This window comes from Epinephelus lanceolatus, chromosome 15 (assembly GCF_041903045.1).
Source record: "Epinephelus lanceolatus isolate andai-2023 chromosome 15, ASM4190304v1, whole genome shotgun sequence".
In the NCBI taxonomy this organism is placed as follows: domain Eukaryota; kingdom Metazoa; phylum Chordata; class Actinopteri; order Perciformes; family Serranidae; genus Epinephelus; species Epinephelus lanceolatus.
The window spans coordinates 44,405,025-44,520,000 of NC_135748.1; the positions used below are offsets into that span (position 1 = coordinate 44,405,025).

The 114,976-nt window shown below is 41.7% G+C and overlaps 2 protein-coding genes across 6 annotated transcripts; both read left to right on the plus strand.

Annotated features, from left to right (window-relative positions):
• The first annotated feature begins 33,246 nt into the window (after nucleotides 1-33,246).
• exoc3l4 (exocyst complex component 3-like 4) lies at nucleotides 33,247-84,987 on the plus strand. Of its 3 annotated transcripts, XM_033643369.2 has the most exons (15): nucleotides 33,247-33,265; nucleotides 33,365-33,438; nucleotides 34,863-35,112; nucleotides 46,380-46,505; nucleotides 49,073-49,306; nucleotides 50,943-51,561; nucleotides 54,084-54,201; nucleotides 55,290-55,418; nucleotides 57,056-57,156; nucleotides 63,059-63,157; nucleotides 67,851-67,974; nucleotides 72,911-73,033; nucleotides 73,665-73,817; nucleotides 74,915-75,036; nucleotides 83,518-84,987. In XM_033643369.2, exons 3-15 carry the CDS (start codon nucleotides 34,899-34,901, stop codon nucleotides 83,738-83,740), a joined length of 2,385 nt encoding a protein of 794 aa, XP_033499260.2. In that variant the 5' UTR covers nucleotides 33,247-33,265; nucleotides 33,365-33,438; nucleotides 34,863-34,898; the 3' UTR covers nucleotides 83,741-84,987. The 3 variants fall into 3 exon arrangements, with proteins under 3 accessions (XP_033499260.2, XP_078031525.1, XP_078031524.1); XM_078175399.1 differs by lacking the exons at nucleotides 33,247-33,265; nucleotides 83,518-84,987 and adding an exon at nucleotides 82,225-83,493 and having other exon boundaries at nucleotides 33,281-33,438; XM_078175398.1 differs by lacking the exons at nucleotides 33,247-33,265; nucleotides 72,911-73,033 and having other exon boundaries at nucleotides 33,281-33,438.
• Nucleotides 84,988-96,328: 11,341 nt separating this feature from the next.
• On the plus strand, nucleotides 96,329-107,991 carry tnfaip2b (tumor necrosis factor, alpha-induced protein 2b). Of its 3 annotated transcripts, none has more exons than XM_033642061.2 (12): nucleotides 96,329-96,468; nucleotides 98,484-98,693; nucleotides 99,021-99,684; nucleotides 100,614-100,725; nucleotides 101,295-101,417; nucleotides 101,765-101,859; nucleotides 101,961-102,053; nucleotides 102,160-102,286; nucleotides 103,064-103,183; nucleotides 104,819-104,974; nucleotides 105,086-105,207; nucleotides 107,492-107,991. In XM_033642061.2, the coding sequence occupies exons 1-12, from the start codon at nucleotides 96,417-96,419 to the stop codon at nucleotides 107,640-107,642; spliced, it is 2,025 nt and encodes a 674-aa protein (XP_033497952.2). In that variant the 5' UTR covers nucleotides 96,329-96,416; the 3' UTR covers nucleotides 107,643-107,991. The 3 variants fall into 3 exon arrangements, with proteins under 3 accessions (XP_033497952.2, XP_078031527.1, XP_033497953.2); XM_078175401.1 differs by lacking the exon at nucleotides 96,329-96,468 and adding an exon at nucleotides 96,595-96,746; XM_033642062.2 differs by lacking the exon at nucleotides 96,329-96,468 and adding an exon at nucleotides 98,105-98,242.
• The last annotated feature ends 6,985 nt before the right edge of the window (nucleotides 107,992-114,976 follow it).

The following is a 114,976-nucleotide window of genomic DNA, read 5'->3' on the forward strand; positions in this document are numbered from 1 at the left end:
GAGCTACTTCAGACTGTGTGACGTCATTTATTTTACATTTATTCAGATTTGAAAGCAGCTTTAATTTATATTATTTATAACTTTACAGATTAAGATTTGAGATCATCTCTTAAACGTGACATTTCTCATCTCTTCCTTTCATCATTTTGATCTTTTGTCCTTCTGTCTCTCCTTGTTTCATTCTCTCCATCCTTCACCCTTCCTCACTTCTTCTCTCCCTCCTTCCTGGCTTCCTTTTATATTTTCCACTTTCTTCTTTGAGTTCCTTTTTCCTTCCTGTTTCTTTCTTACTTCCTTTCCTCTTCTTCACTGCCTCTGTTATTCCCTTACCTTTCCCCTCCTTCCCTCTTCATTTCCTTTCCTCCTCTCTTATTCTGCACTTCCTCTAATTCCCTCATTCTCTCCTTCTGTCCTGTCTCCTTCGCTCTGTCTGTTTCCTTGTGACGTCCTTTTGTCTGTCTTTATTTGTGTATTCACTCCTCCTTCTGTGTTTGTACCTTTTCTTTCTTTGTTTCCTTTCCTTCCTTCCTTCCTTCCTTCTTTCAGAAATGGAACATTTTTTTTTCTGCTTTGAATCTTTGAAACTCAGACTGAAATAAATGAGTTCCTGTTTGATGATGTTGAATTCATTCATGTTGAGAACAAAGAGCACACACAGTGACACACACACACACAGTGACACACACACACACACAGTGACAAACAGACCGTGACACACGCACTGTGACACGACGGCGAGCATCCACTTGTAAATCAGTGTGTTTCAAAGCACCTTTTCATGCAGCCATTAGAGCCGCTGAGTGTGTTTGTGCCACAACTTTCATCTCCCACTCCTGCTGGCTTCAAACAGAGCGTGATAGGCCGAGGTAATGCCTGCAGCCGCACAGCACCGTCCTCCATCAGCTCGCCACCTCTGATATAACGAGCTTTTCACCTCACGTCAATCAATCAATCAATCAATCAATCAATTTTATTTATAAAGCCCAATATCACAAATCACAATTTGCCTCACAGGGCTTTACAGCATACTACATCCCTCTGTCCTTAGGACCCTCACAGCTGATCAGGAAAAACTCCCCAAAAAAACCCTTTAACGGGGAAAAAATGGTAGAAACCTCAGGAAGAGCAACTGAGGAGGGATCCCTCTTCCAGGACGGACAGACGTGCAATAGATGTCGTACAGAACAGATCAGCATAATAAATTAACAGTAATCCATATGACACAATGAGACAGAGAGAGAGACAGAGAGAGAGAGACAGAGAGAGAGACAGAGAGAGAGAGAGAGATAGAGAGAGAGAGAGAGAGAGACAGACAGAGAGACAGAGACAGAGAGAGAGATGCAGGTAATAACAGTAGCTTACAACAATATTATTGAAAGTAATAATATTATAGTTATAGTTCTGGCTACTGTGGTACAATATGTTGAAAGTATGTATTAATATCTGGCAGTATACATGTGTGACAATAGTCATATGTGTATAATAACAGTAGAAGTATGACTAATGACTAATGATGGCAGCAGCAGCAGGAGGCATCTGGCAGGACCATGGCAGCAGCACAACCACACACGTCACACTGTCCAGGCACCGCTGCAATATGAGTTAATCTGAGAGACAGTGGAGCACAAAGGCTCCGGAGAAGAAGCCGAGTTAGTGACATGCAGAATGGCCGAGTTAGCAAGATGCAGTAACAGGATACGAGAGACAGAGAGAGAGAGAGAGAGAGAGAGAGAGAAGGAGAGAAGGTGCCCGGTGTATTATAGGGGGTCCTCCGGCAGACTAGGCCTAAGTCAGCCTAACTAGGGGCTGGTACAGGGCAAGCCTGAGCCAGCCCTAACTATAAGCTTTATCAAAGAGCAAAGTCTTAAGTCTAGCCTGATAGCCTGATAGCTGAAGGCTCTGGCTCCTGATCTACTTTTGGAGACTTTAGGGACCACGAGTAACCCTGCGTTCTCAGAGCACAGTGTTCTGGTGGGATAATATGGCACTATGAGCTCTCTAAGATATGACGGAGCTTGACCATTTAGAGCTTTATAAGTTAACAGTAGGATTTTAAATTCAATTCTGGATTTTACAGGGAGCCAGTGCAGAGAAGCTAAAACAGGAGAAATATGATCTCGTTTCTTAGTTCCTGTTAGTACACGTGCTGCTGTATTCTGAATTAGCTGGAGAGTTTTTAAGGACTTACTAGAGCTACCTGATAATAGAGAGTTACAGTAATCCAGCCTTGAGGTAACAAAAGCGTGGACCAATTTTTCTGCATCTTTTCGGGTCAGGATAGGCCTAATTTTTGCAATATTACGCAGATGAAAAAATGCAGTCCGTGAGGTTTGTTTTAAATGAGAATTAAAAGACAAATCTTGATCAAATATTACTCCAAGGTTTCTTACGGTAGTGCTAGAGGCCAGAGCAATGCCATCTAGAGAAACTATGTCATCAGATAAAGAGTCTCTGAGTTGTTTGGGGCTAAGAACAATAACTTCAGTTTTGTCTGAATTTAACATCAGGAAATTGGTGCTCATCCAAGTTTTTATGTCTTTAAGGCAGTTATGGAGTTTAGTTAATTGATTACTTTCTTCTGACTTCATCGATAAATACAACTGAGTATCATCCGCATAACAATGGAAATTTACAGAGTGGTTTCTAATGATGTTACCTAAAGGAAGCATATATAGAGTAAATAGGATTGGTCCGAGCACAGAACCTTGTGGAACTCCAAAACAAACTTTAGTACGTAAGGATGATTCATTATGAACGTCAACAAACTGAAAACGATCAGATAAATAAGATTTAAACCAGCTTAGTCTCTGCAGTAGAATTTGATGGTCAATTGTGTCAAACGCCGCACTAAGATCTAATAAAACAAGTACAGAGACAAGTCCTTTGTCTGAAGCAATCAGAAGGTCATTTGTAATTTTAACTAGAGCTGTCTCAGTGCTATGATGCACTCTAAATCCTGACTGAAATTCCTCAAATAAATTATTATCATGGAGAAAATCACACAGCTGGTCTGCGACTACTTTCTCAAGGATCTTTGACATAAAGGGAAGATTAGATATTGGTCTATAGTTGGCTAACACCTCTGGATCCAGGGTGGGCTTTTTTAGGAGAGGTTTAATTACAGCTACCTTAAAAGACTGTGGTACATAGCCTGTTAATAAGGATATATTGATCATATCTAATATATGAGTGTTAACTAAAGGAAAGACCTCCTTAAGTAGCCTAGTTGGGATGGGGTCTAAGAGACACGTTGATGATTTAGATGAAGAAATCACTGCTGTCAATTCTTGAAGAGAAATTGGGGAGAAGCAATCTAAATATATATTAGGTCTTACAGCTGTGTTTGAGGTTAGATAGGTACTATCTGAGGACAGGAGGTCATGAATTTTGCCTCTAATAGTTAGAATTTTGTCATTAAAAAAGCTCATAAAATCATTACTGCTAAGGGCTAAAGGAATACAAGGCTCAATAGAGCTTTGACTCTCAGTCAGCCTGGCTACAGTGCTGAAAAGAAACCTGGGGTTGTTCTTATTGTCTTCTATTAATGCTGAGTAATAGTTTGCTCTGGCATCACGGAGGCCCCTCTTATAAGTTTTGAGAATGGCGCTATCGACAAAATGATCAAAGTCGGTACAGGAAACCTCTGTTACTGAGGGACTTGGTATTGAATTTAACGACGGAGTAATCTTTTCCTTAAATTTTGCGACAGCACTATCTGATAAACATCTAGTATAGTAACTGTTGCTGAGTGGCGTGTAATCGGGTAAAAAGAAATCAAAAGTAATCAGATAATGATCCGATAGCGAGGGATTCTGTGGAAAGACTTTTAGGTTATCAATTTCAATTCCATACGTCAGAACTATATCGAGGGTATGGTTAAAACAATGAGTGGGTTCATGTACACCCTGACTGAAGCCAATGGAGTCTAATGATGAGATAAACGCGGTAGTGAGTCATTATCAACGTCGACATGAATGTTAAAATCGCCTACAATAATAACTTTATCTGATTTAAGAACTAAACTGGATAAAAACTCTGAGAATTCAGATACAAATTCAGAATACGGGCCAGGAGCACGGTACACTATAACAAATAAAAGTGGCTGCGAGGTTTTCCAGGTCGGATGTAAAAGACTAAGAACGAGGCTTTCAAATGAATTAAAATCTAGTTTAGGTTTAGGGCTGATTAACAGACTAGAGTTAAAAATGGCTGCAACTCCCCCTCCTCGGCCGCTGCCTCGAGGAATGTGGGTATTATTATGACTGGGAGGAGTGGACTCATTTAGACTAACATATTCATCTTGACACAGCCAGGTTTCAGTGAGACTGAGTAAATCAATATGATTATCTGATATTAATTCGTTTACTAACACTGCTTTAGACGATAGAGACCTGATATTTAACAGTCCGCATTTAATTCTCCTGTTTTGTCTTTCTGTCACAGAAGAGGTTTTAATTTTTATGAGGGCATCAATCACAGACTGAATCACACACACACACGCACACACACACACACATACACACAGTGATTGGTCCAAAATAAAGTTTCATTAATAATAATTCTGATTTATTTTTATTTCTGCCGTCACGAGTCAAAGTGACATTTCTCATTTTTAACTTATAATTTTTTGAGTTTTTGTTTTAAGGAGGTTGTTTTTTTTTTTTCTTTGTGAAAAACAATCTGAGAATTTCGTGACATGACGAGATGAACTGATCTGAAGTTACAACAAAACAACACGGTTATTTAGTGCATTAAAAATGTCTGGTTATGAGGCTGAAAGTGAGTCTGTGAATTCAAACTGAAGAACTGAGGTTTTTGTTTTCATCTTTAATCAGAGACGTCACGCAGACATGCTCAGGAACCACAGGAGTGATTTACAGCCTCTATGACACCAACACACTGTGTTCATGTCACTGCATCATGGGCCACCGCACCTGAACCTACAGGACGGAGGATCAGTTTTAACTGATCAGACACTGCAACAGATTTCAGGTGTTATGTGGAGAATTTGGAGTGCCGTCAGAACGTCAGTCTCATGACTCGAACATGAAGCTTGTGGTTTTGTTTCTCACTCAGTTTTTTTTTTTTAGAAAAACAGACAGAAATAATTGTCATCAGCTCCTGAAGGAGTTTGGAGGACATGTCTGTCTCTGTGACGTCTCTGTCTCTGTAACGTCTCTGTCTCTGTGATGTCTCTGTCTCTGTGGCGTCTCTGTGGCGTCTCTGTCTCTTTGAAGTCTCTCTCTCTGGGACGTCGCTGTCTCTGTGGCGTCTCTGTCTCTGTGGCGTGTCTGTCTCTGTGACGTCGCCATCTCTGTTGTGTCTCTGTTACGTTTAAAGTTTTGCAAGTTATGTACAACGCGAGATACAATCAACTACCTTGTAATGTACAAAACAAATTTATGGAAAAAGAGGGGGGTACAACCTCAGGGGACCATTGAACTTAAAAAAAAACCTGTAATGCATACAACCCTTAAAATAATGAGTATCTCCTCCTATGGTGTAACCTTATGGAATGGGCAGGAGCGTATCTATGTTTCCCGGGTTCTATGTTCCCCACTTAAAGTTACAATGTGTAATTTATGTGGTTGTTTATTAGCAAATATCAACTATTGCTTTCATAAATATATATTTACTAAAGTGTAATGGAATTCACATACAAATGGAAGCTTTCTCATAGGCTTAGAATGATTTCTCTATATATACACAGGCAGGGCGCGGTCTGCTGGAGGCTGCCCTCTTGTGTCGCCATATTTGAATACAGTGGCTGAAAGGGATATACGCGCTTAGCCTTTCGCGTTTACCTAGAACTTGCCGTCACTGGAGGCGGTTAAGATGAAGATCAATCCGGGGCGCTTCTGCGTGAACCTGCTTTGTACTTTTATGATTCTGTCACACTTTAAATGGAGGACCACACATATGTTTTGCCCCGTAAGAGGGAAACGACACCACCAAATAAAAGCAAAAGATCAGATAAGTGAGGACGGGACAAAACGCGAGTGAATATCGGCGTTGCTTATTCCAGGTGAAAAGAACTTCTGAAGGAGAAGGATTTCACAAGGGATGTGGAGGTTGCCTGCTTTCTGCTAGACAGGTAATTCAACCTGATATTTTAAAATCATTTTGGCTTCATGTTTGCAACTGCTTTTCCCTCTTGTCTAAGTTCGAGTGATGGCTACGTTTACGTGCTAACGTTATCCTAGCCTTGGCTAACGTTATCCCAGAGCTACAGCTAAATGGTTAGCCTAGCCTACAGCCTAATCTGTTGATTCCCTTCGTGCTGCTGCGAAGGCTGCCGCCCTCTCCTCCTCCTCTTCCCTCTGGGTAGCCGAGACACTAACGTTACCTCCTCGCCTGGCCGTTCCTGCACCGCCTCTACCCCCTCACCCCCTTCCTCTCCCTGGTCTTCCTCCTCTCCCTCTCCCTCTTCCTCCTCTCCTTGTGTCCTGTGGAATAACGCTCTGGAAACGCATATATTATAATCATACCAACCTATATTTGCCGCACTGTCCCGTGACTATCACATAAAACGTGTTATTTTAGCATTACTGTGCTAATGCTCGTGTTACCAAAACAATTAGAAATAAAACAATCCTAACATATACAGTACAGGCCAAAAGTTTGGACACACCTTCTCATTCAATGCGTTTTCTTTATTTTCATGACTATTTACATTGTAGATTCTCACTGAAGGCATCAAAACTATGAATGAACACGTGGAGTTATGTACTTAACAAAAAAAGGTGAAATAACTGAAAACATGTTTTATATTCTAGTTTCTTCAAAATAGCCACCCTTTGCTCTGATTACTGCTTTGCACACTCTTGGCATTCTCTCGATGATGTGATGGCAGTGAGGAATAGGACCCAAAATGCAGACACAGAGGGAAGAGGGTTAACAGGTTTATTGTGTCAGAATTGTGCAGAGAACTGAGGAGATCCGGAGTCGAGGTGCAGAGTGAGGAAACCAGGTGAGAGTGCTGGGCTGTGGGCTGCTGAGAGGCACGGAGGGAGACACTGGAACAAAAAAGGCAGGAGAACGAGGGTTAACACACAAGGAGCAAAAAACACCATCAAACTTGCAAGATACTTAATTCACTGGAGGATCAGAGGAGCCGAGATACCACTGCGTGCAGAAGTGAATACTCTGGCACTGAGGCTAGAGACGGTGGCAGTCTTAACAGCCCGTTGATTGCAGATGAGTCACAGGTGTGCACACTCAGCCTCAGTGCAGGGCGGGGGAAGGGAGAAGCCTCTGGAGACAGGCAAACACAGCAGCAAACAACCCACACAGGAAGTAGACTCCGGAAATGTTCATAAAATAAAAGCCAAAAGTCCATGCTCACGACAGTATCCCCCTCTCAACGGACGCCTCCTGGCGTCCTACCAGGCTTGTCCGGGTTAGCAGCGTAAAAATCTCTCAGCAGGGATGCGTCCAGAATGAGCTTCCTGGAGATCCATGATCGCTCCTCCGGGCCATACCCCTCCCAATTGACCAAGTACTGGAAACCCCGTCCTCGGGGCCGAACATCCAGAATCCTGGACACAGAGAAGGCGGGGTGGTCATCGATGATCCGGGGGGGTGGAGGGGGGACGGCCGGAGGGCTCAGGTCACAGGAAGCGACAGGTTTCAGGAGGGACACATGGAAGGTAGGGTGGATCTTAAGAGAGTCCGGTAACTGGAGTCTGACAGCAGAGGGATTAATGACTTTGACGACAGGTAGAAGTTTGCAAAGCCGAGGAAACGCTGCAACTCCTTGCGGGTGGTAGGAGTGGGCCAGTCCCTCACCGCCTGGATCTTCACCGGGTCTGGCTGCAGCTGTCCCTGAGCTATAACATAACCCAGGAAACTCACCGACGAGGTGTGAAACTCACATTTCTCTGGTTTCACATAAAGGCGGTTCTCTAACAGTCTCTGAAGAACCAGACGGACATGCTGCCGGTGCTCCTCCTCATCCCGGGAGAAAATGAGGATGTCATCCAAGTAGACAAACACGAACCGGTTCAGCATGTCCCGGAGCACGTCATTGATCAGGGCCTGGAAGACGGCGGGGGCGTTGGTGAGTCCAAATGGCATCACTAGATACTCAAAATGACCAAGCAGGGTGTTGAATGCTGTCTTCCACTCATCTCCCTCCTTGATTCTGATAAGGTGGTAGGCATTCCGTAGGTCGAGCTTCGTGAAGATTCTGGTGCTACACAGGGGTTCGAAGGAGGGATCAATGAGGGGAAGAGGATACTTATTTTTAACTGTGATCTCATTCAGGCCTCGGAAATCAATACAGGGGCGAAGAGAGGAATCTTTCTTTTTAACGAAAAAGAAACCAGCACCTAGTGGGGAAGAGGACGGCCGAATGAGTCCTGAAGCTAAGGAGTCCTGAATGTAGGACTCCATGGCCTCCCTGTCAGGATGGGACACATTGTAGAGACGGCTACAGGGAAGGGTGGCGCCAGGAAGGAGGTCAATGGCACAATCATAGGGGCGGTGAGGGGGTAGGGATAAGGCCAGTTCCTTACTGAACACAGTAGCAAGGTCATGATACTCTGAGGGAACATTGGTGAGAACAGGTTGAGCTGGGGTTGCCATCTGTCGGCAGGAGAAGGGATTGGCGGATCTGAGGCAGTGGGAATGACAGTGAACGCTCCAGTTGGTTATGGGGGCAGATTTCCAGTTAATTTGCGGATTGTGGAGTTGTAACCATGGGAGGCCAAGAACTATGGGGGATAGAGGAGAGGGAATGACGTAGAGTTGGAGGTCTTCACGATGATTACCGAAGATGATAAGAGTTAAAGGGGCAGTGCGGTGGGTGACATTGGAAATAAGGCGGCCATCTAAGGCGGTGACTCTCTTGGGAGAGGGAAGAGGCTCTAACGGGAGATTGAGTTGTTCTGCTAACTCACTGTGAATGAAGTTGTCGTCCGCACCAGAATCGATGAGGGTCTGCAGGGGTAGAGAGTCTCTCTCCCAGAGGAGGCAGGAGGGCACAGAGATCCGTTTAGGAGAGCTGGAGGGGGAGGAGGTGTGGCTCACCAGTGCGCTCTCACCTACTGATGAGCCTTGTCGTTTAACTTATGAGGGCAGGTGGCAAGGAAATGGCCAGCTTGGCCGCAGTAGATGCAGAGTCTCTGAGTGATGCGTCTCTGCCACTCATTAGGGTGCAACTTCGCCCGCCCCAACTGCATGGGCTCCTCCGGGGGCAGACTGGAGCTGGCAGGAGAGGGTGGCGAAGCAGAGGGTCTTGTCAGGCCGGAAGAGGGAGCCAAGCTACAGGGTCTGGGTAATCTATGCTGAGTTCTCTCTCTGTGTCTCTCCCTCAAGCGATTATCTATGCGAATCCCTAGGGAAATTAACTCCTCGAGTGAGCCTGGCTCATCTCTGGAGGCTAGCTCATCCTTAAGCTCGTCGGACAAGCTTCTCAAAAATACCCCCTTTAATTCTTGCTCCCCCCACCCGCTCTCTGAGGCTGCGATACGAAAATCAATGGAAAATTCAGCCACTGACTGAGAACCTTGAGTTAGAGAAAATAGGCGCTTTGCTGCCTCCTGGCCCCCAATAGGGTGATCAAAAACTCTGTGAAGCTCCTCAGAAAAACAAGAAAAAGAACTTAAGACAGGTGACTGCTGGTCCCAGATGGCTGTGGCCCATTTAGCTGCCTTACCCCGTAACAAATTAATGACATAAGCTATCCTGGCTTTATCGGTAGGATAACTACAGGACTGCTGGTCAAAAACTAAGGAGCAGCATAACAAAAAACTCCTACAACTACCTATCTCCCCAGTGTAAGGCTCAGGAGGGGGAACATAGGGCTCTTTGGGGGAAGAGGGAGAGGGTGAGGTGGCTGAGGTGTCGGGGAGGGGAGCCGTACTCACAATGGGAGTGGAGCCAGATGGCTGGGGAGGCAAGCGGGCGACGAGTTGCTCGGAGAGGAGGGAGACTTGAGCGCGGAGGTCCTGTAAAGAGTCCATGAGACCTTGCAACATGTGCTCATGCTGTCCGAGCCAAGTTCCTTGGTTGGCGAGAGCTCTCCTGACGGGGTCTGAATCTGCTGGGTCCATGATTGGCCAGAGTATTCTGTGATGGCAGTGAGGAATAGGACCCAAAATGCAGACACAGAGGGAAGAGGGTTAACAGGTTTATTGTGTCAGAATTGTGCAGAGAACTGAGGAGATCCGGAGTCGAGGTGCAGAGTGAGGAAACCAGGTGAGAGTGCTGGGCTGTGGGCTGCTGAGAGGCACGGAGGGAGACACTGGAACAAAAAAGGCAGGAGAACGAGGGTTAACACATGAGGAGCAAAAAACACCATCAAACTTGCAAGATACTTAATTCACTGGAGGATCAGAGGAGCCGAGATACCACTGCGTGCAGAAGTGAATACTCTGGCACTGAGGCTAGAGACGGTGGCAGTCTTAACAGCCCGTTGATTGCAGATGAGTCACAGGTGTGCGCACTCAGCCTCAGTGCAGGGCGGGGGAAGGGAGAAGCCTCTGGAGACAGGTAAACACAGCAGCAAACAACCCACACAGGAAGTAGACTCCGGAAATGTTCATAAAATAAAAGCCAAAAGTCCATGCTCACCACAGATGAGCTTCAAGAGGTAGTCACCTGAAATGGTTTCCACTTCACAGGTGTGCCTTATCAGGGATAATTAGTGGAATTTCTTGCTTTATCAATGGGGTTGGGACCATCAGTTGTGTTGTGCAGAAGTCAGGTTAATACACAGCCAACAGCCCTATTGGACAACTGTTAAAATTCATATTATGGCAAGAACCAATCAGCTAACTAAAGAAAAACGAGTGGCCATCATTACTTTAAGAAATGAAGGTCAGTCAGTCCGGAAAATTGCAAAAACTTTAAATGTGTCCCCAAGTGGAGTCGCAAAAACCATCAAGCGCTACAACGAAACTGGCACACATGAGGACCGACCCAGGAAAGGAAGACCAAGAGTCACCTCTGCTTCTGAGGATAAGTTCATCCGAGTCACCAGCCTCAGAAATGGCAAGTTAACAGCAGCTCAGATCAGAGACCAGATGAATGCCACACAGAGTTCTAGCAGCAGACCCATCTCTAGAACAACTGTTAAGAGGAGACTGTGCCAATCAGGCCTTCATGGTCAAATAGCTGCTAGGAAACCACTGCTAAGGAGAGGCAACAAGCAGAAGAGATTTGTTTGGGCCAAGAAACACAAGGAATGGACATTAGACCAGTGGAAATCTGTGCTTTGGTCTGATGAGTCCAAATTTGAGATCTTTGGTTCCAACCGCCGTGTCTTTGTGAGACGCAGAAAAGGTGAACGGATGGATTCCACATGCCTGGTTCCCACTGTGAAGCATGGAGGAGGAGGTGTGATGGTGTGGGGGTGTTTTGCTGGTGACACTGTTGGGGATTTATTCAAAATTGAAGGCACACTGAACCAGCATGGCTACCACAGCATCCTGCAGCGACATGCCATCCCATCCGGTTTGCGTTTAGTTGGACGATCATTTATTTTTCAACAGGACAATGACCCCAAACACACCTCCAGGCTGTGTAAGGGCTATTTGACCAAGAAGGAGAGTGATGGAGTGCTGCGGCAGATGACCTGGCCTCCACAGTCACCGGACCTGAACCCAATCGAGATGGTTTGGGGTGAGCTGGACCGCAGAGTGAAGGCAAAGGGGCCAACAAGTGCTAAACACCTCTGGGAACTCCTTCAAGACTGTTGGAAAACCATTTCAGGTGACTACCTCTTGAAGCTCATGGAGAGAATGCCAAGAGTGTGCAAAGCAGTAATCAGAGCAAAGGGTGGCTATTTTGAAGAAACTAGAATATAAAACATGTTTTCAGTTATTTCACCTTTTTTTGTTAAGTACATAACTCCACATGTGTTCATTCATAGTTTTGATGCCTTCAGTGAGAATCTACAATGTAAATAGTCATGAAAATAAAGAAAACACATTGAATGAGAAGGTGTGTCCAAACTTTTGGCCTGTACTGTAATGTCATATATACATATATAATGATAGTTATCACATAATGTCATATATGCATATATAATGATAGTTATCACATAATGTTATATATTTACACAGTTTCCTCCTGGGAGAAGTTAGGCCGTCTGACGCTGCTGCTCTCTTCCGCCATGGCGAATTGAGTAAACTCCCATTATGCCTTCGTGCGGCGCATTTGAGGACGAGGAGAGGGGCTCATTTGATTGGTGTGATGTGAATCGGCTGTGTAAAACCCACTCCACGCCTTCTGTCCTCCCTCTTTCCGACTTGCACAGGTAGGAGGGAGGGAGGTGGGAAAGAGGAGTAGCTGCACCAGCACGAATGGTGTGCCAAACTTACAAAATCTGCCTGGCTACACCCAGTTGACGAAGCACAGGTGCGCTGCGCCTCCGCCTTGCTGGTCTGTGAAACTAGAGGCCATAATGTTATATATACATAATGATAGTTATCACATAATGTTGACAGATAGGCTGTCTGCCAGACAGGCTCTGTGACAGACAAACAGGCTCTCTGACAACCAGATTCTCTGACAGAAAGGCTGTCTGACAGACAGAGAGGCTTTCTGACATGCAGCTCAGCTCAGAGTTTCTCCTCTAACCTTTTCTATGAATAGGAAATGTCACCGTAATCAATTTTAGAAGCAGGCTCTGCAGGAGGAGAAGGAGGAGGAAGAGGAGGAGGAGGAGGAGGAGGAGGGGATGATGGTGCAGCTGCCTCCACCTCCTGAGCATGGATTCATTAACCCTTCATGAGGTGAACAGAGAGTTTGTCGACATCACAAATCAAACTGCATTAGTTTTATTTATATTAATAATAATAATAATAAATTTATTTATAGAGCACTTTACTTCAAAGTGCTGTACAGGTGAATTTAGTAAAAACATGCACAACACTAGTAAAAACACAAATACAATTTAAAACAGGATACCATAAAAAAAAATATTTTTTTAAAAAAAAAGCAAGCTACCTAAGACTCAATACGTACACAGCAATGAACAAGTGGGTCTTAAGCTTTGCTTTAAAAACCTCAATCGAGCAAGCCTGTTTATTTTCAAGAGGCAGGTTGTTCCACAGTGTCGGTGCGCGGTAAGAAAAAGCCCGCTCACCGACAGTGGGACACACAGACGACCACTCCCCTGAGAGCGAAGAGACCATGTGGGCAAATAAAAATCAACGAGTTCTGTCAGGTAGGAAGGTGCCAGACCATTTAAAATTTTAGATGTCAATAACAGCACCTTAAAATCAGCTCTAATCTGGACAGGTAGCCAATGAAGAGAGGCCAACATGGGAGTTATATGGTCATATCTAGATGATCCAGTCAGAATACAAGCTGCCGCATTCTGCACCATCTTTAGACCATGAAAACTCTTCTTAGGCAACCCTGATGAAACAACATTGCAATAATCCCGCCTAGATGTCACAAAAGCATGGATAAGGGTCTCAGCATCTTTCAATGAGAGGACAGATCTGTCGCAATTTTTCTGAGGTGAAGAAAGGCTACCCCTGTCACCTCCTTTACATGCAGGTCAAATGAAAGGGTCTGATAAAGATAAAAATCACAAATGACAGTTTGTCTCAGAGGACAGAGGTCAGAGGACAGGGGACAGATGGTCAGAGGACGGAGGACAGAGGGTCAGAGGACAGAGGTCAGAGGACAGGGGACATACGGTCAGAGGACAGATGGTCAGAGGTCAGAAGACAGAGGGTCAATCAATCAATCAATCAATCAATTTTATTTATAAAGCCCAATATCACAAATCACAATTTGCCTCACAGGGCTTTACAGCATACGACATCCCTCTGTCCTTATGACCCTCACAGCTGATCAGAAAAAACTCCCCAAAAAACTCCGTTAACGGGGAAAAAAACGGTAGAAACCTCAGGAAGAGCAACTGAGGAGGGATCCCTCTTCCAGGACGGACAGATGTGCAATAGATGTCATACAGAACAGATCAACATAGTAAATTAACAGTAATCCATATGACACAATGAGACAGAAAGAGAGAGACAGAGAGAGAGAGAGAGAGAGAGATGCAGGACAGAAGGTAATGACAGTAGCTTACAACAACATTAATGAAAGTAATAATATTATAATTAATAATAATATATTAATATCTGGCAGTATACATGTGTGACAATAGTCATATGTGTATAATAACAGTAGAAGTATGACTAATGACTAATGATGGCAGCAGCAGCAGGAGGCATCTGGCAGGACCACGGCAGCAGCACAACCACACACGTCACGCTGTCCAGGCACCGCTGTGATATGAGTTAATCTGAGAGACAGTGGAGCACAAAGGCTCCGGAGAAGAAGCCGAGTTAGTGACATCCAGAATGGCCGAGTTAGCAAGATGCAGTAATAGAATACGAGAGAGAGAGAGAGAGAGAGAGAGAGAGAGAGAGAGAAGGAGAGAAGGTGCCCGGTGTATTATAGGGGGGTCCTCCGGCAGACTAGGCCTAAGTCAGCCTAACTAGGGGCTGGTACAGGGCAAGCCTGAGCCAGCCCTAACTATAAGCTTTATCAAAGAGGAAAGTCTTAAGTCTAGTCTTAAATGTGGAGACGGTGTCTGCCTCCCGGACCGTAACAGGAAGATGATTCCACAGGAGAGGAGCCTGATAGCTGAAGGCTCTGGCTCCTGATCTACTTTTGGAGACTTTAGGGACCACGAGTAACCCTGCGTTCTCAGAGCGCAGTGTTCTGGTGGGATAATATGGCACTATGAGCTCTCTAAGATATGATAGAGCTCATCACAGTCTCATCATGATCACATCATGATCTCATCACAGTCTCATCACAGTCTCATCATGATCACATCATGATCTCATCACAGTCTCATCATGGTCTCATCACAGTCTCATCATGATCACATCATGGTCTCATTACAGTCTCATCATGATCACATCATGGTCTCATCACAGTCTCATCACGGTCTCATCACAGTCTTATCATGATCACATCACGGTCTCATCATAGTCTCATCACTGTCTCATCATGATTACATCATGGTCTCATCACGGTCTCATCACAGTCTTATCATGATCACATCACGGTCTCATCATAGTCTCATCACTGTCTCATCACAGTCTCATCATGATCACATCATGGTCTCATCACAGTCTCATGATCACATCACAGTCTCATCACAGTCTCATCATGATTACATCATGGTCTCATCACAGTCTCATCACAGTCTCATCATGATCACATCATGGTCTCATCACAGTCTCATCACAGTCTCATCATGATCACATCATGGTCTCATCACAGTCTCATCACGGTCTCATCATGGGCTATGTTCGAAACCGCATACTACATACTACATACTGCCATAGTACATACTGCCATACTACATACTCAATCAACAGACAGTATGCAGACCGTTTACACTGTAGCATACTACATGATACACAATGCATTTCGCTCCTGCCCGAGCCGAAATCAGCGGGCCTGAAGCTGGTTTCGCTTAAGCTCTAAACTCTGTAAATATATAACTTTAGCAACATTTGAAACATTTTTAGGCGAGAAAGTAGCCGTTTAGATCCACAACGTGTTGGAAATCTGATCAAATACCAGCTGTTTACAATTTTGTTCAGACGATTTTGGACGATTTTGGCGCTACTCAAGCTAGCCGTAGTGAGCAACGCACTTCCGGTTATTTTCACAAAATAAAACACCTTTTGCCCTTTCTTATACAGAAAACCATAACGATAAAATTTGTGCTTTTACTTTGAAAACGGGAGGCCAACCTACCCTTGATGTAGCTAGCTTGAAAGCGCCGTTTTGACTGATCTCATCCCGTTAATGGAATTTGACCGTTCAAAATGCCTCACCGCCTCAGTCTTGTCAGCTCTGACACGAAGATCAGCCGGCCATCTTCGGTACATCATGCTTGCAATCGACTTGGGATTGTTCTCAGATGTAAGTTTCCTTTTTAATCAACTATAAATCTAATCATAATATACAACGCAATATAACATACCTCACAGCCTGAAAATTGGAGGGAAAAATGTACATCATTGAACAACAAAGTCGTTGTGAATTGAATAATTTCATAAAGTTTAATAAGTTATAATATACAGTAGTAATAAATATAAATAAATAAATAATCTCATTTAAAAATGTAAAAAAATACTTATTTCATATATAATTAAGTAATTGTCCTTAAAAATCATATTGTTCATTCATATTATAATCTATTACAGGTGGCGTCAAGAGGGCCATACTGCAGGGTGAATCCCAGTGTTCCTCTGTTGCGCCTCTATTTTAATGGTGATGACACCAGGAAGGATTTCCGTGTGTCCTGAGAGTCCTTGGAGAGCCTCATCCAGCTCATGGCAGACAAGGACCATGGCTGAGAAAAGTCCTTTGAGGTCCTGGTTTTTGTGTTCTGGTTGGCCTGTGGAACGTCCTACCGGGTTGTGTCAGAGGCATTTGACATCCCCCGCACCACATGCCATGACATGATTCACCGGGTCAGCAAGGTCATTCAGGGGGTGTTCAGGAGGCTCATCCGCTTCCCTGACATGGAGGAGCTGGAGGAGATCGGTGCAGGTTTCCAGCAGCTGTCTGGTTGTCCGGCTTTCTGCAGAGTGGCAGGAAGCATTGATGGGTGCCATGTCTGCATTGTCCCACCTGGGCAGTTTGCAGGGGACTACTTCAACAGGAAGCTGTTCCACTCCATCCAGTTCCAGGCCATCTGCGACCACAAGGGTCGTTTCCTGGATGTGGTGGTGGGCTTCCCTGGCTGTGTGCATGATGCCAGGGTCCTGAGGAGCAGACCCTTCTATGTGCACCAGCTGTACCCACCTCCTGGATGATATCTGATCGGGGATGATACCCATTCTTGGCTGAGCCGATTCGCCTGTTGACACCCGTCAGGGAGCCTGTCCGCAATGCGGTGGAGGGCAGGTACAACGCCAGGCTGTCCAGGGCACGGTGTGTGGTGGAGAGGGCATTTGGAGTCCTCAAGACCAGGTGGCGCTCCATATTCCTCAAGGCACTGGAGGTGAAGGTGGAGTTTGTGCCAGAGGTCATCACTGCCTGCCTTTTCCTCCACAACCTCTGCATCGGCAATGGGGACATTTTGGAGCCTGAGCCTGTGGAAGAGGAAGAGGAAGATGGTGGTGATGGCGATGGAGGGGAAGGCCACGAGCCTGTTCAGCGGTCTGGGGACACTCTCAGGAACAGGCTTGCAGCTGCAGTGTCTGCGCCGAGAGACCGGGTCCCAGTTCTGCAAGAACATGACTATTGTTAATTTGTATTATACACAGGGAGTTCTGTTTCTATAAAATGTTTAAAGAAGTTCATGTCATTGTTTTATTCAACCCTGTTGCAGGGCTGGACTGGGACAAAAAATCGGCCCGGGCATTTTGAGCCTAGTCCAGCCCACCAGGTATTGATGGAAAGACAATGAAGCCTATGAATGAAAACAAACTTTATTGTGACACTGCTTGTACACTGTCTTGTTGGTGTATATGTACTTGTCTAATAAATTTAAACCTACACCATCCTCCCAGTCCCATTATTCTATACAGTACTAACCCAAAGGCTGCTTGGTCTAATGAACCTCCTGAACAATGAACGTATGATGGAATCCTGAAAATTGGACAGTGAGGAACAGAGATGAGACATGATCACTGATGAATATTAAAATGAATAAATGACAGATTTAGTAATATTTTCATAGACTATGTACTCACCACATCAATAAACAGCACAGCACCACATAATACTTCCTCAAACATGGCAACCTTTAAAAAGTGAAGGGATATTTTAAATTGAATGGAAACATGCCCACAATAAAAACAAAATACAGATAATTACAGCAAACAAGAGTTTGCTGTTACATGTCAGTAAAAAAACAATAAGATAAAAACACAACTTATCTAGAATAAAGAGGATATTTATGTATAAAAGACAAATACATTTAAGTAGTTACTTTTAACTCCAAGACGCTTTTATGTTAATGAGCAGCAACACATCTCCTGGCAAATCCTAATTTGATTCAATCTAAATTATATCTGCAAGTGGGTTTATGATGAATACTAGCCTAATAATTTGGTTTGTGAACATTTTTGCTCTGTTGAGCTTTAGCTGTTTCAGAGTAAAGAATTACTGCATAGTGCACTTATATCAATTAATAGACATTGAAATATTTTACTACCTAACTAATAAAGACTATACTTAACTAACTAAATGAATAAAATAAAGTTACTGAAGCACTAAGATCACCATCACTAGTATAACATCATAGAAACAGCCCAGCAGTAGAGAAACCCCGTCATACTGCTCAACAGCCAGCTAAATTGTTAAATGGCCTACTCATAACTGTGCTGTGTTAAGAGTTAGCAAGCACAACGAAAATAAACTATCAACCAAACTTGATTCATATCTGACCCAGGTAGACTGCTGTTCATCACTTCTTACCTGAAGTTCAAATTCCCCTCCAGTCGCACCGACTGTGCCGTCGTCATATAATGCGGCGGCCGCGGTTCTCCTCCTCCTCCTGCCTCCCCTTCACCTCATTACCCATTACTCACTCATTATTACTATTATTATTACTCATTTTTAAAAAAAAAAAGGCCCGGCCCAAAATTACCATCGGCCCACCGGGCAAATGCCCAGTGGGCCGATGGCCAGTCCAGCACTGCCGTGTTGTAAATAGTTAGTGCCTCTTAGAAATCCAACCCCATGACCAAGTCGTAAGAGGTGGAAACAGGTAAAGCACAGGATTGCCAGGCAGGGCGAAGTATGGTGGGTGGTTCAGTCACCCTGGCCGATACAGTAACCAAGAAGGCCTGTCTGGATACCTGGAAACACGCTGGCTAACGGGACTCTGGTAAATGTGCAATAAAACATTTTTTCCTTTTGGTGAATATACTGTAAATAACACAAATATTGTATTTCTATCTGTCAAATCTTCTACATCTATATAAATGTTAATATTTGGGTTTGTGCTTTTCTTATTCCATAAATATTTTGTTTTTATTATTATTAATTTCCTTTGTCTCTCTCAGCATTGTAAATGCTGCTGTAATTGCAATTTCCCCAGTGTGGGATAAAGTACTCTTATCATTATTATTAACATCAGGGGGACCAATCGCCTACACACTAGAAAACATATTGGTTCTATGAATGTATTCCTGTGAAATTCCTATGGTTGAGTAACTTGAGACACGGTAGCAACAGTTTAATACCACAATCATAGAATTAAAATACTTTTCTATCTATATTTAACTGTCGCTTCATCTTTTTGGCGCTCCTTTTTCATGTCATCCCCTTGGATCTTCTTAGACCTAATTACTATTTAATACCATAGACACCTGAGCACATACCTCATGTTTTGCCATTAATCTGTCTGTGAAGGTTCTTATTCATCCAGGTCATGGCTATCCAAAGCTGTCACTGCTCGCTCTGCTCTAACTTCCACATCCCCATACTGTTTCTAAGTTTCTGGAAGGTGTAAATGTAATACTGGCACTGTAAAATGTGATGTGCTTCCTGTGCTATGATCAAATCTAATCTTTTCTGCTCCTATTTCATTCAAAGGAATTAGAGGAAAAATTATGTAAAGCAAAGTTTGGTTTGTGGGGTGATCACCCTACTATTTCTGTCTGCACTAGTCATTTTCTTTTCACAGTCACTCATATCTTGTATACATTAGTGTATAAAATAACAACAGACACACACTGACACTTGAACCTTTCTCTCCCTAAACGTTTAATTAAATCGGACAAAATTAACAAAACAATTATTTCTTCTCCAGGAACTTCTCCAGGATTGCCATCAGCTTGTCCTCCCTCGTCCAACTCTCTCTCTCTCGCTCCTCTCTCTCTCGATGCTCCTCCCTCATCCTTGCATCCATCCATTCTCTCCACTCCCTTTCTCTCCTCTCCATGCTCCGTCTCTCCTCCTCTCTTCTTTCCCTCTCAACTCTCTCTTCTCTCTCCTGCACCTCTCTCTCGCTCTCCTTTCAGCCCTCTACTCCGCATGTTCCTCCCTTTCATCAAGCTCCCAGAGGAAAGTGACCCAACCGTCACGTTTCCCCCGGGAGACACCTGATGCTGATGCTTGGGAGGGAGGGGAGGGAGGAGAGGCCACTGCTGCAGGCGGTGCCACAGATGAGGTGATGAGGACAGGGGGGGTTATTGACGGCCTGTCCCCCAACACCTCATCCATGGCACCAAACCACTTCCAATTGGCGGCAGTGGCCTCTCCCCCCTCCGTGCTCACGCCTGTGCGGGGAGCCTTCAGTTCCTACAAAACACATACAACATGCACAACACACACACATGCTCATAGTTCTGATAATCATTCAAAAGCTTAACTTTTCAGCACTAGTCAAATACTCATCACCATCATGTTTGTCTAAGTTGTTTACATTGACACTGTAGTGCTTTTATTATTCAACTCACTTTGTATTTCTGCTTAAGGTTCTCCCACTTCTTTTTCACAAAGGCAGCCTCCACCTTTCCCTCCAGTGTCTGGTCCTTGATGAAAGTTCTGCACAAGCATAATATTGAGGATACACATTTGTTGGCTTTACACAGCATCATAACAACATCCTCTGCCCTTAGACCATTGTATCCACTGAGGAAAAACTCCCCAGAAAACTCTTTTAATGGGGAAAAAAATCCCTCACCCAGGACGGGCTATTTTAATATATATTATGCTCATTCAAAGGAATTAAATATCTTACTCAAAACCTTTCACCGCAGCATCGCGCCTCCTGGTGAAGCGGGCCTCGTTCTCCCCCCTCCACCTGATGAGGTGCTCCGTATCTTCATCAGTCCCTTGAAGAAACAAACACACCAATAAAGTTGAGATATGCGACCTAACTTCGGATTTAGCTTCAGCGTTATCCAGTTCAGTGTTTCCTCTAGGATTTTTTTCACCTGGAGCTGGACTTCTCTGGTAAGCCATTATCATGCGCCGCCGTATTTCATAGGAATACGTATTCCTGTCCGTGTCTGTGACCGCCGTTTCTTTTCTGCTCCTGGTTGAAATCTGTACTCTCACACAGCGTGCTGAATGATTTATTTTGCCCACACAAAACTATTTTTAGTTGCAAATGCGAGTGCGGTGACAGAGTAAAATATGGCCACACTGACGACATTTTACTCCGTCACCGCACGCTGTTTGATTACGCCATCAAACCATGCTGCTATTATTCGGCCTTGCTTTTCACTTATTCCACCGAATACCGAATGTGTGTTTTTTTGCAATATTCGGCCGAATATAAAATAAATGTTTTGAAGGAGCAGCAGCGGCGGCAATAATTCAGCGTCACGCCGCTGTAGCGGAAACACTGCAGTTAATAGGTATTTTTCGATCAATCACACGTCCTCATTCTTAGCAAACTGTATTATATTAGCTGATAACGCACTTTCTACTGCTGACGTTATGTGGCATTAAATGGGCTAACTTAACGCTAACCAGCAGGAGCGATAACATTACGTAATGTTACATGTAACGATCAAAACAGCTGATGGACAACTTATATGTCTTCATCTGATATGTCTAAATATTACTCAACCACATACAAGCCGTCACGTTGCTAAAATAATTCACAATTTACTCACATTTGTATGGTTGTGGCTGTGGCCTGCCCATTTTGCAACCAACTTTTTCTTCTTTTCTCTTTTGTCCTGTTCGCGGCAAGGAAGTGACGATCGATGACGTCACGTTACGTTGCATCTTGGGTAATTTGAGTGTGAGTAGTAAGGTCATGATGTATACTCAACATTTCTGGCGAATCTAGTATGCATCTGGGAACTCAAAATCGCATACTGTGCAGTGTAAACACATTACATACTCAGAGTTAGTATGAGTAGTAGGTAAGTATGCGGTTTCGAACAGACCCATGGTCTCATCACAGTCTGATCACGGTCTCATCATGATCACATCATGGTCTTATCACGGTCACATCACGGTCTCATCATGGTCTCATCATGATCACATCATGGTCTCATCACAGTCTCATCATGGTCTCATCATGATCACATCATGGTCTCATCACAGTCTCATCATGGTCTCATCATGATCACATCATGGTCTCATCATGGTCACATCACGATCTCATCATGGTCTCATCACAGTCTCATCACGGTCTCATCATGGTCACATGGTCTCATCATGGTCTCATCACGGCCACATCACAGTCACATGTCTCATCATGGTCACATGGTCTCATCACGGTCTCATCACAGTCACATCATGGTCTCATCATGTTCTCATCACGGTCTCATCACAGTCTCATCACGGTCTCATCATGGTCACATGGTCTCATCATGGTCACATGGTCTCATCACGGTCACATCACGGTCTCATCATGGTCTCATCACAGTCTCATCACGGTCTCATCATGGTCACATCACGGTCTCATCATGGTCTCATCACGGCCACATCACGGTCACATGTCTCATCATGGTCACATGGTCTCATCACGTTCTCATCACAATCACATCATGGTCTCATCATGTTCTCATGACGGTCTCATCACAGTCTCATCATGGTCTCATCATGGTCACATGGTCTCATCACGGTCACATCACGGTCTCATCATGTTCTCATCACGGTCTCATCACAGTCTCATCACGGTCTCATCATGGTCACATGGTCTCATCATGGTCACATGGTCTCATCACGGTCACATCACGGTCTCATCATGGTCTCATCACAGTCTCATCACGGTCTCATCATGGTCACATCACGGTCTCATCATGGTCTCATCACGGCCACATCACGGTCACATGTCTCATCATGGTCACATGGTCTCATCACGTTCTCATCACAATCACATCATGGTCTCATCATGTTCTCATGACGGTCTCATCACAGTCTCATCATGGTCTCATCATGGTCACATGGTCTCATCACGGTCACATCACGGTCTCATCATGGTCTCATCACGGTCTCATCACAGTCTCATCATGGTCTCATCATGGTCTCATCATGGTCACATGGTCTCATCACAGTCACATCACAGTCTCATCACAGTCACATCACGGTCTCATCACGGTCTCATCATGGTCTCATCACGGTCTCATCACAGTCTCATCATGGTCACATGGTCTCATCATGGTCTCATCACGGTCTCATCACAGCCACATCATGGTCTCATCAAGGTCTCATCACGGTCTCATCACGGTCTCATCATGGCCTCATCAAGGTCTCATCACAGTCTCATCACAGTCTCATCATGGTCTCATCACAGTCTCATCACGGTCTCATCATGGTCACATGGTCTCATCATGGTCACAAGGTCTCATCATGGTCTCATCACGGTCTCATCACAGTCTCATCACGGTCTCATCATGGTCACATCACGGTCTCATCATGGTCTCATCATGGTCACATGGTCTCATCACAGTCACATCATGGTCTCATCACGGTCTCATCACAGTCACATCACGGTCTCATCACGGTCTCATCATGGTCTCATCACGGTCTCATCACAGTCTCATCATGGTCACATGGTCTCATCAAGGTCTCATCACGGTCTCATCATGGTCTCATCATGGTCTCATCACAGTCTCATCATGGTCACATGGTCTCATCATGGTCTCATCACGGTCTCATCACAGCCACATCATGGTCTCATCAAGGTCTCATCACAGTCTCATCACGGTCTCATCATGGTCTCATCACGGTCTCATCACAGTCTCATCACAGTCTCATCATGGTCTCATCACAGTCTCATCACGGTCTCATCATGGTCACATGGTCTCATCATTGTCACATGGTCTCATCATGGTCTCATCACGGTCTCATCACAGTCTCATCACGGTCTCATCATGGTCACATCACGGTCTCATCATGGTCTCATCACGGCCACATCACGGTCACATGTCTCATCATGGTCACATGGTCTCATCACGGTCTCATCACAGTCTAATCACGGTCTCATCATGGTCACATGGTCTCATCATGGTCACATGGTCTCATCACGGTCACATCACGGTCTCATCATGGTCTCATCACAGTCTCATCACGGTCTCATCATGGTCACATCACGGTCTCATCATGGTCTCATCACAGCCACATCACGGTCACATGTCTCATCATGGTCACATAGTCTCATCACGGTCTCATCATGTTCTCATCACGGTCTCATCACAGTCTCATCATGGTCTCATCATGGTCACATGGTCTCATCACGGTCACATCACGGTCTCATCATGGTCTCATCACGGTCTCATCACAGTCTCATCACAGTCTCATCATGGTCTCATCACGGTCTCATCATGGTCACATCACGGTCTCATCATGGTCTCATCACGGCCACATCACAGTCACATGTCTCATCATGGTCACATGGTCTCATCACGGTCTCATCATGTTCTCATCACGGCCTCATCACAGTCTCATCATGGTCTCATCATGGTCACATGGTCTCATCACGGTCACATCACGGTCTCATCATGGTCTCATCACAGTCTCATCACGGTCTCATCATGGTCACATCACGGTCTCATCATGGTCTCATCACGGCCACATCACGGTCACATGTCTCATCATGGTCACATGGTCTCATCACGGTCTCATCATGTTCTCATCACGGCCTCATCACAGTCTCATCATGGTCTCATCATGGTCACATGGTCTCATCACGGTCACATCACGGTCTCATCATGGTCTCATCACGGTCTCATCACAGTCTCATCACAGTCTCATCACGGCCTCATCACAGTCTCATCATGGTCTCATCATGGTCACATGGTCTCATCACGGTCACATCACGGTCTCATCATGGTCTCATCACAGTCTCATCACGGTCTCATCATGGTCACATCACGGTCTCATCATGGTCTCATCACGGCCACATCACGGTCACATGTCTCATCATGGTCACATGGTCTCATCACGGTCTCATCATGTTCTCATCACGGCCTCATCACAGTCTCATCATGGTCTCATCATGGTCACATGGTCTCATCACGGTCACATCACGGTCTCATCATGGTCTCATCACGGTCTCATCACAGTCTCATCACAGTCTCATCACGGTCTCATCATGGTCTCATCATGGTCACATGGTCTCATCACAGTCACATCATGGTCTCATCATGGTCTCATCACGGTCTCATCACGGTCTCATCATGGTCTCATCACGGTCTCATCATGGTCACATGGTCTCATTACAGTCTCATCATGGTCTCATCACGGTCTCATCACAGCCACATCATGGTCTCATCAAGGTCTCATCACGGTCTCATCAAGGTCTCATCGCAGTCTCATCACAGCCACATGATGGTCTCATCAAGGTCTCATCACAGTCTCATCATGGTCTCATCAAGGTCTCATCACAGTCTCATCATGGTCTCATCATGGTCACATGGTCTCATCACAGTCACATCACGGTCTCATCATGGTCTCATCACGGTCTCATCACAGTCACATCACGGTCTCATCACGGTCTCATCATGGTCTCATCACGGTCTCATCATGGTCACATGGTCTCATTACAGTCTCATCATGGTCTCATCACGGTCTCATCACAGTCTCATCAAGGTCTCATCACAGCCACATCATGGTCTCATTAAGGTCTCATCACAGTCTCATCACGGTCTCATCATGGTCTCATCACGGTCTCATCACAGTCTCATCATGGTCTCATCATGGTCTCATCACGGTCTCATCATGGTCTCATCATGGTCACATGGTCTCATCACAGTCACATCACGGTCTCATCATTGTCTCATCACGGTCTCATCATAGTCACATCACGGTCTCATCACGGTCTCATCATGGTCTCATCACGGTCTCATCATGGTCACAGGGTCTCATTACAGTCTCATCATGGTCTCATCACAGCCACATCATGGTCTCATCACGGTTTCATCATGGTCTCATCACGGTCTCATCAAGGTCTCATCACAGTCTCATCAAGGTCTCATCACAGCCACATCATGGTCTCATCAAGGTCTCATCACAGTCTCATCACGGTCTCATCATGGTCTCATCACAGTCTAATCACGGTCTCATCATGGTCTCATCAAGGTCTCATCACAGTCTCATCATGGTGTCATCACGGCCACATCATGGTCTCATCATGGTGTCATCACAGCCACATGAGGACTTCAGCAGTAAAGGGTTTAGGGTTATAGGACTGGGTTTAGGATCAGGATTTGGGGTCAGGGTATATTCGGGGCATGATGTGGATTATAATCCTGAGGACTGCAGCAGTACAGGGTTTGTATCTGTGTGATTGTCTGTGACAGCCCGCTTCACAGCTGGAACACCTGGTCCTCGGGGACAGGGCCATCAAGCCACAGGGGCGCAGGTTATTTTGGGAACCACTGAGAAGGAAGTGCTCATTTTCGCTGCTATCCAACCAACCACAGCCCTGCCCCCCCCCCCCCCCCCCCAACCTCTGCCGTCACTCAATTAGCTTTCAGCGGCAGAGAATAAAGGAAGTGGTCAGACGAAATCCTTTAAAAAGGGGTTTATTCATCGCAGCCAAGAGCGGCGAGTGTCTCTGTGAGTGTGTGATAAAAATACATCTGAGACTGAAGGTGCGTTTGATGTTTGCTCCACACCGCAGCAACGAAGCGGCTTGACCTTTAAACTGGGAACCTTTGAAAGCAGAGCTGTGATGTCACATGTCACTTAGATTCAGTGAATCCAACAAACGACACAATGTTTATATACACTTATACATATTTACACTGTCTACTGATATATACACTGTGCATTTATATGTGACCTCAGACTGTGTTTCTTAGTGAAACAGTGTGAACAGAGTCACCTGTTGATCCCAGCTGTCACTGAACGCAGCAGAAGCCATGTTAAAGCTGGATTTTCATTATCACAGTGGCAACATATCGATTGTGCAAATTGGGATGAGACTGGGTCAGATTTCTGTCTCATACCTGAGACTGAACCTGTTGGGTATCAGGAGGTTTACTGTATATCTGAACCTGTTGTTGTTGTTCTTCACATATTAAACATGAAAATGACTCTGAGTGTTTGTGTCTCTGCAGTTTCTCTGGACTCACAGCTTTTTCTCTTACTTATGTGACAGTGATCTGAAGCCTGAGCTCAAAGCAGCGATTGTGTCAGAGCGGCTGCCGAGTTAGTACAGAGCATGGACTGTACCAACGTCATTAAACAGGGGGGTTCAGACTATACCATCTTCATTAAAGAGCATGGACTGAACCAGCTTCATTAAAGAGCAGGGTGGAAATTAGCAGCTCGACTGAACCTTCGCCAAAAAGAAGGACGGCGCTGGCTAATCATAGTGACCATATGTCCACAGCTAACATGAAGAAGAATAAAAGGACAGTGATGATAAAACCTTTATCTCATCAGAGGACTGAAATATGTTCACAGCTACTGACAGGATATTTCGTACAGATGTTGGCGACCCCCAGAGGATAAACTCTGATGACTCAGAGATGATCCATGACTTTTCCTCCAGCGCCATTGTGATGTTGACATTGTGGATTTTAGTAAAATGTCTCGACAGCTGTTATTAATGTTAATTATACAACAGTTAGTTCCGGCCCTGCAATCTGATTGGTCGAGAGACAGTGAAACCGTGACGATATTGGAGTACAACATCACGGTTATTTCACTGTGTATGTATCACTCCGCTTAGTGTCAGTTAGGTCAGCAGTTGCGTTGTAGGCTAATTAATTCATCCACTGTCAAACAGCCAAAAATATGGATTTATTTCCTAAAGTAAGTTTTGAATTGAACTATGAATGGTCATCAGAGGAAGATGAGGGAGAGGAGAAGCTGAATCCATCTGAGCACACATCCAGGTTTGTCAGTGTTTCATCAGCGGAGCTCAATGACTTGGAGAAAAGCAACATACTGTCAGATCAGAAGGCAGAGTCGGCTGTGTCTGTAAAGCCACAGTCCACCATGCAGTCACCAGAGACTTATTTCACCGGCTGCACAATTAATGGAAACGTGCAGATAAATGTGTATAAAGAGTAAGTGTCTGGCGCACCATGTCTGCGTTACATAGCAACGGTGACAGCGGAGTCCTGAGGGAACTATTTTTGTTGGCAGAAGACAAATAAAATGCTTAAATTATCTATTTTGTCCTCATTTTTCAACATTTCTTAATCAGCCTTGCTTATTTAACTGTTGAACTGTTGTATAAAAGCAATATCACACTCAAGCTCATGATGTTATACTCATATATCGTCACAGCTGTTGATGACTGAATCACAGCCGTGGCGATATATGAGTATAACATCACGAGCTCGAGTGTGATATTGCTTTTATATATTTCACATGTTCATGTTCCCCTCAGGATGAACCACAAGAACTCTGCTGACCATGACTGTGCACCTGTGGCACCACCATCAGGTGACAGATGTAATTTTTCTGTGAGGATGCTGCTAAAAAACAAATGGTGTTTCAGACATCCGCCGACGTGGATCCGTCTGTCCTCTGGTCCTCTGGTCCTAACACTAGGACATGATGATGTCTGAACCAGAACAAAGTTCTCCAGGTGTGCGACCAGGTGTCAGATCGGATTTCTGTGTCCGGACATCATCAACCTATCTGCACAGTTGCTATGGAAACCACGATAAGTACAAAGCTACACTTTCCAACACAGAGGCTTGAGTAACAGAGGGTTCATCATTTCAACGTCCACATTGTCTCCTATGACAGAACAAGTGTTCGGAGGACCAGACAAAGACAGCCAACAGTTTAATGTGGCGTCTGTCCACCTACAGACACATGGCGCTCCGACGGACACATGGCGCACCGACGGATACGCGGCGCACTGACAGACATGCGGCACTCCACCAGTACCATCATGGATCGGCTCAGTATGTCCATCACTGTGGAGTGACATCATTGACGTGTGTCGTGTTGGAAGAGGTGTAGAAAGATCTGATGTGAACATCCAGAGCGAGGACAGAGACACGTCTGTAGAAATCTGACTGACATGATATTCAGACTCCTCCAGATGTGTTCAGATCTGATCTATTATCGATTATTTATTTATTATTGATTATCTGATGTAGGTCTGATTTATTATTTTACTGACCAAACTTTTTAAAATCGGCCTGAATGAGACAAAAAAAAAAAAAAAAAAAAGATTTGGTGTGACATGTACGTAAAAAACTCACTCTATGTCACACACACACACACAGACACACACACACACACACACACACACACGCGCACACACACACACAAACAGGATATGAAGCAGTTGGTGATGATGTCATTTGCACTGTAAATGTGACTGTAAATGCTGCAGCAGACGTCGGACCTGCTGCTGATGAAGGTGAGGACGAGTCTTCAGCATCATCGTTCCATCATTACCAGAAACAAATGTGTCTCATGTCTCCCTCCAGTGGACGTATCCGGCAGGACAGTCCATGAGACCATGTTGTATGATGCGGAGCTACAGGAGGAGAAGATGGTGGCGTCGTCACTGACTGAGGGTCAGTGTTTGGTTTGTGTGCAGCTCCACATGTCACAGATCATGAGGTGATTAAATCAAAGACAAGAATCTTGTTACAGAAAACAAAAGGTTTCTTTTTCTGGTCGAAGCTTTTGTCCTCAAGACATTTGGACACTTTCACCTCTGAAGGTCTCCAGAAAAAGATGCAGTCCGAGTTTAGAGTCTGATTGTTTTGTTTTTAGGGAGTCAGAGCCGAGAAGGTTGGAAACATCCAGTTTTGTGACACAAGTGAAAAATAGTTTATTCAGTTCTTAACACCACTCAGAGACCCTGAATGCATCACCAGCATCCAAGCTTCATTCTGTTGTGGCGTCTGTTGCAGCGGTGACTGTTCGCAATTAGCTCCGCTTGTTAGCTGCTGAATGGCAGCGGAGCATCGAGTTGTGAGCTGTAATTCAGCAGTAAATAATCAGCCGTGTGTGTCTGACTGTGGATGGTGGAGCAGCTGAATGGATTTGTGGAGTTTGTTAGTTGCAGCGGTGGCTGTTAGCAGCTAGCTCCGCTCGCAGCCTTCACAGCTTCACCCCGCAGGACTCCACTCAGTCCGGACTGGAGAAGGTTTGTGGGTTGATGGTGTTTGACAGGCAGGTAGGAGGCTCAGTTATCTGTGAGTGTAGCTGTGCTGTAAGTAAACAGGCTGAACTCAGATCAGTTTTCTCTGACAGAGATGAAAGTTTAGTTTGAATCACCAACTCTGTGAGAGGACACCAGTTTAAACCTTCAGACTAACATGTTGCACACGAAGAAACAAGTTATGTTTCTGCTTCTTAAAGGGAAATTTCGGTTTATTTCAACCTGTCTCCTATCGTCCTGCATTTGTTTCAAGTGACTAGTGACATAAAAATAATGGTTAGCATGTCAGCCGTTAGCCTAGATACAGCCGGGGCGCCATCAGATCTGTTAAAACGTAAGTGAACGGGCAACCTTCAAGTGCAAAGTTAGTCCACTAAACAAGCTTTTTTTCCACAAAGACTGCCTCATATCGTTAGGATAAATGTCAGAGAACATACAGTACAGGCCAAAAGTTTGGACACACCTTCTCATTCAATGCGTTTTCTTTATTTTCATGACTATTTACATTGTAGATTCTCACTGAAGGCATCAAAACTATGAATGAACACATGTGGAGTTATGTACTTAACAAAAAAAGGTGAAATAACTGAAAACATGTTTTATATTCTAGTTTCTTCAAAATAGCCACCCTTTGCTCTGATTACTGCTTTGCACACTCTTGGCATTCTCTCCATGAGCTTCAAGAGGTAGTCACCTGAAATGGTTTCCACTTCACAGGTGTGCCTTATCAGGGTTAATTAGTGGAATTTCTTGCTTTATCAATGGGGTTGGGACCATCAGTTGTGTTGTGCAGAAGTCAGGTTAATACACAGCCGACAGCCCTATTGGACAACTGTTAAAATTCATATTATGGCAAGAACCAATCAGCTAACTAAAGAAAAACCAGTGGCCATCATTACTTTAAGAAATGAAGGTCAGTCAGTCCGGAAAATTGCAAAAACTTTAAATGTGTCCCCAAGTGGAGTCGCAAAAACCATCAAGCGCTACAACCAAACTGGCACACATGAGGACCGACCCAGGAAAGGAAGACCAAGAGTCACCTCTGCTTCTGAGGATAAGTTCATCCGAGTCACCAGCCTCAGAAATCGCAAGTTAACAGCAGCTCAGATCAGAGACCAGATGAATGCCACACAGAGTTCTAGCAGCAGACCCATCTCTAGAACAACTGTTAAGAGGAGACTGCGCCAATCAGGCCTTCATGGTCAAATAGCTGCTAGGAAACCACTGCTAAGGAGAGGCAACAAGCAGAAGAGATTTGTTTGGGCCAAGAAACACAAGGAATGGACATTAGACCAGTGGAAATCTGTACTTTGGTCTGATGAGTCCAAATTTGAGATCTTTGGTTCCAACCGCCGTGTCTTTGTGAGACGCAGAAAAGGTGAACGGATGGATTCCACATGCCTGGTTCCCACTGTGAAGCATGGAGGAGGAGGTGTGATGGTGTGGGGGTGTTTTGCTGGTGACACTGTTGGGGATTTATTCAAAATTGAAGGCACACTGAACCAGCATGGCTACCACAGCATCCTGCAGCGACATGCCATCCCATCCGGTTTGCGTTTAGTTGGACGATCATTTATTTTTCAACAGGACAATGACCCCAAACACACCTCCAGGCTGTGTAAGGGCTATTTGACCAAGAAGGAGAGTGATGGAGTGCTGCGGCAGATGACCTGGCCTCCACAGTCACCGGACCTGAACCCAATCCAGATGGTTTGGGGTGAGCTGGACCGCAGAGTGAAGGCAAAGGGGCCAACAAGTGCTAAACACCTCTGGGAACTCCTTCAAGACTGTTGGAAAACCATTTCAGGTGACTACCTCTTGAAGCTCATGGAGAGAATGCCAAGAGTGTGCAAAGCAGTAATCAGAGCAAAGGGTGGCTATTTTGAAGAAACTAGAATATAAAACATGTTTTCAGTTATTTCACCTTTTTTTGTTAAGTACATAACTCCACATGTGTTCATTCATAGTTTTGATGCCTTCAGTGAGAATCTACAATGTAAATAGTCATGAAAATAAAGAAAACGCATTGAATGAGAAGGTGTGTCCAAACTTTTGGCCTGTACTGTATAGAAAACGACATGTAAACGTGTTGTCTTACCTTACCGGTGTGCTGCCATGTTTGTTTACCATCTAGCTCTGCTTTCCAAAGCGCTACGCTAACGGCTAACATGCTAACTATTATTTTTATGTCACTAGTCACTTGAAACAAATTTAGGACGATAGGAGATGGGTTGAAATAAACCGAAATTTCCCTTTAACGTGTGTCTGATAAATAAAAACTTCGCTCCAAAGGAATGCTGGTTAGTGTATATTTATTGCAGCATCCGAGTCAGTGCATTTTATTGACATTAAGCGGTCAGCAAAGTAGGACCTTCCCCCCTCACCCTCTCAGTTCATTCATTCATTCACCAGGGGAAGAACAGCTGATTTTATACCTGCTGATGTACCACCACGACGTGACTCCTCCCTGTATGTGACAATATAACAACAAACTAAACACTACTAGCTGCTGGCATTTACATGATCTTATTAGTTATGTGTTAAGAGCATAAATAGAGAGATGTTGAGCTTTTCAAATGAAGATCAGTAAGTGTGTGCTCGTAAATCAGCCCTTAAACCTGTCAAACACTGCTGGAGAAATGACACACATTATTTTATACAACCTGTCACCTGGATTCTGGTTCATGACACATGAATTAGTTTAAAGAGAAAAACATATACAGAAAACATCAGGACTAAATGTTGAATTAAACATGTTGAATTTACGTGAACTAATAAAAATGACTGAAACTAAAAAACATTTTCATCTCAGGACTCCTACTAATCTAACGTAGCTCTCAGAATGAACATGTTTACTCTGCTGGTGTGTGATGGTAGAAATGTTTTTTAAATGTTTTTTAAATGTTCTGCAGTTGTCTTGTATCATTTTGAATGAAGTACTTTTACTAACTGTTACTTTAACTTCAGCAGAGGATCTGAGGACTTCTGTTAGCACTGCTAAATGATTACACCCTTTTCAGTCATGACTCATGACCTTAAGTCTGGAGTTTACAGAGGGTTCTTGAATGCACCACGGTCATATGCTTCATCGGCACATTCCAGGTAAGAAAAATAACCAACCTGTGACCTGATCAGGGTTATTTATACTGAGATGTGATTGAAACAGCTGAGTTCAAAGTGTCAGACTGCTGTGAGTGTCTCTCTCTCACAGTGTAATCATTAACCTCAGAGTTTGATCACAGCAGGAAGAGGAAGGTGAGGAAGGTGAGGAAGGTGATCTTTGTCATGTGGCTGAACCAGGACAAACTGGCTGCTCTGCTTTTGCTCTGCAGACTCAGGAAACCCCCCTTTTCTTTTTATAAGGTGGAGAAAGTGAAAGCAGGTAGAGAGTAGGAGGGACAAGAGTTGACAGAGAGATTTCTACCTGAGCTCGACAGGTAAGGAGACACCTTTCTACTCTCTGTACCTCTGTAATGTAACCTCTGTCTGAACTGAACTTCAGCTGCAGAGACAAGTTTGGATGTGAAACTGAGTCTCTGTCGATGTGCTGCAGGTTATTTAGTGTCAAACACTGTTATCAGGACTTTGGTCTCTGTGCCTGAAGCACGACTTCACAGGTCTGTGTGACGTCCTGTTATATGATCAGAGCTGGACTCAAAGGTTAAAGGGACACATGTTATTGGTGAAATCTGGTTTTGAGCCCTGCAGACAGTTTCTCTCTTTTTAATGTGTTGCATCATGACGTCACTGTAAATGGAGGCTCCAGTCATTTCTCAGAAACGAGGCATAAATGAGATTAAAATCAGTGTCTTGGTTAATAATGAATCATTTTTATTTTCTTACAAACATGTTTGTTTTTAATGTGTAAATCAGCAGTAAAACATTTTTAATAATTCAGTGTGATTTACTGAGGACAGAGTTTAATGTTTGATTTATTTGTAATAAAAAGGTTTTACTTTACTGATCATGAACAGACACGTCGTCTGTGTTAAAATATTTGTTCTTGTGGTCGTTTTAAGGGTCAGATTAATGAACAGGTTTCAGCTCCACCTGAAGATCCTGAAAGTTCAGAGCTGCGTTTTTACTTTCACTTTACTGACTGAAGTTTAGCCTGCAGACGATAACACGGCTTCATGTGTCACAGATCAGCCGGTGGTAAATATTGACTGACTGAATGAAACCTTTATTTAAATAGGGACAAAGTCTCAGTGTTAACATGAACATACAAACACTACTGTAAACATGACAACAACAAATCTTTAAAAAGAAAAAATGATGCTGACAGTTAATTTACAGGAAACACAGAAGAAAACAAACAGAAACGTTTCTAACATACATCACGTGTGTTCGCGGTCAGAGTTCATGGGTAGAAAACATGAAGGCTCTGTAGCTGTCTGTGCACGTTTGTGCACGTTTACAGCCTCTGGAGGGTTTTTAGAGTTTTTAGAGGTCTGAGGACAGAGGACAAAGGGTTGGAGGACAGAGGGCCAGAGGACAGAGGGTCTGAGGACAAAGGGTCTGAGGACAAAAGGTCTGAGGACAGAGGGTCTGAGGACAGAGGGATGTTGTCTGCTGTAACGACAACACTTTATGTCAGACATACAGACTGGGACGTCCTGAGTGGGGACAAATCTGCTGTTAAGTGGTTGGGTTCAGTCTGTAGCTGCTGTGACATCACATTTCCTGTTTCTGTGTCTCTGTGTTGACATGAACACGCTGTGTCAGGTGGAGCGTTTACCTGTAAACAGAAATGTCTCCACCTGAAACCTGAGACCTGAAACCACACCCTCCTGCTGAGTGTGCCAGTCTCTGAGAGGACCCGACAGAGACAGATGGTAACGTCTGATCTGTCTCATCACAGGTGGAGGTAATTAAACGCCATCAGACGTCACACAAGATGGACAAATCTCCAGAAAACCCTGAGGAGGACACGGTGTCCCTGAAGAGCAATGGAGAGAAGTCGAGCAATGGCAGTGCGAAGCTGGGCATGCTTCAGTCATTTAGAACAAGCATTCGACGGGTCGCAGAGAAGAGTCTGCTGTCGTCTGGACGCAAAGGGTCGAAGGTCACGACTGCAGACGAGTCGAGGTTACAGGTGCCTCCGTCACCCAGTGAGTATCTGAGATCTGCCATCAGGTAGCAGCAGGTGATTCTTCCTCTCAAGGTCAGACGCAGAGAAAAGACAGCGAGCTCTTTGTTCCATGTTTTTTAAGTGTAGAACCAGGAAGTGACATAATCACGCAGTGTCTCAACTTCCTGTCTGACTGAGACGTGTCACTGAACATATATACGTCACAACAGAAGAAATCTGTGTCTTTGTTTTTCTCCTTAAATTAGTCACTGCCTACATTTCCCACAATCCCCTTTACTACACCCTCCAGGACACCTGTGTCAGCCTGTTCCTGTCAGGTGTGTGTGTGTGTGTGTGTGTGTGTGTGTGTGTAGAGTTCAGAGAGAGCAGGAAAAGGCAAGCTCAGGTGAACTTGAGTGAAACAAACCTGTTCTGTGGAGATTCTCAGGAACGTGTGAACGTGTAATCATGTGAACGTGTGAACGTGTGAACATGTGTACGTGTGAACGTGTGAACTTTCTGCTCCAGCTGGTTCAATCTGATAAAATACCAAAAACACCAAACACTCCGACCTCAGCGCCGCGTCTCTGACACTTCCTGTTCCTGTGTTGGAAGGTTTAAACTGCTGATCTGATCAAAACAAGTTTTATTATTTTCAGGTGATCAGACGGACTGAAAACACGAAGACATGATGATTTTTTTTTTTTTTTATCATTTAAAGTGTTTTATTTTTCTTCAAACAAAATGTACAGAATGAACAACCACAAATAAAAAAACAAAACAACAACAAATGCACCAGCATAGCATAAGCCACAGCACCTCCCACTCCCACAGCACGACACCCCACATGACATATATGAAGGCTTTCTTTTACATAACGCTGTCTAATGATCTCCACCCCTAATGAACTCGCGGAAGCTACCCCACATTTCAGTGAATTTAGACACAGAATCATTTAGCATTTAGCTAGCATCATGTCATATGAAGCTGTAGCCGTCAGTCCTTATAACACAGCATACATGTATTTTTCCAGTTCCGTAGTATGATCCTGGCAGCATTGAGGAAGCCTGCAAGGGCAAACCCAAACCCAAACCTTCGTAAGTCCAGCTGGTAAAACAGATTTGTCACCGAGAAGTCAGAGATGAGGCGAGCTTGGCAAAGGTTGGTCCAGCCACTCCTCAGTTGACCCAACCACTGGGGAAACTAGCTGACAGTCCCATATTTCATTTCATTTCATTTCATTTATTCCTTTTGACTCCTCCCCGGGGTATAAGGGACAAACAACAAAAAATAACATTAACAAATCAGGACAGGCGGCAGCCAATGCACAGCAAAATAAATAAAACAGAATTTGTGTACATACATAGAAGTCAAAGCAAATCAAGAGAAACTATTCAAGATTTTCTTTAAAAGTTTCAACAAATTTGACAAAACCTTTACTTTTTGAGATGACATTAACTTTTGAAACTTATAAATATTTGGATTTGCTCTATAGAACTGTCTGACCAACTCTCTTCTCTCTTTATCAAAAAAAGAACACACAAATACATAATGATATTTGTCTCCTCGATTGCCAGTCAAACAAAGAGTACATTTCTGGGGGACATTTTCACGATCATACCTGCGTTCAGAGATAGGTAACTTATGATTTCCACACCAAAACTTAGACAAACAAACTCTTTCGGCAGGTCTTAACATAATCAGATAAGGTTCAAAAGTGAAATCAGTTTTAAACAATTTATAACTATCACATAAAGGGTTACTTTGCAATTTCTCATGCCATCTCTGTAGTTCCATATCAGATAATCTACATTCAATCATTAATTTTAAATATTTAGGGTTCATCCGTCCAGCGTCATGCCATAAGTACGATAAACCACAATCATCAAAAATATTTTTAACTTTGGAAATCCATTTACACTGAAAAATATTGTCATCATACAAAATCTTGAAAACAATAAACACAGTCAAAGAGATTTTTGCTGTATTATGACTAATTAAATGGACCCAAAAGTTAATCATTCTCATGTTTACCTTTAAATCTAAACTATTTCGACCAAACTCTCCATAAATAATACAATTTGCTGTGCGTTTATTAACATTAAGTAAACGTTTCAAGAAAGATCTGTGAAGCATTTCAATTTGGTCAAGTTTATGAAATCCCCAGACTTCACTTCCATATAAAAGAAAAGACACTATAAGCTGGTCAAATAACTCACATTGTATATCAACAGGTAACTGTAATCTAGTAATTCTGTTTTCCAAGCAGAATAAAGCTCTTTTAGCTAGTTTAACTTGCTTAGCTATTGCTTTATCAAATCATCCATTAAAATTAAATAACGTTCCAAAATAGTCATACTCAAAAGTAACTTCTAATTTATCTGAACCAAACTTAAATTCTGGGAGTAGCAGTAATTTCCCCCTAGAGAAAATAACAACCTTTGTTTTGTCTGTGTTGACACTTAAATACCAGTTTTTACAATAAGAAGCAACTGCATTTAATGTGGCCTGTAATTCTGAAGGAGTTTCTGCCAGTACAATCGTATCATCCGCGTAAAGCAGGACATATAATTTCAAATATATCCCTATTTCACCATTCATCATATTGCGGCATTCAGTTGAGAAAAGTTGAAGTCCGTTGTACCATTGGCTCACATATTTTTCAAAGTCATTTAAATATAGTGCAAACAATAGTGGTGATAAATTATCCCCCTGACACACTCCTACATTACATACAAATTGTTCAGATAAATCATAACCAGCTCTAACACAAGATTTGGCATTCTCATAAATATTATGTATCACATTTAATACTCTTCCGTTTATACCAAGTGCAACTAATTTAAACCATAGTGATGACCTATCTACCAAATCAAACGCTTTTTTTATAATCAACAAAAGCACAATACAGTTTTTTTTTTCTTATAGAAGTACCATTCAACCAGTGAGTGAAGAACAAAAATATGGTCAAGGGTTGAAAAGCCTTTCCTAAATCCTGCCTGCTCTTCTCCAATAATTCTTTCAGACTCTATATAAGCAGTTAGTCTGTAATTTATTACAGCCGTAAAAAGCTTACCAATACAACTAAGTAAAGTAATACCTCTGTAATTTTCAGGATCATCTACTGGTCCCTTGTTTTTGTATAATGGTTTTATCACTCCTAAACACCAGTCAGTGGGGACTATACCTGTTATCAGTACCAAATTAAAGAATTTTACTAAAATATTCAGCATTTCCAAAGGGGAGTCCTTTATATATTCATTTGTAACTTCATCGATACCATTTACTTTTTTATTTTTTAATTTTTTTACCATTCGCTGTATTTCTTCCAAAGTAAACAAATCATTTATGTATTCATTTGTAGGAGAGGTGACTTGTCTGAGGTCAAATTGCTGGTCTTCTGGTGTACAATTATAACTCGATTTTTGGCTGAGTTTCTTAAAATATTCAGCAAAGATTTCTATAGATACATTTCCTAATCTTCCAGATGGTTTACCTGCATTTAGAATAGACCAATATTCATTACTATTAGATTTCTTAAGTGTACGAAGTTTCCTATGTAAAGAATCATAGAATTGCCTTGAACATTTCTGACAAACATTTGTCCAAGGGATCAACACAAAAATAGATAATCTGTGCTAACAAACAAGCTGACACTATGGCATAGTCAATAATGCTGTTACCATTATAGTTAAAACAGGTGTAACACCCAATGCCTTTATCAGACCCAAATCTTCCATTTACAATCTTCAACTCTAAACTTTGACATAAGTCAATTAGGCTGTGACCGTTATTATTAGTCATTAAATCTTCACTGACCCTCCGTAGATCCATCAAAGAAAAATCATTTATGTCGCTGTTTAAAAGCATTTCGCCATCAAAAGACAGCCCATTTCTAATATTCGTTCCTACGTCACCTACATTTAAAGAGTCACTCAGAGTACCAGTTCTTGAATTGAAATCACCCAACATCACTATTGGTAAACTGTATTTACTGTTCATAAATGAAATATCTTGGGAAACATTTCCAAAATAGTCCTTGTTGAAAAAAATAGATCCTTCATGTGGCACATAAACTGTTCCCAAGATGAATTCAAACCCAAAAGCTGCTTTGGCCACTTTAGTCCACAGGATGGAGTCAGAAGTAGTGTCTTTTATCTCCTGAACATACTTTGCAAACTCATTTTTAACTAAGAGACATACCCCATGTATACCACCATGTTTATAACTTGATTTCTTCTTTTCTAGCACGAAAGGAGTAAATCCATCACAGTCTGATTTACAGATATTATCTGTTTTGGTCTCTGTTAAACAAATAAAGTCATAGTCTTTAATGTATTCTGTAAGAATCCCAAGTTGAAATTTAGCACGTAATCCACACACATTTAGTCCAAGGAATTTGATATCTGTCTCTGGTTTAGTCTTAAATCGACCTGAAGAATTTTTACAAGTTACATCCTTGATACAAGTTGCATGTAGTGAGGAGTCAGCGCTAGCCTAGGGGAAGTCTACATAAATCCCGACACTTTGGGCTTTTTCTGCAGACCATCCCAGTTTGGACATTAGCTCATCACCGGAGTAGATGGTTTTCTTCACCTCTTGATCGTTGTCCTTAATGATGCAACAGATGTTACCGTCCATTGTCCAGGCTCTTTTAATCTCTGGATCCATCCTCACTTGTCTCAGGATCTTTCCTCTCAAAGGCGTAAGGTCTTCCTCAATAAAGACTCTGTTTTCCCCATCAATGCTCCTCAGATGTTTTTTGTTTCTCATAATTTGAAGTTTGGTTTCATACCTGACAAACTTGACAAAAATGTTTCTGCTGCGGTGTTGATCTTCAGCCTCGTGCACTCTTCCACGTTTCCCTGGCAGACGGTAGCTTACGCTGATGTCCTGCTCTTTCATCTCCACTCCCATCTCGGCTGCCAGATCAACTACTACTTTCTTTGTGTTCTCACCGTTTGTTAACGGGATTCCTCTAATGATAATGTTTGTCTTGCGAGTAGTTTGCTCAACTTTGTCACACTTAAACTTCAATTTACTTATCTCCATCGCAGCTTTGGTTGCTGCTTTCACAGCTGACTCTTGTCCTCTTTTGATCATGTCCATGTGTTTTTCCCACTCTTGGAGCAAGAGTTTAGTAGATTCATTTACAGCCGCCGTCACTATGGAACTTATTAACGGAGTCAGCGCATCTATAACTTTCCTTTGATGCTGACTGCCTTGTGTTGTGAGCGCTGCACGTAGTCAGCTTCTTCTTACTCAATCCGTCAGCCAAAGCACTCGTTCCGTCGGCAACTGCCTTGGTAACTGCATCAGCTATCGATTCTTGAATACTTTCATTGATATCGTCCGTATTTTCTTCGGTTCCTCCAAACTCTCTCAGAGCAGCGAACCTGCCGTCACTCGGTGCCGCCATCTTGTTTGAGGTAGAGAAATATGAGGTGTAGAAAAGTACCCATAGAGTTCTACATTTCCAGCATTCATCACTTTGAATTAGACCAAGTCTTTTAAGTCTGACTGGAGTCCAGTAATACCTATGAATTATTTTAAAATGTAGGAATTTACTCTTGCTGTCCCTTACTGACCAACCCATGTTATGGACAAACCTCTTGTTCAAGCTCAGTATCCAGGTCCCTTTGCCATATTGTCCTCAGACTCTCACTTTTACCATACAGATCATTCGCTGCCATATTATAAAATACAGGTGATAATTGTACAACATTAGGAAGCTTTAGAAACCTTTGCAATACACTTTGATCCTGTTGTGCATTGTAACCCAAAGACTGTACACAGCTCCGCATTTGGAGATATTTCCAAAAATCCTCTTTATCAGTTAGATCATATCTATCCTTTGCCCCTGATCAAATACATCAGCGATTGTGGCTAAGCCTTTAGTGTGCCACGCCCTCCAACATACAGTTTTCTTTCCTATTTTAATCGCAGGATTTTCCCATATAGACGAGTAACCCTGTTCATATTGAGACAAACAAAACATCTTATGGATTTTGTTCAACACATCTCGTGAGTGCTGAAGTAACGGATTAGTGTCCCCTCCAGGAGGGGACTGTGATGGTTTTTGGGACAGAGCATCTATAAATCTAAAAGGGGAGGTAAGTGACCTCTCTATCTCTACCCAGCCCAGATGTGAACCATTCCTTGACCAGTGTTTACATAATTTAACCATTTCAAAGGCAGTGTTGTACAATTCTATGTTCGGCAGTGCCAACCCACCCCACTCTCTAGTGGTGAATAATTTATTCAAACCAATCCAGGGTTTCTTCCCACTCCACAAGAAATCCCTGACTATCTCATTATACTGCTTAAGCACCGACATAGGAAGGTTTAAGGGTAGCATCATATTGATATAATTAATCTTTGAGGATACCATAATTTTAACTGTATTAATCTTTCCCCATAGAGATAAATTCAACAACTTCCACTTGGCAAAGCTAGTCTTAATATTTTGTAGTATTGGATTAATATTAATTTGAACAATCTCCTGAAAGTCTGTGGTCAATCTTATACCCAGATACAATTGCCAATTAAATTTCTAGCCTGACATCTCAGAAAAACTCTCAATATTCATGACACTTGGAAAAGAAGAAGCTGGGTCTGAAAGAAGCAACACAATATCATCTACATCTTATTTTGGGGAGTTTTTCCTGATCAGCTGTGAGGGTCCTAAGGACAGAGGGATGTCGTATGCTGTAAAGCCCTGTGAGGCAAATTGTGATTTGTGATATTGGGCTTTATAAATAAAATTGATTGATTGACTGATTGATTGATGTGCATTTGTCTTCATCTACACATCTCTGACTTATACAATTTTTCATAAAAACTTTTGAAGACTTTGTTGATTTCCACATTATCTGTTAAAACTTCCCCCTTATGATCATTAATTGCTGGAATTAAAAAGCTAGCATCTTTTGGTTTCAGTTGTCTTGCCAATAGTTTGCCAGACTTCTCTCCACTTTCATAGAAGCTTGTTTTTAACCTGAAGAGGGCATACTCCGCTTTCTTATTGGATATCTCATTGAGCTGATACTTTAAGTCACAGAGTTTTTTAAACTGATTATAACTATAGCGTTGTGACAGCTTATTTTCCATGTTCTTAATCTGAGATTCAAGCTCTTTAATTCTTGTATTAGTCTGCTTTTTCAGAGAACTGGTATGTGAAATTATCTTGCCCCGTACATAAGCCTTGGAGGTTTCTGTCCCTAAACTCTCCGTTGAGCCAATATTATGATCAAAGAAATCCTTGAGATCAATTTCCAGGGCAGTCTTAAATGTGGGGTCTTGAAGCAGCGATGTATTTAGTCTCCACCTACTTACCCTAGATCCACTGGATTTAATCATCATGCTTAACTCTACCGGAGCGTGATCAGACACAGCTATCACACCAATCTTACAATCCACCACTTTCTCAATAATTTCTCTAGAGACCAGGAAATATCTATCCTTGAGTGTGACCTATGCATATGTGAAAAGAAACTCTTTTTCTCTGGGATTTACCAATCTCCATATGTCAACCAGACCAAATTCATCATCATTTGTATAGCTAATCTGTCCCGTGGCACATATTTATAATATGTTGTTCGGTCTAACTGGGCATCCTGCACCCGATTGAAATCCCCAGCAATTAACATCTGAACCCCCCCCCCCCCCCCCCCCCCCCCCAAATTCTCCCATAGTTTTGTTAACCATATGAATAAAATTGCTATCCTCCTTATTTGGAGCATACACATTACATATCAATCAATCAATCAAAAAATCAGTTTTATTTATAAAGCCCAATATCACAAATCACAATTTGCCTCACAGGGCTTTACAGCATACGACATCCCTCTGTCCTTATGACCCTCACAGCTAATCAGGAAAAACTCCCCAAAAAACCCTTTAACGGGGAAAAAACGGTAGAAACCTCAGGAAGAGCAACTGAGGAGGGATCCCTCTTCCAGGACGGACAGACATGCAATAGATGTCGTACAGAACAGATCAGCATAATAAATTAACAGTAATCCGTATGACACAATGAGACAGAGAGAGAGAAAGAGAGAGAGACAGAGAGAGAGAGAGACAGAGAGATGCAGGACAGATGGTAATGGTAATAGCTTACCACAACATTAATGAAAGTAATAATATTATAGTTATAATTCATATGTTAACTTTTACCCCATCAATAACATTCTATCCTCTGTAGCGGGAGCAGATGTGTAGTAGGAACATATGTGTGAACCTAATTATGTGGGGAACATATATGGTGAGGGACGGGGGGTATGTGTGTTATTGAAGGAACGTGTAAATAAAGAAAACTAAAGAGCTACGTACGTTACCCGTCTAGATCTCTAAACAATCCCTGAGCACGACATGTTACACCCTCATCATCCTTTTTTTGACTGAGTACAACTAGATTCACCTTCTTATGTACCAATATTGCCAACCCATTCTTTTTGCTATTAAATGAATTGTGGAACACCTGGCCTACCCAGTCACGTTTAAGTTTGTCTTCTTCTTTGCCCTCCATGTGTGTCTCCTGAATCAGTGCTATATCCGCTTTGTTAGATTTTAGATAGCTCAACCATTTCCTTCTCTTTATAGGATTTTGGGACCCATTACTATTCCATGAAATCATCTTTATATATTTAGCCATTGGACAGCATAATATTATCTAGTATTTAGTCGAGCGTGTGCCTGCATAAGAGGAGAGTGCCCACCTCTTTGAGTCATCACCTGTGCTGTGCATACCACATAAAAACATAAAACACTGTACTAAGCAAACCATAAGGAACTTTAGAACACTAAAAATAACCCCGTTATCTTTTCCCCCTTCCCCTCAACACCCCTTTTTCCAAAAGGATATTGCACATGGTCCGTGAGGCGCAACAACAGGAATCCTGCCAGAACTCGCTCCCCACCCACCTTAGATACATATTACTCACATGTCATAAATCTGTAAATACCACCCAGTTTCACACTGGGAGGAAGTTATAACATCCTCTTTTACAAAAATCCAATTTTAAAAGAATACTCTGACGATTTGGGAGTTATGCCCTTTCTCTATCATTTTCATATTGAGCTAACATGATGGATATCTTTTTTGTGTCTGTCCATCCAGTGGCTGGGTCTCAGCGGTTAGCATTGCGGTTTAGCTTGGCGAATACTATTGAAGTCTATAGGGGGTCAGTAGCCTACAGTAAAAGTCAACAAATAAACGTTACAGAAACCCTGAAGCTGGCATTTCTGCACGTGCATTTAAAATAAACAACTTTAAACATTAATTTGAAAAACAAGAGTCCTTTTTAGTCGTTTTGGAAGAAGTTTGATACACGGAACTATAGTGTGTTTACGCCCTGCGCTGTGATCCGTGGAGGGATACACCGGTGAGCAGGCACAGGCACAGACATAGCCTGTAAACAAAACTCAGTTCTTTATTTAGCCTAACTATATCTCCGGACTATAGTAGCTGCAATGGACAACTTTGAATGCGATTTTGAAGTTTCTTGTAGCGGACACAGATCCAGAGCCATACCTGTTTAAGCTGGAGTATACAGATGAGGATCTCCAGGTGTTGGACGCTGAGTGGGCAAGAAGAGAGGCTGAATCCTCCGAGGCAGCGGAACAGCAAGGGGCCGAGGGGAGACGGAGGTCAGGGGAGGATTGGTGGTGTAGCTGTGGGGCTTGCCAACCTATGCCTACAGAGGTGGAATCATTTTGCTGCACAGAATGGGACTCAGTGCTACCATCGTTGGGGAGATATATCATCATCATCATCATCATCAGGAGGAAAACTGCCGCAGAGAGTGCATCACAAGGAGTGAAAACTTTGCAGCAATCACTAATCCTGGTGTGATTGAAACATTTATTCATGTTCCTAAGATAAACTGGAAAAAACGCCCCAGGCCTGCAGGAGCTGATGGACAGCTTTCAGTCGAGTGAATAATATCGCTTTATAATGCACATTTACAGTGCCTTTTCATCTAGCATGAGAAAAGTTACCTAAAATTGAATTGTGTGCAGCTTGTTGTAGAAATGGGTTATGCCTTGAATGTTATCAAGTTGCAATTATACATTTTCGAGGTATGATCGTCCGTGTCGTCTCTTTGTTTGCTTTTACCGAGGGCCTAGCGTACCTGCCTCAGAGCCAGCTGCAGCTGTTGCTCACCGGTGTATCCCTCCATGCAGGGCGTAAACACACTATAGTTCCGTGTATCAAACTTCTTCTAAAACGACTAAAAAGGACTCTCGTTTTTCGAATTAATGTTTAAACATGTTTATTTTAAATGAATGTGCAGAAATGCCAGCTTCAGGGTTTCTGTAATGTTTATTTTTCTTTTACTGTAGGCTACTGACCCCCATAAACACCAAGGCTACGGATTATACTCATAACCTGATATTGTGGACTTAGACTTAGACTTCTTTAATGTCCATCAGACTTTACATAAAATGGAAATTTGTCTTTGACAGTGGTATAAAAAACACACAACACAGACAACACTATGCACAATAAATACATATAAATAAGAATAAATATAAGTAAAATAGACAATGAAATCGGTCCAGTTTGCTCCAGAGAGGAGTTAAAAGATAGATGGGCATGAATAAAAATGCATAAAGTGCCTATACAAAACTAACTGCATAGTAAAATTATCTGGGCAGTTCTTTGTTAAGGATGGTCACGGCTGATGGAATGAATGACCGCTTGTAGCCATTGTTCCTTGCTAATGGGACTGCAAGTCTCCGGCCTGATGGCAGCAGCTGGTAAGCACAGTGGAGGGGATGAGTGGGATCTTGATAAACCTGTAATGCCTTTTTAATTAAAATCTGTGAGTACAACCATGTCCATCACCTCTCTGTCGAGGCCATCAGGGGCCATAAGGGTCTGGTTGGGTTGGGGTCAGCTGTGTGCAAGCTGTGACAAGCAGCAGGTGCGACCATTGTAAATCCCTGCAAAACTGAAGAGTGAAGCTTCATTGGTTGATTTTAGTTGTTAGATTCAGAGCATGTGCTGTCTGTGTGTCTGTCAGTCAGTCTGTCCTGTGGGTTTTATCAGAACACACGAGGACAAATTTATTTCTCTAAACTCAGCAGTGACTTCTATTTTGAAGGTGGACTTTTATTTTGAAAGTGTGGATGTGAGTCAGACTGTGATGTTTACATTCCTCAGGTGGGTCAGAGTGAGGTCATCGACAGACGTCACGTTCAAACACAGTCTGTAAATATGAACCTGAAAGACTAGACTGAGGCTGATATCTGACGCCTCAAACACTGTCCCTCTGTCTGTCTGTCTGTCTGTCTGTCTGTCAGGTCTCAGTGCTGACTCTCCAGTGATGTCTCCTCTGAAGACCATCGGAGGTCTTTTCCAGAGCACACAGGACAATCAGAGCGACATCGATGCGCAGAAAGGCAAAAGTCTGTCGCGTTCAAAGACAGGTAAAAAAAAGTCTCTAAAATCTGGGCCAGGGTTTAACTTTCAGTTTCATATCAGTGACAGGAAATTAAAGTTTGACTGATTTTATTTTTTACATTCACTCCGTGGATAAAAAGGATCCAGGTTAGTTTAAACAGACCTGTAATGGTTTCATTTGTTTCTGTCAGATATAAATATGATGTTATCATGTCGGATGTTCATGTACGTAAAAACAATCCCTGAGAGTAAAACCCTCAGGAGGCTTCAGAAACATTACATTACATTCACTGCTACATGTAGTTACACGCTAACATCAGGGAAACATTACATTACATACACTGCTACATGTAGCTACACGCTAACATCAGGGAAACATTACATTACATACACTGCTACATGTAGCTACACACTAACATCAGAGAAATATTACATTACATACACCGCTACATGTAGCTACATGCTAACGTCAGATAAACGTGTCCTCATTTCTGACGTTAAAATTGCAGATATCAGATCAGACTAATGATGAAAATGTCTGAGTGTGTTAACAGGCTGTTATTGTGACCTTTAAAGGGATGGTGTTTGGGTTAGTGCCGCTGTACTGTGATACAGTCGTTCCTTGACTGCAGAAACAACAAGATGTGGAAGACCCAGAAATGCTGACCAATCAAGGCAGACTGGGCTTTTTCAAGAGGGCAGGGCTTAAAGAGCCAGGAGACTAAAACAGAGCGTCTCAGACAGAAGGTGAACACGTGTTTATCACAGACAGAACAAAGACAATAAACATGCAAGCAATAATAGAAACTGTAAATCCAGGTGTGAACCTGACGATGAGCAGGAAGTTCACAGCTGACAGACGGCATGAAGATGGACTGTCTGTTTTCACCGCAGAATAAACCATCAGTCTCAAAACCATTGTGTGATTAAGATTATGTTAGAGTGGTGCAGGACATGTATGAGAGCTGTAGGACAGTGGTGAGGTGTGCTGTAGGTGTGACAGAGGAGTTTAAGGAGGAGGTGGGACTGCATCAAGGATCAGCTCTGAGCCCCTTCTTGTTTGCTATGGTGATGGACAGGTTGACAGGTGAGGTCAGACAGGAATCTCCATGGACTATGATGTTTGTAGATGACATTGTGACCTGTACTGAGAGCAGGGAGCAGGTGGGATGAAGGTTAGTCATAGCAAGACAGAATACATGTGTGTGAATGAGAAGGACCCAAGTGGAATGGTGAGGTTACAGGAAGTAGAAATAAAGAAGGTGGAGGATGTTAAGTACTGAGGGTCAACAGTCCAGAGCAACGGAGAGTGTGGAGAAGAGGTGAAAGACATGTGAAAGCAGGTTGGAACAGGTGGAGAAAAGAGTCAGGTGTGACGTGTGATAGAAGAGTAGCAGCAAGATTAAAAGGAAAGGTGTATAACACGGTGGTGAGACCAGAGATGTTGTTTGGTTTAGAGACAGTGGCACTGAGGAAAATACAGGAGGCAGAGCTGGAGGTAGCAGAGATGAAGATGTTGAGGTTCTCTTTGGGAGTGACGAGGATGGAGAGGATCAGGAATGAGGACATCAGAGGGACAGCTCATGTTAGATGTGTTGGAGATAAAGTCAGACTGAGATGGTTTGGACATGTTCAGGGATAGTGAATATATCGGTAGAAGGATGCTGAGGTTGGAACTGCCAGGCAAGAGGCCAAGAAGAAGACCACAGATTTATGGTTGTAGTGAAAGAGGACATGAAGTCAGCTGGTGTGTAAGAAGAGCATGCAGAGGATAGGGTTAGATGGAGGCAGATGATTCGCTGTGGCGACCCCTAAAGGGAGCAGCCCAAAGAAGAAGAAGAAGTCACACGCCAGTGTCTGACACACCTGTGTTTTACTCAACGCTTTAAAGATTTAAATCTAATCTGATGGTTGTGTTTGATTCAGTGATCTGAAAATCAGAATGGTTGTGTTCTCGTTATCTCAGCATGAGTTATTTATATCTACACAGGGAGCAGGTCCTCATCTACAGAGATCACCATGTTGCACCGCCATGTTTCTACAGTAGCCCAGAGTGGACAAACCAAACACTGACTCTAGATAGAGACATTCATGTGTCCACACTCCTTTGTGACGACAGCGTCAGACAAACACAGATTATTTTTCCTGGTGTAAATCAGCTGCTCTGTTTGTTCCTCTGTGGAGAATTCAGCTCCTCAACACTGAAGGAATTCTGACCAGGAGAAGTTTCAGATGGTTGTAATCTGTAATCAGTAATTAGTAATCTGTAATCCTTATGGATATGTCACAGCGGAACTCTAAAGAGGAACCTGAACGACACAGAGCTGTTCTGACTGATCACACCTGAGTTTTAATGATGAAACAGCCTGATGATGGACGAAGGTTCAGTCTCACTTGTCCCTAAATTAAAGACGACAGTGAAGTGATATTAGCCTGCTGTAATCTGTTGCACAGGACAGACAGTCTGAAGATTATCAAAAAAACAATCACTTTTTAACATCTCCGGGGTTGTAAACAAACAAACAAACAGGCCGCAGTGATGAGGACACCACACATCATGTCTGTGTCTCTATAAACTGTCTTTCTTTTTCAGATCCAAACATCTCTGCGTTCGGTGACTCACTCATAAAAAAAGGAGCATCAATTCGTCGAAGTCTGACATTTAGGAAGAACAGATCCACACGGGGGCAGCTCATCACCGTCTCTGAGGGCTCGGCGGAGGACAGGAAGGAGGAGAGACAGGAAGAGGAGGAGGAGGATGAGGAGGTGAGGGAGGAGATGGAGGAGTCGTACACGCTGCCAGAAATCCCTCACACACCGCTGTCAGGTACAGTCTGACCTCATTTGTCCACGACATGCTGTGTCTCACATCCAAACGTCATCTCCTCTTCTGTCAAATGACTGTTCTTTGTTTGTCCACCAGGGGGCAGCAGACCGCCAAGTCGTTACATAGAGACGAGACACCGTCTCATCTGTTGACTCTGTGTTTATAACGTTGCAAGATTTGTCTCATCTTGAATGTTCACTGATGATTGAGGTTTGACACTTTGAGACTGTCCCTCAGTTCACAGGGACGATGACACATGAAGATGTTTGTTATGTGTTCAAACCTTTTCTCTGCTCATCTCCCTAAACAACTTCCTGTCTCCTCCTCCTCTAACCCTCTGTCTGTACGTTCAGCTCGTCTGTCTCTGTTTAGGCAACAAAAGCTACTGCTGATGGTGGACGCCGGTATCTCTGTGTCTGTCCTCCCTCAGAGAGAAGACACTGTTCATAGTAGTCTTATTCCTGGTCACCACAGTCAGTGTCTGTCCTCAGAGAGGAGTCTTGGCTCTCTGATCTCTTGGGGATGTCCAGGGGACTCACAGATTGTTTGACAGGACAGATGAACTGATCAATCAATCTATCAATCAATTTTATTTATAAAGCCCAATATCACAAATCACAATTTGCCTCACAGGGCTTTACAGCATACGACATCCCTCTGTCCTTATGACCCTCACAGCTGATCAGGAAAAACTCCCCAAAAAACCCTTTAACGGGGAAAAAACGGTAGAAACCTCAGGAAGAGCAACTGAGGAGGGATCCCTCTTCCAGGACGGACAGACGTGCAATAGATGTCATACAGAACAGATCAGCATAATAAATTAACAGTAATCCGTATGACACAATGAGAGAGAGAGAGAGACAGAGAGAGAGAGAGAGACAGAGAGAGAGAGACAGAGAGAGAGACAGAGAGAGAGAAAGAGAGAGAGAGACAGAGAGAGACAGAGACAGAGAGATGCAGGACAGACGGTAACGACAGTAGCTTACAACAACATTAATGAAAGTAATAATATTGTAATTATAGTTCTAGCTACTGTGGTACAATATGTTGAAAGTATGTATTAATATCTGACAGTATACATATGTGACAATAATCATATGTGTATGCACATATGTGCACAACCACACACGTCACACTATCCAGGCACCGCTGTAATACAAGTTAACCTGAGAGACAGTGGATAATAACAGTAGAAGTATGACTAATGATAACAGCAGCAGCAGGAGGCAGGAGAGAGAGAGAGGGAGAGAGAAGGTGCCCGGTGTATTATAGGGGGGTCCTCCGGCAGACTAGGCCTAAGTCAGCCTAACTAGGGGCTGGTACAGGGCAAGCCTGAGCCAGCCCTAACTATAAGCTTTATCAAAGAGGAAAGTCTTAAGTCTAGTCTTAAATGTGGAGACGGTGTCTGCCTCCCGGACTGTAACAGGAAGATGATTCCACAGGAGAGGAGCCTGATAGCTGAAGGCTCTGGCTCCTGATCTACTTTTGGAGACTTTAGGGACCACGAATAACCCTGCATTCTCAGAGCACAGAGTTCATGAAGACAGCATCAGTCTTCCCTCGTCTGTCCCCTGTCCTCTTTCCTTGTATTGACCTGTCCTCAGAGACTGTCTGTCCTCTGTCTTTGTGTCTCCAGTGATGCAGATCAATAAGCTGATAGAGATGGAGGTGTTGGAGGAGGCTCACCTGAACCTGCTCGCCCTGCGGCACGAGTTCCAGCAGCAGCAGGCACGGTGTGGCGAGGATTCACCCATGGAGCTGGCCAAGAAGGAAAAAGACCTCAACCTCCTGTACAGCGAGCTGAGGAACAAGATCAATGCCATTGTACGCGACTCCAACTCTCTTCCCTCCAGAAACAAAGGGCTGCTGGTTCCTGTGGCCCGAATCATCCAGGAGGAAGAGAGTAGGGTGGAGGAACCCGGTGGGCTTCAGGGTGGCTGGATGGAGACCTGGAGGGAGGCGGTGGGCGAGGGCGTGAAGGTGAAGGTGGAGAGCATTCACCTGGAGTGTAAGGACCAGAACGCATCCTGGTTGGCGGTTCACCTGGGGCTGTTGGGTAAAGCCATCGTGGAGGACTTGGAGAAGGTAAAGCGGGAGCTGCGGTGGTCATACCCGCCCAGCTTCAGTGTCTTCAGCACCTACGTCAGGAGCTACCACAAAGTCGTCGGGCAGCACCTGAAGAAGCTGGAGCCACAGGTGACGGAGCTGAAGGACCTGCACATTCTGCTGGACTGGATCATCAACCGCTACAGGAGGTGAGTTGTTTCATCAGGTTACTGATTCTTAATATAAAACACCAAATCAATCGATCAGCTGCCGGCGTGATGTCTCTACTTCCTCCGTAAGCAAGTCACAGTCAGTATAAACACACTGCAGGTTACACACATCAATCTGCTGCTGAAAACATTCCCCAGCTGTTCTTCCTGTGAGTTTGATAAAAAATGACAGGGACCAGCTGTTTTTTGTTGTTTTTTTCTATTTGTAACCTTCATTTATAGATTTACCTCGGACAATTTGTTTACAACAAAGAAAGAAAAAGAAATCATCAATGCTGATGAAGCAGAAATCTGAAAAGACTAAAAACAAAATGGCTGAACATGAAAGTCCCCCCCCTTCTCGTGCTTAGCCCCTCCCAACAGATGACCAAAAGCACATCACCCCTTCTACAGTGACACAGTATTTCACCACCTCATCCACCTCCCTCCCTCCGCCTCACTCCGCTGTCCCTTTCAATCCACACATGAAATAAGAATTAACTGCTACCCACCCCTCACTCCCTCCACCTCGCTCCATCCACCTCACTCCATCCTCACGCTCCCTCCGCCTCGCTCTGTCTCTCGATGACTTGAGGTCAGTTCACAGCCTTTAGCAGGTATTTTATTGTGAACACAGCTTCCAACTACACACACCACAACAACAATGAGACAGCACAGCAGAGCAGTTCATCAAACATTCTTAGAGTTTTTCCTGATCAGCTGTGAGGGTCCTAAGGACAGAGGGATGTCGTATGCTGTAAAGCCCTGTGAGGCAAACTGTGATTTGTGATATTGGGCTTTATAAATAAAATTGATTGATTGATTGATTGATACTCTTTCTCATACAAACATCCTACCTAATTTTCCGTGTGTATGTTTGTGTGATTTCCTGCCATTTCCCAGAACTTGTTTTACCAACACAATGTTTGCCAGGTCACTTTGCTCTTAGACTTCGCCCAAAGTGAGACTAGTCAGGATTATTAAATTTTAGTAAACATGTTTTGCTTCTAACTTTGTCTTAACTGTCAGACATTTCTAGACCTTTGGCCACCACAGCTGCTTCACCTGGAGGAGAACAGGCAGCGACCCTGGAGTCGGACCTTCAGTCATAGATTTAGCAGCTTGAATTCAGCCAGTAGAAACTCTTCAGATCCCTGTGTCACAGTGGGCGGGGTTTAATCTGTGTGATAGCAGCAACAGAAAGTTTGCTGATCGGAGCACTCCGCCGGCTGAACGTGAAGTTACTACGGCTGCTGACTGGAGGTCAGTCTCTGGAGCTGCTGTTCAGTCTCCTCACAGCGAGGCAGTCTGTTGGAGTAAGGGCAGAGTGCACTGTGACTGGAGCAGTTTTCTCCCAGTGAATTTCATATGATCAAAGGTTATTAACACTGAGCCGTAATTCTTATTTTATCCTGGTCATATTAAATATTTAGCCATTGGGTTTTCACTGAGTCCCATGTTTTTTCCAATCAGTGGAGCCAGTTGGTAAATTAAACTTTTACCAAACCGCGTAGGAAGGACGGCAAACACATTCTTGTTTTCAATAAAAGCTTTCAGTGCAGTTGTTTGTTCTGCTTTTAAAGAAAATGTACATTCCAGTTCGTTCAACACATTTACCATAGGCAGTTTCAAAATCAGTAGCCATGTTGGTTGTTTACGAAATGCATTCACTCTGCTCCTTGTCCCTCCTATTCTGATGACGTGCCCACCCCAAAGTAATAAACGGTTGTGATTGGCCCAGTAAGCTGCATGGCCAGACTGATCTGTGGAGCGAAACAGAATTTGAGCTTGCGAGATTAGGATGGTTTCACCAGGGTAGGTGTGTATATATGAATTCACATAATGTATGTAAAGTTTTAAATGTCACTGTGAGGGCACTTGAAATTTCACTGTATCATTGTATATAGTGACAATGAAGGCATCTTATCTTATCTTACAACGCCCTGAATGCAAGCTGTAACAGAGCAGTGTGTGTTCACTGAATCAGAGCCTGAATATTTATGAGGAAATGGACAGACAGACAGACATTGTTTTAAGACGGCCTGTAACAGTGTTTAAAAATCATCTCTGACAGTAAAGATGTGCAGACACATGTTAAAAGGATCAAGAGAGGGCGACGCTGCTGCTGCTGACATGATTTGTTGAATCAGGTCACGACTGAACCAAAAAAACTGAGCTCAGCTCCAAACAACATCCGGAGAGCAAAAATAAACGGATGAAAACAGAAGCACAACATTCTCCAGAGGCCAAAATGGAAAAATTGAAATTAGGTTGTGTCCACGTGTCTCTCAAATCAGAAGAAAAAAGACACGTATGTGAAAATAAACTCTGGTTGGATTTTTAGGAAACTTTTAAGAATCTGAGGATCAGTTAACTTCATGTTTCATCACAAAGGTTGAGGTGAAATCTGAACCTGTAGAGCTTTGAACTTGATTTCTTCCCCGACATAAAGCAACACGTCATCAGCATCCGTAAGCTGCGACAGTAAACATTGTTAAATGTATCTGGTTTCATCCTGACAGTGAGAGGATCATGGGAAGCGTTTCCCTGCAGCCAGACATGAAGGACGAGAGCGTCGCTCTGCAGCTGGAGGACGACCTCCTGAAGCAGCTCAAAGACAAGTACTGCTGCAGAGTGAAGGTGAGACGACTTTGACATCACAATGTCTGACAGGTTATTTATTTTCTCCTAAGCAGATTGTTCAGTCCTCCGTGTTGGAATCAAAATGTTTATTTGATCCACAAGATAAAAACCCCTCTTGCACTCAGAGCTTCATCAGGTTAGATTCAACATGGAGATAATGAATTTGTCAGGACACGAAGAGCCCAAAAACACACTCATAAATTCAGTCATTTAAGACATTTAAATCCAAAGTGAAGGAAAATGTTGTCTCACCGTCAGAAACAATTTCAAATTTAGTGACAGAAACAGAAGAAAGAAAACACGAGACAAACGAGCAGCATCACATCTCTGACAAACTGGCGAGGAGTGAAGGCAGATTTATGGCGGTATGTTGTCTCTACGCCGATGTTGTCTTTATCTGGACACATCTCCTCCACAAGTACAACATGCTAACGTTATGAGCACAAGCCTATGGCATTTTACATTGTGTTAATTAGCTTGGCAGCTAGTGCAGTTTCCCTCTGCTTATGTGAAGTCGGGATAAATCACACAGTGTAGGGGCTTTGTTTTCTTCACAGCTTATTGTTTATCTGTGAAATCAGAGTAAGGTGGGCGGGGCGTTCAGGTGAACAGATGGGCAGGTAGTCAGGTGAGCAGGTGGGCAGGGCAATCAGGTGATGGTTAAAGGAGAGAAAGTCCGAGGACATCTGGTGGATGGATGTTTTTCTTCCAACCAAAGAATAAAATCATGTTTCCTAAAATAAGATGAAAACATTTATTTTAATTTTAAATCAGAATCTAAGTTTCATTCTTTTTGCTCAGATTTCAGCCACAGAGCCAAAATCTAAATAAATAAAATGTAGTTATAATAAAATATGAACGTGAGGATTGATTTGTAGGAGACGAGCTGCTCTTCAGTTTGGACACTTTAATTTTGGCCACATTACAAAAGTAGAAAAACTCTGAAGTGAATTTTTAAGACACTAAAAGAACGCCTGTGACTGAATCCAGTGGAAACAACAATAATTAAACATTTGAATATTATAAGTGAGAAGGTTCAGATGAGCTCAGTCATGTCTCAGGGACGATCCTGTCTCTGACTGCAGGAGGACATGAGGTCTTCACTGGACAGACTCATTCAGCTGGAGAATGAGGAGTTTTGGGCGCACAGCAGGATTCCAGAGAAGGACGACGACGGTTTCTTCAACTCTCAGGTTCACATGGACGTCTGGACGGTAGGACACAGTCAGCTGTTTGACCTCATGTGATGTTTCAATTCTTCTTCAAATGACTCTTTATTAAAGATTCATTTTTTTCTAAATGAAATCCAAAAATCAGAAACCTTTTATGTTAAAAATATATTTCATCACCAAAGTCCCGTCAAAACCACTGGACATTTAAATATATATATATATATATATATATATATATATATATATATATATATATATATGTATGTGTGTGTGTGTATATAACTTGATATTAACAGTCGATGACTCTATGTAAAATAAAAAGCAGATGTACATTCACACCAGTGGCGGCTGCTGGTCTGTCAAACAGGGGAGGCTCACTTTAAGTTTACATCATAACATGTGTCATATTGTAGTGAGGCAGTAACTTATAAAAGGAACATTTAATTGAAGCCATTTTTCAACCACACTCATGCCACAGAACCACAGCAACACACACCTCAGAGATTCACAGATGGGTTTAACGGTGAAAATGAGCCGTATGGTTTATGGAAATAAGGAACTCTGGATGGCACTCTGTCAGAAAACTCCACTCACAAATATCCGCATGGGACTGAGCTCGAAATGCGAAGCGCTGTCAATCACAAAGGGGTTCAGCCTTTTAGACAATTCCTCCAACCATCATGCAGACACCGAGCGTCCTCTCCCGCCTACCGCTCCATCAGGTCCCAGGGAAGCTGAGCCTTTACCCAATGACCGTCTCGCTTTGCTGCATGAAACAAACCTGCTCAGCGCTGTCTCATAGGAATGCTTGGAGGCTCCACATCCACCGCGCTGACACGAGAATGTATGACAGGGAGATCGCGTTTGAAAACTGGTGATAAACAGCTGACGTTTGAATATCATAGTCGTGATGTGAAACGCATCCTAGCACACGTTTAATGCAATGTCTTGTTTTAATGTAAATTCAATAGTGCATATTTGACCATTTCTTCTATGAACTTTTAGGGGAAGTTCAGCCTCCCTTGTTGTCTCAGAGCAATTGGCCCTGGTTCATACAGGAGGAACACAGTTTTAATTTAAATATAGAAACTCACATTTTTTAACTCTTTGAATTTTAAAAATGTTTTAAAACAAAACACATTGAATTTTATTCCTAATAATAATAATGACAATAAAAATGATAATAATCTTTATATATAGTTAATTGTAAATGCAGTTATTAAATAAATGCGTGTCAAGGTTATGTTTTTGTTTACTTTTGTTTTTATTTGACTATGTTTGGTATTTATTGTTATTTATTTGTGTGTATTGTTGGCATTGTTACTGTTTGTTTTTAGTGGGACTTTTAGTTGTATTTATTTATTATTATGTATTATTATTAATATTATATATTATTTATTTGTGTGTTTTGTGTGTGTGTGTGTGTGTTGTTGCTGTTTGACTTGCTGAACAAACATCCCGTTCAAAAGTCAGATGGTCTTTCAGTTGAAGTTAAATGACTCGTGGACATTTACTTTTTGATGCAGTGCTGTGATTTGACCACAGAGGGGCAGCAGAGAGCTTCATTTGAACTGTCTCACTGACACTGAGTCTGTTTAAAATAAAGTATCTACAGGAAGAGAAAGAAATGTTTCATTCATATGTTTCTTTATTAAACTGTGTGTTTTGTGTTTTTACAGAAAGTGAAGGGAAACATTGTAAACACTCGACTCATTGATGCTCAGCTGGAACAGGAAGTGATCTCATGCTGCCTCATAGAGCTGAAAGAGTTTCCTAAAAGGTTCGTTAACAAAGAGACACACTGTATGTTGAACAGATGTCGGGTCGACATCAGTATTTAGAAGATGTGCATTATTTAAAACAAAACAACTTTTTGGTCCGAGTATGAACAGATCTGTGGGAGATGTTTTAAATGTACACAGTTTTCAGCTGAAATCTAATCTAATCTGATCATTTGAGTCCTTAAAGAGATTTATCAATTAATAAAATTGAGTTTATCAGTGACGTAGATCACAGTTTATTTAGGTCACATTTAAAGTAGGTCACATTTAAAGAGGCTTCTTCCTCAGACAAAAGTCACTGAAGAGGAGGTAGCGTAAATCAAACGGCAGTAGCTCAGTCCATAGGGACTTGGGTTGGGAACCGGAGGGTCACCTGTTCGAGTCCCCGTCCGGACCAAAATATGGAGCGTGGACTGGTGGCTGGAGAGGTGCCAGTTCACCTCCTGGGCACTGCCGAGGTGCCCTTGAGCAAGGCACCGAACCCCCCAACCGCTCGGGGTGCCTCACCAAGGGCAGCCCCCTCACTCTGACATCTCTCCACTTTGTGCATGTATAGGTCCTGTTGGTGCATGTGTATGTCTTTCGGACCTGTGTGTAATTGGCAAGCAAAAGTGAAAACATTGAATTTTCTGTCAGGGGGATTAATAAAGTAAATAAACTTAACTTAAACTTAAACTTAAACCTCAGCAGAGAAACATTAAAGGAAATGGCCACTTTAGAATGAAAATACAGACAGTACTTACTGACCCTCATGCCGACAAGAAGTCCAGTGTAGTTTTTAATCCACAAAACTCGTTCGGGGTATCGGAGGATAACAGCTAGCTGGAATAACAGCTACACTTGAAGGGCATGGAACCCACATTTTGAAAATGTAATAAAACTCCGCTAATGCATTTCAAAAACGTCAGAACGGCTCGTCTGTTGTAATCCAAGTGCCCTCAAGCTGTGGCATTGCAACACTGACTTGAAAAGACATAATTTACTCCACTTTAATAGCATCATTTTTCACTGTGGTCAGTTAGCCTGCCCTGTAGGCTGCTGTGTTAACATGGCAACTCACACGAGACTTGAGAACTAGCACCACCACTAGCCGTCAGCTAGTCTCGTGTGAGTTGCCATGTAAACACAGCAGCCTACAGGGCAGGCTAACAGATCACGGTGAGAAACGATGCTATTAAAGTGGAGTAAATTATGTCTTTTCAAGTCATTTTGCATGCCACAGCTTCAAGGCACTTGGATTACGATGGACGAGCTGTTCGGACGTTTTTGAAATGCATTAGCAGAGTTGTATTACATTTTCAAAATGTGGGTTCCATGCCCTTCAAGTGTAGCTGTTATTCCAGCTAGCTGTTATCCTCCGATACCCCGAACGAGTTTTGTGGATTAAAAAACTACACTGGACTTCTTGTCGGCATGAGGGTCAGTAAGTACTGTCTGTATTTTCATTCGTAAGTGGCCATTTCCTTTAAATCAGAAAAGTTAAATAAAGACACTGAACGTCTAAGAGCTTCACTACATTGTTTTTTAAATGGTAAAAAGCTGGTGTGGTGACGGCTGTGACAGCCGCGACAGTCATGACAGTCGTGGCGGTCATGACGGTCATGCTTAGAGTTCAGAGACACACTCACTGTGGTTTACAGAAAACAATGATAACATGGAAACAGTCTCCTGCTTTTGTATTTTTGGACCTACGACCATAATTTCACTTTTGCCTTTGTTTAGTTGTAGAAAGTTTTGAGACGTCTAGTCGTTGAGGTTGTCAGTGCATCTTACAGCTCGTTCAGTTCAGGACTGAGGTTATCTGAGACACACAGCTGGTGCACGTCACAGAGTTATTCATTATAATTAATTCAATGATCTATAAGACCAATAGAACAGGATCATTTTCATGTCCTGAGGATTCAGTTATTAGTGAAGAGGTCAAAGGTCAAACAGCAGCAGGCCGGAAAAACAAGTCCAACTGTCTGAGCAGGAATAAAATAACACACCACCCACAGTAAAAAAATATCAGTGAAGAAGTGAAAGAGGAAGGTGGAGGTGTGACAGCAACAAACTCCAACATGTGCAATCACCACCCTGCTCACAGTAAACACCAAAAATATCAGAAGAAGAAAGAGGAAGTGGAGGTGTGACGGCAACAAACCAAAAACAGAATCCTGCCCTCCATCATGTGCAATCACCACCCTGCTCACAACAAACCCCAAATACATTTTAAATATATCAGAGGAGAAGTCAGAGAGGATGGCGGAGGTGTGAAGACGAAAACAAACTCCAACATGTGCAATCACCACCATGCTGCGGGATTTTCCTGTTGAATAACGTGATTTATGACTAACATTGTTTTTGACTGAACTCCAGTGTCACCAAAGTATTAGTGCCATGGTGTACAAATACTGCGTTACTAGTGAAGTTATCAGTGCCACGGTGTACAAATACTGTGTTACTAGTGAAGTTATCAGTGCCACGGTGTACAAATACTGTGCTATAAGTAAATGTATCAGTGCCCTGGTGTACAAATACTGCGTTATGAGTAAATGTATCAGTGCCACGGTGTACAAATACTGTGTTACTAGTGAAGTTATCAGTGCCCTGGTGTACAAATACTGTGTTATGAGTAAATGTATCAGTGCCCTGGTGTACAAATACTGTGTTACTAGTGAAGTTATCAGTGCCACGGTGTACAAATACTGTGTTACTAGTGAAGTTATCAGTGCCCTGGTGTACAAATACTGCATTATAAGTAAATGTATCGGTGCCCTTGTGTACAAATACTGCATTATAAGTAAATGTATCAGTGCCACGGTATACAAATACTGTGTTACTAGTGAAGTTATCAGTGCCACGGTGTACAAATACTGTGTTATAAGTAAATGTAGTGCCACGGTGTACAAATACTGCGTTACAAGTAAAAGTATCAGTGCCCTGGTGAACGAATACTGTGTTACTAGTGAAGTTATCAGTGCCCTGGTGTACAAATACTGTGTTATAAGTAAATGTAGTGCCACGGTGTACAAATACTGCATTATAAGTAAATGTAGTGCCATGTGTACAAATACTGCATTACAAGTAAAAGTATCAGTGCCCTGGTAAACGAATACTGTGTTACTAGTGAAGTTATCAGTGCCCTGGTGTACAAATACTGTGTTATAAGTAAATGTGGTGCCACGGTGTACAAATACTGCGTTATAAGTAAATGTAGTGCCACGTGTACAAATACTGCGTTACAAGTAAAAGTATCAGTGCCCTGGTGAACGAATACTGTGTTACAAGTTAAAGTATCAGTGCCCTGGTGTACAAATACTGTGTTACAAGTAAAAGTATCAGTGCCCTGGTGAACGAATACTGTGTTACTAGTGAAGTTATCAGTGCCCTGGTGTACAAATACTGTGTTACAAGTAAAAGTATCAGTGCCCTGGTGAACGAATACTGTGTTACTAGTGAAGTTATCAGTGCCCTGGTGTACAAATACTGTGTTATAAGTAAATGTAGTGCCACGGTGTACAGATATTGCGTTACAAGTAAATGTAGTGCCACGGTGTACAAATACTGTGTTACAAGTAAAAGTATCAGTGCCCTGGTGAACGAATACTGTGTTACTAGTGAAGTTATCAGTGCCCTGGTGTACAAATACTGTGTTATAAGTAAATGTAGTGCCACGTGTACAAATACTGCGTTACAAGTAAAAGTAGTGCCACGGTGTACAAATACTGCGTTACAAGTAAAAGTATCAGTGCCCTGGTGAACGATTACTGTGTTACAAGTAAAAGTATCAGTACCCTGGTGTACAAATACTGTGTTACAAGTAAAAGTATCAGTGCCCTGGTGAACGAATACTGTGTTACTAGTGAAGTTATCAGTGCCCTGGTGTGCAAATACTGTGTTATAAGTAAATGTAGTGCCACGGTGTACAGATATTGCGTTACAAGTAAATGTAGTGCCACGGTGTACAAATACTGTGTTACAAGTAAAAGTATCAGTGCCCTGGTGTACAAATACTGTGTTACAAGTAAAAGTATCAGTGCCCTGGTGAACGAATACTGTGTTACTAGTGAAGTTATCAGTGCCCTGGTGAACGAATACTGTGTTACTAGTGAAGTTATCAGTGCCCTGGTGTACAAATACTGTGTTACAAGTAAATGTAGTGCCACGGTGTACAGATATTGCGTTACAAGTAAATGTAGTGCCACGGTGTACAAATACTGTGTTACAAGTAAAAGTATCAGTGCCCTGGTGTACAAATACTGCATTACATGTAAAAGTATCAGTGCCCTGGTGTACAAATTCTGGGTTGTGTTCTTATTACCTCAGAATGAAAACAACCGCCATGTTTCTACAGTAGCCCAGAATGGACAAACCAACCACAGGCTACAGATAAATCAATCAATCAATTTTATTTATAAAGCCCAATATCACAAATCACAATTTGCCTCACAGGGCTTTACAGCATACGACATCCCTCTGTCCTTATGACCCTCACAGCTGATCAGGAAAAACTCCCCAAAAAACCCTTTAATGGGGAAAAAAAACGGTAGAAACCTCAGGAAGAGCAACTGAGGAGGGATCCCTCTTCCAGGACGGACAGACGTGCAATAGATGTCGTACAGAACAGATCAGCATAATAAATTAACAGTAATCCGCATGACACAATGAGACAGAGAGAGAGCGAGAGACAGAGACAGAGAGAGAGATGCAGGTAATGACAGTAGCTTACAACAACATTATTGAAAGTAATAATATTATAGTTATAGTTCTGGCTACTGTGGTACAATATATTGAAAGTATGTATTAATATCTGGCAGTATACATGTGTGACAATAGTCATATGTGTATAATAACAGTAGAAGTATGACTAATGACTAATGATGGCAGCAGCAGCAGGAGGCATCTGGCAGGACCACGGCAGCAGCACAACCACACACGTCACGCTGTCCAGGCACCGCTGTGATATGAGTTAATCTGAGAGACAGTGGAGCACAAAGGCTCCGGAGAAGAAGCCGAGTTAGTGACATCCAGAATGGCCGAGTTAGCAAGATGCAGTAATAGAATACGAGAGAGAGAGAGAGAGAGAGAGAGAGAGAAGGAGAGAAGGTGCCCAGTGTATTATAGGGGGGTCCTCCGGCAGACTAGGCCTAAGTCAGCCTAACTAGGGGCTGGTACAGGGCAAGCCTGAGCCAGCCCTAACTATAAGCTTTATCAAAGAGGAAAGTCTTAAGTCTAGTCTTAAATGTAAGACGTATTCACACTCAGCTCCTCCAGATTATTTTTCCTGGTGTAAATCAGCTCCTCAATACTGACGGAACTCTAACCAGGAGAAGTTTCAGGTGGTTGTAATCAGTAATCAGTAATCAGTAATCTGTAACCCCCTGAATCTGACACACTATTATAGAATTAGCATCAAAGTAAAATAGAAGCACTCATCATGCATAAAGGCCTGTTTTAGGAGGTTATATTAATTATTGATGCATGAATGTGTTGATCAGTTTAATGTTGCAGCTGACGAAGGTTCATTTTAATGACTGCTGGGCCAGTAAAACATCAGTATTTATAAGTTTGTTTATATTTATTCATATAAAATATATTTAATTCAAAATATATTTAATATCAATAATTTGGATCTGTGACTGAACTGAAGCTGTTTGATAAATAAAGAGTAAAACCTCTCTCTGGGATGTTGTAAGGTATAAAATGAAAATACTCCACTGAAGTAAAAGTGCCTCCAGACTGTTGAGTACTTGTGCTTCGTTACGTTGCAGACTGTCTCTGAACTGATGACAGGATGTTTTATGTTAAACTCTGTGTTCTTGCTATTCTGCCCATCCCCCCGGAGGCTTGTCTCCGTTCAGTCCCATCTAAACAGGAAGTGAGTGTAAGAAACTGATCTGTGTCTCCTCGTCTTTCCAGGTTTGAGACAGAGTTCAGGCATCTCTGCAGCGCTGTCAGACCACAGCCTCTCTGGACACAGTATCATATTACATACATCAACAGCTTCACTGCTTTACAGTAAGTCACATGACTTCCTGAAATTACCCATGAGGCACCATAATGAACCAACGAACTCAGCACGCCTCCAAAACCACAATCTGTCATTCACTCAGCAGGAGCTTCCTGTTTCACTGCCACGGCTGCACAACAACATACAGCCTGTTCAGACATGTGCTAAGCTAGCAGGAAGTAATGCCTCTGTGTTGTTTTTACCTTCAGAATAAAAGCTCAAACTAAAGTTTATTGTTTGTCAGGGTTAAAAACTGTCTTCAGCTCATCAGAACACCATCACTATAAGACTGTATTTATATAAACTATTTAGCCATCATCACCAGACTGTTATATAAACTATTTAACCATCACCACCACCACACTTTATTTATATAAACTATTTAACCATGACCAAACCAGACTGTATTTATATAAACTATTTAACCATGACCAAACCAGACTGTATTTATATAAACTATTTAACCATCACCACCAGACTGTATTTATATAAACTATTTAACCATCACCAAACCAGACTGTATTTATATAAACTATTTAACCATCACCACCAGACTGTATTTATATAAACTATTTAACCATGACCACCACACTTTATTTATATAAACTATTTAACCATGACCAAACCAGACTGTATTTATATAAACTATTTAACCATGACCAAACCAGACTGTATTTATATAAACTATTTAACCATGACCAAACCAGACTGTATTTATATAAACTATTTAACCATCACCACCACCACACTTTATTTATATAAACTATTTAACCATCACCACCAGACTGTATTTATATAAACTATTTAACGATCACCAAACCAGACTGTATTTATATAAACTATTTAACCATGACCACCAGACTGTATTTATATAAACTATTTAACCATGACCACCAGACTGTATTTATATAAACTATTTAACCATCACCACCAGACTATATTTATATAAACTATTTAACCATGACCACCACACTTTATTTATATAAACTATTTAACCATGACCAAACCAGACTGTATTTATATAAACTATTTAACCATCACCACCAGACTGTATTTATATAAACTATTTAACCATGACCAAACCAGACTGTATTTATATAAACTATTTAACCGTCACCACCACACTTTATTTATATAAACTATTTAACCATCATCACCAGACTGTATTTATATAAACTATTTAACCATGACCACCAGACTGTATTTATATAAACTATTTAACCATCACCACCAGACTGTATTTATATAAACTATTTAACCATCACCACCAGACTGTATTTATATAAACTATTTAACCATGACCAAACCAGACTGTATTTATAAAAACCATTTAACCATCACCACCAGACTGTATTTATATATACTACTTAACCATCACCACCAGACTGTATTTATATAAACTATTTAACCATGACCACCAGACTGTATTTATATAAACTATTTAACCATGACCACCAGACTGTATTTATATAAACTATTTAACCATGACCACCACACTATATTTATATAAACTATTTAACCATGACCACCAGACTGTATTTATATAAACTATTTAACCATCACCACCAGACTGTATTTATATAAACTATTTAACCATGACCAAACCAGACTGTATTTATATAAACTATTTAACCGTCACCACCACACTTTATTTATATAAACTATTTAACCATCATCACCAGACTGTATTTATATAAACTATTTAACCATGACCACCAGACTGTATTTATATAAACTATTTAACCATCACCACCAGACTGTATTTATATAAACTATTTAACCATGACCAAACCAGACTGTATTTATATAAAACATTTAACCATCACCACCAGACTGTATTTATATAAACTATTTAACCATGACCAAACCAGACTGTATTTATATAAACTATTTAACCATCACCACCAGACTGTATTTATATAAACTATTTAACCTTGACCAAACCAGACTGTATTTATATAAACTTTTTAACCATCACCACCACCACACTTTATTTATATAAACTATTTAACCATCACCACCAGACTGTATTTATATAAACTATTTAACCATGACCAAACCAGACTGTATTTATATAAACTATTTAACCATGGCCACCACACTTTATTTATATAAACTATTTAACCATCACCACCAGACTGTATTTATATAAACTATTTAACCATCACCACCAGACTGTATTTATATAAACTATTTAACCATGGCCACCACACTTTATTTATATAAACTATTTAACCATCACCACCAGACTGTATTTATATAAACTATTTAACCATGACCACCAGACTGTATTTATATAAACTATTTAACCATCACCACCAGACTGTATTTATATAAACTATTTAACCATCACCACCAGACTGTATTTATATATACTACTTAACCATCACCACCAGACTGTATTGATATAAACTATTTAACCATGACCAAACCAGACTGTATTTATATAAACCATTTAACCATCACCACCAGACTGTATTTATATATACTACTTAACCATCACCACCAGACTGTATTTATATAAACTATTTAACCATGACCAAACCAGACTGTATTTATATAAACTATTTAACCATCACCACCAGACTGTATTTATATGAACTATTTAACCATCAACGAACCAGACTGTATTTAAATAAACTATTTAACCATGACCACCAGACTGTATTTATATAAACTATTTAACCATCACCACCAGACTGTATTTATATAAACTACTTAACCATCACCACCAGACTGTATTTATATAAACTATTTAACCATGACCAAACCAGACTGTATTTATATAAAGTATTTAACCATCACCACCAGACTGTATTTATATGAACTATTTAACCATCAACGAACCAGACTGTATTTAAATAAACCATTTAACCATCACCGAACCAGACTGTATTTATATAAACTATTTAACCATGACCAAACCAGACTGTATTTATATAAACTATTTAACCATCACCAAACCAGACTTTATTTATATAAACTATTTAACCATCACCAAACCAGACTGTATTTATATAAACTATTTAACCATGACCACCAGACTGTATTTATATAAACTATTTAACCATCACCACCAGACTGTATTTATATAAACTATTTAACCATCACCACCAGACTGTATTTATATATTCTCATTTAACCATCATCACCAGACTGTATTTATATATACTCATTTAACCATCACCACCAGACTGTATTTATATAAACTATTTAACCATCATCACCAGACTGTATTTATATATACTCATTTAACCATCACCACCAGACTGTATTTATATAAACTATTTAACCATCACCACCAGACTGTATTTATATATACTCATTTAACCATCACCACCAGACTGTATTTATGTAAACTATTTAACCATCAACCTGACTGTATTTATATAAACTATTTAACCATCATCACCAGACTTTATTTATATAAACTATTTAACCATCACCACCAGACTGTATTTATATATACTCATTTAACCATCACCACCAGACTGTATTTATATAAACTATTTAACCATCATCACCAGACTTTATTTATATAAACTATTTAACCATGACCACCACACTTTATTTATATAAACTATTTAACCATCATCACCAGACTGTATTTATATAAACCATTTAACCATCACCGAACCAGACTGTATTTATATAAACTATTTAACCATCACCACCAGACTGTATTTATATAAACCATTTAACCATCACCACCAGACTGTATTTATATGAATTCATTTAACCATCATCACCAGACTGTATTTATATAAACTATTTAACCATCACCACCAGACTGTATTTATATAAACCATTTAACCATCACCACCAGACTGTATTTATATGAATTCATTTAACCATCATCACCAGACTGTATTTATATAAACTATTTAACCATCACCACCAGACTGTATTTATATATACTCATTTAACCATCACCACCAGACTGTATTTATATAAACTATTTAACCATCACCACCAGACTTTATTTATATAAACTATTTAACCATCACCACCAGACTATATTTATATAAACTATTTAAACATCACCACCAGACTGTATTTATATATACTCATTTAACCATCACCACCAGACTATATTTATATAAACTATTTAAACATCACCACCAGACTGTATTTATATAAACCATTTAACCATCACCACCAGACTGTATTTATATGAATTCATTTAACCATCATCACCAGACTGTATTTATATAAACTATTTAACCATCACCACCAGACTGTATTTATATATACTCATTTAACCATCACCACCAGACTGTATTTATATAAACTATTTAACCATCACCACCAGACTTTATTTATATAAACTATTTAACCATCATCACCAGACTATATTTATATAAACTATTTAACCATCACCACCAGACTGTATTTATATATACTCATTTAACCATCACCACCAGACTGTATTTATATAAACTATTTAACCATCACCACCAGACTTTATTTATATAAACTATTTAACCATCACCACCAGACTATATTTATATAAACTATTTAAACATCACCACCAGACTGTATTCATAGCACAACATGTGAGAACACGGTTCAGGTTAAAAATATTGAAGTTACATTTAAGTAAAAGTACGACAGTCTTCAGTACGATGATGTAAAAATACTGCAGTACAGTAAAATGATACATGATAACCTCCATCAGTGATGCTGTTTGTCCTCCTGCAGGGAGCACATGGACGTCTATAAGGACACCAGTCCACAGGAAGTGAGAGCCTTCAGAAAAGAGGCAGAATGTCTGATCATTAGACTCATACAGGAGCTGGAGGAGCAGTTCAAAGAGGAGGTCAAGGTATAGTCACACATCAGTATTATTATATCAGAGAGCGGCCATGTTGTTTTGTAGTTTTATAACAGAGGAACTGAAAAAAGAACACCAAGTTCTTGACACTATATTTGATGCTTTTGAGTCAGTTACTGTAAGACGAGACGGGATGAGACAAGACCAGACAGTACCAGGATACCTGTCCAAGGGCAGTCAGTTACTGTAAGACAAGACGAGACAAGACAAGACTGTATTTATATAAACTATTTAACCATCATCACCAGACTGTATTTATATAAACTATTTAACCATCACCACCAGACTGTATTTATATAAATTATTTAACCATCACCACCAGACTTTTGAGTCTGGTGGCGATGCTTTTGAGTCAGTTACTGTAAGACGAGACGGGATGAGACAAGACCAGACAGTACCAGGATATCTGTCCAAGGGCAGTCAGTTACTGTAAGTCAAGACGAGACAAGACAAGACAATCAATCAATCAATCAATCAATCATTTATTTATAAAGCCCAATATCACAAATCACAATTTGCCTCACAGGGCTTTACAGCATACGACATCCCTCTGTCCTTAGGACCCTCACAGCTGATCAGGAAAAACTCCCCAAAAAAAACCCTTTAACAGGGGGAAAAAAAATGGTAGAAACCTCAGGAAGAGCAACTGAGGAGGGATCCCTCTTCCAGGACGGACAGACGTGCAATAGATGTCGTACAGAACAGATCAGCATAATAAATTAACAGTAATCCGTATAACACAATGAGACAGAGAGAGAGAGAGAGAGAGAGAGAGACAGAGACAGAGAGAGAGAGAGAGAAAGAGAGAGAGAGAGATGCAGGTAATGACAGTAGCTTACAACAACATTATTGAAAGTAATAATATTATAATTATAGTTCTGGCTACTGTGGTACAATATGTTGAATGTATGTATTAATATCTATTTAAAATTCTACTGTTAACTTATAAAGCTCTAAATGGTGAAGCTCCATCATATCTTAGAGAGCTCATAGTGCCATATGATCCCACCAGAACACTGTGCTAGTCCAGCCCCTAGTTAGGCTGACTTAGGCCTAGTCTGCCGGAGGACCCCCCTATAACAACAGCTAAGAGATTAGCGAGAAAGTCGTAGAAAGGAGGAGAGCTATAAGTGCTTAAACAGAACCAGTGTGGGTTAAGACTTGAAGTAGACGTTAAAGCAACGTTAAAGCAACTGAAGTGAGAAAGCAGGCTAGTAGAATTCACCAGAGCAGTACAGAGACGCTGTCACAGAAACACCGGAAATGACACAACTCACTTACCGCAATACGTCAGCACGTCCACACAGTCATGTGTCAGCAAATCACATATCACAGTAAAACGATCCACACAAGACTGTACATCAACTTAACATTCTCTATTCAGCCAAGCTAAGCTAAGCCAAGCTAGCATGCAGGTTTATTATTCATCACTCGTTCCAGTCTGTGATCTTAACTCGTCTCAGTTCAGGTGTTGAGCCAGAAAATCCCAGGTCCAAAACCCAAAATCCCAAATCTGTTGTTTTAAGACTGCCGAAAAGTCAAAAAACGCTCAAAGAACAGAGTTTAACTGGAGACGATACAACCTCAGTGAAAAACATTTCAGGTGGTGTTGATATGAAATCACTTTAATGAGGCCGTGGTCCATGTTTCTCAGTCTCTACAGGATTCCACAGGCTGCAGGCAACAGCCTATCACTGCTGATCAGCTGTGTGATGCTAACAGTTAGCCCTGTTACTGTGAGTTACTCTGTTGTTAAATCTGTTAATAAGTGTCAGGTAACTTTAGCTGTGTGATGCTAACAGTTAGCGGTATGCAGCATCAGTCTCATGACAAACAGAGAATTGATTTGCTGCACGTGACTCTACGATGAAATGAGATTTGACCTGTTTTAAAAAGTCAAATTTGCAGTAAAGTTTTGCTCATTTGTTATGAGACGGTGCAGACTTCATTGTGATTGGCTGAATTTGCGTCAGTTGTGATCAGAACATCATTAACTGGCTGTCAGAGTTTCAGCAGTGTGGATGGAGTTTGGGAGTTTTTGATCTGCTGTTAGGCCATAGTTGGCTCAGAGGTGAAATGCTGGCCCATCAATGTGGAAGCTGCGACATGATGAGTCAAAGTTTAACTCCAAACAATGTGAAGATGAGAATTTCATTAACCACCAGAAGCAAATGTTATTTTGTCTGGCTGAGACATGAATCAGTGTGAACGAACACTAACAAAGGAAACAAGTGAGCAGTGGGCGGGGACGGTCAGGTGACCAGAATACCAGGAACAAGGTTTCTGCAGGGCCGATGAAGGGAAGTGGAAACAGGTGAGCAGGTGGAGGAGGGTCAGGTGACTGGGACCAGTCTGAGGACACCTGGTGGACAGGTAGAGAATAACAATGAGGTGGGGATGTGACTGGGAGGAAGGTTAGGTGACTGGGACCAGTCTGAGGTAGTCTTGCACCAACGGTAGGCCGTGGTGCTTAACCCTATGGGCCCTAGGCCTTTTTGGAGTATTTTTACTGCCTTTACTTTTAAGCTCATATCACAGTCATTATAAAGGCTACATACACATGCTATATCTTGTTTTTTCAGGACAGTCTGGGCTAACCAGATTTGCCATCAATTCATGTCCTTCTATGTGCCTGTATTTTATATTAATTTTTATATCAATGAAAAAAAAAATCTGTGTTACTAAATTCTTACATTTTTACATGTATCTCACCATAGCAAGTTGGAAGTTGACATATTCTGCCATATATGAAGAGGGGAGACTCTCTGGAATCTGGCAATATAAGAACCATGATGGTGGGACATTCTGTCACTTCACAGTTGTCCAAAACATGTGGTTTGTGCCAGGCAGACACGATTGCCAGTATTTTTTCATTATTGCAAGAAATTCTATTGACTCATTCACAAGTCAAAAATGTGTTTTATTTGAAAGAAACATGCAATATTTACATCTAAGATCATAGAAAAATAGTCAACCAAGTGCAGTGATGTCCTCCAAGATAATATTTGCCACTTTGTTTACAGTAAACAAAGTTTGTTGTTGTTTTTCAGTTTCAGTTATATATTGGGGGGGAATTTTGGGCATGGGGGGGGGGGGGGGGGGGGGCATGTCCCCCTCAATGTATATGGTGACTACTGCCCTGTCATGCATGCATAATTAGGCTGCAGTTGTCTGGGTGCACTAAGGTGAAGTGGCTGGTCTTGTCATACAAAGTTTGATGGAGTGTCAACTGGACAATATGGAGATATTTGCATCTTGAAAGCCGGACTACAAATGTGGATAGACAGGGAGAAACACATGCAAGCCTAAGATGTGGTAAGATACGATATTCCTCACTATATGAAGTGACTGATAACAAGATCTGTATAATGGGTTGTAAAGAAATTCGTCAGGTTTTTATTTTGTAGACAACTGATCTGTATTTATAGCCTGATGGGATGACAGCACAATGATATGTGTGGTATCACTGGAAACCTCTGGTCATGCGCTTTCATGTGACATGCGTGGCATTTCTGTGCGACCCTGCACTCGCGAGTAATCCATCCAACAGTAATGTGTGTGCAGGGCTGTATGAAAACTCTGTTATACATAATTTTAGTGTAGTTTTATCATTGTTTTTCGCTGTGAAAACATTGGATTACTGACAAGTACAGGTGTGAATTTGGACGCACGATGCGTCGATTGGGCCCATAGGGTTAAACACCACTTAAGCACCACGGGACATATGATACCATAATGTTGGAGAACCGTAGTACCACAGTACCTCACAGTACCACTACTGTGGGATAAGTTCAAAGTCCAATCGCAAGAGGGTGAGTGTCCATGCGCTGTCCAATAACGGCGCACGCCGGCCACCTGGCACTCAATATGCTGCTGCAGTGGTTTGTTTTCCAGTGACATTTCAGGTATTAGCTGAGCTATTGAGTATCTTTAAGCAGTGAAAGTTATTATTTATTTCTTTTTACTTGTAGGCTAGATTTGTTTATATATGCTACAGTGATTTGTTTTCCACAGAGCTCTACAGGGCGAGCATTTTACTCGCATTTGCGACTAGAAATAGTTTTGTGTGAGCAAAAGAAATCATTCAGGAGCACACTGTGTGCGAGTACAGATTTCAACCAGCAGCAGAAACGAAAGGCAAATCCTGCCGGTTGTGGGTTGAATGGGCGTCACAGACAGGAATATGGAGGCCATAGTGCTCCGCGGCGCAAGATAATGGCTTACTGGCAACGGAGAAGTCCGGCTTCAGTAATTTCCTCTTCTTGGTGTCATGACTGCCCAGATGTACCTGAATAGCCGAGCCGTGGCGGCACACAGGTATGTGACGTGTCAGAGGAGAAACGAGCCGTTCACATTTCTCTCTTTGTGGCAGGTAACGGTCCACAAACCTCACCGCACTTTAGGGACTGTTCTTTACTTATGAAGGGACTGTTCTTTACTTGTCAGGGGAGGAGGAGGATGGCTGGTTGATATTTATTTATTTATTTATTTATTTTATTTTGATCCCCCCTATGTTAATCACTTATTGATGCTGTTGTTGAAGTATGAATAAGTCAGTAAGTAATTTATTCCATTGAAATATCATTGATGTATTATAGAAAAGTGATTTATCTTTTCATAAATGACAAAAGGCACATCTGCTTCATTTTTGCTGTGGTACCGTGATACTACTCAGAACCGTGATACTTTCACTGGTATCGTACCGTGGGTCCCAATTTTGGTACTGTGACAACATTAGTCCGAGGACACCTGGTGGACAGGTAGAGAATAACAATGAGGTGGCGATGTTACTGGGAGGAGGGTCAGATGACTGGGACCAGTCTGAGGACACCTGGTGGACAGGTAGAGAATAACGCAGATGGGGCTGTGGCAAGATAAAAGCACCCTGTCATCAGTTGTTTTGTGTCGTTGCTTCCTGTTTCTCCAGCCGTACCTGAGGAGGATGATGACGAGGAAGTGGCTCACCAATGATGAAGACTTTAAGCAGCTTTCCAGTCGGACAGAGACACTGTCTCAACACTGTGCTCTGATGAGGCCCCCATATGTACAGGTGAGGAAGAAGAAGAGACAGACAGGAATTTCCAGCATTTACCAAGAACTTTATTAACTTCATCTACCAGACAGACTATTCATTTCCAGGAAAGACCTCGCCCCCTAATAATGACGGCTCACTGCCAGTGTCGGACATAATCCGATAAAGATTTCCCGTCCCGTTGTCGTGAGACGAATCCCACTCATGTAAATGGGAACAAACTGGTTTCATTAGACATTTTAGATTTGTGTGTTTTTACTTTAGAAACAGTTTATGATTCAGAATATCAGATAAAAATCATTTTTTCGGTCTTATTTTAAATCACCTCAGAGGTCAGGGGAGGAAATCCTGATTTACTGTTCTGTTTGGCCTGTTGAAAGTTCCAGTGAATGGATGTGGGCACCATTGTTTGGGGCCGGATGCTGCGGCTGCAGAAAGGATTAAAGCCTTGAGAAATGAATAGGTGGAAGTGGAGGTATTATATCAGATGATCTGATGGCTGCTCGTTATGTGACTGACACAAATAAAGAAGACCACACTTTCATTTCCCTTTGTTTTTTGTTTTTTTTACTGCCCATCCTGTTATTCTGCAGCCTCACCCCCCCTCTGTGTGTGTGTGTGTGTGTGTGTTTGTGTTACCTGGTGACAGGGGTTTGCGGATCGTATGCACCACCATGTGGTGAGGGAATATATCGGCCAGCTGATGAAGAGCAACTACTCGTGCAAGAACCGGAAACACGAGAAGGCGGCGAGTAAGATGCGTGTGCAGTGTGGACAACTCCGTGATCTCTTTGACGACATGGTAATTAATTCTTTAACTTCTACATTAACTTAAGCAGCAGGTTTCCTGTTTGGCTCCTCTGATTTTAAACTTGTGATGACGAGATGTTAAAGTCATGGTCTCCAGAAAATAAAAGTCCGTGCTGTGATAATGAAAACTGAAGTAATGGGCGTGTGGGAAAATTTACCACTGTCTGTGTGGACGTCCGATCAGTGTTGATGGAAAACGTAGTCAATTGAAGCAGTGAATTCCTCAGTGTGTGTTATATTGAAACAGAGAGCTGAGTCCTCCTGCTGATCAGTTTAGTGTTCAGACCCTAACACACCAAACCCACAACAGAGAACCAGTAGCTATGAAAGCCAACCGTTACCAATACAACATCAACCAAACAGCAGCCGAACTGTACCAACAGTGCAGGACACGCCACAAAATCCAGAGCGACAGATGCTCACTGACGACTGACCTTTGGCTTGGTGCGTCAGGACCATTAGGAGACAAAAATAATTGCTCATCTGGTCATCTGACTTCTCAGCCCTACTGCTCCCGGATGTCTTTTCTAGTTTATCTTGGGAACCTGAAGACGAAAAAACTGGCACAAAAACAGCACCACCTGTCGCCATTTGATCTCATTGGCTCACGTCCTGGAGGGTTGCCATTGGCAACTGCAGCCTCGGCTACTCTCCGCTACATTCCTTCGGCTGTCTACTCTAGCTCAATATCACTCAGCCAAAACACTAACATCCTCTGCACTTATATTTTGGGATGCTATTTCACTGTTGGAAATTTAATTTGCATTAAAAGTGAAAAAAGGAAGGAAGGAGCGTTACCTGGATACCTAGAGGCGGGGCTCTCTCTGCCTCCAAAAACTTCAGATGACGTCAGATGACGGTGATGGATGCAGGAAGAACATCATTCTCAGTCAGTGTCACACCCACTGATTAATTTATCATTGCAACTATCTACGTTTAATTTACCATCAACACTAAAAATAAATCTTGATCATAGTTTCAGGTTGCTCAGATAAAAATCACAACACTCGGAGTCCAAAACATAATTAAACTCAGTATTTATTTTTATATTCATTTTAAATTTATTCTATTTTTTTTTTTCTGTGGTAGAAGTCGAGCTGTGAGTGGCTTCACGCCGTAGGAGACGACCTGAGTGGCCTCATTGGACAGAAAAACAAGGCAGATATAAAGAACTACCTGCAGCCTTTAGTGGAGCATTACCCCGACTTCAGGTAATCATCACTAACTCATGTTGTTGTTCTGTAAATAAACTGCAGAAACCCTTAAAATCAATTCAAGAAAAGTTCAGCAGTCTTCCCTTTACTGAACTCTGACTCTGACAGATTTGATTCATACAGTGGAATCGAACCTTCTTCAGGTGTTTGACATGTGGTGGTTTTGATCAGCCTGACGGGCCGCTAACATCTGTAGCTCAGTATTTGTTGTTTCATGTCTCTGCGACAGCATTTGCTGTGACTGGAGGCTTGATGTTTTAATGGTGTCTGTCTGTCACTCCTGTCCTTACAAACACAATATCTCTCCCAGAATTTCTTCAGATTTTGGCACAAACATTCACCTGGACTCAACAATGAACTGATCTGAATATTGTGGTTGAAAGTCAAAGGTCAGTGTGACCTCACAAAATATGTTTTTGGCCATAACTGAAAAATTCATACACTAATTCTGACAAAACTTGACACAAATGTCTAACAGGATAAAATAATAGTCAAAAGGTCAAAGGTCAGCTGCACTTCGACATTATCGTGTTTTAATGCTATACCTCAGGAACAGACAATGGTTAAACAAGATGGCTGTTGGCGTTGGTGCTGTCAACAACATGCTGCAAACAATTTACAAATGTTGAAATGAATTTAACAAAAGACATTGTGAACAACTTAAAGCCTTCTTTTCTCTTCTGGAGAAACATGTCAGAACAGACCAGCACAAGGGACAAACAGCGTCAGACTGACTACAAACAATCAACCTGAGGAAAATCAACCTGATGGTCAAAGGTCCTGGTCTCTGAAATAATAAAAGAAACCAGAGAATTCTGCATCAAAACTTTTGGAAACTTTGGAACGTTAAAGACGGAAATAAATGAATTAAGAGAAGGCATCAGACAACTGAAAATAAAAAAGGATGCAGCAGAATTAAGAATGGCAGAAAAAGAGGACGGGGAAATCTATAAGACCCAGGTGCTTCTCCACAGACTGCCCCTACAGAAACAACTGGAAGTTAGATGTCGAGCTCAAGAATGTAAGAATTTTATTCAGCCTGAAGAAAGTGAAGAAAAACAATAAACCTGATACAATAGAAAGTAACAATAGAAATCTTGATTTCTGCGCATTTCAGGCGTGTGGATAGTGACTGGGACGGAGTGTAACAAGGGCTGAAGTGGCTGGCTGAGGGCGTCTAGTGTGGCAAAGTAGCAAACAAAATCTGAATTTCAGGTTAAAGTAGGCCACCACTGAACGTGAAACAACGATCTGGCAGAAAGTGGAATGATGAGCCGGGCTTTATACTGCAGAGTAGGGTGTGGCGATCAGGTGATGACTGTCAGATGTGGAGATGAGCCAGGTGCAAATGATCAGGAGCCACGTCAGCCACTCAGACAAGGGGAAACACAGAACAGGTGGGAGGGTGAGAACAGAGGAACACAATACAAGAGCAGGACAGAGACAGAGACAGAGAAAGATGCAGGACAGACGGTAATGACAGTAGCTTACAACAACATTAATGAAAGTAATAATATTATAATTATAATTCTGGCTATTGCGGTACACTATGTTGAAAGTATATATTAATATCTGACAGTATACATATGTGATAATAATCATATGTGTATAATAACAGTAGAAGTATGACTAATGACTAATGATAACAGCAGCAGCAGGAGGCATCTGGCAGGACCACAGCAGCAGCACAACCACACACGTTACGCTATCCAGGCACCGCTGTGATATGAGTTAATCTGAGAGACAGTGGGGTGTTAGTGAGATTGAGTTAGTGACATGCAGTATGGCCGATTTAGTGACAGGCAGTAATAAGATATGAGTGTTAGCAAAGGGGAGAGAGAGAGAGAGAGAGAGAAGGAGAGAGAGAGAGAGAGAGAGAGAAGGAGAGAAGGTCCCCAGTGTATTATAGGGGGGTCCTCCGGCAGACTAGGCCTAAGTCAGCCTAACTAGGGGCTGGTACAAGGCAAGCCTGAGCCAGCCCTAACTATAAGCTTTATCAAAGAGGAAAGTCTTAAGTCTAGTCTTAAATGTGGAGATAGTGTCTGCCTCCCGGACCATAACAGGAAGATGATTCCACAGGAGAGGAGCCTGATAGCTGAAGGCTCTGGCTCCTGATCTACTTTTGGAGACTTTAGGGACCTTGAGTAACCCTGCGTTCTCAGAGCACAGTGTTCTGGTGGGATAATATGGCACTATGAGCTCTCTAAGATATGACGGAGCTTGACCATTTAGAGCTTTATAAGTTAACAGTAGAATTTTAAATTCAATTCTGGATTTTACAGGGAGCCAGTGCAGAGAAGCTAAAACAGGAGAAATATGATCTCATTTCTTAGTTCCTGTTAGTACACGTGCTGCTGCATTCTGAATTAGCTGGAGAGTTTTTAAGGACTTACTAGAGCTACCTGATAATAGAGAGTTACAGTAATCCAGCCTTGAGGTAACAAAAGCGTGGACCAATTTTCTGCATCTTTTCGGGTCAGGATAGGCCTAATTTTTGCAATGTTACGCAGATGACGTATTGCTTATATCACAGCGGTGCGTGGATGGTGTGACGTGTGTGGTTGTGCTGCTGCCGTGGTCCTGCAAAATGCCTCCTGCTGCTGCTGTTATCATTAGTCACACTTCTACTGTTAGCATACATATGTGTATACTATCAGATATTAATATATACTTTCAACATATTGTACCACAGTAGCCAGAACTATAATTATAATATTATTACTTTCATTATTGTTGTTGTAAGCTACTGTCATTACCGTCTGTCCTGCATCTCTCTCTGTCTCTGTCTCTCTCTCTGTGTCTCTCTCTGTCTCTCTCTGTCTGTCTCATTGTGTCATACGGATTACTGTTAATTTATCATGTTGTTCTGTTCTGTATGACATCTATTGCATATCTGTCCGTCCTGGAAGAGGGATCCCTCCTCAGTTGCTCTTCCTGAGGTTTCTACCATTTTTTCCCCTGTTATTTTTTGGGGAGAGTTTTTCGTTATCCGCTGCAAGGGTCCTAAGGACAGAGGGATGTCGTATGCTGTAAAGCCCTGTGAGGCAAATTGTGATTTGTGATATTGGGCTTTATAATTTTTTTTTAAATTGAATTGAGATGAAAAAACACAGTCTGTGAGGTTTATTTTAAATGAGAATTAAAAGACAAATCTTGATCAAATGTTACTCCGAGGTTTCTTATGGTAGTGCTAGAGGCCAGAGCAATGCCATCTAGAGAAACTATGTCATCAGATAAAGAGTCTCTGAGTTGTTTGGGGCCAAGAACAATAACTTCAGTTTTGTCTGAATTTAACATCAGGAAATTGGTGCTCATCCAGGTTTTTATGTCTTTAAGGCAATTATAAAGTTTAGTTAATTGATTACTTTCTTCTGGCTTCATAGATAAATACAACAGTGTATCATCCGCATAACAATGGAAATTTACAGAGTGATTTCTAATGATGTTACCTAAAGGAAGCATATATAGAGTAAATAGGATTGGTCCGAGCACTGAACCTTGCGGAACTCCAAAACAAATTTTAGTACGTAAGGATGATTCATCATAAACGTGAACAAACTGAAAACGATCAGATAAATAAGATTTAAACCAGCTTAGTGCTGAACCTTTTAGGCCAATTAAGTGTTCTAGTCTCTGTAGCAGAATTTGATGGTCAATAGTGTCAAACGCCGCACTAAGATCTAATAAAACAAGTACAGAGACGAGTCCTTTGTCTGAAGCAATCAGAAGGTCATTTGTAATTTTAACTAGTGCTGTCTCGGTGCTATGATGCACTCTAAATCCTGACTGAAATTCCTCAAGTAAATTATTATCATGGAGAAAATCACACAGCTGGTCTGCGACTACTTTCTCAAGGATCTTTGAAAGAAAGGGAAGATTAGATATTGGTCTATAGTTGGCTAACACCTCTGGATCATATCTAATATATGAGTGTTAACTGAAGGTAAGACCTCCTTAAGTAGCCTAGTTGGGATGGGGTCTAAGAGACACGTTGATGATTTAGATGAAGAAATCACTGTGGTCAATTGCTGAAGAGAAATCTGGGAGAAGCAGTCTAAATATATATTAGGTCTTACAGCCGTGTTTGAGGTTAGATAGGTACTATCTGAGGACAGGAGGTCATGAATTTTGCCTCTAATAGTTAGAATTGTGTCATTAAAAAAGCTCATAAAATCATTACTGCTAAGGGTTAAAGGAATACAAGGCTCAATAGAGCTGTGACTCTCACACCACGTTTACACATAGCCGGGTATTTAGAGAAACGAATATTTCCCCCCCTCCATTTTCAATAATAACATCGTGCACACAACATCATTTTCAAAAATGTTGTCATTTACATGAACCCGGATAAATACGCCGTCGAGCGCCGTCATAACTATGCCAAACCTATGGGCGGCAGTGTAGGGAGAAGGATGAACCCATGCAAGCCAATCAGAATCCTCAGAATCGACAACAACAACAACAACAACAACAACAACGAATGAGACGCACAACTTTCTGTTCTTTTCAAAACAGTAAACATGGCGAGAGGTTCGTTTGTGTGGACTGAGTGAAGTGGAGCTACTCCTAAATGTCGCTTTAAACGCCGGATTTCCACTGGATGCGTGTCTGTTGCGGAACGGCAGCACTGGTTATCCGCTGCGTGCTCCGCCGTCCGTCAATACCCACCGGCTGCGTTTGCTGTGTGGAGCAGTGCAGCTCTGCCGGAAGACATCTCGGTGCACTGCCATGATTAATATCTCCTCGTCTATGGTGTCAACGGGGTGAAATGACGTCTGAAAACCTCTGACTTGTTGACTTCAGGCCTGCCTCTGCCCATTATGTAGTTTTCAAGGTGTAGTGCAGGGAAATATGATCCATCGTGAACACTGTATTTTATTTTGAAAATGAACTGGATGTTTTATTTTGTTTGTATGTACGACTTCCTGCCCCGCACGATCTGCTCTGTGCTGAATTGCTGCGTTGTGCTCCAGCGTCCGGCAAAAATAGAAGTCCTGCGTATCTGTTGCTCTGGAGTGCCAGAGCTAGACGGAGACGCAACCGACATGCATCTGGTGGAAAAAGGCTGTAACAAAGCGTTTGCACAAACGTAAAAATGAGTACCACCTTAACAGCATCCATGATCAGTAGCCAAACAAAGTGTAAACATAGGTCGCTCACATGACGTCAAGCATTTGCTGGCGCATGCTATGACGTTTCAGAACCTAATACCCCGTTTCACCCAGTTTAGACGGCAACACATAAACGGCGTTTTCAGAAATCTCCAGTTTGGCTGGAATTTTTTACAAATGATCGTTTTTCGTGAAAAAAACTCTGTTTGCGTGTAAACAAGAGGCCAAACCGCATGAAAATATGTGCGTTTTTCCTACGTGTAAACGGGGTATCAGTCAGCCTGGCTACAGTGCTGAAAAGAAACCTGGGGTTGTTCTTATTTTCTTCTATTAAAGCTGAGTAATAGTTTGCTCTGCCATTGCGGAGGCCCCTCTTATAAGTTTTGAGACTGTCTGCTCAGACTAAAGGAGATTCTTCCAGTTTTGTTAATCGCCAATTCCTTTCAAGTTTTCGCGATATTTGTTTTAATTTTCATGGGGATGTGTTAAAGTTCTTCTGATTGTGAATTTAATTGTTGTGCATCGACATAAGCAGAACAAATGAAAAATGAAATCTGAACCACTTCTGCTCTCAACACCCCAACATAATGAGTACCTGCCAGTCACAGCACACGGTGGGATCAGCTATAGCTGTGAATAAATAACTGTAGTGAAGTACAAGTATCCAGCACTACAAAATTGGAAAACTCCAGTAAAGTACACGTACCTTAAAAACATACTCTCAGATCGAGTTTATTTGTTTTCATATTTAAAGTTTCATTTCAGCTAAATTAATTTAACTTTGACAAAAAGGGTCACATATGTAAAGAAACATAAGATTTGGGCTTATGTTATCTGTAGCTGAAACATATTTATGTTTAACCAGCCCAAACAGAAGCTTCAGAAAAAAACATTTACCAAACGCTGAGCTTAGCACTCAGGTTAATGATATTAAGACCAGCAGCAGCTCGGAGCCAGCTGAGGTCATCCAGGTTGAAGACGGGGATTTCTGTCTCATTAGAGTTCAGTTTCTCATAAACCAGGGAGGTTTGTGAAAGTGAGACATGTCAGAGTGCTGCCACATGTCTCTGTGTTGACAAGAAGCTAAACAAGTCAAAGTGGAAAAAAAAAAACCCAGAGTGAAGACATTTAACCAACATCCTGATTTTAATTTCAGTTTGAAAAGTTTAGAAAAGTTTCCGCCTCTTGTAAATGTGGAAGTGTTTGACTGAGAGGACCAAATATTATAGCTGTGCTGGAATCCCCCTATTTCATAAAACTCAGCAGAAGAATGAGGAAGTGATGATAAAACAATAAGAGTAAAAAAACTGAAGTTACATGTTTTCAATTATTGAATTACTAAAAAAAACAGCAGTTTTGGTCTGATGGATGAAAAAAAAAAAAGCTGAACTCATGCCCAAAAATTTAAATGATCAGTTTATCTCAAAAACAAAAACACACGTTCTTCCTCTTGAGTGTAGAGCTGTTAACCAGTCTGACAGTTCAGGTGTGAGCTGTAGAGATGTTAGAGATATCAGCTGTAGAGATGTTGGCGATATGGGCTGTAGAGATGTTGGAGATATTAGCTGTAGAGATGTTGGAGATATGAGCTGAAGAGATGTTGGATATATGAGCTGAAGAGATGTTGGATATATGGGCTGTAGAGATGTTGGAGATATGGGCCGTAGAGATGTTGGAGATATGGGCTGTACAGATGTTGGAGATATGGGCTGTACAGATGTTGGAAATATGGGCTGTAGAGATGTTGGAGATATAGGCTGTAGAGATGATATTGATATGAGCTGTAGAGATGTTAGAGATATGAGCTGTAGAGATGTTGGAGATATGGGCTGTAGAGATGTTAGAGATATGAGATGTAGAGATGTTGGAGATATGGACTGTAGAGATATTGGAGATGTGGGCTGTAGAGATGTTGGAGATGTGGGCTGTAGAGATGTTAGAGATATGGGCTGTAGAGATATTGGAGATATGAGCTGTAGAGATGTTGGAGATATGGGCTTTAGAGATGTTGGAGATATGGGCTGTAGAGATGTAAAATGTATGTCTTGTAAAACTGATTAATTTATCTTTTCAGAAATCACAACCCAGTTACTGAAGATAATCCACAGACCTTGTTGGGAGCAGTTTCATGCAGGAACTAGTTTCTGTCTACCAAACTACACCCACCAAGTGAATCACTGTGCAGAAGGAAGTGTACATCTACTGGTAGCTTATCTAGCTTCATATTTGTGTGTTTTTCAGTGTAATTTTCCAGCTTTAGAAATAAAAGCTCAGTTCATTTTAATCAAGCCAAAAATAATTCAGGAATTATCTTCTGCAGTTTTAAAAAGGTGCACACAGGTTACCACATGATCTTAACTCAGTGCAGTGGTGGAAAGTAACTATAAACATTTATTACCTTGTGTTACGTGCAGCAGCCTGTGCTGTCTCTCTCTCCTGTCAGGCTTGTCTCCCTCCTCCCTCTGCCTGCTGCGCACCTGAGTGCAATCGGCCCTCAGGTAGAGAGAGGAGGAGGGGATAAGAGGGACAGGGAGAGTAGAGACAGTGCTCGGCACACGGCACAGACACCAGCACAGGTGGTGAGGAGTTTTTCCCTCTTTTCCTCCTTTGTTTCTTTCCCCAAGCAGGTTTTCCCCCATGCTCATTTAGGAGCTGGGGTTTTGTTGTGTTAATTTGTTGTTTTAGTTTGGGCTGGAGATTACCGGTAGTTTCTTTATTCGTCTTTTTGTTTATTCTAGGTTTAGTTCCTGTTTAGGTAGTTTAGGGGGGAGACGCTGGGAGCGACGGCCCACTGCGTGGTTGGCTCAGCGTCTTCCCTCCTTCTGTTCTTTTTGGCCGGGGTCTCCAGTCCCTTTCGTTTCTCTCTTAGTTGTTTGTGTTTTGGTTAATATCTTGGGTTATAAAAATAAAGCTTGTGGGTAAGCTTTTACTTTTGGTGTGGCGTCCTCTTTTATATGTTGCAGCCTCCTGCTCCTATGGAGCCATGATTTCTGTGTTTGTATGGAGGCCGTAACACCTTGTACAAATCTGAGGTACTTGAGTATTTCTATTTTCTGTTACTTTACGCTACAGAGAAAAATACTTAACTTTTTACTCCATTTATCTGACAGCTTTAGCTACTTTGTTGATTCAGATCAACAACATAGAATATAATCAAATTAAATCAATCAGTAATCAGAAACAGATTTTCTACCGTCTGTGCTTCCAGCAGTCGAGTGACATTTAATCAAAATCAACCAATCAGGCATCGGTGGGTGGAGTGTGTTTGTTGTTCTGATGAGCATGCAGTCAGCGACAGACTGTGCTGCATCGTTCCTGGTCCACTGATGAATAAAATGTCTGAATGTGTTTTCTTCTCCACCTGCAGTAGGAAGCACCTGGTCGCTGTGCTGTACTTCAGAGGCCTGGTGAGAGGACGTGAACACCAGCTGATTCTCCAACGACTCACAGAGCTGAAGAAGAAACTGGGCAGCGGCGACAGAAACCAAGTTTTATTTGGTGACATGCAGGTCACCATTAACACAGACTGCTTGTCCAATCTCTCCTGCTGCCCGACAACTAGTGCAACATGGAGGACGATGAGTCGCTAAGTGGAGGAAAAATAGGTGGTTTGACACTTTTGACAAAATTGAAGGTTGTTATTCTCAGACACAGCCTTCTAAACTCAAACTGAACCTTTAGCACTGAACCAGGTTTCATTCCACAGCTGCTTGTTATCAGAGGGTTTACTGTGGACTTCTGCAATTATTCTCTTTACCACTGAGGGTTTGTTGGTGTTCAGGAGGTCAGGAGTGAATTTTAAATGTTCTGAAGCACAAGACGAAATGAATAAAATTCTGTTTTAATGTGTAGACATGACCGTCAAGATTGGGCATGGTGTCATCTTCAGACAGAAGTATTCAGATGAGTACAAACACCACACTGTGAGAGTACTTCAGTACAAGAAAAAGTTGCAGTGCATTGAGAAGTGAAAGTGTGTGATTATCAGTTTGTAGAAATAGTTTCAGCAGCTGTGTCCTTTAAACAGTTAAACATGACTCCCATGTTTTTATATAACTAGTTAATACTGACGAGTCGTCTGTTCTTACGAAAGTTAAAACTGGTTCCAGATGTTGATTGAAGTCTGACGAATGTAGGAATGCCACATGTTACCACTTACACAACTCATTAAATGTGTTTCTCATTGAGAGTTTCTGGCTCTATGAGAAACTGCAGGATTGTTTTCTGGAAACAAAAACTTTTTTTGCAAACTGAAATTCACTCAAAGATTTGTGAAACTTCCCGTGAGGATAAAGGTGAAGCTCTGAGCAGACAAACCAGTCAGAGACACCGCTCTCATTAACACTAGTTTGTAGTTGAATCATACTGTTGTAGGAAAATGTGTCCTGTGTGACGACAGCATGTTGTCGGGCGTTAGTTTGAGTTCAAAGTGTCAGAGAATAAAAACTGAGTGACGTGTTGTGATGGAGGAGTCGACAGTACCAGACTGTGAAGGAAGAATTTATCATGTATAAGGATGAAATCTGTTTTTGTCTCCACGACGATGAAACTTTGAAACAACCGAAGCTTGATGTGATTTTCTTTCAATATTTGCTGTTTTCATTTTAATCTTGTGTTTATAAATAGTTAATGTGTTTGATTGTTAAAAACGTGGAAAAAAAATCAGGGATTCAAAACTTTTTCTGAACTGTGACGCCAAAGTTCTCGTGAATGCTGACAATCTTAAGAATTTAAATATGAAACACATCTGTGTTAGATTTCCCCCTCCATGTATGACAAACTCAAATGTTTTAAACTTATTTTATCATTTTTTAATAAAACATAAAATAAAGTCTCATGAATCTCTTATGACTCCATCTGGCATAGGGGCGGCTGTGGCTCAGAGGTAGAGTGGGTTGTCCACCAATCGGAGATCAGCGGTTCAATCCCGGGCTCCTCCAGACTGCATGTTGAAGTATCCTTGAGCAAGATACTGGACCCCAAATTGCTGTGCTGAAACTGAGTAACTGAGTGGCACCTTGTATGGTAGCCTCTGCCACCAGTGTATGAATGTGTGTGTGAATGGGTGAACGTGACTCGTAGTGTAAAAATAGCTTTGAGTGGTCACTAGATGACTAGAAAGGCACTGTACAAATGCAGGTCCATTTACCATCTGTGTGTTGATAAATTAGCCACCAACAAGTTTATCAATGCTGAAAACAAGCACTAAGTTTTTAAATTAAATGGTCAAATGGTCAAATCTTTCAATGTCAAACATCTGTAAATCCACTTTAAATATTTTAGTACTCACATTTAAAAACCGTAATCTTCAAAATTCAGCCCAGTAACCTGAAGAAAATGTTGCCACTGTACATCTCTGTAAACCGTGAACATGTTCCATACATACAAGCTTTTGTGAAGTGATGTAGTTTATGAGCTGTGTTGTCAGGAGAGGGAAGGGACGGTGTGACACCTGAGATATCTGCCAAGTAGCACATTGCGGTTCAACACCAACAAACAACAACACCGATCAGCTTTTACCAACACATTGCCGTATTTCCTATCTGGAAAGTTCCCCCAAACACAATAATGATCCAAACCATGACAAGTTTCAATGGATCTGCTACAAAAATAACTACTAATAAATACTAATGTAGCATATCTGCTATATAACAATGGATTAATGTAATGTATCTGCTATATAACAACGTACTCATGTAACGTATCTGCTATATAACAATGTATTAACGTAATGTGTCTGCTATATAACAACATACTATTGTAACGTATCTGCTACATAATGTACTAACGTAATGCATCTGCTACATAACAACGTACCCATGTAACGCATCTGCTACATAACAACGTGCTCATGTAACATATATGCTACATAATAAAGTACTAATGTAACATAATCTCACAATTCAATATGAACCCTATTTCATTCAATTATTTAATTCCAATAGCGGATGTCAAAACACAGCCAGGGCACACTGGCAATTCCACTGCTGTGAAACTGAGCATGGGGTTCAGTGTCAGCTAAATACAAGCTGCTTTATAATGCCATGCTTTTTGTAGTCAGTAATCAATGTACTGGTTCTAGTCATTGTTTAGTAGTAGTGTATTTTAGTTTCCTAAATGCTGTCTAATATTAGCCCCACATCTAATTAATATTGTACTTTGCATATTTAGATGTAGTTAGATAGCTGCACCTGAATAGACAGGATGTGCCAGCGCGGGAGATGCCTGGAACATGTTCATAGTGAGTACTCTGAGAATCCCAAGATCCCCTGCACTATTATAGATGGGGCAGCCATCATTCAGATGCTTAGGGCCTAAGAAAGCAAGTGTTCTACCAATGTTCCATGCATTGATGGGCTGTGACACTGTATCAAAAGACAATTCATAATGGTGTGGTAAATAAATTTAAGAAATTGTGTCCTCAAAATCAAATTATATCCATCACACATAAGAAAAATGTTTGTTGCTGGCCATTTTGAAAAATGGCTGCCATGGACGCCATTCAATTCCATGCCATGGACGCCGCAATTCAAGATGGCTCCATATCCAATTATTATCAGAATGTCTTTGGCTATAAGTGTACAAATCTCATGCTTCTAATGTTACACATAATGTTATATATATAAATATATAATGATAGTTATCACATGTTATATATACATATATAATGATACAGTTATCAGATAATGTTATATATACATATAATGATAGTTATCACATAATGTTATATATACATACATAATGATACAGTTATCACATAATGTCAAGCTCCGTCATATCTTAGAGAGCTCATAGTGCGTTATTATCCCACCAGAACACTGCGCTCTGAGAACGCAGGGTTACTTGTGGTCCCTAAAGTCTCCAAAAGTAGATCAAGAGCCAGAGCTTTCAGCTATCAGGCTCCTCTCCTGTGGAGTCATCTTCCTGTTACGGTCCGGGAGGCAGACACCGTCTCCACATTTAAGACTAGACTTAAGACTTTGCTCTTTGATAAAGCTTATAGTTAGGGCTGGCTCAGGCTTGCCCTGTACCAGCCCCTAGTTAGGCTGACTTAGGCCTAGTCTGCCGGAGGACCCCCCTATAATACACCGGGCACCTTCTCTCCTTCTCTCTCTCTCTCTGTCTCTCGTATTCTATTACTGCATCTTGCTAACTCGGCCAGTCTGCATGTCACTAACTCGGCTTCTTCTCCGGAGCCTTTGTGCTCCACTGTCTCTCAGATTAACTCATATCACAGCGGTGCCTGGACAGCGTGACGTGTGTGGTTGTGCTGCTGCCGTGGTCCTGCCAGATGCCTCCTGCTGCTGCTGCCATCATTAGTCATTAGTCATACTTCTACTGTTATTATACACATATGATTATTGTCACACATGTATACTGCCAGATATTAATACATACTTTCAACATATTGCACCACAGTAGCCAGAACTATAACTATAATATTATTACTTTCAATAATGTTGTTGTAAGCTACTGTTATTACCTGCATCTCTCTCTCTGTCTCTCTCTCTCTCTGTCTAATTGTGTCACGCGGATTACTGTTAATTTATTATGCTGATCTGTTCTGTACGACATCTATTGCACGTCTGTCCGTCCTGGAAGAGGGATCCCTCCTCAGTTGCTCTTCCTGAGGTTTCTACCGTTTTTTTTCCCCGTTAAAGGGTTTTTTTTGGGGAGTTTTTCCTTATCCGCTGCGAGGGTCATAAGAGGGATATAGGGACAGAGGGATGTCGTATGCTGTAAAGCCCTGTGAGGCAAATTGTGATTTGTGATATTGGGCTTTATAAATAAAATTCATTGATTGATTGATATATACATATGTAATGATAGTTATCACATATTGTTATACATACATATATAATGATACAGTTATCACATAATTAAGCAATATCACACGAGAGGGAGTGATGTTGTACTGAGATGTCGTCACGGCTGTGATTCGGTCGTGCCGAAGACCGAATCACAGCCGTGACAATATCACAGCGCCAGACACTTACTCTTGATACACATTTATCTGCACGTTTCCATTAATTGTGCAGCCGGTGAAATAAGTCTCTGGTGACTGCATGGTGGACTGTGGCTTCACAGACACAGCCGACTCTGCCTTCTGATCTGAAAGTATGTTGCTTTTCTCCAAGTAATTGAGCTCCACTGATGAAACACTGACAAACCTGGATGTGTGCTCAGATGGATTCAGCTTCTCCTCTCCCTCATCTTCCTCTGATGACCATTCATAGTTCAATTCAAAACTTATTTTAGGAAATAAATCCATATTTTTGGCTGTTTGACAGTGGATGAATTAATTAGCCTACAATGCAACTGCTGACATAACTGACACTAAACCGTCAGTTTTGATTTGATTGTTGATCGCAATCAGCTGTGAGGCAGAGTGATACATAGTGATACACAGTGAAATAACCGTGATGTTGTACTCCAATATCATTACGGTTTTACTGTCTCTCGACCAATCACAATGCAGGGCCGGAACTAACTGTTGTTTAATATTATATATACATACAGTACAGGCCAAAAGTTTGGACACACCTTCTCATTCAATGCGTTTTCTTTATTTTCATGACTATTTACATTGTAGATTCTCACTGAAGGCATCAAAACTATGAATGAACACATATGGAGTTATGTACTTAACAAAAAAAGGTGAAATAACTGAAAACATGTTTTATATTCTAGTTTCTTCAAAATAGCCACCCTTTGCTCTGATTACTGCTTTGCACACTCTTGGCATTCTCTCCATGAGCTTCAAGAGGTAGTCACCTGAAATGGTTTTCCAACAGTCTTGAAGGAGTTCACAGAGGTGTTTAGCACTTGTTGGCCCATTTGCCTTCACTCTGCGGTCCAGCTCACCCCAAACCATCTGGATTGGGTTCAGGTCCGGTGACTGTGGAGGCCAGGTCATCTGCCGCAGCACTCCATCACTCTCCTTCTTGGTCAAATAGCCCTTACACAGCCTGGAGGTGTGTTTGGGGTCATTGTCCTGTTGAAAAATAAATGATCGTCCAACTAAACGCAAACCGGATGGGATGGCATGTCGCTGCAGGATGCTGTGGTAGCCATGCTGGTTCAGTGTGCCTTCAATTTTGAATAAATCCCCAACAGTGTCACCAACAAAACACCCCCACACCATCACACCTCCTCCTCCATGCTTCACAGTGGGAACCAGGCATGTGGAATCCATCCGTTCACCTTTTCTGCGTCTCACAAAGACACGGCGGTTGGAACCAAAGATCTCAAATTTGGACTCATCAGACCAAAGCACAGATTTCCACTGGTCTAATGTCCATTCCTTGTGTTTCTTGGCCCAAACAAATCTCTTCTGCTTGTTGCCTCTCCTTAGCAGTGGTTTCCTAGCAGCTATTTGACCATGAAGGCCTGATTGGCGCAGTCTCCTCTTAACAGTTGTTCTAGAGATGGGTCTGCTGCTAGAACTCTGTGTGGCATTCATCTGGTCTCTGATCTGAGCTGCTGTTAACTTGCCATTTCTGAGGCTGGTGACTCGGATGAACTTATCCTCAGAAGCAGAGGTGACTCTTGGTCTTCCTTTCCTGGGTCGGTCCTCATGTGTGCCAGTTTCGTTGTAGCGCTTGATGGTTTTTGCGACTCCACTTGGGGACACATTTAAAGTTTTTGCAATTTTCCGGACTGACTGACCTTCATTTCTTAAAGTAATGATGGCCACTCATTTTTCTTTATTTAGCTGATTGGTTCTTGCCATAATATGAATTTTAACAGTTGTCCAATAGGGCTGTCGGCTGTGTATTAACCTGACTTCTGCACAACACAACTGATGGTCCCAACCCCATTGATAAAGCAAGAAATTCCACTAATTAACCCTGATAAGGCACACCTGTGAAGTGGAAACCATTTCAGGTGACTACCTCTTGAAGCTCATGGAGAGACTGCCAAGAGTGTGCAAAGCAGTAATCAGAGCAAAGGGTGGCTATTTTGAAGAAACTAGAATATAAAACATGTTTTCAGTTATTTCACCTTTTTTTGTTAAGTACATAACTCCACATGTGTTCATTCATAGTTTTGATGCCTTCAGTGAGAATCTACAATGTAAATAGTCATGAAAATAAAGAAAACGCATTGAATGAGAAGGTGTGTCCAAACTTTTGGCCTGTACTGTATGTAATGATAGTTATCACATAATGTTATATATACATATGTAGTGATAGTTATCACATAATGTTATATATACATATATAATGATAGTTATCACATAATGTTATATATACATAATTAATGATAGTTATCACATAATGTTATATATCAATCAATCAATGAATTTTATTTATGAAGCCCTATATCACAAATCACAATTTGCCTCACAGGGCTTTACAGCATACGACATCCCTCTGTCCTTATGACCCTCACAGCTGATCAGGAAAAACTCCCCAAAAAAACCCTTTAACGGGGAAAAAAAACGGTAGAAACCTCAGGAAGAGCAACTGAGGAGGGATCCCTCTTCCAGGACGGACAGACGTGCAATAGATGTCGTACAGAACAGATCAGCATAATAAATTAACAGTAATCCGTATGACACAATGAGACAGAGAGAGAGAGAGAGACAGAGAGAGAGATGCAGGTAATGACAGTAGCTTACAACAACATTATTGAAAGTAATAATATTATAGTTATAGTTCTGGCTACTGTGGTACAATATGTTGAAAGTATGTATTAATATCTGGCAGTATATATATGTGACAATAGTCATATGTGTATAATAACAGTAGAAGTATGACTAATGACTAATGATGGCAGCAGCAGCAGGAGGCATCTGGCAGGACCACGGCAGCAGCACAACCACACACGTCACGCTGTCCAGGCACCGCTGCGATATATATGTAATGATACAGTTATCACATAATGTTATATATACATATATAATGATACAGTTATCACATAATGTTATATATACTTATGTAATGATAGTTATCACATAATGTTATATATACATAAATAATGATAACTATCACATAATGTTATATATACATATATAATGATAGTTATCACATAATGTCATACATAGCCCATATAATGATACAGTCATTACATAATGTTATATATATATATAATAATCTTGCTCTAGCCCATGTGTTGTTTCTGTCTCGAAGGAGACTATTTAGCTCAGGAGAAAACCAGGGATTATTGCGACCTTTTACTCACAGTTTGTTAAAAGGAGCATGTTTGTTCAAAATATTCAGGAAACCATCAGAAAAGAATCTCCAGGCCAGTTCCACTTCACCAATAAGATTAAGTCTGCTCCAATCAAAATTATACAGATCATGAAAAAAGCTTGCTCACAAAAACGTTTAAGGTCTCTTTTGATAAGCAGTCGGGGCTTGGCTTTAGGGAGCTTAGCCTGCCTGACAGCAATGACACAATGATCACTGAGATCATTTGCAAAAATGCCTATATCAGAGTGTTTATGTGGAGGATTTGTCAAGATCAAATCAAGCAATTTAAAATTTGGACATGTTGCCACCTCAACAAGTTGAGTCATATTAAAAGAGTCACACACCAATTTGAGGTTATCTGATGCTTAAGTCAACCAGTCGCAGTTCAGGTCCCACACTAGCAGTAGCTCATTTGAGTTGAAATTAGACAAATAATGTGTTAATGAGGTTAGGGCTTCAGCACTAGCAGAGGGTGGCCTGTAGCATCCAATAATATTAACAAATTGACTCTGAGCAAGATCAAGTTTTAAAGCCAGCAGTTCAAATTGCTTGCAGATGGACACTGAGGATAAAAGACTAATATGTAATTTGTTTTTTGCGTATACAGCGATTCCGCCACCTTTCCTGGGGAGATCGCAGCGATGTACAGTATACCCCTTTATACTGATATCTTTATCTGGTACTGACTTACCAAGCCAAGTTTCTGATACAACAATAATATCATCATCCGTTGAACAGGCCCAAATTCTGAGACAGGCGAGCGGCTGAGGAAGGGGGCAGAGTGAAGATTGTCCCTCGCTGCGGGGAGAGGAGAGAGGGCTTTCATTGTGCCGATGGTGGCTTGGAAACCCCCCCCCCCCAACTGTGACACACGGGCAGAAGGGATGGCGGCCGGAGCTCAGCCAGTCCCCTTCTCCACACTTTGACTTATTTTATCCATCTCTGGGAGCCTGGGCTCACCGCACAGCAGCCCACCGCATCCATCCACGCTTCCCTCCCTCGCCGCCCTGCACATATACTCCCGAGCCTCGGCGCCTCTCCTTGACCAACTAACCTAAATACTATAAACTCACTACTAACTGTAAACCTACACTAAAATACACTATGCTAATGTGATGGCCTCGGCCATGTTGTATTTTGCTGGCCTCTCTGTGCTCCTCCCTTCCCAGGTTCTCCCTGCCTGTCTCCCTCCCATCTTGTCAGGGGATTCACCTCACCTGTGGCCTTGTCTATAAAGGCATGGCCATTCCAAGATGGCTCTCTCTCCTTCCTGGATGGCTGGGGCCTCCAGGCAACCCCAGCATTGTTTGGTTTGGTTTGGGTTGTGTTACGTTGGCTCTTTTGGTTCCTTATGATTACACACATACACCTCATACATCCAACACCTCTCACCACACCACTGATTACTGATCTGCACTTAAATCTTATTCTTTAAATAAATCTTTGGTTAATCTAACTGGTTGCTGTGTGGTTCTCCCTCTTTTGTTGTGCTCTTAAACGAGCTGGGCATAACAAGTGGGGGCTCGTCCAATTTTGAACTTGGGAGTGTCAATGTTTGGCTCTTGTGTGGCATTAAAACTGGGAGGCTCACAGTGGCTTGTTTGAGTGTTGTGTTAACCAGGGAGTAAATGGTGCGATGGTGCAATACGATTTGACAAATTACTAGCTATTCTCTCGGCTCTACTACTCTCTCTGCTCTGATCCAACCTACTCGCTATCAGTTCGATAACTGCAGACAGAATGGTTTTATAGGAGGCGTAAAGGGAGGAGGACAGGTTTAGCGTGGACGGTTGGTTACGTCATTCGTTACGCCCTGAAAAAGAGTCATTCGCCTTCAATGTAATGTAATGTTCAGTTTTGCTTTATTGGGGGGGTCTGGGGGGGGTCAGAAAACCAGTCATTATCTGGTGTGACCACCATTTGCCTCATGCAGTGCAACACATCTCCTTCGCATAGAGTTGATCAGGTTGTTGATTGTGGCCTGTGGAATGTTGGTCCACTCCTCTTCAATGGCTGTACGAAGTTGCTGGATATTGGCAGGAACTGGAACACGCTGTCGTATACGCCAATCCAGAGCATCCCAAACATGTACAATGGGTGACATGTCCGGTGAGTATGCTGGCCATGCAAGAACTGGCATGTTTTCAGCTTCCAGGAATTGTGTACAGATTCTTGCAACATGGGGCCGTGCATTATCATGCTGCAACATGAGGTGATGGTCGTGGATGAATGGCACAACAATGGGCCTCAGGATCTCGTCACGGTATCTCTGTGCATTCAAAATGCCATCAATAAAATGTACCTGTGTTCGTTGTCCATAACATACGCCTGCCCATACCATAACCCCACCGCCACCATGGGCCACTTGATCCACAACGCTGACATCAGCAAACCGCTCACCCACATGACGCCACACACGCTGTCTGCCATCTGCCCTGAACAGTGAAAACCGGGATTCATCCGTGAAGAGAACACCTCTCCAACGTGCCAGACGCCATCGAATGTGAGGATTTGCCCACTCAAGTCGGTTATGACGACGAACTGCAGTCAGGTCGAGACCCCGATGAGGATGACGAGCATGCAGATGAGCTTCCCTGAGACGGTTTCTGACAGCTTTTGCAGAAATTCTTTGGTTATGCAAACCGATTGTTGCAGCAGCTGTCCGGGTGGCTGGTCTCAGACGATCTTGGAGGTGAACATGCTGGATGTGGAGGTCCTGGGCTGGTGTGGTTACACGTGGTCTGCGGTTGTGAGGCCGGTTGGATGTACTGCCAAATTGTCTGAAACGCCTTTGGAGATGGCTTATGGTAGAGAAATGAACATTCAATTCATGGGCAACAGCTCTGGTGGACATTCCTGCAGTCAGCATGCCAATTGCACGCTCCCTCAAAACTTGCGACATCTGTGGCATTGTGCTGTGTGATCAAAGTGAACATTTTAGAGTGGCCTTTTATTGTGGCCAGCCTAAGGCACACCTGTGCAATATTCATGCTGTCTAATCAGCATCTTGATATGCCACACATGTGAGGTGGGATGGATTATCTCGGCAAAGGAGAAGTGCTCACTAACACAGATTTAGACAGATTTGTGAACAATATTTGAGGGAAATGGTCTTTTGTGTGTATAGAAAATGTTTTAGATCTTTGAGTTCAGCTCATGAAAAATGGGAGTAAAAACAAAAGTGTTGTGTTTATATTTTTGTTAAGTGTATAAAGTTTTTCCTTAGTACAGAAAGGTAAGCAAGCAAAAGCAACATCTCAAGGTTAAAAGAATCTGAATACCAAAAACTCAACTCTGACATAGCTTTTGAGTAAGGTAGTGTTTCAGCCACAACACTGGGTCTCACTAATGGAAAATAAATAGCCATGCTTCCGCTCTGGTTTAAGAACCCATGATCGTAAACCTGAACTTTCTTGCAGACAAACTGAAAACATCCTATTTCCTGTATAGACTCAGTTTTGTTTGTTTCCACCTGTTCAGCTGTGGTTACTGCGGCACTGTCTGTTAGTTTCACATGATGTCTTTCTCTTTTGGTGCTGAGGCAACTCTGAACAGGTCTAACCCCTGGTCTGACCCTGTGATCAGGTCTCGTCCACCCAGATACTTTCACTTTTCATCCACATCTGAACATCTGAACATCTGCAAAATATGATATGATGCATCATTACAATATGATATTGTCATGTCTTGTCAAGTTTAGTCCTCATTTCAGTTCTGCATTTCCTGTTTGATTTTGTCTCCTCTTGTTTCAGATTAGTTCCTGTCACGTTTCCCTCTGGTGTGATTAGCTGCCCCGCCCTAATTTGTTGCACCCGTGTCTCTTTGTCTTTCCTCTCCTCATGTATTTAGTCTGTGTGCTCCCTCCTGTCAGTGCCAGTTCGTCTCAGTAGCTCTACTAACGTTCCAGCCTTTTGTTTCCTAGCGTCAGGTACCAAGTGTTTTGTGTTTTGCTGTTTTTTGGACTTCGACTCTGCCTTGCCCTTTTTGGTACTGCTTCACCTTTACCTGCCGTCTTCATTAAAGACTGCGTATTTGAAAAACCCTTGTGTCCTTGAGTCGTGCGTTTGGGTCTACTCCATGTGTGAAACCTTGTCAGATATGATATGATGCATCGATATGATGCGACTTAGATTCATGGAGTGAAAACAAATCACTGTTTAAGGACACACACACACAGAAACACAGAAATGCACTCTGGTGGTCGAGTTGTTTGTTTCTGTGTAACCACACTAAGACACACACACACACACACACACACAATGTGTATGTTAGTGTTGTCGGTGTTGATCCACAGTCTGCAGCTTCGCGGGTGTCTCAGGTGTCACACCTTCCACCATCCCCTCATCCCCCCTTTATGACAGTCACTTCATAAACTACGTCACTTCAGGGTTAGAGTTAACAGAGTCGTTCCTGGAGAACTCTGCAAGAGCCATGATTTTAATCAATAATGTCATTGATCAGATCAGATGAAATCTTTTGTTCTACAGTTTGAGTAACAACAGTTTTAAACTGAAGTGCGCTGCGTGTTCTGTTAACAACTCTTTATATCTATCAATCACTGATTAACATGATTAAAAATAAAACTTGTCGTGGCCAGATTTTAAATTTAAAACTCACACTTCTCTGTTTTCTACAGACATGTGAACTGATTTATTTCAGGGCAGTTTGTGAAGTGAACCACATTCAGCTTTGTAAGGTGCTTTGAAAGGTCAAACTGTATTGATTTGGAGGATAATCAATGACCAAATTTTTGATGGTTTAATAAATAAACCAGGACAAAAAGCTTAAGTTCATTTCATAGAAAAAGGAACTTAGTGATGAATGATGTGTCTGTATGTAGGGATCAATAATTGTTTCTATACATTTAAAACACCTTCCTCACAGTGTGACTTTTAAACTGCACAGTATTTTGAAACCATTCTCACATCATAATTGTGAGCTCTCACAGGAAACAATCATAAATGGAAAGCAGAGCGAACTTTCTCAACGTACGACTTAACCAACATCCTGACATCTGTCACTCAGCATCTGTGTTCAGTCGGAGGAAGTGAACACACCTGTGAGCACCATGTGTCTGACGCTTCGCTGCTGTTTCGCTTGCAGATCCTGCAGAGCACCAGGTAAGAAAACCTGTCATCAGCAGGGTCTGAACTACATGTGGCACTTTGATCTGGTTTATTTGTATTAAGATGTTTTAAGAAGTGAAGTGTGGCTGCAGCGTGATGTTTTTCAGAGCAGATTATCAGAGACAAACTAAAGACACATTCAGACAGCGTCCCTGACTGAGGTGAAGAAGATTTAACTGTATGACTGATGACAAGAGCTCACAGCCGACACTCTAATGTCTTCAGGACAAGTCTCTAAACATCCTGCTGAAAATCTGAAGACACAACACAAGGTCAAACACTCCTCATCCGATCTAAATAAAATAATAATAAAATAAATAAAATGTAATGAAATCTTTTCATAAATGTGAATGAGATATTTTAGCTTATAAAAAGTGTCAAGCACAGAATGTGAAGAGTTGAGGGTCTAAATATTTGGTTAAAATATTAAATATAATATAAACAGTCAAATAATAAACATTCATTTATTTGTTGTTTTACTCATGCTTACACAATGAAATGTAAGTTGCACCCTGTCATGCTACACACACACACAGAACATACTCATACATATGTTAGTGGGACTGAGGCTTGTTTAAAAATAAGTTGTCTGTCGTGTGTGAATGTTGGATGGTGCTGAATGAGGTCGAGTTGAAGAAGCTGTGTTAATGTCTGGAGGTACGTTGCTGGCCGGACGGCAGCAGGGTGAACCAGCTGTGGCTGCTGGGTGGGTGATGTCTTTGTTAATATTGTCTGTGCAGCAGCACGATATGAGGAAAATATGCAACAATGCTGTTAAATATCACAATAATTATATTACAATAACAATAAATACAATATCCAAGGCACAAAAAATACAGCAAATAGCTTTTAATAAAATAAAGAAAAAATATTTCCAACAATCTTTTATTAAACAAATAAAAAACTGAACACAATATATAAATAGAATAAAAATAGAATGACCGATTTTAAAGTTTTCTTTCAGCTGAATTCCACAGTTGGTCACGATGAGTTTATCGTGTGAGTTCACGCTGTGATGACTCTGAAATCACTGACGGTCAGTTTTAATCACCTGCTGCGTCCTGTTTCCAGTCAGGATGTTTTCTCCTCTGTAACAGTTAAAACAAACTTTGGAGGGAAGTTTTTAAGAATTAAATCCATGTCAGTATTTTTTTTTAAACCAGGACAGACATGTGACCTTGACAGCTCCTCTAAAACCAAGCATCAACCTTTAGGACTGAAAAATGAAGCCCAAAGTGACTCTGATTGACAGGTTGTTTGCTCACAGTGTCCTCAGCTTTTTGGTCAGATCCCCATCGATCCTCCGCTGCTCCACCCGCTCAGACAGTCACTACTTTACAGTCTGTGGCTCCACCTCAGCTCCATCAGTGTTCGATCAGGTGCAGCTCGACACCTGAAAACAAAACTGTGTCTGCAGGATCATTAGTTTAAGGAACATGTATTGTTTGACCTGCTGGTGGCGCTGTGTGTGTAGGTAGGACTCATCCTGCGGGGAACACAAACATCTTTCCAAAGTTTCACAACAATCCATGAACTCACTGTTGAGATATTTGACTCCTAAAAGTTGAGAGGAGGGCAGTGTCGCCTCAGCGCTCTAAAAGTAGTTCAGCCTCTGTGTGTGTGTGTGTGTGTGTGTGTGTGTGTGTGTGGACTTTCCACCACTCATTTACATCATCAGTGGGCAGAGCCTGTCGTCCTGTTGCTGTTTAAAGACCTCCCCAGCTCAGAGCAGCTGTAGAGTTTCTAACAGAGCAGACAGATTATCGGGGTGAGTCGCAGCTGAAAGAAAGAATTATTATAGTCCTTAGAAAGTTTCTGATTAACTTATTCAATCACTGATAAGTCTGATGTTTGAGGATTTTTTAAAAAGCATCTTGTTTTCACAGTTACAGTGAATATTATGTCTGTATTTTTATTGACTTTAATTCTCATGTCCTGTTTTTATTTTTTTTACTCTTGTTTTTATTTTGATTAACAAACATTTGACATATGTTTTTGTGTCCATGTAGATTTTTCAAAGGATCTCTCAGACTGTTGGTCTCGTCTCTCCTCTCGGATAATGATGCTGACAGAGACGGAAGGCTTCAGGTGGAACTTTCTTCCAGGGTTTAACTTCAGGAGAAACCCCAGACGTCAGGCAGATGTCAACACCACCACCACCACCACCACCACCACCACCGATGGACACCAGTCACCGAGTGAACAGATTCCCCAAACTGGTCAGTGAAGCTACATCGCTATAATCAGCAGATAACAGATCAGTGCTGTAGAAATAAAGTTATGACACCATGATGAGTGCTGTCAGAGCTGAAATTATTATTTGATTTAAGTTGTGTAACAAGAGAAAAGAGACAAACATTTGAGTAATGAGGATCCGCTCTCTTTTGTTAAACAAAATATGAGTGAGTTTTGGACATTTTGAAGTTGCAGTTTTAGTCAGAACACCGCAGGGTCATACATAATAAAAAAGAATTGTTTGCTGAAGCTTTAAATATAATCTGGATTTCTCTGATTTACTATAAACATCTGAAATGTTTCTCTCTCAGTGATCGTCACTTTTGAACAGATGCTTGAGGTAAAACATTTGTGTGAAGCCGGCCAGCTCCTGATACAGAGAGAGGAATGTCTGTTTGGGGATATAAGGGAGGAGGAGGAGGAGGAGGAGGAGGCACTGACTCATCATGAAGAAGAAGTGAAGAAGCTTGCTACAGACCGCAGGGCCCTGGAGGACCTCGTACTGCAGACTCTCAGACTATCTCTCAGCCTGGGCGAGGTCAGTTTGGAGGTTCTGACGTCTGCTGTGAAGGCCGTGAAGCAGGAGGATGACCAGGACCAGCTGTGGACACAGAGAGATTGGACCCCTCCGGCCTGGAGGCCTAGTGGCTGGAAGAAACTCCACGACTCAACGCTTTGCAACTTGGTAGAGGAGCGTATGGATATGGACAACCCCCTGACGCCCCCTGCTGACCAGGTGGACCAGTCTACGATCCAGGCAGACATCCACAGCATGGGTAGGCGGCTGAAGGAGGACCTGCTGTTTGTGGTGGACGTGGTGAAGAGCTGCTACCCTCCTCAGCTGGACATCTGTAATTTATACGGCAGCTTGTACCACCAGACTCTGAGCGCAAGACTCAGGAAGATTGCAGACTTTGGTCTGGAGGACAAGGACTGCACTTTCCTCCTGCGCTGGGTCAACGAGTATTATCCACAGTAAGTACTTCCATTCAATTCATGTCTGTTTCTGTATAGGTGTATTTCTGTCCTGGTAACAGCAGAGACTTAATCTGTCAGTATGGATGTCCGTCCGTCCATTCTCTGTCTACCAATCCAAAGATTTCTCAACAAATTTATTCAAGTACATCTTTCAGGAACTTGTATTTTAAGTCAGTATTTCCATTTTAAGCTTCTCCTGCTTTAATTTAATTTGGAGACAAATATTGCCAGAACGTCCAGATAAGGGGAAGGGGGATTCAAATAGACACTGATTTGTTTTAAGGTTGGTTGTGTACCACTGTAGCCGGACTGAGTTGGACTTTCTGTTTAGTGTTGAATGTTTGGTGGAGACGATGTGATTCAGAAATCAACACAGCATTTAAAAGTATTATAAATTTCTCTTTGTGTAGTTTTGGCCTTAAAGTTTTACTGATCTGGATTTCACTACAAACATAAACTTAATCAGAGGCAATCCTTCTTAATCATTGCCATCAGTGTGTGTAGGAGTATTTACCTGCAGAGACTCTGCCTGTAGTTTATTAGTTTATTTCACTGTGTTCTGGATGTTCCTGGAAATCGAGTGAGGCCTTTATAAAAAAAAGTTTTCTCATGTGAAATCAGTTAAATAAATGAGGAAGAATGGCTTTCACTCTCTGGGACTAAAGTTGTGTAAAACACCAGTTGCAGGAGTGGCACAGATCTTGCAGCTCTGCACCAGCAGTGAATTACAAAACTCATCTAATGCAACTCAGCAAAAAGACAAACCAGGTTTTACAGTCACACCCTGATTTTCATGTCTTGTCAACAACAAGTTGCTGTGTGTCCTTGTTTTGAAATGTTGAAACTTAAGTGGGACAACAAGCTGATTTCAGATTATAATGTCTGGAGATGTTGATGAAAGTTGTGATATCTGCTCTCTCTGTCAGAATCCTGCAGAAACCAGAGCTGGTCAGTGAGATTGATGTTGAAGCATTGGGAAAGCTGCTGCCTGAACAGTTATTGAAACCTCTGGAGGATCAATACCTGAACAAACAACAGGTGAGCTAAGTTGCTGCCTGCTTTGTTTTACAGTTGTAATTTGGTAGCTTTATTGAAACTGTGACCTGACCTTTATTTAGTTTCAGGTCTATGTCGACTATTTTAAGACAAACATTAGTCGAACGGTCCTGATGTTTGTTGGTCAAACAGGACGTCCAACACTTACAGTCGGTCCACAGTGAGATATCTCAGCAACCACAGGTCAGATTAGCATGAAATGTGTTGTGTATATTCACGTGCCCAGTGGATGAATCTTAATGTTACGTGTGGCCTCTTGACCTAAACTCAATCACCAGCACCAGGCAGTAATTTTCAAAAGAATTAAAAGTGTAGATTCAGGAAATTGTTGAGAATGATCCTTTTTGTTTGATCGACCGCTAATGTTTTCTGTCAGGAGGATATTTACATGTCTAACCTCCTGCTGGCATGGCTCCAACAATACCTGAAGCATCAGTACTGTTTCAGTTTCAGGATTTTGTCACTGTTGCAACTCCTCACATGTATGTCAAATCTGTGTAATATGTAATGTTATATTTTATAAATGACAGCCACATGTTGTGTGCATTCAGGAAGAGCTGATGAAGTACATCGGACACGTCCTGGAGGAAGCAAAGCAAAAGTGGAACAACGGAGAGGAACCGACGAGAGAGGAAGGCTGCTTTGTCAGTCATGTGGCCTATGACATCATTCAGGTACAGTTTCAACAAGGCAACATCTGAATCTGCAGCTTCTCTGCACTTTACAGAGGTACACTGCTCTCTACCTGCTCAGGTACTCTGTACTCTACCTGCTCAGGTACGCTGTCCTGATGATGTGAAGTGGTGCAGATCGGTACATTAGTGAGTCCTTTGCGCAGAAGTTTATACATTTTCTAAAAACACAACACAAGAATAGGGACGGGTTGAGACAGAATGAGAAGGGATGGGATGAGAGGGGATGAGACAGGAGTCACTGTTCAGGGATGGATTGAAAATCCACTCCCATGACTCTCTGTGGTCTAAGTTGATGTCACTGACCTGTGTGCTCCCTCTGTCTTCAGCTCATCAACGGTATGGTGACTTCAGCTGAAAAAGTTGTTGGAGATCTGCATAAGGCTCAAAACTTAACGAGTGAACTGGAAGATTTAATGCAGAGGTAACAACACTGAGGATTTTTTATCTGTTAAAAGGCATTCATTTTTTACTCAACAACAAAACACTGTTAAAGTGAAAATTCCTGTTTTTCAACTCGTGCAGATTCAAGATTTTCCAAAATGATGTCATCAAGCAAAACAAACCCAACAGCCAGCCGATCATCAAAGCGAACCTCGGCTGTTTTGAACAGTTCAGGTAGGTCGCTGTTTCTGATATGTAGGCATTTTGTGATGCGAGACCGAGGTCTGACCATATTAAAATTAAAAAAGATTACAATCTGATGTCTGTGGTTCGTCTGCAGGGATGTCCTCGAGAAGAAGAGCCATCTGTTGAAAAAGGACGTGCAGAAAAACTGTTTGGATGTTTTGGCAGACATGGAACAATCTGCTCACACATATTTATTAAAACCTGTGCACGAAGCACTCAAGGTGAGCTTATTTAAACTTTATTTTAAAGTCAGTTTTCTCATTATTGTCAACAACGCTCATGAAAAAGAGACACAAAACTACAAAATATTGTGTGTGTATTAAAAAGCCTGATGTTTTCTCTTCCTCCATCGTGTTGCCTTGTTATAAACACACACAGACTGTAGTTTAATGTATACACTGTCCTACTGGCACAAATACTCACAACACCAAATGTGGATTCATCCACAGCTGAAAATAGTCCTCAACAAAGTCATTATTTCCTCCTGTATTCAATAAAAACTACAGTGAGCAGCTGTGTTTTTTAAAGAGAATTTATGAGACAGTTTTAAAGTTAAAGTAGGAACAAGTAGTAAAAGCCAAAGAAATTCATAGAATATTAATAGGTGGAGAAATTTTTGCACCAAGTAGGCCTATAAAAGTCTTAAAAAAAATTGCAGAATAAAGATTACAAAGATTTTCATGATAAAATTATCCAGCACACATGATCAAAGAAGCAGGATTGTCAGGAATATAAGAGCACCAAAAAATAATTTGCAAAACAAAAAATAATTTTATCAACAAAGAAAAATATCAGTTAGTTAAAGTATACGTATGTGTACAGTATATATATATATATATATATATATATATATATATATATATATATAAATATGTACAGTATATGTATAAATATATATATATATATATATATATGCAATTTTTTTATTCTTGCAGATTCTCTGTTTCTGTGTATGAGAGTGTTTCCTGTCTGATGCATCATGTTTGTCCTCCACACAGCCTCAGTACCGTAAACTGGGAACCAGTGACTGGCTGAATAAGCCTCTGTTTGAGAAGCTGCTGGTCAGCATTGAAAACGAGCTTCAGGGTCTTCAGGGTTCGATTGTATCCTCTCACCAGGTGCGTGGAATAAAAACCATGAAACACACACTTCAGTTTAATTTAACTGAGCAGCATCTGTCTTTTACTACAAACCATGTAAACTTCAACCAACACCTTTGTTCCAAAGTACACTGTCATTGGTTTCAGCACATTTCCATATGGTTATAAAATCAGTCACGTTTACTCACAGATAACATTGGTATGATGTCAGAAAGGCGTTGGACTCTTACGTCGGACAGAAATTTGGTTAGAATGAAAATCAGGTGTTTAATTTTTTTGAATGTCTAATGATGTTAGAACTTAATGTTGTGGCTGTTAACATTATCATATTTTGTAAATGTTTTAAATGGTTTTGTTCTCCGTAGCGTAGGACTAAATGTTATTTCAACATTTAAGATGACGTTGGCACAAGACGTTTGGAAGAAATTAGATTTTGGTTATTTAACAACTTGAAACAAACTAAATATCAGCGCCACCTGTCGGCAGCATTCTACTTCATGCTGATGTTGGCACTAGAATGTGTCCTGACCTCATGGTTCCAAGGGGCATGGAAAACCTGAAAAAGTTATGAAATTTCACAATCACATTTTCCAGGACTGGAAGTGCTGGAAGAGTCCTGGAATTTTATTGTAGCTGATGAAATTGTTACAGTGATCTTTCATGTATGACATAGCTTTGATATGTGTCAAGGTGACATAGCTCTAATGTGTCAATGTGGCATAGCTCTAATGTGTCAATGTGGCATAGCTCTAATGTGTCAATGTGGCATAGCTCTAATGTGTCAATGTGGCATAGCTCTAATGTGTCAATGTGGCATAGCTCTAATGTGTCAAGGTGACATAGCTCTATTATGTGTCAATGTGACATAGCTCTAAAGTGTCAATGTGACATAGCTCTAATGTGTCGATGTGGCATAGCTCTAATGTGTCAATGTGGCATAGCTCTAATGTGTCAATGTGACATAGCTCTAATGTGTCAATGTGACATAGTCTTAATATGTGTCAACATGACATAGCTCTAATATGTGTCAAGGTGACATGGCATTAATATGTGTCAACATGACATAGCTCTAATATGTGTCAACATGACATAGCTCTAATATGTGTCAAGGTGACATAGGTTTAATATGTGTCAACATGACATAGGTCTAATATGTGTCAATGTTATGAGTTTGAAACTGATGTTTGAAAAACAAGATTGCTTTTGTTTTTGTTATTGTTATGGGCTTTTGAAAAGTTCTGGAAAAATGTTTTGAACTAATGTTCCTGAAAATCTGTGGGATCCTTGTGACATTAAAGTTCGGTCACCTGACGTCACAACCTACGCTCCAATTATCAATGTCTAATGACATTGGCGTCCCACCAGGCTGCACCTTCACTGTTTTCACTGACTGTTAAAGAAATGAGTGGAAGCCAATGGCTGCTCAGATGTGAGGAAAAATGCTTTGAAACACTTTGGTATAGTTTGTAAAATTGTCAGAAATAGTGTATTTATGATTTTTATAGTTGACAGAGTAAAACACGTAAACTAACTGCTTTTGTTCTCTAAACTCAGTTTGAAGCATCGAGAGGAAATTTTAAGGAGTTTAAAAACAAGTTAATAGTCATTAAGTGGTTGCAGTGATTTCTGATTTGATGACTGGATGAATTTCAGAAGCTGGTTGGTCAGCTGCACCTTGAGGTGACTGCAGAGTATGTGAGGAGGCTCCTGAAGGGACAAGTCAGACTTAAGGACAAAGAGCGACAGCTGAAGGCCTACATGACCGTGAAGGAAGATGCAGAGAATCTGCACAGTTTATTTGTCAAAATGGTGAGTTAACCACAAAATAGCTTTAAACAATAATTGGATTTGGATGAAACATTAATGTTTGCTTGTAGTTCAAACAATGCATGATGTGATGTGACCGCTTTGTCCTCACAGGGATCAGACCAAGACTGGTTGATGCAAATCTTGATCAAGATTGCAGAAGTGCTCAAACTCCAAGACCTCCCTGCTATTCAGATGCAAGTAGCATCACTGGGAACTGCTTATCCTGATCTCAGGTAACCTTTTATTACTATTTTAAAGCCAATGTACGATGGTTTGTATGATATCTGATGAATCAGCGACCCAGGAATTATATAAATTCTACATATTTAACGTAAATCTGTGTATTTAACATTAAGTCATGATGGTTAGCTTCAGGACGAGACACACTGTCAGGACGTAGTTTAAAGATTGCATGGCTCTGAACACATCTGCTGGGGAAAGTCATGTGTTCTGTGAGCCATCCACCACCTCAACCTGCCTCTTAGCTGGACCACTGCCTTATTCACTCACGTCGGCACTTTGGTCATTTGATGGCAGCCTTCTCAAATACCTGGTTTATGCACCGACTATTGGCTCACCATTATGCAGAATATGTACAATGTTTGCTGAATTAATTTTTTGTAGGAAAATGTGTATAGAGTGCACAAGATTGAACAGTTTAAAACAAATGCATATACAGGTGTCACATAGACGTGCAGTGGTCCATTGACCATGACCCTAATCCTGACCCTGAAGCCACTTAACTAGAGGTGCATTTTGGGACATATGTTTGACCTCACATACTATTGGTTGACCTTTGCCCTCTCCCTGTGGCCTCATCATTTTTGATTGTTTGGTTTTGGTCTTCATTTTCTGTTATCTGAAGTTTATTACAGGTTGATTTTGGGTTTTGTCTTAGTTAATCTTTTTCCTATTGGTTTGAATTCATAATATTTTGTTGGGGTAGTGTAAATGTCTTTCTGTCTTTTGCTTTTATTAAATATTTTGATATTTTAAACTTTTTAGAATAACAGGACTTTTATAAAATTTCAGATAGAAAGAATACAAGATATAAACTGTGCCCGTGCATAGTATGGCCTCTTAGGAGGCTTACTTTTTGTCCCTAAACCTGACTCTGATCCTGACCCTGACCCTCAGTCTAAACTTGACCTAATATGGATAGGACAGCATCGTAACATTAGAGGTTCACACTACTTTAAGGTCAGGAGAAACAAACCCACCTTCAGACAGAGCTGAGAACCAACAGGAAGTGGAAATATGTTCAGATGTTTCCTGACAGCGAGATGATAATATGAGCTGAAAGCAGAGACGCTGCAGCTCACTTTCCTCAGGAAGCTGCTCCTGTCAGTGACACGCTAAACAAACAACAGTCCTGCAGTGAAATAAAGAGGCTAGAAACACAGAGGGAGCAGCTCAGGTTATGACGGATCCAGGTATTTGTTAAACCTCAAGTATTAACAGGAAAACTGAGTTCTGAAAAATGCATGAAAATATAAATGAATGATTTCTTTGGTGTGTGACCATAATGACACCTCGTACTCGTACTCGTACTTGTTGTCCTCCGCTTATCCGGGTCCGGGTCGCGGGGGCAGCAGCCTCAGCAAAGAAGCCCAGACAGTCCTCTCCCCAGCCACTTCTGTCAGCTCTTCCGCGGGAACCCCGAGGCGTTCCCAGGTCAGCTGGGTGATGTAGTCCCTCCAGCGTGTTCTAGGGTGGCCCTGAGGTCTCCTCCCGGTTGGACATGCCCGAAACACCTCCCAAGGGAGGCGTCCGGAAGGCATCCTTACCAGATGCCCGAACCACCTCAACTGGCTCCTCTCGATGTGGAGGAGCAGCGGCTCTACTCCGAGTCTCTCCCGGATGTCTGAGCTCCTCACCCTATCCCTAAGGCTGAGCCCAGCCACCCTGCGGAGGAAACTCATTTTGGCCGCTTGTACTCGCGATCTCATTCTTTCGGTCACTACGCAGAGCTCGTGACCATAGGTGAGGGTTGGAACGTAGATCGACCGGTAAATTGAGAGCTTCGCTTTCTGGCTAAGTTCCCTCTTCACCACAACGGAGCGGTTAAGCGCCTGCACCACTGCTGACGCCGCCCCAATCCGCCTGTCAGTCTCTGTCAATAATGACACCTTGTTGGGTATTAATGATTACATAAAGTCTACAAACAGCATCAGATACAATATGTAATTTGTATAGGTTAAATGTCTAAAAACAATGAGACACCTTATCTGTCAGTTTAATCAGGTGTATGGTCCGTGTCTTTTGGTTGCAGTCACCTGTCAGTGGCATCAAATTGACTTTGCACAAGTCAGGACTGTGGTTGTCTGCCAGATGTCATCCTGAAGTTGTCCTAATGTTGTCCTGATGTTGTTGTGATGTTGTCTTAATGTTGTCCTAAAGTTGTCCTGATGATGTACTGATGTTGTCCTTATGTTATGTGATTGTAATGATTGAAATACATTTATGGGAATAAAACATTGATTTGTTTTACTTTTCTCTTTCTTCTTACATCCACAGTGAAAAACATGTGTCAGCATTGCTCAAACTCAAGACCAACCTCTCCAAAGTCGACAGGAGAACCGTCAAAGAAACTCTGTCAGACACATTAAGGGAAACAGGAAGTGTCGACCTTTCTTGTCCGTTTTTCGTCAGAGTTCATCTGAAATGAACTCCAGAAAATCATTCTGTTGTTGTCATTTAAAAACCGTCTGAATGTCAGGTTGTACAGTAACCCTAAGCTAAGTGTGATGAGTTGGACAGGATATTGAGTGACTGTAAAATGATGGGATTTGTTTTTAGTTACCGTATGAATGTATTAGTTCATATTATTGCCATAAACATTTTATTGCTCAGAAATGTCAGTGTATTTTTTGTTTAAAAGGACCAGTTCAGTTATTTTTCTCAGAGTGTAGCCTACATAGTTTATATCAAATCAGTTTATTTTCATAGTGTGTATATTTTGTATATTTTGCATCACATTTGCAATAAAAGGAGAGGTCAAGATTTCATTTTTAAAATTTGACATTTTTGATTTTGTGTCATCTGATGTCGATTGTTAGAAAAAAGTGTTAAGTGTAAGTTTGTAAATAGATGTAATGAAACTTTTGAGTGATATTACCATGCTTTTCATGACATTTTTACCTCTGTTGTACATCAGCAACAAAATCACCTCATGGATAAAAACAAACTTTTACTGGCCGAGTTTCATGTTAACATCCATGTAGAGCAGAAAATACATAAACACGTAGTGTTGGAAAAGATGACGTACAGCCGGTTTACAAAGTATTCAGACCCCTTTACTCTTCTTGAAACTTTTCATTAAGTTGCAGCTTTGTGCTAAAGTTGTTAATTTTTTTCCCCTCATCAATCTAAAGGCAATATAATGTATGAAAAAGAGAAACCTGAAATATCACATTAACCCTTTGCTATGACACTTCAGCTCAGGTGCCTCTGTTCTATACCTTGATTGGAGTCCAGTTGTGGTCAATTCAACTGATTGGACATGGAAAGGCACGCGCACATGGGCACACGCGCGTATGAACACATGCATGCATGCATGCACACACACACCTGAGAGATATGATATGAGATACTTCACACTGGAAGGAGTTGAGCTGCAGCAGAGCTATAGAGAGAAATTTAGGTTTTTTAATTTAAATTACGTAGAAAAAGTATTTCAAGCTACTTTGTAAAACAGTGATGAAATGGTTAAATGTATGCATGATACAAAATATATGACAGAAAAGTCAAACAGGCCAAACCAACAAAATAAAATATTCCAGTATTCTTGGAAGTGCAGGAACGTCAGCAACAGGCTCCGTACAACATGTTCATTAGTTTAATTCTGGGGTGCCCAACCAGTCGATCGCGATCGACTAGTAGATCGCGGACTGATTCCCAGTCGATCGTGAGATACATAGTCAATAAATAAATGGAATTGTAAAATAGAACTATTTCTTCGGCTGCGCTGTGGCCTCTTGTGCCTCAAGCCACGCCCCTTTCCGTTGTGTCAGATCCCTCCACTCCCTTGCGCAGTCAGACCAGGTTGACAGGTGTATGGCCGTTTTCAAAGCTAGCTAGTTTAGCCGGCTAAAAAAGCCCCACAAAGATGGCAGAAGCCAAAAAATCGAAAACCTACCATTTTCACTCAGAATGGGAGAAGGATTATTTTTTTGTTTACTCAAATTCGAAGTCCATCTGTCTCATCTGCAATGCCAGCGTGTCCATACCGAAGAAGGGCAATCTGGCGTGGCATTTCAAAACAGTGCACAAAAGCTACGAGACGGATTTTCCTGGTAAAACTGCTCTACGCACTCGCAAAGTGCGGGAATTGAAGAGTCAGCTTGCAGCGCAGCAGTCTATTTTTACCAGGCCCAACACCAAGGGTAAGGCGGCAACGATAGCATCATATTGAGTCAGTCACGTTCTTGCTAAACACAAAAAGTCTTTCAAGGACGGTGAAATTGTGAAAGAAGCGTTCATTGAGGCTGCAGATGCACTTTTTGATGAGTTTAAGAACAAAACGGAGATCGTTGCCGCTATTAAGGACGTGCAGTTATCCCGGAATACTGTTACACGGCGGTGTGAGGCAATGACAGAGGATGTTGAGGGGCAATTGAAGAAGGGCATTGACACATGTGAGTGTTTCTCCCTCCAGTTCGACGAGTCGACTGATATGGTGGATGTGACACAGTTATGTGTTTTCATTAGAATGGTTTTTGACGACATGAGTGCCAAAGAAGAGCTACTGACAATTCTGCCATTGAAAGGACATACAAGAGGCGAAGATGTTTTCAATGCTTTCATGGAGTTTGTTAACAAGAGCCAACTGCCTCTCTTCAAGCTCATCTCCATCACAACTGATGGTGCTCCAGCGATGGGAGGCCACACTAGTGGGTTCATTGCACTGTGCAAAAAAAGTGAATCTTTCCTGGACATCCTTAATTATCATTGTATAATTCACCAGCAAGCATTGTGTGTGAAGATTTTAAACATGAAAGAAGTGATGGATGTTGCTAGGAAGATAGTGTGCTCTGTTTGGGCCAGGAGTCTACAGAGAAGGTTATTCAGGGCTCACTTGGAGGAGACAGGTGCAGAACATACAGACCTGCTGCTTCACACAGATGTGAGATGGCTTAGCAGAGGTAAATTTTTGGCAAGGTTCAGTGAGTTGTCGCCTGAAATCAAAGATTTTCTGAAGCTTTCAAAACATGCAGAATATGCACAGCTAGAGGACTGCCAGTGGCTTTTGGACTTAGCGTTCCTGACAGATCTCACTGGAATGCTCAATGATTTGAATTTAGAGCTCCAGGGTCAGGATAAACATGTGATCAACATGATTAGTTCAGTGAACACATTTAAAAGCAAGCTGCAACTGCTTTCAAGTAGGCTGCAATGCTGTGACCTGCGAAACTTTCCTTACATGCAAGCAGAACTTCAGCGTCAGGGCAAAGATTCTGCACAGCTTGACAGTGCACGTCATAAGGAGCAAGTTCAGAGCATCTTGTCAGAATTTGAGAAGCGTTTTACTGACTTTACATCAATTGAGCCTGTTGCCAGCTATCTGTTTTCCATTTGGGGAGGGTATCGATGTGGATTACATTGCTTCCAAAGTAGCACCACTGTTTCAACTGGATAGCTGTGCTGTTGAGAGTGAGATTCTCACACTGCAAAATGACATTGAGATCAAATCCAGGGCGACACCTGGCATGAAAGGAGACTTCTGGAACCTACTTCTGGAAAACAAATATCCCAATCTCAGAAGATGTGCCTTGAACTTAACAGCACTTTTTGGATCAACTTATTTGTGCGAGGCTGCTTTCTCTCACATGAAAATCATCAAGTCGAAGCACAGATCCACAATGACAGATGACCACCTTGTGGCCACCCTAAGGCTGGCAACCAGCTCCTACTGCCCTGACTTCGAGAAACTAGCTGCCTCCTCCCAGTGCCAGAGATCCCACTGAGGTAGGGAAATACATTTATGCAATTTTTTTGCAACTCACAAACTGCTTTTTATTATATCTGGATGGGTTTTCTGTTTGTTGTGTGCATATTAAATGCGTAGATAGGCTGTTGGCATTGGATACGGCTTCCTATGTGAACTGGTAGATCTTGACAGGCTTTAACTTTTAAAGTAGATTTTGGTTCAAAAAAGGTTGGGCACCCCTGGTTTAATTATTAACACAAAAACAGTAAAAGCAGCTTTAATCTAACTATTTGAATCACTATGCAAATATGAGTGTAGCTGAATGACCAATAACCCTAACCACAAAAATAAACTACTACTTAAATTATATTCACTGCTGACTGATGACAGTAACAAGACCAGACTGATGAGATAAACATTTAATTAAACTATTTTAGCATAAAGCTGCAACAAAAGAAAAAGTGAAATAACTGAAGGTGTCTCAACAGAGACAGAGCTTTGTGTCAGAGACTAAGATTGTTCTCTTTAACTAGAAACAGCCTGAAATTGTTGTTGTCAAATCCACCAGATGCCTTTTGAATAAACAGTCATTTTATCATTTTAAAATCTGTGTTATTTGAAGTCAACAGAAACAAATAAAACAAAAAAAGATGTTCAACAATCACCAACTCTGGTTTGGTTAAAATTAACTCTTAATTCACCAGTTAGATGTGACAATATGCTGCCTCTACACACACACACACCAACATGACTGATGATTACTGATGAGTATGGTATGAGACATTTTGGGTCTTTTTGGATCTTTCTCTTTAATTAAACTGTTAGATGTTTTCGAATCTGGTAAAAAAGCTTTGTTACTTTTTGAGGTTTCAAATGCCTGCTGAATAGATTTATAGTATATTGTAAAAACCTAGGGTAATGTTGCTGAGTAATGTTAGCGCTGACATGCTGCTTGGAAACATTCATGGACATTACTAAAACATGGTAGTCTGTTACATGGCTGTGGGGTACTGACATTATAGTAAGTTTAATCTACAATGATTCACTCACGCCTCCTAAATTCACTCTGTCACTAGTTTTAGTTGAGCTTTTACTGTCTCACACACGGTTTATTTCCAGTGATGACCAGAGTCTCGACGTGGAGGAGCTGGTCAGTGTCAGTTTTAATGCTCCTGTAGAAAGATTTTTGATTTTATAGCTCCAGTCACACATAAAAAGTCTGTGTGTTTGTCGCTGCCATGGCTGGATGAAGATATAAGGAACTTAAAACGATAGTGGAAGACAGCAGATAGAAAATGGAAGGATGAAAACTGGTTCCCTTGTGTCTGTGAAATATTTGAGGGTTAAATGTTAGTGTAAAATTAGAGAATGAAGACATCAACATTTTTCACAATGAACCGGGTCACAATCCCAGAATCCTTTTTAGCAACATCAGTTCCTAATTGTACCCCCACCTGAACGACCCAGAACTATAATTATAATATTATTACTTTCATTAATGTTGTTGTAAGCTACTGTCATTACTGTCTGTCCTGCATCTCTCTCTCTCTCTCTCTCTCTCTCTCTGTCTCTCTCTCTCTCTCTCTCTCTCTCTCTGTCTGTCTGTGTTTCATTGTGTCATACGGATTGTACGACATTGTATGACCCTCCTTAGTTGCTCTTCCTGAGGTTTCTACCATTTTTTTTCTCCGTTAAAGGGTTTTTTTGGGGAGTTTTTCCTGATCAGCTGTGAGGGTCCTAAGGACAGAGGGATGTCGTATGCTGTAAAGCCCTGTGAGGCAAATTGTGATTTGTGATATTGGGCTTTATAAATAAATGATTGATTGATTGATTGATTGACTGACTGACTGACTGACTGACTGACCTGGCCAGCTGGTGAAGTCCTCTCCTGAGACATGACAAATTTAACCCTTTTTTATAACAAAACACTGCACTCTGCTGTAAAATTTGTCTGTTAACCCTGTAATTCACTGTTGCACCTTCTGAACCATCCACCTGCCTTTCAGACTGCATTTCCATCTGGTATTTAAAACCTGTATTTCAGGCGGCTGGTCCAGATATTTTAACTATTATTAACGGCTCTCATCTCAACCCAAACCCTAATCTGTCGTTTTACCATCTGGTAACATGTCATCATGCAGCCGCTCAGTTTTAGGTACGGCTTAAAGTTAAACCTATTTCTAAGATGTGTTTTAGATCAGTTGTTACTGATCAACTGATTGATTTTATGAGCAACTATCAAATCTTTGAAAAATTTCAATCTGGTCTCTGCTCCCTACACAGGACTGAGAGTGCACTGGTTCAGGCTTCCAATGACTACTGCTTGCTACTGAGTCAGGTATGTTCTCAAAGTCTTGATGTCAAGTTCAGGTTGTGTCACAGTTCAGCACAATGTGTTAGTCAACTGCCTAAAAAACTTTGATATCAGTGATGTGGCTCTGGATTGGGTTATGTGCTACCTGTCAAGCAGCTCCTTCTCTGTTGTGCATGCAGATGCCTTCTCTTTTCGTGTGCCTGTCTTTTGTGGGGCACTCCAGAGGTCTATCCTGGGTCCCCTCCTATTCACAATATACATGTAACCCTTAGGGGAAAACATTGCATGAAGACAGTATAGATGTATGTAGCTGTGTTGATAATATGTGTTTGTACATCCCATTAAAAGCTGGAACTACTGATGTTTTGTGTGTCATCTGCTCAAGTGAACTCAGAAATTGGATGTTCAAAAAAATGTCTTGCCGCTAAATGAATCTCCATCTGAAATGATTATAATGACCTCCTTTGGTCCCAGCACAACTACCATGACTGATATGTATTGCAGTCTGAGTGCCCTCTCTGATAACATTGAAAAAGAGATCTGTAACCTGGAAATCATCTTTGTCTGAAAGCTGTGTTTTGATGTCCAGCTTATTAAAGTGATCTGGTCCTGGTTCATCCAATTGAGACATTTAAAGAAGATCTGGGGCCTCATGTACAAAGACTTGCATGGATTTCCTACTGAAACATGGTGTACGCTTAAATCCAGAAAATGTTGTAAGCACAAAAATATGCAGATGTATGAATCTGTGCATACACATGAATCCAAGCACATTTCCTTTGTACATCCCAGTCAATGTGGAATTGAGTGCACATGGAGTATCCGGCCCCTCCCTGTCCATGCCCCCATTTAAATATGTTAAATGTTTAAATATTACACGTTTCTTAACAATTAAATAATACTAAAGTTTAAAAATGTAAGTGTGGTTTGAATGGTGTGTTATAAACAAGGTTATAATCATCCTTAGGGGGACATGTTAGGGAGTGTTATGCCAATCCATTTGTAGATGTTGAGATATTTTAGAGGATGTTTTGATATTTACATAAAAAGTCACAGGATTACCACAGTGATTATAATTTATCTGATGGGGAATTTGAAGTGTGTACCAAAAGTGAAAGTGTGTGAGTAATTTTTTAATAATGTTGTTGTCTGGACCACAATGTTAGGAATTTTTAGCTGGCACGGTTAAGAACAACATGTCTTATGTGAAGACATGTTGCACAATGAGATCAGAGCTTGTTGTTTTCATCAGGTGAGTACTTAAAGCACTGATAATTCATAATGTGATAATACTGTAAGCAGTCCAGTTCAACTTAAACAATTAAGGGAAATGATCGATCCTCATGTGTGTGTGTGAACAGTTGCTGTGACACAGAGCTGAGGTGTTTCCAGTGTTATAGTTGCAAAAGTCATACTTCCAGGCAGAGGGACAGTATGAGTCTGACACAAATTCCTGTCAGTGTGTAGATTTTTTTTGGGAGAGGCAGGAAGCACTCAGGAAGCTGTGAGAAGTAAAATATTTCCGTGGAGGCTGAGAGGTAATGAAGGAAGATGGCAATGATAGCGGGTTAGGATGAAAGGAGTTGAGTCTCATCGTCGAAGACCTCATACCTCCTCAGAGTCCCTTCCCATAGTCAAAGGTGTGTTTGGGGTCAAAAGTCAAGTCCCAGTGGCAGTAGTGTAGAGCCAATTTGGGTTCAAATGAAAACCTAGAGTCCACCTTGTTCTGTTAGGGTTAGGAGTGGGGGACAGAAATCCC

Bases quoted from the DNA above. Each gene is read 5' to 3' on its own strand.
- exoc3l4 (XM_033643369.2), top strand. From the start codon at position 34,899: ATGGACAAATCTCCAGAAAACCCTGAGGAGGACACGGTGTCCCTGAAG. The intron at 73,818-74,914 runs GTAATTAATTCT...TTTCTGTGGTAG, and splicing joins GTGATCTCTTTGACGACATG to AAGTCGAGCTGTGAGTGGCT. The intron at 75,037-83,517 runs GTAATCATCACT...CTCCACCTGCAG, and splicing joins GAGCATTACCCCGACTTCAG to TAGGAAGCACCTGGTCGCTG.
- tnfaip2b (XM_033642061.2), top strand. From the start codon at position 96,417: ATGTGTCTGACGCTTCGCTGCTGTTTCGCTTGCAGATCCTGCAGAGCA. The intron at 99,685-100,613 runs GTAAGTACTTCC...TCTCTCTGTCAG, and splicing joins GTCAACGAGTATTATCCACA to AATCCTGCAGAAACCAGAGC. The intron at 103,184-104,818 runs GTGCGTGGAATA...GATGAATTTCAG, and splicing joins CGATTGTATCCTCTCACCAG to AAGCTGGTTGGTCAGCTGCA.